This window comes from Astatotilapia calliptera, chromosome 7, assembly GCF_964374335.1.
Source record: "Astatotilapia calliptera chromosome 7, fAstCal68.1, whole genome shotgun sequence".
NCBI lineage: Eukaryota > Metazoa > Chordata > Actinopteri > Cichliformes > Cichlidae > Astatotilapia > Astatotilapia calliptera.
This window is the reverse complement of record NC_137428.1, coordinates 37,977,800-38,121,978: the sequence shown is the minus strand read 5'-3', so window position 1 is coordinate 38,121,978 and position 144,179 is coordinate 37,977,800. Positions and strand designations below refer to the sequence as shown.

Sequence of the window (144,179 nt, the reverse complement as noted above, 5' to 3'; positions counted from 1 at the left end):
TATGGTCATGCACTCATTTACACAAGCACTTTAAGTGCTCTCTTTAAAAAATTACCAGTCCATTTCACATTTATCATGAGGTCTTGTGACAGGTTGATGCTATTTCCAGCACTTTTTGTGATATAGACAAAGCGTAAACTTGTAATCTAATTATGACAGTTCCTGTCTAACCTTTTATTATGTTCTTACAACAGGCTAACACATCCTTCTGTGTTAGTTGAATTCCTTATGTAACAGGTTGTCAAATCACCCAACAACTTCAGCCTGTCAAACATAGCAATGGAGCAGTATGTTAAAAAAAAAAACCCAATTAATTAAGCATGCACTCAGTACCCTAAGAATTATTATGGTAGTTAAACACAGTGACAGTCACATATCATATCACTTCAAACAGAGGTGATCCAGTAATGCTGCACTAATGAATTACACTAACTATTCACTTTAGCTAAAGTTATTAAGTTAGCTAAAGAGTTGGGATGCTGTGTAAGACATAAATAAAGCAAAAACACAAAGGTTGTCATGCGCCGCGGCGCGCGTGCACAAAAGGATCCAGACGCAGACTCAGCACTAACAGAAAAGACACTTTATTATAATAACGAAAGGCGACCCGGGAAAACTAGGGAGCAAAACAAGGAACTAAAAACCCGGGGAAACAATGACACGAGGAAGCCGGGATCGGGACCGTGGGAGGCTGCAATAGAAAGGGGAGAGGATTACTAGGGAGCCGGGAAGCGGGGAAAACACATCAGGACTGAGTTAGAGTAGGGGGCTTACGATAGAACGGGACCGTGGAAGCTCGGGAGGGAAGTGTGGCAGTCCGTGAGCAGGATGTCCGTGGGGATAGCGAATGGGCCAGATGATGCACCGAGTGATCCAGTTGAGCCGGAGGACAGGCAGGTGGCAGACGCCGAGTCGAAACCTGGACACAAGTAGGCGGATTAAACACAGTTCCAACCAGAAGTGAATGCACGCTTTCGTAGAAGTCTAGTTACCACTGTGAGGTGACTAACGGACTGGCGTGGAGCATCCGTCAGCGCCGGGTTAAGTAGCTCTTCATGTAATCACCGTGATGGAGAGCAGGTGTGCCGGTGATGGCCCAGCCCGGGGGTGTGGCTACCCCATTATCACGCATTCCACAGACACAGGACCACGGACCATGACAAAGGTTTGGACACTGTTTTACATGTTTCCCTTCTGTAGGGGTCTCTGCAAGCATACAAGATGACAACTTTGGAATTCTACTAGAAACAGTTGATCATATTTTTTTATCAAAACTGAATTCAGGGCAAACTACGCTAAATTAGTCAAAGGAGCTTGCAAAGAAAAGCGTCTGGACTTCTTTAAGTTGCTTGAAGACGTTTCACCTCTCATCCGAGAAGCTTCTTCAGTTCTAAGGTCAAATGGTGGGAAGTCCCAGATTTAAACCTAGTGGGAGTATCCCCCCCACAGAGGGACAAAAGGACCCCCTAATTTATGCTAAATTAGCGTTTTTAGCTAACAGCTACAATAAGCATAAAAGTTACTGTACGGCTATCATTTGTTAACATGACACTTGTTCTTATACATGTAATACATTTAATAGCAACCTGAGAGTTTATCCGCTGGTCATTCGACATGACGAATACTTCTGAAGTCTTAATTCAGTTCAAGACGCTGTAGATTCCCGTCAGTGACACTTTCGGTCCGCTAGTAAAACGTAGTTTCTGCGCTCGCTTACTCTTGAACCGGAACCGGATGTAAGTCCCAAAAAACTGAATTTTGGAACTGAAATTGAATTGTAGAAGTGAATCTGCAATTATTCAAGAGCTAAATTTTTAAAGGATAAAATACAGTGGGGCAAAAAAATATTTAGTCAGCCACCGATTGTGCAAGTTCCCCCACCTAAAATGATGACAGAGGTCAGTAATTTGCACCAGAGGTACACTTCAACTGTGAGAGACAGAATGTGAAAAAAAAATCCATGAACCCACATGGTAGGATTTGTAAAGAATTTATTCGTAAATCAGGGTGGAAAATAAGTATTTGGTCAATAACAAAAATACAACTCAATACTTTGTAACATAACCTTTGTTGGCAATAACACAGGTCAAACGTTTACTATAGGTCTTTACCAGGTTTGCACACACAGTAGCTGGTATTTTGGCCCATTCCTCCATGCAGATCTTCTCGAGAGCAGTGATGTTTTGGGGCTGTCGCCGAGCAACACGGACTTTCAACTCCCGCCACAGATTTTCTATGGGGTTGAGGTCTGGAGACTGGCTAGGCCACTCCAGGACTTTCAAATGCTTCTTACGGAGCCACTCCTTTGTTGCCCGGGCGGTGTGTTTTGGATCATTGTCATGTTGGAAGACCCAGCCTCGTTTCATCTTCAAAGTTCTCACTGATGGAAGGAGGTTTTGGCTCAAAATCTCACGATACATGGCCCCATTCATTCTGTCCTTAACACGGATCAGTCGTCCTGTCCCCTTGGCAGAAAAACAGCCCCATAGCATGATGTTTCCACCCCCATGCTTCACAGTAGGTATGGTGTTCTTGGGATGCAACTCAGTATTCTTCTTCCTCCAAACACGACGAGTTGAGTTTATACCAAAAAGTTCTACTTTGGTTTCATCTGACCACATGACATTCTCCCAATCCTCTGCTGTATCATCCATGTGCTCTCTGGCAAACTTCAGACGGGCCTGGACATGCACTGGCTTCAGCAGCGGAACACGTCTGGCACTGTGGGATTTGATTCCCTGCCGTTGTAGTGTGTTACTGATGGTGACCTTTGTTACTTTGGTCCCAGCTCTCTGCAGGTCATTCACCAGGTCCCCCCGTGTGGTTCTGGGATCTTTGCTCACCGTTCTCATGATCATTTTGACCCCACGGGATGAGATCTTGCGTGGAGCCCCAGATCGAGGGAGATTATCAGTGGTCTTGTATGTCTTCCATTTTCTGATGATTGCTCCCACAGTTGATTTTTTCACACCAAGCTGCTTGCCTATTGTAGATTCACTCTTCCCAGTCTGGTGCAGGTCTACAATACTTTTCCTGGTGTCCTTCGAAAGCTCTTTGGTCTTGGCCATGGCGGAGTTTGGAGTCTGACTGTTTGAGGCTGTGGACAGGTGTCTTTTATACAGATGATGAGTTCAAACAGGTGCCATTCATACAGGTAACGAGTGGGGGACAGAAAAGCTTCTTACAGAAGACGTTACAGGTCTGTGAGAGCCAGAGATTTTCCTTGTTTGAGGTGACCAAATACTTATTTTCCACCCCAATTTACAAATAAATTCTTTACAAATCCTACCATGTGGATTCATGGATTTTTTTTCACGTTCTGTCTCTCACAGTTGAAGTGTACCTCTGGTGCAAATTACTGACCTCTGTCATCATTTTAAGTGGGGGAACTTGCACAATCGGTGGCTGACTAAATACTTTTTTGCCCCACTGTATGGTTTCAAAGCAAATGGATTCATTTTCAAAATATAAAATTCAATTTCAATTTAGTGATGATCATTTTCAAATCAATAAATTGAATTTCAAATTAGGCTAATTCATATTCAGTTTTTAAAAGCATTTATTCAAGTTACAATTCAGATTCAATCTGAGCAATTCAAATTCAAATTTAACTTATTCAAATTCAGTTTCTGATGGCACGGATTTCTGCCCATACACCTGGAGCTAAGGGGGCAAAACAATGGCACGAGTGCTGCTGTTTGACTGAGGAAGAATAAAGTAGTCGTGGTAAGTCAATCACATGACCACTTAAAGACAAAGCAACAAGGTGATATAGTTTTTAAATTGTGCTGATAGGCCACGTAAAACCAGAGTCATGATAAACAATATATACTCGGTGTTTTGTTTTGTTTTGGGTTTTTTTTTTTTTCTCAATAGACATTAAACATGGCGAAACTAAGGACAGCGCTAGCAAGCACTCTCTGCTTATGACCAAAAATAAAAAACTAAACAAAAACAGCTCTTTCCTGTTGGTGGGTAAATGCACCATGTCGACCAATCAAAAAAATGATATGGCAACATGACATTTGGTTGTTTAGGAAGAGGGGGAAGTTTTAGGAGTGACGACGAGAGAGAGAGAGAGAGAGAGAGAGAGAGACAGCTGAAAAAGAGAGAGAGCAAGTTTTGAGATGTGAGAGATTTGTATGGGCTCAAAATGTGGTCATAAATATTTTGTACCGGTACTTATAAATCGGTTTTGTACTTGTAAATCAGGATTTGTATGTGTAAAAAAAAGTTTGTGTGTGTGTAAAAAAGATTTGTATGTGTAAAATAAATTTGTGCGTGCGTAAAAAAGATTTGTATGTGTAAAAAAGATCTGTGCGTGCGTAAAAAAGATTTGTGTGTGGACTTAGCCAAAAAAAACCCTGCAAGTTACAAGTATGAATTTTGACCCTATTTTTCTTCCTTTCATCTGATTGGTCAATGTCATGTCAATCACAAATGTAACAATCCAATCAGAGAACAGATGGGTTTGGCTGTCGGAGGGGCGCTTTTTTGAACTGCAGGTCCTTGAAGGGTAGCAGCTAGGTCCCCTAACTTTCAGTAGCTGTTGAAAGGATAAAGTTGTGGTCAGTGGTTAGAAATACCATTATTACTTTAGGATTAGTTTAACACAAAGTCAGGGCTGACCCGGGACCATGGCTGTGAGTCACAGTGCGCAGCATAAAAGTCCTTTCACATCAGACGCGGGATGTGCTGCTAATGCTAACTGCTAACTAAAAGCAAAGGATCCAGAATTTGTTGCGCTGGCTGCTGGGCTCTGTGGGTTTTTGCAGCAGCTCTACCTGTACTAGATGCACCTGCTCCTTGTCTTTTCTATCTCTGATTTTATGTCCTCTACAAGAGTTTCTGGGGTTTTTTTTGCTACTTCTTCAAATGTTCAATAAAAACATGTATGCTAATTGATAACGGAGAAAGCTTTGTAATGAAGACTGTCATTTCCAAAACACTGACCCCCCCCCCACGGTCCGCAGCGCTGTTGAAAAGGCTGTGGAAGTCCCTATATTAAACATGTAGACCTGTGACACAAAAATCACCAAACTCGGACGACCACAGACTGTTTTCCTTCATGGTGATGAAGGAAAACGCTGGGTTGGCATGTAAACGGGCATTTATTCCCTTCAAAGACCTGCAGTTCAAAAAAAGCGCCCCTCCGACTGCCAAACCCATCTGTTCTCTGATTGGATTGTTACATTTGTGATTGACATGACATTGACCAATCAGATGAAAGGAAGAAAAATAGGGTCAAAATTCATACTTGTTGGTCGTGTCCAAATTCATGGGCTGCATCCTCCTGAGGACCCGGCCTTCGCGGTCTACGTGGGCCGGGTCCTCAGAAGGTCGGGTAGGCCAGAAGTAAACGGCCATGAAATTGGACAGTCTAGCCTTCTGATTAGCGTCACCGCTGTCTCGGTGGAGTTTAATAAACTCAGCCGTCTGCTCCTTGCTATCTAAAATATAACGGGACACTGGCGTAAATTCTCGACTGTCTCATACTTCTGTTTAATCAGTTTTCTGTTTGACGTTTAGTCAGCTGTGTAAAAACCAAGGAGAAACCCACCCGGGGGATTAATAAAGTTTTATTTTATCTAATCTTATCTAATAACTTTAATCTCAGCCAAACCGATTTACTCACGAACAAACAAAACACTGAAAAAAGCCCAACAATAACATTTTTAGGTTGTCTAATTGTTGTCTAATTGTCTAATATATTACGTTTAACCCGAGCAGCGAAAGTCCGCGGTGATCTGAAAATGATGTGCCGGGAGTTGTGCCGTTCTCGGCCGCATCAGTAACCCTCAAGCTCCCGGCTAGCTATCGAGCTGGTGGGTAGCAGACGCCTCCGAAAACGTCGAAGCACTTTTGCAAATACGCGATATCTTGATAAACAGAGCAGATATTTGATGTTTACACAACTACTTCCTCGCCTGAAAATATGTTAAAAGTTTATTTTGTGACCCAGAAAGATTAGTATGAGTAATTTTAAAACTTAGTAGCGGCCGCCATTGTTGGAAACTGGAGTTTGGCTGGGCCGCGCTATGAATTCTGGGATATGGTAGGCCACGAAGGACACACCCGACCCATCCTTAAAATTCGGGGAAAAGGAGGACGCATTTGTCAGCTACATTTGGAGGAGTCTACGAATTTGGACAGCCTTCGGCGCGTCGCTGTGACGTAATCGGTCTACTAATGCGGCCTCAGGAGTATGCAGCCCATGAATTTGGACACGACCCATGTCACTACCCGATCCGTACCGGAAACCCGATTGGTACCCTGCATGCGCGAAAGGTGTCTACTTCCGGTCGAAGCATTTTACGATAGTTACAGGTCAGAGTACCTGTTAAGATGTTAAGAATAACAAGTATCTCTTAAAATGTTTCCGATAATGAAACATTTAATATAATGTAGACAAAAACAAAAAAATAAAAAGATAGTGACAGATCGGAACTCCCGATCCTTACTGCGCATGTGCAAAGTCGGACCGTACAAATTGGGTCTACCCGATCCGTACCGCGCATGTGCAGGGGCTTTCTTCTTCTTCTTCTGTTCGTTTAATGGCAGTTTACTCCCCAGTGTACGAGGATACCGCCACCTGCTGACTGAGCGAATGAACCCTATTGTAAACTGAATTAGCGTCATTACAAACGTGTGTTAAATTTGATTTAGTGATAATCGAGTGTGTTTATGCTTGTCTGTGTGGAGAGGATTGTTGGAAAAGTGATGATAATGTCCGCTATCACTGTCAATTGCCAGTAAACGCTTCATCTGGCTGCTGAATCTTCGCGTGACATATTATAAAGTCTGTATTATTAACTCGCCCCCTGGTGTCTGGCTGCAGTATAGGTCATAAACCCCACCTCCTCCATGTTAGCGGATGGGACTGGGGTCAGACTAAAATAAATTTATTCTCCTCAGATAATTTTTTTTCCAAAGATTCTTTCTTTTGTTATCAATAGTTCTCATCACGCTGATTAATGTCCAAGGGGACTCCTCTCCCATAAGTTTGATTCTAATTCCTACCACGGTGACGTTAAATTGGGGTGAAACGTCAAATCAAATCAAATCAAATCAAATCACTTTTATTGTCACATCACATGTGCAGGCACACTGGCACAGCACATGCGAGTGAAATTCTTGTGTGCGAGCCCCACAAGCAACAGAGATGTGCAAACACAACAACACAAACGAGCAAAATACAAGAATGGCCAACCTGAAACTAATAAATATATGTACAATATATAATAGTGTATGCATTTCTGGATGTGTATACTAAATATTTTCCTACGTGTGTGTGTGTGTGTGTGTGTGTGTGTGTGTGTGTGTGTGTGTGTATACACATTTTTACAAATTAAATAGTAAAAAAAAAAAAAATAATAATAATAATAATAATAATAATAATAAAATATATAAAATATACAGAGTTGAATATGTGCAAAACAAGTGGCATTTATATACAGTGTGGAGTGCATAATGTTGAAGTTCCAGTAGTGAAGCTGAGGTGTCTATGACGTGTTCAGCAGTCTGATGGCCTGATGGAAAAAGCTGTCTCTCAGTCTGCTGGTACGGGACCGGATGCTGCAGAACCTCCTTCCTGATGGAAGCAGTCTGAACAGTTTATGGCTGGGGTGACTGGAGTCCTTGATGATCCTCCCCGCTTTCCTCAGGCAGCGCTTCCTGTAGATGTCTTGGAGGGAGGGAAGCTCACCTCCAATTATCCGTTCAGAGCACCGCACTACTCGCTGGAGAGCTTTGCAGTTGTAGGCGGTGCTGTTGCCATACCAGGTGGTGATGCATCCAGTGAGGATGCTCTCAATGGCACAGTGATAGAAGGTCCTGAGGATGCGGGGGCTCATGCCGAATCTTTTCAGTCTCCTGAGAAAGAAGAGGCGCTGCTGCGCCTTCTTCACTGTTTTGTTTGTGTGTACTGACCACGTAAGATCCTCAGCCAGATGTACACCAAGGAACCGGAAGCTGCTCACTCTCTCCACAGCAGCGCCGTTGATGGTGATGGGGGTGTGTACTTCTCTGCACCTCCGGAAGTCCACTATCAACTCCTTTGTCTTTGCGACGTTGAGGGTGAGATGGTTGTCTTGACACCAGTGGGTCAGGGCGCTGACCTCCTCCCTGTAAGCCGTCTCATCACCATTGGTGATAAGACCCACCACTGTAGTGTCGTCCGCAAACTTCACAATGATGTTGGAGCTGTTAGTGGCTGTGCAGTCGTAGGTGTAGAGTGAGTACAGGAGAGGGCTCAGTACACACCCCTGTGGAGCACCAGTGTTCAGTGTGATGGGGGATGAGGTGATGCTGCCCAGTCTGACCACCTGGCGTCTGTCAGACAGGAAGCTAAGGATCCAGCTGCAGAGGGAGCTGCTCAGTCCTAGATCCTGCAGTTTCCTGTCCAGCTTCGAGGGAACGATGGTATTGAATGCTGAGCTGTAATCTACAAACAGCATCCTCACATACGTGTCTCTCTTCTCCAGGTGTGACAGGGCAGTGTGTAGTGTCAGGGCTATGGCATCATCAGTGGACCTGTTGTGGCGGTATGCAAACTGTAGAGGGTCCAGTGAGTCGGGTAGTGCAGAGCAGATGAAGTCCCTGACCAGCTTCTCGAAGCATTTGCTTACGATGGGGGTCAGGGCTACAGGTCGCCAGTCGTTCAATGAGGAGATGGTGGAGGATTTGGGTACAGGGACGATGGTGGCCATTTTGAAGCAGGCTGGGACTACAGACAGAGAGAGGGAAAGGTTGAAGATGTGCGTGAACACTCCAGCCAGCTGAGCCGCGCATGACCTGAGGACGCGGCCGGGAATCCCGTCCGGACCAGTAGCTTTGCGTGCGTTCACCTTCCTGAAGCACTTCCGCACATCCTCCTCAGACACAGTGTGCACACTGACGTCATCCGCGGTGCGCACACTGTCCGGTCTCATGGTGTTCGCTGTGTCGAATCTAGCGTAGAATACGTTTAGATCCTCACACAGAGAGGCCGTGGTCTGCGGTGTGCTGGTTTTCCCTCTAAAGTCTGTGATCGTCATCATAACAGCTTTGACTGGCAGCTGCAGTCACAGAGAAACTTGCATATCTCTGTTCGGGAATAGCAGGTAGAGCGTAGGCTCTGAGAGGAGGGCCAGCATTTACGCTTCGCAAACACGACGAGTGTTTTAACCTGACAGCCTGAGGTGTTCTTCAGTAAACTGGACTACCCGACAGAAGGACCCGAGGCCCCGCTGCACTTTTTCGGTAAGTTAGACGTGTTTGTAAGCTACTCCGTAACTACCGTCCTTAGCTCGGTCCTGAGATCTAGCTAGCTAAGACGAGGACTCTGCTGTCAGGGTTAGTTTAACTAACCCGTGCAGGTGAATGAATTTACCCTGACTAAAGAAATCAAGAGAAACGCTCCGGGCTACTCACTAATTACTGTTACTGTACTTTTATTACAAGTGGCTGTGGTCGACTCCTTTGTCACGTGGTGTGAGCAGAATCATCTGCAGCTCAACGTGGCAAAGACCAAGGAACTGATCGTGGACTTCAGGAAGACCAGGAAACACTTGACCCCTGTTTCAATCCAGGGGGTCAGTGTTGACATTGTGGAGGACTATAAATACCTTGGAGTACACATTGACAATAAACTGGACTGGGCTAAAAACACCACAGCACTTTACAGGAAGGGCCAGAGTCGTCTCTATTTTTTGAGGCGACTGAGGTCCTTCAACATCTGCCAGAAAATGCTGAGGATTTTCTATGAGTCTGTGGTGGCCAGTGCGATCCTCTATGCTGTTGCATGCTGGGGGAGCAGGCTGAGGGTCGCAGATGCCAACAGACTTAATAAACTGATCCGTAAGGCCAGCAATGTTGTGGGGATGGAGCTGGACTCCCTCAAGGTGGTGTCGGAGAGGCGGATGCTGTCCAAGATAAAGACAATGTTGGATAACACCTCCCACCCACTCCATGACATGTTGGTCAGTCACAGGAGCTCGTTCAGTGAGAGACTGAGATTACCGAAAAGCACCACTGAACGACACAGGAAATCATTCCTGCCTGTGGCCATCTCCCTGTACAACGCATCCACTTAACACACTGTTTGCTGCTACAGCTACACATGTTTCTTTTCCAAATATTTATTTATAAGTGACTTATGTATGTATGTATGTATATATATGTATATATTGTACTATTCTTAGTTAGCGTATTGTCTGTCTTGTCTTAATGTTGGTTTAAAGTGGAGCACTGTAACAAAAAATAATTTCCCCCAGGGATCAATAAAGTATTCTGATTCTGATTCTGATTCTGATTATACTGTAAAAGCAACAGGCTGCACTCTGCTTTAGCTCCTGTGCAGAGCTGATTATTAAATATGTGCAAACAACAGCATGTTTTCAGTCTCTTGCCACATCTATAAAGACAGTAACTTTTTTTTTTAAAAAAAAGCTTGTACCTTGTAGCTCCTCATTAATCAGGAACTATGGATTAAAGTACTGTAGTCTACTGTAATACTGAAAAAAAAATGTAAGAGAACAACTTCAGATCCTGAGTGTGTGAGGACAGAAGAATCAGCTTTATTTCAATTTTGAGGGATAAAATTTATGAGTTTGATGGTTCTGTTCTGTGATTACAGGAGCTGCCCTCAGATTCAGACCTCAGCACCACCCAGTGACAGCAGCCAGATCAACATGTTCACATGTTAACTGCAAAATGAACTGATGAAAACAGTACAAAGGTTAACGTACCACATGTGCTGCAGTGAAAGCTGCAGCTGTTTTATTGATAAAGTTAAACACAAAAAAACAAAAGGATTAATCATCCCTGTAACAGTGTCACTATATATCAGCATTAACTGGACCTCAGTTTGTATCTCAGACCTGCACAGCTTCCGTTTTAAACACTTGATGTACTCAGCTGCATGAAGAGCACGTTTGAGTTTCTCTAACACAATTAAATAAAACCTGATGAAAGTCAAAGGTCGTTACTTGTATGTTGAACTACAAACTTGTCATCTGGAATTCTTTCACAGTTTTTTTGCACATAGTGGGTTATTTACCATAAAGTGATGCAGAGTTATTCATACCAGAGTAACCAAAGAGGATCACATATTTTTAAATATATAACTTTCTACAGGACTGAATATAATATCTTTATGTGAAAGTCCGGAGCCTCTGGGGAGTATCCAAGTATCGTAATTGTCGGGCTACAAGCCGCTACTTTTTGCACAAGCTTTGAACCATGCGGCTTTTAGTCAGGTGCGGCTTTTCTATGGATTGTCCATGATTTTTGTCATATCGTAAGACGATTTGTTTTGTTTGTTCCGCTGTTGTACGGCACTACGTTGCCTGGCGGAAGGGCATGTGATCAGACACACAGTATCGGGGTTCAAGAGTGGTATGTTGGTCACGTGTCCATCCGCCAGGCAACATAGTGCCGTACAAGTAGTGCGAAAAACAAACTTCAAATTAACGCTACGCGTTCAGCGGGAGTCGTGGATGACGAGCGGCAATAAACTTGCGAAAAGCAACTTATGCCCAACTCCACCATTGGATTCTGACAGCGTGGAAAAGTGTGAAAACATCCACGATCACCAACGGATTTTGAAGGGCTGGACTGCTGCATTATGGAGAGGAGGACACCGCCACGGCCCTTCAGAGGGTGTTCGACTCTGACACTGACAACGAGGATTTCTTTGGTTTTGTAAGCGACAACGAATGAAAGAAGCTGAGAGTGGATAACGTAGCCATCCTGAGCCTGTTCGAATCAGACACTGGAGGAGAGGACTTTGGTGGTTTTAGTGCGCAGGAAGATGGTGGTGAATGACTGACTTTTCTTCTTGTTAAAGCCGTGTCACTGCACCTGAGCCTAAAAGGTAGTCTGAATCTATTTTTCTGGTGTGCTGTAGGTTATTTTTGTTACTCATTTATGAAGCACAGTACATGTTTCGTACTTGTAATTACCGCTACTTGTACATACACCTAAAAAGTTATGCAAATATGTACCCATAACTTGTTTTTCAAAATATTAATAAAAGTGATGTCTCCTGTTGCATCTTCAAAAAATAAAAATACAATAACTGAGCCTTACACCGGGGTATCGTTGCACTGGTTTACTGAACCTTACTTTCAGGGCATGTGCAGAACATGAGCATCCATTTTCTACTGCCTCCTACAGGACACACTCTTCTTCCACTTCCTTACACATTAATGTAACACAGAACTAATACTGCCTCTCCTGGCATTACCATTGTAACAACACATTCATTCTGTTTCTTTCAGAAGATTAACAGGAACTTAGGATGTAGGTATCTATGAATAATAACTATTATGTATACTCATATTTATATAACCACTTATTTCTTGCGATACCACATCTCCTCCCCCCTTAAGTCAACAACTCCCTTGACTTACAAAATAACTGTTTATCTAAAGAATGCTTAACAAACAATCAACATGTAATTAAGGTAACCATACAACCATACAACTGTACATAGGTTTCCATGTTTCTTTTTTTTTTTTCTAACTAGGAAGGTACGTCCTTCCTGTGAGATCAGAGCGCATTGTTGCTCTATTTCTGGAAGATCTCACACTACCTAACAAAGTCCTTTAAAGTCTCTGGTGGACGTCTCTCTCTCTGGGAACGTCGCAACACGGGTGTCCCTGAGGAGTCTCCGGGAGCTGGAGTCTCCGGAGCATAAGGCAACTCCATTGCCGGAGGTTGTGGCGATGTGTCCAACTCTGATGGCCAGCAGCACTCAGGCACTGATTCTTTGTCAAGCAATGGCTCCACCTCCCTGTCTGGTGTACTGGGAACAGTGTCAGCCACTCTTGCTCTCACCTGATCCACATGCCGCTTCACAGTTTGACCTGATCCAATGGTAACAATGTAAGACACTGGACCCGATGCTCTCACAATGACTGCGGGAATCCACTTCGGGCCATAGGAGTAGTTTCTGATGAAGACCTTGTCTCCTGGTGTGAAACTTCTCAGTCTTTTCTTGGTGTCATGATTTTCTTTCTGTTTCGATTGTTTGTGCTGCACTTTTGTTTTCACATCAGGCATGAGCAAGTCCAAAACTGATCTGAGTCTCCGTGACATCATCAACTCTGCAGGTGATAAACCAGTAGTGGCATGCGGTGTGATGCGATAACTGAACAGAAATCGGGACAGTCTGGTTTGCAAGGTATCACCTTTGACTTTCTTCATCCCCTCCTTAAAGGTCTGGACCGCCCTCTCAGCCAGCCCATTTGAAGAAGGGTGGAAAGGTGCTGATCTTACATGGTCAATTCCATTCTGCTTCATGAATGACTCAAATTCAGCACTTGTGAAGCATGTTCCGTTGTCTGAAACTAACATTTTAGGTAGTCCAAACACACTGAAACTCTGGCGCAGTTTCTCTATAGTTACCTGTGATGTAGAGGATTTCACAGGGTAAATGTCCATCCACTTGGAATGAGCATCCACAATGATTAGAAACATCTCCCCGAGGAAAGGCCCTGCATAGTCCACATGGATTCTGGACCATGGTGACTCCGGCCACTCCCAAGGGTGTAATGGTGCAGTAGGTGGTGACTTGGAGTGTTTCTGACACTCCTCACATGCCTGCACTTCTCTTTCAATGTTCTCATCCATCCCTGGCCACCATACATACGACCTTGCCAAGCCTTTCATCTTCGACATGCCTGTATGAGTCTGGTGCAGGAGTTTCAATATTTTGTCTCGGCCTTTGGTGGGAATAATTACTCGGGCTCCCCAGAGCACGCAACCATCCCTCACACTCAGTTCCAGCTTTCTCTGTCGATACGGCTTTAAACAGGTGTCGGTCTCAGTTGGCCAGGCTTTTAAGGTGTACTCGTGGACTTGCGACAACAAGACATCCTTAGCTGTCCATCGTTTGATCTGTGCAGTGTCCACTAATGTGTCATCCAGTACATCCATCATCAAAACCTGCTCAGCCATCTCTCGCTCAGGTGCTGAGTCTGGTACCGGCAACCGGCTGAGCGCATCCGCGTTTTCATGATGTTTTCCTGGCTTGTACCTGATGTTGTACTCGTAAGCACTCAATGTCACGGCCCATCTTTGTACTCTTGGTGAGCCCATCTGAGGTATAGGCTTCTTTTCATTGAACAGTGAGATTAGGGGTTTATGATCTGTGTAAATCGTGAAAACTCGGCCATACAAGTATTTGTGAAATTTCTTGATGCCAAATATCACAGCTAGACCTTCTTTGTCAAGCTGAGAATACTTTTTCTCAGCAGGAGAGAGTGTGCGTGACATGAACCCCAAAGGTCTCTCGCTTCCATCCTCCATCTTATGTGACAATACGGCGCCTACGCCATATGGGGATGCATCACATGAGAGAACCAACTCACGGTCAGCAGAATAATGAACTAACACCTCTGCTGAGTTCAACAGGTTCTTAGATTTCTGGAATGCTTCCTCTTGTCTCTTTTGCCATGTCCACCGTACCTCGTGTCTCAAAAGTTCATGTAAGGGTGCCAACCGGGTTGCCAGGTTTGGAAGGAATTTGTTGTAGTAATTTAGCAAACCTAAGTATGCTTTCAGTTCAGTGACATTTGTGGGGGTAGGTGCGTCCATGATTGCTTTAACTTTCTTTTCCACTGGGTGGAGCCCCTGGCTGTCCACTATGTGCCCCAAGTACTCCACTTTCTCTTGCATGAAGGCACACTTGCACCTCTTTAACCTCAACCCAGCTTCCTCCAACCGGGTCAACACCTCATCCAGGTTCTGTAGATGGCTTACTTCATCCACTCCAGTCACTAAGATGTCATCTAAATACACTGCTACATGAGGTATCCCCTTCAAAAGACTTTCCATGGTCCTCTGGAATATTGCTGGAGCAGAGGCCACTCCAAAAGGCAATCTGTTATACGTGAACAGCCCCCGCGATGTGTTTACTGTCACGTACTTTTTCGATTCGTCATCCAAGAGGATTTGCTGGTAAGCGTGGCTCATGTCTAATTTTGAGAACTGCTTACCCCCGGACAGTGTGGCAAACAAGTCCTCCATTCTGGGTATGGGGTACTGCTCCAGTGAAGCCACGGTATTTACAGTAAGCTTGTAATCCCCACACAGTCTTATTGTCCCTGTGGGCTTCAGGAGTGGCACTACTGGTGCCGCCCATTCAGCATATTTCACTGGCGAGATGATGCCTTCTTTCAACAGTCGGTCTATTTCCTCGTCGACTTTTGCTCGCATAGCAAAGGGGACAGAACGCGGACGGAAGAAGCGTGGGGTGGCATCACTTTTCACATGAATAGCAGCTTTCATTCCTTTCAGGGTGCCCAACTCCTCTTTGAACACATTTTCATGTTTACTTAACACTTGCTGAAGTGTTTTCTCTGTTGTTTTGACTTGGTGCAGCTTTCTGTTGTTAGGACTGTTTTTCACTTCACCCCAGTCCAATTTAATTTCCTCGAGCCAAGCTCGACCTAGCAAGCTGGGGCCGTCGCCTTCGACCACCACCAGGGGCAGATGTTTTTTCTGCTGCTTGTATTTGACGCTGACTCGTGTTGCACCAATCACCTTAACAGGATCCCCTGTATAAGTTTCGAGCTTGATTTTGATGGGCTGCAGGCTGGGGGGCTTGCTGTCTTTCCCTGTTTCTCTGAATGTTGCTTCGTTCATGACTGTTAGGCAACATCCAGTGTCTATTTCAAAGTTCACCTTTTTTCCATCAATTTGCATATCCACAGTGTAGGGGTCTACTCTTCTTAAGTGTACCGCACTGCCACACCCTAACTTGAACAGTTTTCTTTTGTGCCCTTGACTGCACTTGACACAGTTCAACATAAAAGAGTCATCTTCAGAGCTATCAGTTTTCTTGTTATCTGCTTTCTCGCCCACATTGTGAGTACTGTAGTGTGAACTCTGCTTTTTTTCTTTCTTTACATATGTCGATCCATACTTTTTCTGGTTCAGTTTAGTCTTGCTTTTACAAGCTCTAGCTATGTGTCCCATTTTACCACAAGCATGACATTTTTCTTGTTTGTACTTACAGTCTGCTGCTGTGTGCTTGGTTCCTTTGCAACGATAACACTCTTTATTTTCTGCTTTAAAGGTACGACTCTCCTGTTGTCCTCTAGCGAGACTGAAACATTTTGCTGACGCCCCTGAGGTCTGCAGATCCTGTGCATTTTTATTTGCAGTCTCCATGGCTACTGCAATTGACAGAGCCTTGTCAAAAGTGAGATCTATTTCTGACAAGAGACGTCTCTGAATTCGGTCATCCTTAATTCCGCAGACGATCCTATCTCTCAACATCTGTTGTAACGTGTTGCCATAGTTACAATCCTGTGCCAGGCGACGCAGCTCCGCTACATATTCCATGACGGTTTCATTCGGCTTGCGGGAGCGAGAGTCGAACTTATACCTTTGCACAATTTCACTGGGCTTCGGATCGAAGTGATTTTTCATCAGAAGCACCAGCTCTTGGAAGGTTTTGTCTTTGGGCTTGGCCGGGCTGAGAAGGTTTCCCCTCAAGCTGTACGTCGCTGCTCCGATGACACTTATTAATATCGCTCTTTGTTTCTCTGCATCGTCGATCCCGTTAGCTGCGAAAAACTGCTCGAGTATTTCCGTGTACTCATCCCAAGTCTGATTCTTTGGATCGAACGCTACTAGCGTACCAATTGTAGCCATTTCCGCTTCGAGGTCACTGCCTTCTATTTCCAGCCGAAAACTTTTGCATTCTTTGAAAAGCTAGCCAAACCTGTAGCCGACTCCATCACTTTATTTTCTTCTCTTTTCTTTCAGTCCGATCGCCCAAACTCCTTCCCCCTAAACGTCCTCGTCGCCAAAAAGATGTTGCATCTTCAAAAAATAAAAATACAATAACTGAGCCTTACACCGGGGTATCGTTGCACTGGTTTACTGAACCTTACTTTCAGGGCATGTACAGAACATGAGCATCCATTTTCTACTGCCTCCTACAGGACACACTCTTCTTCCACTTCCTTACACATTAATGTAACACAGAACTAATACTGCCTCTCCTGGCATTACCATTGTAACAACACATTCATTCTGTTTCTTTCAGAAGATTAACAGGAACTTAGGATGTAGGTATCTATGAATAATAACTATTATGTATACTCATATTTATATAACCACTTATTTCTTGCGATACCACATCTCCAAACAGCCATCTCTTTCCTGACAATTCCCTTTGTGCATATTCTCTTACATATGATAAGTCAACATTGAAACACCTGCGGCTTTTGGTCAGGTGCGGCTAATGTATGTATGTATGTGTATATATATATATATATATATAAAAAAACACCCAGCACGCCCCTGCGGGCGGTTTATCCTTCAAGCTCGGGTCCTCTACCAGAGGCCTGGGAGCTTGAGGGTCCTGCGCAGTATCTTAGCTGTTCCCAGGACTGCGCTCTTCTGGACAGAGATCTCCGATGTTATTCCCGGGATCTGCTGGAGCCACTCGCCTAGCTTGGGAGTCACCGCACCTAGTGCTCCGATTACCACGGGGACCACCATTACCTTCACCCTCCACATCCTCTCGAGCTCTTCTCTGAGCCCTTGGTATTTCTCCAGCTTCTCGTGTTCCTTCTTCCTGATATTGCTGTCATTCGGAACCGCTACATCGATCACTACGGCCGTCTTCTTCTGTTTGTCTACCACCACTATGTCCGGTTGGTTAGCCACCACCATTTTGTCCGTCTGTATCTGGAAGTCCCACAGGATCTTAGCTCGGTCATTCTCCACCACCCTTGGGGGCATCTCCCATTTTGACCTCGGGACTTCCAGGTTATACTCGGCACAGATGTTCCTGTACACTATGCCGGCCACTTGGTTATGGCGTTCCATGTATGCCTTGCCTGCTAGCATCTTGCACCCTGCTGTTATGTGCTGGATTGTCTCTGGGGCATCTTTACACAGCCTGCACCTGGGGTCTTGCCTGGTGTGATAGACCCCAGCCTCTATGGATCTTGTACTCAGAGCTTGTTCTTGTGCTGCCATGATTAGTGCCTCTGTGCTGTCTTTCAGTCCAGCTTTGTCCAGCCACTGGTAGGATTTCTGGATATCAGCCACCTCCTCTATCTGCCGGTGGTACATACCGTGCAGGGCCCTGTCCTTCCATGATGGTTCCTCGTCTCCCTCCTCTTTCTTGGGTTTCTGCTGCCTGAGGTATTCACTGAGCACTCGGTCAGTTGGGGCCATCTTCCCAATGTATTCTTGGATGTTCGTTGTCTCATCCTGGACTGTGGTGCTGACACTCACCAGTCCCCGGCCCCCTTCCTTCCGCTTAGCGTATAGCCTCAGGGTGCTGGACTTGGGGTGAAACCCTCCATGCATGGTAAGGAGCTTTCTTGTCTTTATGTCAGTGGCTTCTATCTCCTCCTTTGGCCAGCCTATTACCCCAGCAGGGTACCTGATCACGGGCAGGGCGTACGTGTTGATGGCCCGGATCTTGTTCTTACCATTCAGCTGACTCCTCAGGACTTGCCTGACCCTCTGCAGGTACTTGGTGGTTGCAGCTTTTCTAGCGGCCTCTTCATGGTTCCCATTCGCCTGCGGGATCCCCAGGTACTTGTAACTGTCCTCTATGTCTGCAATGTTGCCTTCTGGTAGTTCAATCCCCTCAGTTCTGACTACCTTCCCTCTCTCTCTCTCTCTCTCTCTCTGTGTGTGTGTGTGTGTGTGTGTGTGTATATGTATATATATATATATATATATATATATATATATATATATATATATATATATATATATATATGTGTGTTGTGTGTTGAATCCTTAAATAACACAGACTATTAAGAGTAGCAGGTGTGTAGCATCGCTAACTAGCTAGCAACAAGCCTCCAACACAGTGCATATGCTAGCGGCTAATGTAGCAAACGAATTAACAACAGAGCAATTTTAGAACTATAAGATAAGCTGTGTGTCTTTTTTTTTCTTTTTTTTTATAACAGTGACATGGTTGTATTTACCTTAATTAAACGAGTCGTCAGTCGCAGTAAACCAGCAAAAAACTCGAACCACAGGTGCTACGTAAAAAGTGTAGGGGGGTGTGTGGGCGGGAGTGTTACACAGTCGCTCCACCTCAAGTCACTACTGCTCAGACTCTGGCTCCAAATTTGCAAGATGGCAGCCTCCACAAGCAGGATATTTTGGCTTCATTTTTGCACAATGGTAGGAGGCGGTGTCGCGTCGTCCATCTTTTATACAGTCATTGCTTGTAACTTGCAGGGTTTTTTTTGGCTAAATCCACACACAAATCTTTTTTACACATACAAATCCTCATTTACAAGTGCAAAACCGATTTACAAGTACAAAATATTTATGACCACATTTTGAGCCCATAGATTTGTGGCGTTTACCGTGTTTGGAGTGTGTAGTTAATGTGTTGTCTTGTGTAGTTGGTGTGTAGTGTTGTGCATCCAATCGTTCAGTCTGACGTCACTAGCCGTGTCTGGGCTTAAACTCCGCTGCAGGTCCATATATCAAATGATCACTGTGGCATTACTGAGAGTTAAAACACTATCTTAAGTCTTTCATCTTTAATAAAATTATCAGCGTTCTGCTCTACCAGGTGTAACAATTGAGTTTAACATCCAGGCATCCATGAAAATGGAATTTATGACATTTAACGGAGTTAGAAGAGCCGTACGTTTTAATTTGTTTCCAAAACCCCGCAGTCAGGACATGCTATATTGTATTTAGATAGAAGTTAGCGAGCTAACTCCCTGCTATCACTTCCAGCATAAATGAAGACAGAAAACTAAACAGCAGTGACATTTGTAGGGTTACGGAAGTTTGGCTAGCTGGTATATAATCAGAATCAGAATACTTTATTGATCCCTGGGGGAAATTATTTTTTGTTACAGTGCTCCATTTTAAACCAACATTAAGACAAGACAGACAATACACTAACTAAGAATAGTACAATATATACATATATATACATACATACATACATACATACATACATACATACATAAATAAATAGTTGGAAAAGAAACGTAGCAGCAAACAGTGTGTTAAGTGGATGCGTTGTACAGGGAGATGGCCACAGGCAGGAATGATTTCCTGTGTCGTTCAGTGGTGCTTTTCGGTAATCTCAGTCTCTCACTGAACGTGCTCCTGTGACTGACCAGCATGTCATGGAGTGGGTGGGAGGTGTTATGATAATGATGTGCTACGTGACCGCTAGCGACACAACTATGTTAGCATAATATAAACAAGCTAACCTTTTTCCACTCGATAAAAGTTAACGTGAGTGTTCTGGGTGGTCAGGAACAAATGTAATCGCATGGCAGGATGCTGTAAAAGGACCAAACTTCAGCCAGGAGAACAACTGAGATAATCCATCCACAATACGAGGTTAGTCATTCATATACTGCTGCATGGGCTGTGCTGTAGTTACATCGTAAGGTTTTAAAAACTGAGCTTAAATAAATGATTAGCGGTAATAAAAGCCGAGGGAGGTCAACGGTGATCACCGACTTTTTTAGGAGCTTTTTGAGATTAAATAGAAGAAAATACAAAGCTTTAAACATGTTAACAACACAAAAGCCATATTAAATGCAGACTACTTTAGGCCCGCAAGTAGGATTCGTCACGTCATCACTTAACAATCGGATAGTTTTGTGTTGTGTGTCAGAACAATGAAGCGACTGCTGTCTCCAGGTAGAGAACAGGAGTGATACACCTGCTGCTGTCAGACATGCAGGTATCAGGCTGTGATGTTCTCCTTTATAGTGGACAGAAATAATTTTTTTTTTGGAGTGGCACAAATAATTTGTGTGGCATCTTATTGAATGCAGCTGATTGTTATGTAAACAGTTTGAAATGCTTATTAAAAAGGGTAAAAGGTAAATGGATGCAAATAACATTGTTGTTTACAAAACTTGTGCATAGGATTTTAAAACTGACAATTTATATTTGCATTTAAAGGTATGAAATATGATTCCATAAACATGTTTGTGGTTGTTACAATAAAAAAAATGTAACTTTTTCTACTCTGATTTTGTTTTTTGACTGATTTTAGATCAATTGTGTTAATACAGTATGTCAAAATGAAAACATAACTGTAAATTCAGACACCTGAGGTTGTGCTGAAAAGAATGATGCCAAACAAGGCAAAGAAAACATCTAAAGTAGTCAAAAATGGCCAATTATAACCTGGAGCCCACAGGGATAAAAAAAAATTATATATTTTTTTTAAAGTAATGCAATAGCTACTTCAAGTAATTAACTACTTTTAGAATCTTGTAACTCAGTTACTTCTTCAAAAAAAGTAACTAGTAACTATAATTACTTTTTCAAAGTAACTTGCCCAACACTGCACACAACATCTCTCTCGTTCACTTAAATAACTTTAAATGTGTGTTCCCCAATCGACTGGCACAGACAAATCAGTTGTGTTAAGTACCAGTATAAAACTGAGCATGAAAATGTAAATGTACCACCATGCAAACAAGACACTGCTATTGTGAGAAAGCATGCTGCAAGTCCCGTCAATGCAAAATGAAAGTAACATCACTGAAAGAGGGTTTTGTGACAAGAACATGTAAAAGTCAAACAGTTGTCTCATCTTAAGGACTATCAAGCATATACCAAAAGCAAAAGTAACAGGTCAGTGTGTGGAGTTCAGGCAACACAAACTAAGTCTTCTGTTTCACCTACTAGTACTGTAGCCCACTTTACAGACAAACATACCAAAACTTTATGTAACACTTGTTAGGTATTTTAGTACCATGGTAGCATTTACTGGATATTGTTTTATAGTGACATTATGCAGGAAAACTCTGTCATTCAATAAGGCCCCTTTGTTTTAGTTATTTTTCTCTTTGACCCAAGAATTGATGTGTGAGAATCACAGGCTGGTACAAGGTTGAAATACCACAGAGATCACTCCCTCAGCTACATTAGTTTCTTAATCTTTTAGACGCCTGTTGAAGGCCAAATGGTTTGTTTCAGATTTCACTAATGTAAGAACTCTTCGTTTTGTGCCTTGAAAATATGTCGCTGAGATAATCACAATTGTAGCTGAACTAATAAACTACACAAAGGATGCTTCTTCACCCAAGGGCAGGAAGACGCTGCCTTATCTTGGTCTGTACTGGTTTAAACTGATAATCTGCTGTCTCATGAATTTGTCCCTCTATATAAACTGTTGTACTTGTGAATAAAGTTGAGTCACTTTGGGAAGACAATCTAAAGCAGTCTCTGTTTTCTTGTTCTCCCAAGCTGCTCCCGAGCTCGTACTAACACGCTGAATGGCATGCTTGAATATTACTTGAGAATATATTTGACTGTGTTACAGACTAAGGGACATTCTCTGCTGATAGGTGAAGGTACATTCTCTGCTGATAGACGTCCACGCCTCGGAGGAAGCCGATCCACGGAGTAGGCCCTGGAAACAGTTTCCTTCAACACTGATCAAGCGCTAATGAATTAATACAGGCTAGGTATTGAGTGAAATATTATGGTTATTATTAATCAGAACATTTAGGAATGCTACTGGAGCTGATGGGCAGTAATTAATAAATACACACAACACAAAAATGCTTTTGCAGGTACCATGTATTTAACCAAACCCCAAAGAAAAATAAGAAAAGAAAAGGAAAACTTAAATAATCACTCCTGCTGCAGCTATTCAATTAATCAAAAACCCAGTGGGGGTGCACAAAGACAACTAAGCAAATTCTTCTGGCTTATACCAAGCAATACAGATTCTCAAAAAAAAAAACAAAAAAAACAAAACAACAGTTCCCCATAAATAACACATATTAACATCAAATCCACTGATCCAAACTGAAGTCCATGAGTTCTATCTGAATGTCCATGAGAGATGTCCAAGCGCTATTGTCCATAAATGAGGGGAATGGTGTGTATGATTGCGGAAATCAGTGTATTTGGAAAATGGGGACAGAGCGTCGTCTTTGATAGCTTCCTACCCAACCAGTGGAAGCTTCAATTGCAGAATGAGTCCTGCTCCTAGCCGTTCATTGGCTCGCCACCCTTTTTCATACCCCAAAAAAGGTTCACCTGGCCTGCATTAAATAAACAAGGCCAATAAGAAATCACAAGAATAATACAAAAATGTCAGCCAATTAAGCTAAATACATTAAGTTATTCTTGTTCCTGTTTACACAATTTATAAATAAATAAACAATATATTGGTTAAATATAATATATTTAACCAATAATTTAACTGAAACATTTCAACTGCTATATACATACATACATGATATGTAGCGTCACAACATTTTTTATTCAACAAATATTGGTCAAATCAAAATCAAAACCAAATTGTTTGGACAGGTGTTGTGCCAAAAACTGATTTCCGGTATTTGCCAAAAGGCGATTGCTCATATTTAAAGTGCTATAAGTAACTTGTTGGGCTATAATATGTTAAACATATGTCAAATGCATCCCTTATGGATGACATAAAGTCATCTTGAGCCACAAACAACATTCGTGTAACAAGATACAAGCCGCAATCAGTTTTTGGCAGCGACTTTTATATAACCTTTATTTATGCAGTAAAAAAAATCTCATTAACATTAAAAATGTATTTTGTAAGAGTAAGTTGCCCAACAGGACAGCAGAAATGGCAGCAAATATTACAATAGTTCTGTAAAAATATTTTAAGTGGGGATAAAGGACCGGATTGGTTATAATGTAAGTACAAGTTGTAAAGATACTTAAAAAACATAATTTTTTTAATTCTTTATGTAACCCCTTTGTATCCCCTGTTCACCGAAGTCTATTTACGAACATACGTAAAAATATTACACATAAAAAATACACAGAAACACTGGAAATCGGTTTTTGGCAGACAATCACTTTTTGGCACAACACCGGCAGCAGCCAATTAGCGTCAGCTGGTAGCAATACAAACAGTAAATTAAAAGTTCAAACTCACCAATTCCGTTCTGTTCAGTGCACAACAACACTATGGCTCTGGCTCACAGTAATCAGCATCTAAGTTGCATAAGTTAGTTGGTGTTAAAAAATGCATTAAAACGGGAAAAGCAAATGTTTGCCAATACACACCTGCAACAGCTCTGTCACCTGGCTTGCCTCCACGCATCTGACGGGAAGAAGCTGGTAGTTACCCCCGTCAAAAATTGTTTCCCCATTCACGGGAGCGCGCAAAGTAGGAGGAGCCACTTGCCCAGCTCCGTTCTGTACGCTACTTGTCACTGATCTGCAGTCGACGCGATAAAGAGTAAAAGCTGGAAAACAGCAGACTCGATGAATTTAATATTAGTTTCGTGTAGCACGGTGGCACGGTGGTTAGCACTGTTGCCGCACAGCAAGAAGGTCCTGAGTTCAATTCCACCATCAGGCCGGGGTCTTTCTGTGTGGAGTTTGCATGTTCTCCCCGTGTTTGCGTGGGTTCCCTCCGGGTACTCCGGCTTCCTCCCACAGTCCAAAGACATGCACCTTGTGGGGATAGGTTAATTGGATAATACAAATTGTCACTAGGTGTGAATGCGAGTGTGAATGGTTGTCTGTCCCTGTGTGTTGGCCCTGCGACAGACTGGCGACCTGTCCAGGGTGTACCCCGCCTTTCGCCCTATGACAGCTGGGATAGGCTCCAGCGCCCCCCCGCGACCCTGAAAAGGATAAGCGGAAGCGAATGGATGGATATTGTAATGTGCCGTGTGGAAGACAGTTTACCTTATAATGTACACTGAAATAACCTGCTGGGAATACTTTGTCTAGAAAAAGACTTTGATACTATAATACTGTAAAACCAGATGCGATCATGGAAACACGTCGCTCTCCAGTGAATTTACACTCAGTTTACACTTTGTAGCGACGCTATCACGAATGAGTTTATTTGCAAAATCAATCTCAGTATAACCAATAAGTACAGTAACTTTGGAGAAGATGTCTCATTCACAGCAAAAGTTATGGAGGGATACAGATTTTATCAGGCTGTGTGGCATCGGCTGCCAAAATGTGTGCCCCCCCCATCTGTAATCCATATTGCCTTTGCCATCACAAAGGGTATATTTGCCAAATAAGTCACAGTATAACCAATAAGTACAGTAACTTTGGAGACCATGTCTCATTCACAGCAAAAGTTATGGAGGGATACAGATTTTATCAGGCTGTGTGGCATCGGCTGCCAAAATGTGTGCCCCCCCATCTGTAATCCATATTGCCTTTGCCATCACAAAGGGTATATTTGCCAAATAAGTCACAGTATAACCAATAAGTACAGTAACTTTGGAGACCATGTCTTATTCACAGCAAAAGTTATGGAGGGATACAGATTTTATCAGGCTGTATGGCATCGGCTGCCAAAATGTGTGCCCCCCCCCCCCCATCAATAATGCACCTTGGCGTTGCTATCACGAAAGAGTTTATTTGCAAAATAAATAACAGTATAACTAATAACTACAGTAACTTTGGAGACCATTTGGTTTTTTAGACTTTTTAATTTAACATCTACATCTATATATGTAGATATGTGTTCTCGACAATGTGTGCCATAAGAACACTAGCTGTGGACCTTTAGTGTCAACTATGTACAAGCAAGACAAATAAACACATCTTCTGGTGGTGGGCTTTTCACGCAGAGCTGGTGGAACCACCGCAAACACATCTCACACTGAATCTGTAAAAAAATAAATAATTACAAATCCCAATGTTAAAATTTCATTTATGGGAATTGATCATAACATTTAGCAGTCTTTCTTGATGTCATTACCCATTTGTTGTCAGTTTCATGCTCTTCTTCCCCGCAGAAATGACAGATGTTTGTCAAGTCATCTGTTTTAAAAAGTGAAAAAATAGCACATAGAGTATACTACCTACTGCACTTATTACTTCATTCAAACAACTATATGGTTTGTTTCTACAGCCATCATGATGAAAATATTCATGATGTGAGAACATTGAATGGTGGAAAATGAGTTACCTGTCTCTAGGAGAAGAGTGGTGGCAATTTGCAGCCTGTGTGTGTTTATGGCCTTTTTTGTAGACAGAAAGTCTATTGACTCTTTTCGCAAGATCTTTTCAGCAAACTGAAAAAGAGATTCGAAGATGACTAAATAGGCTAATATTGTAAATGTTATTTTATAGTAATTTGTTTCCTGTGAATCAAGTTCTTTCTTTTATTGTGTAATTATCTTATATTCCTTTTCCTGTCATTAACATTTATTACAACACAACATTTCCAATATTCTCGTATATATGTATGTATTACGGTTAAGACTCGTACTTTCAATGCAAAGACTCCACATGAGGTAGCGTCCACTTGTTTTGGGTGTTTGACTGTGTCACAAGTCCATCTTGAGACGTTGCATCCTTTTTTTCGCATGAATGAAAGACAAGTACAATAAAAACAAATAACATGTTTTAAAATTTTGGTGACACAAGAAGGTGAACAGTATGGAGAGCTTAAGTGTCTGTTGAACATCAAGTTAAGAACTGACCACACTGTTTTGTTAAAATCATTACTTTTTAAAAGTCTACAACGCATTTCCGTGGACAATTACTTCTGCTTTTTTTCCCGTTTCCGCCCATGATATAGAAATCAATCACTTACACAGTACACTTTGAAGAGATGTGGAGGAGGAGCAAAGATGAAATTCACACATGTATAACCTATGTGAAATTATTTAAGACATTTGTCTGATGTTTTAGTGCTAAACCTCCGCAACACTTTATGCAACTACTAAACATTATTCTCCCCATGCTATATTTTCTAATGTAAAAACATCATCTCATACAGACATCATGTCCTCAAATAAACATTGAAACATGGGGAGACTTCTCTTTAAAGGCAAAATTAACCCATAACACCACAATATCAGAAGGCCAACACAAAAATTCAAACCTGTTGCTGCTATTTTTTTAATTTTGAGTGCCAATTTTTTTTGATTGACATCATACTTATAATTGTCATAATAAACACATAAATAACAACAGCAACAAAGCGTTTAATAAAGGGTCAAAATAAATTTCAACATTTATCCTTACCTTGTTGATTCCAAACAATTTTGGATACCTTGTTTAGTTTCTCCGAGTGGATCAAGATACAGTGACTTCTTTTCTTGTTAGTAAATGACCTACAGTAAAATTATGTGGAGAATTACATGTAATAATTCAAGAGTTAAGATTATCTGCATGCCATGCATTTGTCTTATAAAACTGATTTGATGAATATTGTAAATGCAATTATTTTTTTACCACTAATGTCCAGTGATGATGTTCATTTACAATTCCCAGAATGACTTCATGCTCCATGGGTTTGATCTTAAATTGAAACAAAACAATAAAAATATTCACTTCAGAAAGAAATGCAATAACATGTTGTTTAGAGTCCTTTTTTATTAAAGCAATTTATGATATATTATATATCATCCACTTATAAAGTACTGTGCGACAGCCATGATTCACCCCTCATTTCTTTAACCTGTGCAAGAAGCTGGACTATCTTATATTTTTTATAAGTGGTTTTGCACATTACTTCCTCCAAGACTAATAAAGGTCTTTCTAAGGATTTTTTTTGGACATGGAGTTCATTTTCAATCATTTTCAATGCGATCCTTTTACCATCTGCAGAATAATGTTTAATGCTTTCTTAAGCCTCTTTAACAGTGACGTAAGAATCACTTGATAATAAAAAGGTACCTATTAAAGAGATGAAGCAGTGTTGATGATTTCAAAAGAGATATTAGCCCAAATGTTTGAAAATCTCAAATCAAGCATTGATTGGAGTGTGTACAAAAAGAGGAGGAAACCAGACAAGCAGAGAACAAAAGAGAACTGTCAAGTCTAATAAACTATCCACATCTACTAACCCCAGTCTCAATTTATTCTTTCTGCATAAGCTGTTATCCAATCTAAATCTGGATGTGGATATGATCAGAGGTACTTAAACAATACACACAAGATTCTTTCTAGAGATACCTACCTTGAGTCTTGGAGCTTTTCTCTTCCAAATGGCAGTCATTGAAAATGAATCAATGAATGCTGCTTTTGCTGAATTATGACGATTGCATTGTCTCACCATGATCTCAAGATATGCATTAATAGACTGCGAATACAAAATGTAAACATTTGTTAACTGTTGTCAATGAATAAAACACTGATAGTTGCATTGTTGTCAGTAAAGATCACTGCACCTCACTTTCCAACTCCATGTCTGGACCAATTTGTTGGATATCCCAGTAGAATAATTTGTAAGCACCAATTCTGGAGAGTAGAATGTGAGGACTCTTTCCAGCCCAGGCATCCATTATATCTACAAAAAGTAATGAGAAAAAGAAATAAGTCAGCAGGACTAAATGTAAATCAAAATTTCAAATGCATAATTTCTTATGTAGTTGTCTGACAAAAGACGTGTTTCAGGGTAAATACTTTTAAGACGCTGATAAAATGGGCACATGGTTTAACATTGTATTTTGTAAAAAAAAAGGAGAACTTAAATTTGGTTTTATTTGGGGGTAAAGTTACACTTACAATGTTCTACAAAGAAATTTAAATAAATTCATATTAATAAAAGAAAATAAATTTAAATACATAACAATAGAAATGCTCTTGCCCCCTATCATATCTTTTTTCCAGCAGAAACACCTATTACAACAATTTTTTAAAATTATGTTTAGTTGCAGCTACATGACTATATTTTAAAATACTCAGGCTCAAGGCTTGCACCTGTAGCCTTTACTATTACATAATCTTTTCTGGAAAAATGTTATTTTTCTCCTCCAAAACTAGTTTTATTATCTGTAAAATAGAGTGTCAATTTTTGGGCTGTTAAAAGCAGCGTCTTAAAGAGTATTTGATCTTTCGAACTGTTGCTGGCAGGCAGTCATCATCACAACATTAATATACTTCTTGTAGTGGGCATTCTATGTCACTAGCAGCATATATGACAGCAATTTTGGAAAAGAAGAAAATGAAGAACATACACTACTAGTCAAAATTTGGGACACACCTTCCCATTCAGTGTTTTTCTCTGTGTTCATGCTTTTCATGCAGTGACAATCATCTTAGGTGACTACCCCATGAAGCTCACTGACAGAAGGCCTAGAGTGTGCAAAGCAGTGATCAAAGCAAAGGGTGGCTAATTTGAAGAATCTAATATATAAAATATATTTTTGGTTCTTTCATACTTTTTGGTTTACTACATCATTTGTGTTAGGGTTAGTGCTCCATATGTGTCCATTCATAGTTTTGATGCCTCGAGTTCTAATCAACAATGAATCTACAAAATAGACAAGGAAATTAAGAAGCAACATTAAAATGAAGGTGTGTCCAAACTTTTCACTCTTAGTGTACATCAGATGTACAATATCAATCATGAACATTCTGGGTTACACAACAACAAAAGAAAGATTCACAGTTTTGAAGGACTCACTTTTTCATTTGTGTAATTTTACACATGTGGCTTACATCCTTTTACAAGTTTTCTATAATGTTTTGCCCCATGAATGTTTTTTTAAAGCATTACCATATTGTTAAATTTAAATATTCTGTTAGGAAATATACCTAACAAAATCTTTTTAAAGGTGTAAAATTTCCTATGCCATGATCTACAGAGTACTGAAACAAACACTGTCATAGGAACAAAAGTCCTTTTTAAAAAAATAAAAAAATATTATATTTATTTACATTTCTCTGCAACTGTTGGTTCTATGGTTTGTGCTGTAGATTGCTGGGCTGTAATCTGTGGAGCTGAGGCTTGTGTGGTTGTAGCATTTGGAGCTGTGGTCTGTGAGGCTGGGTCTGCTGTTGTGGTTTGTGAGGCTGGGTCTGCTGTTGTGGTTTGTGAGGCTGGGTCTGCTGCTGTTGTGGTCTGTGAGGCTGGGTCTGCTGTTGTGGTCGGGTCTGCCGTTGTGGTCTGTGAGGCCTGGTCTGCTGTTGTGGTTTGTGAGGCTGGGTCTGCTGTTGTGGTTTGTGAGGCTGGGTCTGCTGCCGTTGTGGTCTGTGAGGCCTGGTCTGCTGTTATGGTCTTTGAGGCTGGGTCGGCTGCTGTTTTGGATTCGGTTTGTAGAGCTGTAGCGTGTTCTGGTGCTGTAGCACTTGTGGCTGGTTCTGGTGGTTCGTTGTCTTTCTGTGCTGTTGCTCCTGACTCTGGTTCTGATACCGTTATTGGTATACCTTGTGGAACTGGAAATGGATGTTTAGTTTGAACTGGTAGTGATGTAAGTGATGCCATTGGTGCTGTAGCCTGTGTAGCTCTAGGAGGAGGTGCTGGTGCTACCGCCACTGGTGCTGCTGTAGCCTGTGAAGCTAGAGCAGATGCTGGTGCTGCTGGACCTGGTTGTGCTGTTAGTAATGTGGCTGCTGTTTTCTTTAAACCCCGGTGTGGCACTCTTGGCATGCTGTCTTTGCTTAACTTTAGTTGGTCAATATTTACTTTTGGAATGATTGTCCCATTGGAATCCTGAAGATCTGCACTTTTACCTTGGATTGCTGTAATAATGTAAGGGCCTAAAAAGTTTGCTTCAAGTTTCCCCCATTTCCTCTGCTGGCTTCTTATGTTAGCTCTTAAAACTTTGTCACCAACTTTGAAGACGACATCTCTCTTCATCATTTTTATTTTGCCCTTTGTTTTTTCCTGAGCTTTGACCACGTTGTCCTTCACCAGTTCCAACAGTTTTTGATGCTTTTGAATGTCTTCCGACACCTCCTCCTGCCCCACAATGTCTTCTACAGTCTCATCAACCTTTGAATCAAAAGACATGTCTATTATTACTATAATTTGTGTAAGATACACAGATAATACATAAAAGAACTGAGAAATACAGTGAAAATTTACATTAAGTGTCTTTGGTAAGGTTTTAAGACACAATGTATTTCTGGCAAAGCTTCAGTGTATCCTGGGATTGATTGGACGTGAAGAAAACTGTTATTGAGGGGTGGAACAATCCATAGAAATATTCAGTGTTGTTGTCCTTTTATGGCGGTGACATAGCATCCATTGAAACTGATCTGCCTGCGCCTCAAAAACTAAAAAAGTTTCGTTGTGTGGGATTTCCGTGTAGTTTGTCACAGACAAAAAGACATACCATGAACTCTTCTGGGATTTCGGAAGGATAGCGAGCCTCTCTGCCGAACATTAGGTAGTAAGGCGAGTATTTGGTGGTCACTTGTTTTTTAGTTCTGAGTCCAAACATTACAGCATCCAGGTACTCATCCCACATTTGTGGTTGGTTGCCAACAACTTTACACAGGGCTCTGACAATGAAAGCACATAGAAGACATTCATATGAAAGATCATTTACATTTTTTAATAGTTTAATGTCATGCATTAATGTTTTGTTTGAAGGGAACCCCCATAAATGTATAACATGTACTCCAAGAATTTACCTCTGGATGGTGCCATTCATTTTCTCCACCAGCCCATTCGTTTGAGGGTGATAGGGGGAGCAGAGGCTTCTTTTAATTTTTAACAGTCCACAAACCCTTTTGTTGAGCTGCAAAAGAAAGTTATATACACTGGCTATAAGCACATTACAATAAGAATTTAAATAAACAGCTGTCATACTAATATCTCAACAACAGATTTATAAAGACCAGAAAATTAACCATTTTCAAAAAATTATTCAAATATGAGTTCACATATTTTTGCCAAAGACTAAAGTACTTACAGAATTGACAAATTCTTTGCCTTGGTCAGTAAGAATCCTTTTCGGGGCTTCGAACTGGTGGACGAATTTTATGAGACAGTTTGTCACTTCCCCGGCTGATTTTGACTTTAAAGGGTATGCTTGTGGCCATTTTGTAAAATAATCAATAAAAACACATATGTATTGATGTCCATTGTTGGTTTCAGTAAGTATTCCAATGAGGTCCATCCCAACCAGTTCAAATGGCTGAGAGACCTTAAAAAGAAAATCATAGTTAAGTTAATAATACTGAAATTACACAGAATGCTAGTCTACTGTTATAATTTTTTTAAGTATATAATCAGTAGGTTTCTAAGCAATGAAAACATTGTGTGATTAAATGTGATTATTTGCTATGGTCGATGACTAACCTTTATCGGAATGTATTCTGCTGGTTTTTTAATTGTTGCAGCACTTGCCTGGCAAAGTGCGCACTGTGAAACCTAATCAAAAATAAAAGCAATTCAATAACAAACCCAATAGTTGATGATCAAGGTTTACATAACTTATTTTGAGAGATACAGAAACATTGCTGTGTTCCTCTTAAAATAATTTAGCTGTAGTCGAATTACATAGAGTTTGTTTTGGAGTACCCACCCAATTATTGATGTCGACTGACATCCCTGGCCAGTAGAACCGCTTTGAAATGGCTTCTCTTGTTTTTGTTTACCCGCAATGGGCCCCAGTAGGACTGGCATGAAAATCTGAAAAAATTGTGTTTGCCTCATCAGCCCCACAGACTACCGTTGTCTTTATGGTTTTGTCTGTGCCTTTGTAGCGCCAGTAAAACAGCTGCTCCCCTAAACATAAACAAGAAAATAGAAAAGTTTATTATAGCTGTTTAAACCACGACAGGTCTATATGTGGTAAAAGTCATGACAATACATGTAATGGGCTAAGTTTCCATTCAGCTTAAACACTCCCAAGAAAATCTCCAGGACTCAGACAATTGGATTCCAGAAGTTTTTACTGGGCACTTTTGTGAAACTGTAAACACAATACAATGAAATATACTGTAAACACAATACAATGAAATATATGAAATGTATTATAGATGCAATAAGCTCAAAGCATCTGGCTAATTATCACAGCTTGACAGCCTAGCCGCATAGCTTATATGAGACACAATAAAGCTAACCGAATAACAGACAACGGTTCAAAACGCTTCACCGCTTAATTGTACAAAATGAATTATACTCACAGACTATGCCTTAGCGAAGAGAAAAGGATTAATCCTGTAACGGCGGAGCTGGCGGTTGAATGAGCCCACACGCTAATATCCCGAGTCACACAGTAGATTCACTTCCTGACTCTCAGCGTAAACTGCTCTCGTGTTGTCATGGTTACGAAAATACACACACCGCTCTAAGCTACGATAGCGAGATAAAGAGAACACAAAGAACACATTTCTGGGGGCATAACACTCCCTGCTTGGGGTCTTTAAGAGCCAACATCAATTGGCAGAGTCAGACTTTGGAGAAAGAAGCAGAACTACTTCTGTAATGGGACGAGAGAATCCTCTTCTATTTCCATCTTTAACGACCTCCACTTCGACTCTCCGGACCAGACCGTCCTTCCCTGGAAAGGCTTTCGTGATGATGCCCATGGGCCACTCATTTCTCTCTGCCCGATCATCCTTTAAAGTGTATATATGGGTCCACACCAGAGAGTGTTTAACTCTTTTTGGAGAGTTGGTACGTTAACTCTGATTTAGTGTTAAACACCAAATCTGTCTGGAGTTGATAATTTAACACTTGGTGTTAAGAGTTTATATATTAACTCTCAAAGAGTATTTTAGTTTAACTACGTAAGAGTTATCTTCTAATTCATTCTAAAAAGCAGGAATTTTACTGTTCTGAACTTCTAGAAATTTATGTTGGAAATAAACATTTACTAAAAAGATGCAATGGTTTTTGAAAAACATTTATTCTGAACTGTGCACCACAATTTCAAAACATTTTCTGAAAGATGTAACAGTATACATGTTCTCACTTTCATTAGAATTTTGTTTATCAAAAGGTCTGACATGGAATATAAGATGGCGCCGGTGAGGTCGGCTGCCGTCACGACTGCTCCGACCACTTTTTCTTTGTCTTTGCTTTTTAAGTTAGTTTTCAGCGTTTCTAAATCGGCAAAATCATCACCATTGGGTACATTGGGTATGACAGTGACACTCTTGTTTCTATTGGTATACAATGTACTCACAATTCGAAGTTTTTAACTCCGGATCCGAGCTGGCTGAGTGAGATCTCGAGGGAGAACAAAGGGAAGCGGCGGCGGCCTAGAGGGAAGCGAGCCGGCGTCAGGAACAGGCTGAGAGCTCGTGCACACCGCACACCTCTGCCTAGCATCCTGCTCGCCAACGTCCAGTCACTGGAGAACAAGCTTGACGACCTCAGGGCCAGGATAAAGTTCCAGAGAGACATTCGGGACTGCAATCTCCTCTGCTTCACCGAGACATGGCTGAACCCAGCGGTGCCGGACCACGCCATCCAGCCGGCCGAGTTCTTCTCGGTTCACCGCATGGACAGGACACGGGACTCGGGGAAGTCAAGGGGAGGCGGCGTGTGTTTAATGGTGAACAACAACTGGTGCAACAGTGCGAACGTTGTTCCTCTCACACGCTCCTGCACACCAAATCTGGAACTACTGTCCATCATGTGTCGTCCTTTTTATCTACCTCGGGAATTTACATCGGTCATTGTAAGTGCCGTTTATATTCCACCACAAGCGGACACGGTCACCGCCTTATGCGAGCTGCATGAGGCACTCACACAGCACCAGACACAACACCGGGACGCTGCGCTTATTGTGACAGGGGACTTTAATAGCGCCAACCTCAAACGCGCAGCGCCGAACTTTTATCAACACATCACCTGCCCCACCAGGGGTGAAAGGACACTGGACCACTGCTACACTACGGTCAAGGACGGCTACAAGGCACAATCCCGCCCCCCGTTTGGCAAATCTGATCACGCCGCCATCTTCCTCATGCCAAAATACAAACAAAGGCTGAAACAGGAAGTTCCGGTTCAGAGGAAGGTCGCGCGCTGGACGGATCAATCGGTGGCCGCGTTACAGGACGCACTCGATGACGCAGACTGGGGCATGTTCAGAAACAGCTCCGACGATGACGTCAACGTGTTTACGGAAGCGGTTGTGGGATTCATCGGGAAACTAGCGGATGATACCGTGGAGACAAAGACTATCACAACGTTTCCCAACCAGAAGCCGTGGGTGGATAAAACCATCCACGACGCTCTGAGATCCCGCACCGCTGCCTACAACACGGGACTCATGACGGGGGACATGGACCCGTACAAAGCCGCGTCATATAACGTGCGGAGGGCGGTGAAAGAGGCGAAGCAGCGCTACGGGAGGAAACTAGAGTCACAACTCCAACAGAGTGACTCTAGGAGCCTGTGGCGGGGACTAAGGACAATAACGGACTATAAAGCACCAACAACCGGTATGACGAACGCGGCCGTGACTCTGGCAGACGAGCTGAACACTTTCTATGCTCGCTTCGAGGCTGCAGCTAAGGTCTCCAACAATGCTAGTGTTAGCGGCGCTAACGGCTGCAGACAGGAAGATACTGCCAGCACCGGAAACGTGCTCGTCATCTCCGAGCATGAAGTAAGGAGAGCCTTCAAGAGAGTGAACACCAGGAAAGCAGCAGGACCAGACGGCATCCCAGGTCGTATCCTCAGAGACTGCGCATACCAGCTAGCTCCTGTGTTCACTGAGATATTCAACATCTCTTTATCTCAGTCGGTGATCCCCACATGCTTCAAAGAGTCCATCATTGTTCCTGTCCCGAAGAAACCCCACCCTGCTTCTCTCAATGACTATCGCCCTGTAGCCCTCACCTCAGTAGTGATGAAGTGCTTTGAACGCCTGGTCAGAGACTTCATCATTTCTTCACTACCAGACACACTGGACCCACTACAGTTCGCTTACCGTCCAAATCGTTCCACAGACGATGCCATCTCTCATCTCCTCCACACATCACTCACTCACTTGGACACTAGAAGGGGGAATTATGTTAAAATGCTCTTCATAGACTACAGCTCTGCATTTAACACCATAATTCCCTCCACACTCACCACCAAGCTGGAGCATCTGGGACTCAGCTCATCTATGTGTCAGTGGATCTCCAACTTCCTAACTGGCAGACCACAGGCAGTAAGGATGGGCGGACATGTCTCAGCCTCCACCACTCTCAGCACTGGAGCCCCCCAGGGGTGTGTTCTGAGCCCCCTGCTGTACTCTTTGTACACATATGACTGTGTGGCCACTACCAGCTCCACCACCATCATCAAGTTTGCTGACGACACCGTCGTGGTGGGCCTGATCTCTGATAACAACGAGACGGCCTACCTGAAGGAGATTAGGAATCTGGAGAACTGGTGCCAGAGGAACAACCTCCTTCTAAACGTCAGTAAGACAAAGGAGCTGATAGTGGACTTCAGCACTAAGCAGGAGAGGAACTACCAGACCCCCGTCATCAACGAGTGCCCAGTGGAGAGAGTGGACAGCTTCAAATACCTCGGAGTTCACATCACGCAGGACCTGTCATGGTCCTGTCACATCAACACTGTGGTGAAAAAGGCCCGACAGCGTCTCTACCACCTCAGACGCTTGAGAGACTTCCAACTGCCCTCCAAGGTGCTCAGGAACTTTTACTCGTGCACCATAGAGAGCATCCTGGCGGGAAACATCTTAACCTGGTTCGGGAACAGCACCATGCAGGACAGACGAGCTCTAGAGAGGGTTGTGCGGTCAGCTGAGCGCACCATCCGCTCCGAGCTCCCTGACCTGCACTCAATCTACAGCAGGCGGTGCTGGACCAAGGCCAGGAAGATCGTGAAGGACCTCAGCCATCCCAACAACAGACTGTTCTCTCTGTTGAGGTCAGGAAAGCGATTCCGCTCCCTGAAGACCAACACAGAGAGACTGAGGAGGAGCTTCTTCCCGCAGGCGATACGGTCTCTCAATCACACCACCACACAGTACTGACCCACACATACAGTTCTTACACACACACTGGACTTTCTGGACTTTGGTTTTGCACAACACTGGTCACTATATTCTTCATTTCCGGTTAATACTTGTACAGTTGCTGTTATTGTGTATATATTTATTTATATTTAGATTTCTTCATACATTCTTATATAGTTCTATATTGTGTATTTTGTTGTACAGTTATTTTATTTTCAACTTTAATTTATATATTTTATCTTATTCTTCCCAGTTAAATTTACCCTTCATTCTAATTTGTGTTGTACAGTTATTTCATTTTTAACCTTAATTTATATTTTATTCCTTCCTAGTTAAATTTACCCTTTTTAATTTTTGATATTTATTTCCTATCTTATTCATAGCCTTTTCCTTTTTTGTTTTCTTTAGGTCACGAGCAGTTGTCCAAGCATTTCACTACATATCGTACTGTGTATGACTGTGTACGTGACAAATAAAAATTTGAATTTGAATTTGAATTACATAGGTGAGCTGGTAAATGCAAATAACATCACTTATTTCTTCAATACAATATGCATGTCCTTCATTCATCACTTTGTGGAACTTCAACGCACTTCTGCTCTCCCCCATATTCCATCTTCACAAGCATATCCTATGTGGAGATTGAATAAAAATTAGTTGACACTAATTAATGGCACAAATAATCCAGTAAACAATTGCTGCACAGTAAAAAAAAAAAAAAAAAAAAAAAAAGGAATCCTCTTTGAGCCATTATTTGTGTAAAGTATTTTCCCAAAAGACAAAGACACAGGCAACAGGTAATACTGAACTAAATGTTTTAGGTGTATTTGACCAAAGGTTTGACTGAAAATTCACATGCAAGCTTTTTTTCAAGGCTGTCGTATTTGCCCGCAAACAATACCTTTCAGCTAGCTAAAACATAATATTATGCTATCACCGAGCAACATGGCTAATGCCTTTCACACAGCTTTGTCTCGACTCCAAAGAGCCACAGAAGTAAAAGATAATAATAATAATTGAAACAATCTTTGAAAAAATGACTTACCAAGCATGGCAAACAACTCAAATCAGTGTTGCCAGCTCCTCAGTAAGGAAAATCGCTATTGGCTGTCCTAAAAGTCGCTAGAAGTCGCTAAATGACGTCATCACCTAATTTGCATAATTGGTCATGCTAATCTAATTGTAACCTACGCTGTTGGAGAGAGAAATAGCATCGTGGAAGAGAAGAGAGTGATATTATACCCCTTTCGTCAAAAAAAGTGACAGGTTACTTCCGGAGCTCATTAATTATTCATGAGCTCCGGAAGTCCGGAAGTAATTAAATTATTCATGAGCTCCGGAAGTAGGAAGTAATTAAGTAATAAAAATATGATATTCATAAAAATATGATATTCATAAAAATATGATATTCATAAAAATATAATTGATTATTTAGAAAGTTTCTTATATATCAAAAAATAGCATTCTTTTATTTCTTTAAGCAATTAAATTTTTATTTTAATTTTTTTATGCTCAAAAAACGCCATCTGGTGGCGGGTCAGTGTGTGTGCGCGCGCCCGCGCGCGCCTGTGTCTCCGGACCGTGCTCTCTCGGGCTCCGTGCTCATGTGTTTAAAAATGTATTAAACCATATTAAAATTGTTTAGTTAAACTTGTGCTTTTGTAACGTTCAGTATGGCCACAAACACATGCTGCATGCCTTGGGGGAAAACTTTATTTCGATTTATATGCATTTGTAGATTTAGAATAAAACTCATACTCGCGATCCCCTAACCCTCCTTAGATACATAAGCAGGGAAAACTCCTTAAAAAACCCTCCGCGATTTCTCCAAAACCCTACAATAACTTGTTAGGGTACCCCCTCTATTCCCAAAACCTTATATTCGATAACAGGGGAAACCCTGAAAAAATCCTTAGTCTTTTTTCTCAAATTCAGCGCCCCGCGGCTCCCTTCATGCTCAGCCAAACAAAGCCAAAACTCCTTTTAAAAATTTCTCCGCGATTTCTCCAAAACCCCTAGAATAACTTGTTAGCTACCCCTCTATTCCCAAAAACCTTATATTCGATAACAGGGAAAATCCTTATTCTTTTTTCCTTCAAAAACTTCCCTCTTACTAGCAAGCTCTAAAATTCAACGCACACTCTAAGTTCTACCTCGCTCTTAATCTCCGATCCACAACTTCTTGCAGAGCACAATTTTTTCCTGCTTGTTCGCTCCCCGCTCTGCTCCCTAATGCGCTGCTTACCTCGTTTGAAAATTCCCCCCTTAGACCAACTCCGCCTCACTGCGCCCCGCTGCCAATCACATAACCCTTGCACCGCTCCCTTCGCACCCCGGTTAGCCAATCCGCTCCAGGTCTGATTTTACGATCTCCCGCTGAGGTTAAGACTATCTTCGAACCCCCAGAAGACATCTGACTTCAGACGTATCAACAACTGGCGCCGCTCAGACTGCTTGCGAGTTCGCATAGGGAGCGGCCGATTTCAACAGCAACTTGCGTCTCTTTCCTTATCCGCATATCATTCGGTAAGTGTTAATCTTCCTCTCTAACTACATATTTGCATTTTCCTTTTTACCATTCTGTCAATCCTTTCATTTAAAAAAATAAATAAATATCACAATGGTTTGTAACAGGTACAATACACCATCCATCCATCCATTCGCCTCCACTTATCCTTTTCTTAGGCTCGCGCGGTGCGCTGGAGCCTATCCCACGTACAATACACTTTAAAATATATATAAGCTCCACTTTTAACTCCCGTAAAAGTTTATACATTACATGTCTACATCACCTATCATGGCCTCATCAGGTATCTCATATCATCTTGTTATTGTTATGTTATTTGATATTTTGCTAGTTTGCGTGTTTTAAAACTCTTTTTGTTTTTCTTTATATTTTTAGACCCAGATGTGTTAACCTGATCCCTGCGAAACACCAGCTCTGCGTGGATTTTGACCGCGAGTGACCGGATGTTGTTTCCGGCCTGAGGTTGCCTGAAATGCCGTGAGGCTCGTTTGAAAGATTGCGCCCGAGACCAACTCCGCCTCCAAGGCATGCCTACCTTTAGCTGCCACCAGTGAGATATCAGAGCCGGGCTCCACATATCCAATCAGGAGCACGAGCAAGACAGCTTTTGCAGACTCTCCAGAAATATACAAGTCCTTACCAACTGCTCTGCAACCCAGTGTTTCTGGTCCCCTCACTAACATCGCTTTTTGAGATATTTTTTATGAACCACCAAAAAAGCAATTTTACCCCACAGTACAGAAGACTGGGTCTGAGGGCAGCAGCGGGGACAAATGATTGTAATGAAGCGACGGACATTTCATGGCTGGTCTTGCATAATCGTGAGTTATTATGTCATATGGTGATAAGTACATAGTTTTGCAAGAGGCATACAAGCACTGTGGAAAAAGTAATCATAAAACTGTTTTTGTGAACACCCTACGTTATGCTTTAAAAAATGTGATACATGTAATGTGATCATCAAAGAACATGATTTAAAAAAAAAACAACTTTTATTCTTATGCTTTTAAAGTATGTCAGATTATCTTAAAACACTTATTTGTATGTTATAATGTTTTTCTTACACCATGTGTAATTTTTATAGACACCTTATTCATTGTATCAATGTGTAATTATGTATCTTTTGATAAATAAATAAAATATTTAATCTTGTATTTGTGTACTTTCTGGTGATTCAATAAAAAATTAGTCACATATCGCTCTGATAAACACAGATGGCTGAAAGAAATGTTTGATGGAACAAAGGAAACAAGTGTCTTGCTGCTAAACTTTTAAGTCACCATGGTTTAAATGAGAAAGTCTGTATGTAAAACATGAAAAACTCCATATCAGTGATATCTACAAAGGTGTACTCATTTCTTTGTTATGGTACTTTACTGTTCCAATGAAACAAAAAGAAAATCTCATTTTTAAAGTACATTTTTCGGCCATCCTGACCTATTTTCAGGGGCAAGAATGTTGATGTTAGACTGTGTTTTAAATCAGGTTGTGATCTTAAACTAACTATCACAGCACTGATTTCAGTTGTAATGTCAATTAGAATCCCAATTTGGCTTTTCTCCAGTCAGTGTTATGGTGAAATTTAACTTGTTCTTTTGTGTAATTGCACATGGCCCAGCAAAGGACCCCTTAGTAAGCTGTACAGCATAAGTTTTCAATTCACTTTTGTCAGAAAACTTCACAGTATGAGAAGTTACAGCACAGTTTCTCCAAACGTGTGGTTCTTTTTCAGCCAGCGTGCTTTTAGAGCATCTACATTAGCTCATGTAGTAAAAGTACAATCAGTAAGTGTACTTTAACATTTGAGATTCCGAGTCACTCTTGCTTAGATCATGTGAACTATATCATGAACCTTTTTTTGTATAATGCATCAAACGTGTTCAAATCAGTTTATTTTCAATTTATTTTAACTAATCTAGAGACAAGCAAGTCCTTTTTAGCTTCTGTTATGTATTTACCTCTCACACCTTAATCTAGATGTTAGTGTTCTCAGAGTTAACATGTCTCATGTTGCCATGTTGTATTTCTAATACCCAGCCTCAGTGTTCGCCCTGTTGACCCTCAAATCCAAACACCAATGATCTAGATATTCACAACATTCATAAGGAGATTCTTAAGGTCTTAAGTTTTGTTGTTTTTATGTTTTACAAAAAAAAAAAACTTCACATTTTTTATATTTTTAAACGAAAGTGACATGCAAGGATATTTTTCTTTAGTGATGTTGCTTCAGCAATCTCAAATACTAATTATTCTGGGAATATTTATGGTCAAACTATGTGATTTTCCAAATGTGTGTGTGTGGAGTAAAATGACCTTGTTCTTATGATGTTGTCACCGTGAATCATTTAGGATTAACAACACAAATTGTATCGATAGCAGAAACAGTCTTATAACTTATAATTCTCACACGTTACCGCTAGTTTTACAAACGCAGTCTTCTTCAGCTCTGTTTATGTAGCTTTTATGAAACTGATTTTCCATAGTACAAGTAGAATTTAATTTTTCTTTGCTCTCCAGTATAAATGCAATAATTTGCAGGCTTTTTACTGAAACTCTCACAATGCAACACTCAATGCTCAGAGCTTCATATATCAACAGCTCTGAAAATATCTTCTTTTTTAAAGTAATGTAGGACAGGATCTCTCACTCTCTGTGTCTCAAAAAAACCCAACTAAACTGGCAATCACCACTAAACAAATGAAAGTAGTTTATGGCTTTTTTATCAGCTGCATTTCTTTCATTTATGTATTGATCCCATTGTTTATTGGTAATGCTTTTAGGTCACTGTTTTAGCATGTCTGCCTCACACTCCATTTTCGGAAAACATTATGTGATGCTGGAAGTTTTCATCCTATCCACCTGCAAAACAAGTTTACCTGTAAGCCAACACATTAGACGTAAGCAAATTTGTGAAATTCCTGAACAATGTGCTTTGTGGAGTAGCAGTAGTACTAGAACTAGTACTAGTAGTCCTAGTATTCTGCAGCAACCAGGCTTCAAGAGTGATCACTCTTCTGGCTTTCAAATGGTGAAAACATGTCACAGTCTTAACCGCAAATCAGAAATGTTGGTAAATTTAAAAAGGAATTTAAACGTCAGCTTTGACATAGACACAGACTTTATTAATGCCACACTCAGGAAATTCACATGTTACACATGATTTAGCTCACCTGCTAAATCCCCAGAGCAATAACCCCATCAGCATCATTAGCCTGAGTGTTGATCCTCCAGGTGAGTGAGTGGAGTTGAGTGTGTGTGTGTGTGTGTGTGTGCTGCTAAATCCAACAGAACACCACTGGGACATTATGTTTCACTCCATCTGACTGTGCAGGAGCTCAGTGTTGGGTATGGTAAATGGTCTGTTTCATATTTAGTGCTTTTAGACTCTTCCTGGTTGTTGATGAGACTTTGCAGAAAGCAGCTTCACCTCTGATCACACACACACACACACACACACACACACACACACACACACACACACACACACACACACACACACACACACACACACACTCAACTCCACTCACTCACCTGGAGGATCAACACTCAGGCTAATGATGCTGATGGGGTTATTGCTCTGGGGATTTAGCAGGTGAGCTAAATCATGTGTAACATGTGAATTTCCTGAGTGTGGCATTAATAAAGTCTGTGTCTATGTCAAAGCTGACGTTTAAATTCCTTTTTAAATTTACCAACATTTCTGATTTGCGGTTAAGACTGTGACATGTTTTCACCATTTGAAAGCCAGAAGAGTGATCACTCTTGAAGCCTGGTTGCTGCAGAATACTAGGACTACTAGTACTAGTTCTAGTACTACTGCTACTCCACAAAGCACATTGTTCAGGAATTTCACAAATTTGCTTACGTCTAATGTGTTGGCTTACAGGTAAACTTGTTTTGCAGGTGGATAGGATGAAAACTTCCAGCATCACATAATGTTTTCCGAAAATGGAGTGTGAGGCAGACATGCTAAAACAGTGACCTAAAAGCATTACCAATAAACAATGGGATCAATACATAAATGAAAGAAATGCAGCTGATAAAAAAGCCATAAACTACTTTCATTTGTTTAGTGGTGATTGCCAGTTTAGTTGGGTTTTTTTGAGACACAGAGAGTGAGAGATCCTGTCCTACATTACTTTAAAAAAGAAGATATTTTCAGAGCTGTTGATATATGAAGCTCTGAGCATTGAGTGTTGCATTGTGAGAGTTTCAGTAAAAAGCCTGCAAATTATTGCATTTATACTGGAGAGCAAAGAAAAATTAAATTCTACTTGTACTATGGAAAATCAGTTTCATAAAAGCTACATAAACAGAGCTGAAGAAGACTGCGTTTGTAAAACTAGCGGTAACGTGTGAGAATTATAAGTTATAAGACTGTTTCTGCTATCGATACAATTTGTGTTGTTAATCCTAAATGATTCACGGTGACAACATCATAAGAACAAGGTCATTTTACTCCACACACACACATTTGGAAAATCACATAGTTTGACCATAAATATTCCCAGAATAATTAGTATTTGAGATTGCTGAAGCAACATCACTAAAGAAAAATATCCTTGCATGTCACTTTCGTTTAAAAATATAAAAAATGTGAAGTTTTTTTTTTTTGTAAAACATAAAAACAACAAAACTTAAGACCTTAAGAATCTCCTTATGAATGTTGTGAATATCTAGATCATTGGTGTTTGGATTTGAGGGTCAACAGGGCGAACACTGAGGCTGGGTATTAGAAATACAACATGGCAACATGAGACATGTTAACTCTGAGAACACTAACATCTAGATTAAGGTGTGAGAGGTAAATACATAACAGAAGCTAAAAAGGACTTGCTTGTCTCTAGATTAGTTAAAATAAATTGAAAATAAACTGATTTGAACACGTTTGATGCATTATACAAAAAAAGGTTCATGATATAGTTCACATGATCTAAGCAAGAGTGACTCGGAATCTCAAATGTTAAAGTACACTTACTGATTGTACTTTTACTACATGAGCTAATGTAGATGCTCTAAAAGCACGCTGGCTGAAAAAGAACCACACGTTTGGAGAAACTGTGCTGTAACTTCTCATACTGTGAAGTTTTCTGACAAAAGTGAATTGAAAACTTATGCTGTACAGCTTACTAAGGGGTCCTTTGCTGGGCCATGTGCAATTACACAAAAGAACAAGTTAAATTTCACCATAACACTGACTGGAGAAAAGCCAAATTGGGATTCTAATTGACATTACAACTGAAATCAGTGCTGTGATAGTTAGTTTAAGATCACAACCTGATTTAAAACACAGTCTAACATCAACATTCTTGCCCCTGAAAATAGGTCAGGATGGCCGAAAAATGTACTTTAAAAATGAGATTTTCTTTTTGTTTCATTGGAACAGTAAAGTACCATAACAAAGAAATGAGTACACCTTTGTAGATATCACTGATATGGAGTTTTTCATGTTTTACATACAGACTTTCTCATTTAAACCATGGTGACTTAAAAGTTTAGCAGCAAGACACTTGTTTCCTTTGTTCCATCAAACATTTCTTTCAGCCATCTGTGTTTATCAGAGCGATATGTGACTAATTTTTTATTGAATCACCAGAAAGTACACAAATACAAGATTAAATATTTTATTTATTTATCAAAAGATACATAATTACACATTGATACAATGAATAAGGTGTCTATAAAAATTACACATGGTGTAAGAAAAACATTATAACATACAAATAAGTGTTTTAAGATAATCTGACATACTTTAAAAGCATAAGAATAAAAGTTGTTTTTTTTTTAAATCATGTTCTTTGATGATCACATTACATGTATCACATTTTTTAAAGCATAACGTAGGGTGTTCACAAAAACAGTTTTATGATTACTTTTTCCACAGTGCTTGTATGCCTCTTGCAAAACTATGTACTTATCACCATATGACATAATAACTCACGATTATGCAAGACCAGCCATGAAATGTCCGTCGCTTCATTACAATCATTTGTCCCCGCTGCTGCCCTCAGACCCAGTCTTCTGTACTGTGGGGTAAAATTGCTTTTTTGGTGGTTCATAAAAAATATCTCAAAAAGCGATGTTAGTGAGGGGACCAGAAACACTGGGTTGCAGAGCAGTTGGTAAGGACTTGTATATTTCTGGAGAGTCTGCAAAAGCTGTCTTGCTCGTGCTCCTGATTGGATATGTGGAGCCCGGCTCTGATATCTCACTGGTGGCAGCTAAAGGTAGGCATGCCTTGGAGGCGGAGTTGGTCTCGGGCGCAATCTTTCAAACGAGCCTCACGGCATTTCAGGCAACCTCAGGCCGGAAACAACATCCGGTCACTCGCGGTCAAAATCCACGCAGAGCTGGTGTTTCGCAGGGATCAGGTTAACACATCTGGGTCTAAAAATATAAAGAAAAACAAAAAGAGTTTTAAAACACGCAAACTAGCAAAATATCAAATAACATAACAATAACAAGATGATATGAGATACCTGATGAGGCCATGATAGGTGATGTAGACATGTAATGTATAAACTTTTACGGGAGTTAAAAGTGGAGCTTATATATATTTTAAAGTGTATTGTACGTGGGATAGGCTCCAGCGCACCGCGCGAGCCTAAGAAAAGGATAAGTGGAGGCGAATGGATGGATGGATGGTGTATTGTACCTGTTACAAACCATTGTGATATTTATTTATTTTTTTAAATGAAAGGATTGACAGAATGGTAAAAAGGAAAATGCAAATATGTAGTTAGAGAGGAAGATTAACACTTACCGAATGATATGCGGATAAGGAAAGAGACGCAAGTTGCTGTTGAAATCGGCCGCTCCCTATGCGAACTCGCAAGCAGTCTGAGCGGCGCCAGTTGTTGATACGTCTGAAGTCAGATGTCTTCTGGGGGTTCGAAGATAGTCTTAACCTCAGCGGGAGATCGTAAAATCAGACCTGGAGCGGATTGGCTAACCGGGGTGCGAAGGGAGCGGTGCAAGGGTTATGTGATTGGCAGCGGGGCGCAGTGAGGCGGAGTTGGTCTAAGGGGGGAATTTTCAAACGAGGTAAGCAGCGCATTAGGGAGCAGAGCGGGGAGCGAACAAGCAGGAAAAAATTGTGCTCTGCAAGAAGTTGTGGATCGGAGATTAAGAGCGAGGTAGAACTTAGAGTGTGCGTTGAATTTTAGAGCTTGCTAGTAAGAGGGAAGTTTTTGAAGGAAAAAAGAATAAGGATTTTCCCTGTTATCGAATATAAGGTTTTTGGGAATAGAGGGGTAGCTAACAAGTTATTCTAGGGGTTTTGGAGAAATCGCGGAGAAATTTTTAAAAGGAGTTTTGGCTTTGTTTGGCTGAGCATGAAGGGAGCCGCGGGGCGCTGAATTTGAGAAAAAAGACTAAGGATTTTTTCAGGGTTTCCCCTGTTATCGAATATAAGGTTTTGGGAATAGAGGGGGTACCCTAACAAGTTATTGTAGGGTTTTGGAGAAATCGCGGAGGGTTTTTTAAGGAGTTTTCCCTGCTTATGTATCTAAGGAGGGTTAGGGGATCGCGAGTATGAGTTTTATTCTAAATCTACAAATGCATATAAATCGAAATAAAGTTTTCCCCCAAGGCATGCAGCATGTGTTTGTGGCCATACTGAACGTTACAAAAGCACAAGTTTAACTAAACAATTTTAATATGGTTTAATACATTTTTAAACACATGAGCACGGAGCCCGAGAGAGCACGGTCCGGAGACACAGGCGCGCGCGGGCGCGCGCACACACACTGACCCGCCACCAGATGGCGTTTTTTGAGCATAAAAAAATTAAAATAAAAATTTAATTGCTTAAAGAAATAAAAGAATGCTATTTTTTGATATATAAGAAACTTTCTAAATAATCAATTATATTTTTATGAATATCATATTTTTATGAATATCATATTTTTATTACTTAATTACTTCCTACTTCCGGAGCTCATGAATAATTTAATTACTTCCGGACTTCCGGAGCTCATGAATAATTAATGAGCTCCGGAAGTAACCTGTCACTTTTTTTGACGAAAGGGGTATAATATCACTCTCTCTAAGAGACATAGACTGAGTAAAAAACGTCTTAAATGAATTTAGAATTTATTTAGAACTACAAATCAGAATCAGAATACTTTATTCATCCCGAGGGAAATTCAATTTCTTTTAGCAATTATTGTTTTTTAATGTCACAATTCCAACCTTGCTCCTTTATCCGGGCCTGGACTGGCAAAAGTGACCCAAGATTGGCACTCTGGTGGAGTTACTGTGTGTGTGTTTATAAGTAGTTTTAAACCTTGTGATCCACAAAACAGCATAAAGGTAAAAGAAGAACTGACTGCGTTACAGTCAGTGCGGGAGCAGCGGCTTCGCTCATGCGAGATTCATTTGCAGTTTGGACGCATAGGTGTGAACATTTTCTGCCCTGATAGCAGCTGATAGCGCCTGTGAGTGCTTTGGCACGGGTGAGGTGGCCACGGCAGCACCGCTGCTTGTTGAGAGTAAAAGCGATACGTGCTTTCAAGTCAAAAAGTCGCCATAAATAAGTCTCCAATAACACCAGAAAAAGTCGCCAGGTTTGTCGCTAGTCGCTTTTCAGAAAAAAAGTCGCTAAGGGGGTCTGAAAACTCACTGAATATAGCGACAAAGTCGTTAAGTTGGCAACACTGACTCAAATATGTAGAGCAAAATGTTCTGAAACGGCTTCACGTCGGCTTCGATTGGAGCCTATGGTGCTGGGGGCGGAGTCTGTGAATTTACTCTGTTGGTGTCATAGCCCCTCTAGGAGTTCAGAGTTAAGAGGTCAAGAGTTAATGTTTCCATTGTAACACCTCCAGATTTGAAATAGAAACACTCATTTTTAACACTTGATTTTAACTACTATCATTTTACACCTCAGAGTTACATTAAAAGAATGTGACTCTGCTTAGAGTAAAATTAATTCTACTTTTGCAAGAAGACTATTAACACCAAAACAGTTAACACTTTTGAATTTGCTGTGTACTTTTGAAACGGTGCCGGTGCTTAAACGGTGCTTAAACGGTGCTTAAAGAACGGAGAACACAAAATTGGTCCAAAAACCTCTCATGTTCAGCTGTTTTTTTTGTAAAAAGATAACAATGTTAGACTATAGGGGATTTTTGGTATCACTCTTAGCTGGAAGCAGTGCTTAATCAATGGAAAAAATACAAGATTTGTCCAAAAGCCTTTCATGTTTAGCTGTTTTCCACTTTTTCTTTGGTCATTTTAGCCTTTTTGGCCAGGGTGAAGGGAGTATCTGCCATCAAACAAGAAGACAGCCGCATGTAGCTATGATGATGTTTGCTAGTTCACCTCACATGCATTAATTTAATAACGTGGTTAGCCTACTCAACGTAAATTATACACGAACAACATTAAGCTACTCACGCAGAGAAGAACGGCTGCTGCTGCCATCATCATCTGTCATCATTTCTGCTACACTGGCAGGGCTAGGGGCCAGGACTCTACTCTTTGGGTTTTTGGGGAATGTTGCTAACTCCGGGTCCAATAACAGGCAACCCACCCGCAGTAGATGTGCACGGTGTGAGGTCTCACAACAAGTTATCAAATACGGCGCATTTCTCAGCTTTTAACAAAATGCTATGTGTCGCCAGGTGTTTCATCAGATTCGAGGAGTTACCTCCTTTGCACAGTATCACCTTAAAGCACTTGTTGCAGGCTGCTGAGTTTGCATCTTGTGCTGTGAAGTACAGCCAGACTTTTGACCGCTTCCCCTTGGGCATTTTTAATCTGTAGCTCTGCTCTAAAAGAACGTACGTACCTGGACCCACCTACTATCCTCGGAAAGGTAAAATGATTGGCTAGAATCCAAAGTGTATGACATGTCAGGGGGGGAAAAAAAGCACCGAAATGTGTGCTGCTTTTCGGTCTGGTTACTACCGTTTATGTCAGAATACCAGATACCGGTACCCATCCCTAGAAGATAGTCAGATTAACAGTATTTTGTGTCTATCTGCCATTCTGCAATTCATCTCATGTAAACAATAACGTGGCGCACGTGACGTGAAAAAAGGCACATACCTTTGACGTTGTGTGATGAACTCTGTATTCCTCGTCCACACATAAATGCAAAAAAGGAGTTTTAAAAAATCTCCGTTTTCGGTGATTCGAAATGCTGTTTACGTGTGGACGAAACAGCTGCGTTTTCAAAATTACCCATGTAGGTGTGGACGTAGCGTAAAAGAGTTAGTAGTTTATTTTCTTATTACCTGTAATTTATTGCAGATTACTTGTATTTGCTTAATTGCTTACTAAATGTTTGAGGTGTGAAATAAACCGCAGTGGAGCAAAATATGATTGTGTTTGGTTGGAGGATAATAATAATGTGTATGTGTTAGTCCCCATAGGGAAATAGTTCTTCTGCATTTAACCCATTCACCCAGTGAAGCAGTGGGCAGCCACCAATGCAGCGCCCGGGGAGCAGTATGTAGGGACGGTACCTTGCTCAGGGGTACCTCAGGGTAGCCATTCAGTGGAGTTGAACCCCCGACCTTCCGATCATGGGGCCACCACTCCACCTACTGAGCTATCCCTGCCCCATGTGTTTGTGCGTGTGCGTGTGCGTGCACGCGCGGTCAGTAGGGGGGTGCGAACATTTTTTTTGTAAAACAAAGGAGGGCCTAGCAAAAACAGTTTGGGAACCACTGAGATAGAGAGACATGCTGCAAAGCAGCCAGCCTGTTGGAGAATAATAGTGCAATCAAAAACAGAGTCTTAGCACAGCAGTTGCCCAACCCTTTTGTTCTGTGAAACTGCTTTTTTGTTTTTAGTTATGTTTAATGCCACAGATATATGTGAATGATTTTATATTATAAATTATTATAAAATAAAGCAGATTGTTTCTGAAAGTTATTATTGCTTTTGCTTCCACAGAAAATTCTGGCAAGTTTACTATCGCTTTGTTTGGAGAAAAGCCTGATTTCATGAGCAAGATCGAAAGTACATTCCTCCAAGGTCACTGTACTTTTGGGAAGCCTTCACCTTACTGTGAATTGAAAGAAGATAATTCATTCAGGATCATCAGTGCTCCTAAATTCTTTGATGATGAATGTATGAATCCAGACCAGAAGATTATTGACTTCATGGCACTTTCATATCCTGGCCCTCATTTATTCATACTGGCAATAGAGTCAGAAAGCACATCTAAAGAAAAAGTGGGGAATCAAATCATTGCATTTAAAGATATCTTTGAAGAAAATGTCACAGAAAATTTAGTTGTCATCTTAGAAAAACAAGAAAACCATGATTTACTCAGTTATGTAGACGAAGTGTTCAACGTCAAGTCGGTTATTCTGAAAAAAATGGTTTCAGTATTTATGAACTGGTCTTCAAACCATCAGTCATTTCAGTTTGACTACAAAAACTACAGCCACAAAATTGTGCAAAGAAGGAAACATGAGTTGGAACGCAAAAGGTAAAAAAAATTTCCATACTCTAATTTTGAGATAAGCTGGTATTTATATTTTTGTGTACAGTCATAGTGATTACTGTTATCTTTTCAGAAATGACTTCCATTCTTACAATGACCTTCAGAGAACAGGTAAGAATATATTAGAATGCAGATTCTTCTGTTATTTATTTATTTATTTATTTATTAAATATTAGAATAATCTTAGAAAATGCTAAATGATTACCGCTATAATTACGCCATTATAGTTGATTTTTTTTATTATTATTATTAATTTCAGGTAAAATTTCTGGTTTTTGGCTGGCCAAACCTTTTCAGGCAAAGCTACACTGTAGACATCAAGTGTTTAGTCTCCTCCATCAGCTATTTTCATTTTCTCTATTTGATCTACAATGATATCCTGTGTATCAGGGAGAGAATTGACGATCAGGGCTCTTTGTGTGTTAAAAGCCTTGCAGGTATACTAATTCTATGTTGTATCCACAGTGTCAGTAGCTAGCTATCCAAATCATACTCCTTAAATATTATCATATCATATCAGTTTTTTCTCTCTTCACTCTTCTGCCTGGCTCAGTCTGCCCTCTTCAGCTTCATCCCTATCTGGTCAACTGAGTTTTACATTTGATCAGTTATCATCCACTGCTTCGTTTTCCCTTTTTTCCTACTAATCTTGACAGAAGGTCATCACAACATCAAGAACAGTTTCTTGTTCATTCAGACGCAGGTTCATCCAAACGTGCTCCCCTCCTGTCATCACAATGGACCGGCTCTACGTTGATGAACAGCTCTACCATGACCCCAGCACCACTCCCTGGTTGTATTAATGCCACTCCATATAAGAATCCCTCTCCTTCTGTTAACTTTCTCCCCAACTTTGCTGTCTTTCTTATGTTCCTTTTCCATTCCCTGGTCTTGTCTACTGTTACTGTAATAACTCCAAATAAAAAATCCTAATAAAATATGACTATCTAGTGGACCATTATAGCAAAAGCCATGGTTCACTTCTCAAAGTAAATCCATTCTGATTGCTGCACTGCCAGACAGGTCAGGTAAAAATTTTAATTTATTCATTTATATATTTATTTATATATTTATTTTTTGTATGTTTTTCGTAGAACCAGGTGTTTTCATAGTAATCTTAACAGGTTTCAGAAGAGAAGTAATTATGAAAATAGATTATCTATTACATACCCCATATCCCAGACTCTCCAAACATCTCAGTGTAAATATTATGAAAGGTTATAAAAATACATACAGACTATCCATGCGGTTGAAAAATCCCTGAACATGTCTAAATGAACAGCATTCATTGCACATGTTTCCTCAGGTGTCTATTCGCTATGCTCCTTCAACTCACAAAGAATCTTTTTTGCACCTGAGCATAATATTAGTATACCTTAGAAGTTATGACACAATAAATGCATCCAGTTAAAAAAACAAAGGTAAAACAATGATTAGATGTCTTACCTTCAAAGTGTACATAATGCCTGATGCAACAGTTGGGAACTGAGAAATTAACTCAATTCCTGTTTTACATCTTCCAGGTGGCAGTGCCCACAGTTCGTTAGATGCTGTGTTTAACATAGTTCTGCTGGGAAAAGGTGGGACTGGAAAGAGCGCTTCAGCAAACACAATCCTGGCTGCAGAGAACTCCCTGCAGCCAATGCTTCCATCCCTGACAATTGGGAATAGCCAGCAGGATTCAACCCCATTTAAATCCTATCCAAGCTCAACACCAGTAACCACCAAGTGTGAGACCAGAATGATGAAGGTTAGGAGTGGAAAACAGATTAGACTGGTTGACACCCCGGACTTCTGTCATGAAAACAAATCCATGCAAGAGGCACAGCTGAATGAGTGTAAGTTGTACTGTCAGCCAGGGCAGTGTGTGGTGTTACTTGTGATACAGCTCGGCAGGTTCACAGAGGGCGAAAGAGGAATATTAGAGAACCTGGAGAAACTTCTTGGCTGGAGAATCAGAGAAAAAACAATCGTCCTGTTTACACATGGGGAAAATATTAAATGTAACCTCAACGAGTCCATTGTTCCACAAAGTCACCTCAAGGAAATATTGGAAGCTTGTGGCAATCGTTACCATGTATTCAAGAACACCTCCAAAGACTCTAAACAGGTCAAGGAACTCATCAAGAAAGTTGAACAGTTGTTTCCAAATTTGACAGAAAAAGACCCATCTCCACAGTGTTGTTTGTGTTAGCTTTAACTTTGGTTGATGTGCACTGAATGTCCCAAAAAAAGTGATCAACTCCAAGCCCGTTCTCACTCATGACGCGTAATATACCAAAGATTTGTCACATCCCGAGGTGTTCCATGGAAAGGTGGCCTTCCGCGTTCCTATGCTACGCACCAAATTGTGGATGAAATTGAATAGAATAACGCTCCCACGGTAACACGCATTCCAGCCGTGTACTACAGCCCTGACCATAACCTTATCCCTAACGTTAACTACCACCTTAAGCGTGTTAGTGTTTTCCAAAGCGATTTACGTAAAATAAATGTACATGCGTAGATTCATTCAAAACAGTTCTCACGTTTCCTCATTTTTCCAAACTCATAATATAGGGACGTGTTGGGTGGCCGAAAGTGCAATATACTGATGATTTGCCACCTAGTGTAAAATGTTATGCTTTGGAAGTGAGAACGTGTTGATAACTCCATGTATCAGTTTGTGGAGAAGGTACAAGTGTAATACTTTGATGCAGTATGAATTTATTATTGTGTGTATTTATCTTGATAGCTGTTCTGTCATTGTAACTCCAATCTTCAAGTTTAGAAGATTACTTATTACTTATACTTAATTTGCCTTTAAATATATTTACATTTTTTTTTGCAACTTAGGGAAATAAGTATGAATAATCAAATATGATGAAAAGATAATTAAAGACTTCAGTATCGTTTATAGATAGTCATTGTTCAGTATGTTCAGTATTGAAAGATCAAAACAGGTTGGAAGTAGGTGGGCAATATCTCCAGTTTTTCTTTTTTTTTTGTATATCAGAAAATTGGGGTATGTTTGGGAAAGCTAGTTTATAAGTTTTGGTATAGCATAACGTGCATAAGACAAAATGTTGATGAGTAAAATAGAACAATTTCTATACATCCAGTTTATTTGATATCTATTCAAAACAAAATGGAAAATAATGATAATAATAAACTCAACTTAATCCAGCAATTATGTTGTGTCAGTTATTTAAAGTCTTGTTCTAACTAGTATTAACTATAAATGTTTATTACAACATCTTTATTACTGGTAGTTCACATATCAGCTCATGCCCTTTGTTCTGTCCATCTCAGGTGTTGCTCTTCCTTCTATTGGAGCAGGTATGCAGACATGTGGTCTCTGGCTCTCGGGGGTGGGTAATATTGCAGCCTCTCACTGATGGCACTTTATTTATGCTTTGATGGTTACCCCTGTGCTGTCAGCGTTAATCTTGCTAAAATGTCATTAACGCCATAACCGCATTAACGCGGCAAATCTCCGTTAGCGAGTTAGGCTCACCCTGTGCGAGCAGCTGCGCGGCGCTAACCGCGCTGACGAATTGACAAGCTCAGCAATCTGTTCTCTGTTCATGGAGTTAGTGTTGTCAGACACATGAAACCTGTTACCACATTTGTTAACTAATTTTCCAATCATGGTGATTGGTGCAAACAGTTTTTCCAGGGTGTTGTAACAGCTGTCTGGCGAGTAAGGAGCGGCTAGCAGGTCCAGCGGGCATGTGGTGTGGATGTTAGCCGGATAACTCGAAGCCAGTCAGTTAAATCCAATAACAGACCTTTATTCGCTGTCAGCAACATTACACTTTATAAGCCAGGTCTCCTCGGCTGTACTCGTCCGAGCCTACATGCGCAGGGATTGGTATCGCCAGCGCCAGCTTGTCACAACAGTAAGGTGTTTTCTTGGAGAATGGAATATGAGCAGCATGGAATGGCTGCCGCTAACAACACACACCCACTAGGAGACCCCCATAGCTACTACAATAGTTGGGCAACCCCCCCCCCCCTAGTGGTGCTATAACCCAAAAGGGTTGTTACAGTGTCCACACAATTTTGTTCTTCTTTGGTAAACCTACCAATCTGCAGGACCAGCAAGAAGACATGAGGGCCAGGAGTGGTAATCTGCATGGATTTTGCGATGTCTTTCTTTATACTGTCTGCAGTTTTAGATCTGTTTTAGATCTGTTTTAGATTCTTGTATTTTGCTCGTTTGTGTTGTTGTGTTTGCACATCTCTGTTGCTTGTGGGGCTCGCACACAAGAATTTCACTCGCATGTGCTGTGCCAGTGTGCCTGCACATGTGATGTGACAATAAAAGTGATTTGATTTGATTTGATTTGATTTGAAAGCCAGGTGTATAGACCACAGTGATCCTTCTTTCACAGTCTGGAACATTTCCAAACTCACAGGTCTTTGTTGCTGACTCCAAGCTAACACTAGACTTAAAATATGTTTTACCCAGGATGGTGTTGCCAGTGGCACTCTTCCCAACACCAGGTTTCCCAATCATCAGAATCCTCATTGGAGGACCTGCAGAAAGAAAGAAAGACCCAGTGTTATAATTACTGTTTGAATGAACATATTTTCAACTGCAATAGAAATTTAAAAAAAGAGGCAGCTAATAAACACTGACTGTAGTATAAAGAAGAAGTCTATATAAATGAGCCAACTTTGCCATCAGGGATTGCAGCACTGTTAACCATTTTTGTTCTTTACTATTTGGAAAATGAACATAAACTCAGCTCTTCACTGTTTTAATGTGGTGCAGCTCCCAGCTCCGCCTATTGGGTGGACCTCAGCCTATATCACCAGGAGTGCATCTGTTACATTTCACAGCTTAAGAATAATTTTTCAAAAGCGCCATGTAAGTAACTCTTACTTGCATTGTTCCACTGCATTTACAAATCTCTAGCCTTTACTATAGATATAAAGACTGGAGAATGTTGCACATTCTGCCTATGTGGTTTAATATCACACTCAAATGACACAGTTCCACAATGAATCTAATTTTCATTTTTAACTTTTGTTGATTTTTGACCACTAAGGTATTGTGTTGACAAGAGAAATACAGAATTATATATTCTTTTTGCAAAAAAGATGGAAATGGCTGTGGTGAACCCATACTAAAGAAGAGGGAGGAACACAGGGTAACTTAAAAGAATGGATGAATGTGCACAAAGGTAGACTATCTTATGCAGAAGGTGCAATCTGAAAGAGACTGTAAGACGACCTAGACAGAATGTCGCAGGGCAGCATCGTAGGATGACTTTGACAATCAAGAAAAGGAAGTGAGTCAAGACAGAGGTGAGGATTAAATGGTGGAAATTAAAGAAGGAAGAATGTTGAAAAAGTCTTTAAGTGATAGGGGAGAGTCACCATTAAGCATACCATTTTTTGAGATTTCAGAACTTGAGCAGACCAATTCTTCCAAACTGTTGCACTCAGACTGTGGAATGCACTGCCTCTATTTCTACAGAGTTTGGACTCTGTGGAAACTTTTAAAAAGCAGCTAAAGAGTTTTATTTATATAGTGCCAAATCACAACAACAGTTGCCTCAAAGCCCTTTATAGAGGACGTTGAGCCCTCAGACCACCCTGGTGATCAAATGCTAAACTTGAGTTTGAACCGAGTGTGGGAAATTGTTTGGAGCTGTCTTTATAATACTGGACATTTTTCATTATATCATTGTAAATATATACATCATCTTGAGTTTGACATTCTTAAAAAAAATATAAGTAGCTGCTGCAGTGAGTTTCCTGGCTGAAAGGCTCTTACCTGAGAGTCCTGTAACCAAACCAAAATATATTTTGCTGTCATTTACTTTAGTGCCGGTTGCCAAACAATGGACTGCTACCAAAATTATACTTCTCATTTTGAAAGAGCCACAGCTTCACCAGGTTTAGTGATTGTGTATCTAAGAAAGAAAGCAATACAAAAACCTTAAAGTAGGAAAAAGCAGATATCACTTTTGAAAGGTACTTTTTAAACTTTTTTCGTTGTTGTTGTTGTTCTTGTTTTTTAATTATACACTTCATATCACAGCTTCACAAATAAAAAACTGAAAGCATCTTTTGACACTGTGAAAAAAAAAGATCTGGGTCAAGAGGTGCATGGTATGGAGTGAATTTCCAGGTTCTATTGTTGAGTCTGTGGCAGTTTTTGCAATCATTTTCCCTTTGACTGCTGTAGAAACATGTCCTTTTGTTCTTCATGTGGTGCCACCTAATAAAAGTCGTGCAATGTTTGGGTTTTTTTCCAAATCTCATTGACAGGCAGAACATGGAAAGTACAGCTTGTCAAGATCTGGTGTTGAATGAAAGGGTAGTTGTAATTGTTGGACTGAAAAGCTACATACTTCTTGCTAGTACTCATACTGGAATGCTTGAACAAAGAACTTGAAGTTAGCAGCCAACACATTATTTACCCTAGTTTTTAAATAGAAGATATGCTCTGTGATATTATTCTGTTATTATATGTTACCTTATATATGTAATCAAAGTAGTTGAATTAGAATACTGCTGTAGATCACATTATACCCTTTAATATAGAGTGTGTGAGCTGTATGTAGTTTAGTTCTCATTATACTTTTGAGTTAACAGAACATATTCACATATTAGTTCATTAGATAAATGTGCATCACTCTGTATCCTTGATCTGCTGGGAATGTGTTACACTGTTTTCTTGACATGCTTAATTGTTGAATCATGAAGAGAAGGTTGTAAGCAGGAGACTCTGTGTCTAAAGACAGGGGAGATAGATAGATCACATTCCACACCCCCACCTTACAGAAAGCAGAGAAACAACTGCCGAGGTCATAACTTAGGCGCTGTAACAGAGAAAAAATGTGATGTTTTGGCTTTTACGACTAGCTGGGGGCCACTAGAGACTATAAAAAGCTGAGCAACCCGTCACCATTTTGAGACATGTGCCTGACCCTCTGGTAGCATCTCTCCCGTCCGGACGTTGTAATGCTCTTATTGTTGAATTGTATGGAAATAAATGATTGTTGATTGAGCATTGATACACCGAGTATTGTCCCTCCTTCAGCCCAAAGATTCAAAGAACTGCGTGTTTTCAACAACTTGGTGCCGTGTGACCCGGATCTTTGGTGTGCTGAGGAGGTGCAGATTTGACCTTTGGTGAGATCGTGAGGCGAGGTGAACAGAGGACCGGTCCAAAAATAAAAAGGTAAGCACAGCCTGTTGTATTATAAATACCAAATGTGCATATTGGGCTTTCCAAATTAATCTGTTCGCTGAGTCACATGTATTTTCACAGTAAATTTGTCGGTGTCTGGTTTTTGGCGCAAGATACTAACAACATAAGTTGAGGCTGAATTCCAGGGTGTTAAATAAACTGCTTCTACCGAGATACTAATAACATACTACGTTGGTCTAGATTGCAGTAATCTGCTTCTACCGAGATACTAATAACATACTACGTTGGTCTAGATTGCAGTAATCTGCCTCTACCGAGATACTAATAACATACTACGTTGGACTAGAGTGCAGCCACTTTACCTTCCACATTTAATTTTGTCTAATACTGGCTTCTGTAGCAATAATACATTAGAATTTATTCTGAAGACGCGGCCATTAGTCCAGTACATTGAAGTCGAGGTTTGTTTATTTTGTTTATGGTGTCAGTGACGTCCTGGCTTTTGCCGGCTATGAAATAGAAGTTGATTTAAGGACAAGCAGATACTGGCTTCACGGTGCAGTTGGACGCTGGCAACGCGAGAGCGAAACACGTCCGTAGGTTTGGTTTATGATACGGCGTGTTCCGGTGGTGCGGCCGTGAAGTGCAGTAGTGGTTGGTGCTAATTTTAGTACATTTGAGAGAGGTTTTGACGGTGGTTTGTGGCGTCAGTCGAGTATAAAGGGCTGCGGCCATAATACAAAGTAAAAATTTAAGTACAGAGCAACACCTGGTTTATGATGTCAGGTATAACTTCGGGGATGCAAGCATCACTTTTATGATGCGACTTTGCCCCGTGGTGGCGGTCATAAGCGCAGAGAAAGGGGTATTTTGGTCTATGGTGCAGTGTGCTTTAAGAAGATCTAATAGTTGAGCTCAGAGGTTTCTGTGTAAAATTCCCGCTGAGGAAAAGTGTTGTGTGTGAGTGTGAAAGCGCGCTCTGGGTGAGAGAGTGTGTGTGAAGCTGCGAGGCGCGCTCTGGGTGCTGTCTTGTGGGTAAAGCGCGCACTGAGTGAGAGTGTGAGTGAGGCGCGCTCTGAGTGTGTTTTTGTGTGGAGTGTGAAGCGTGAGCACAGTGACAGTGACGGTTAATGTGTTTGATTAGGAGGACATTAGAGCAAATACACATTTTAGGATCAAAGGTTGATGCCTAGTGTACCTGTGGAACTTTGCCCTAGGAGTGGCGACCCTCCTGTCCGTGGACGCGTGGCCAGGACCGGCGTTGTCCGGGTGCCGAGGTGGTGACTTGGGGAGGTGAGGGCCCCCGCATAGCTACGGAAATAACACTGGAACGGCCGTGTAATCACGGGTTCACATTTATTTCCGGACTAGAACAAGACACATTTTGCGAACAAACGTTGAGTCTAGATTTAGTAAAGAAATATAAAAAAGGTTGAATTCCTCGTTTCAGTGGTTGAAATTGTTGTGTGCCTGTCCCCTGACGAGTGTGAAATTAAAATAAAGAGGGAATTTGGAGCCACATAGAGATAGACGGGCATAATTGGGTGTATTACTCTGTGGTGTAATAAAAATAAAAAGGAGAGATAGTAAGAGGTGTGCAGTGGAGAATTATGGAGGAGTAGAGAGAGGAATGTGTTGGGAGACTGGCGTACAGTTTACGCTGTCAAGGTAGGCGGGTTGCCTGCTTATCGGTTTAAAAGTGATGAAAATGAAATTAAAATAAATCTCTTAGTGTGTTAATACAGGAAGCTGCGGACCTGGACCAACTGCCCCCACAAGCACAGCGGCCGAAGCAAAATTATAGGTAATGGGAACCACACCCAGCACGAATCAGCAGCTGTGAAAAAGACAGCAGCGAGGAGAGAATTAGAGGAGAATTTAAGAGAAGTTTTAACACATAAAATTGGGGCCAACGGACTTGTGGAGGTTGGGAAGGCGTCCGGAGCATCACAACAAAAAGGTGAAACAAAAACACACAAGCAGAGAAATCTGAGAGAAAGGCTCCTTTTAAGGTAACGCCTAGTTTGAGAAAAGATCAAATTAACCTGCTTTTATACAAATGCACATACACGCAATGAAGAAACAGCTTACACTCATGAACACGTGAAGATTTTCCAGCAAGGTTAAAGAAAAATTAACATACTTAAATGATGAAGTCTATACATTACTGACAAAGAAACCCTCTGGGTTGCAGGACAACAATTTAACTAAAAAAAAAAAAAAAAAAAAGGAACACTGGTCTAACCAACCAGGCAAGACACAACAAATTTAGTGGTTAAAAGATTCAAATTGTGACATGTTTTCTGTTGATTGATTAATAAAAGTGATTACTGAATGAAAGAAAGTTCCTTTTTTGGGCTTTTAAACATGATCTTAAGAATTTTAACATATACCTGTGTTGTCCTGTCAACTTGGTGGGTTAGGAGTTGATTATATCGGGAGACAAAAAACAAAAAAAGGGGGAGAGAAGGCTGACACAGGGCCTGGTCCCGGTGTGTCTCCCCTCTGAATAACACAGCCAACACAACATCATTTTCCTGTTCATTTGTTTTTGTTTTTTGTTTGTTTTTGTTTTGTTTTGTTTTTTGTTTTTTCTATACATATTTAATTACAGGCTGTTTTGCCGGCCCTGAAAGCCGAGGCTGACTGGACTCCTGCTCTCCCCCATACGTGACACTGACCAAATGCTGCAACAGCTGGACCCACAACAACGACCTGAGAATGTCAACAGACCTGCAGGAATGTGATCTCATGCAGCCGAGACGGAGAGCACTAAACCTAAGGCCCGTTTCACTACACGGGGGAAAAATTCCCAGACTGCGTCAGCTGACAGAGCTGTGACGAGACGCCCGCCAAGCCCGAATGAAAAGTAAGGCCGAGCGAAAGAATGCTGACCTTGATAACTTTGCATTCACACTGTGCAGGACAGTGATGGACCAACACGGATGATCGGGTGGCGAAAAAGGGCGTGACCGAGACAGGAGGAGTAACTGAGGTCAGAAGGCACCTCAGAATGGACAAAAACACAGAAGAAGATGCAGGTTTCACCTGCGGTGAACATCGACACTGGAGAAAGGACTGCCCCAATTGGGGTCAGAACCAGGACGGACTGAATTTTGAGCAGCAGCAGCAGCAGCAATGGTCGCAAACAAACTGAAAAGGAGGGGGGGGCAGGACCCCAGGGCATGCTTCAGGCTGTGGTTTACCCAGAACACCAGAACAGGAAAGTGATGAACACAAACACACACACACACACACGTCTCCAAACACACAGATTCAGAATGAAGTGAAATACACACATGAACACGTGCACTCGTTGAGTGAGTGAGAAATGACACACACACACACACACACACACACACACACACACACGGGAATGTTGATTCACTGAGAAGTGATGCACACACATACACATGCACACGCTTGTGCAATGAAGAGTGATCCACACGCACACACACATACACGCTGATGCAATGAAGAATGCTTTGCTTATGCTGATATGCAAAATGCTGCACACAAACATCCCAATGCATAATTTTTATGAGGAGCCATTGATTACCATTAAAAACTTAGAATGTGTTATATGTCACCCAGAGGGCATTTATGTAGATTTTAGGAATAAGCTCTAAAACGGTTTGGTTATGAAAACAATGTCTGTGCGTGATGTCTGTTTATGGCTCAAGGCCTTGACTGAATTCTTTGCTGTGCTTCACACAGCCCTGATGAGGAACAGTGGCACAGAGTGAAAATGATGAATTAATAGTGTAAGTTTAGGTTGGAGTACGGCATTTTCTGTGATTGAGTTTTAATTCAAGGAGGAACAAAAGGTGTTACGGCACCTGAGGTTCTCATTCCCACACAATATTGTCCCGGCAGGAAGCAAAATGTTCCTGTGAATTTCTGGTTGATTGTTTGGTTTTGTTTAGCGCTAGCTTGATTTTATCAGTGAGCTTTGTCTTGTGTTCTTTCTCGTAAGCGAGAGAGGGATAGTTTTATGCTTGGACATGTCTGCAACGGGCCCTAATTTGTGTTATTTTAGTAGTATTTTGTTGGTTATGTCTGTTTTCGTTTTTGTTACAGTGCACTGGAGAAAAAACATCTGAGAGGTGTGATCCACCGGTGGTGATATGTTGATAGTTTGTGAGTTCATGATTTAACAATCAGCTCTTTAAACAAGGCCTGAAAGATTGACATTTAAAGCGCTATAAAATATTATTACTGTAAACAGTTGCAAAGTGTGCTTCTCCATGATTGTAATTGGCTTGGGAGAAATTCACTTATAGGGAACACTGATCTAAAAGGATTGCACCGAGTTAATCCGGCCCAAAAAACAACAAGGAATTGTTTTCCTTTAAAATGATGACGTCATCTTGCTGGTGATGGAGGCTCGAATAGGTTGCGCGGGAGACTCCATTATCAGCAACATCTGGTATGAATGTGTATGGAGGTATGCATGTGAATGGACTGTGATGGACTGACGACTAAAAGTTTTGACTGACTTGATACTGAGACAATGACTGCACCCACTTTAGGATTAGTAAATGCCAATAAACAATTCATAAACAATTCACCCGGGCGACAAGAGAAGGGTGGATGCTTCGCTTTGTTTTGTTTTGTTTTTTCAGGAGCAGGAGGATAAGAGAGACTGGAGGAGGAGACTCTAGCTTCACATAAGTATGAACTGCAGACTTAACACTGTGGTTGCTGATTTTGAGTTACTGATGTTTGCATTAAGAAAACTGTGCTATATTAGCTGTGTTTTGCTTAAGGTATCATGTTATATTATTGGGAATGCCAAATGCTACAGTGGAGAAGACTTTTGATACCACTCATGACTGGAATATGTTATTATTAACCATAGCAGGCCACTGTAAAAAGTCAATTAAATTTTATAGAGGAAAATCGCCAAAATTGAACAATACCTATGAATGACTGGCCACATTCAGAATAGAGATATGCAATAATAAACATTGGTCCACATGATTTAGGTTCTCACTTGAAATAGTAAGTTATTAAATGTAGAATATAATCGACAGGGACATTTGATAGGATGTGGTACTGAAAAAGAACAAGAGCAAAGTAAATAAAGAAAATATTGTGTTTAGTTTGGATAAATTCAAATTAAAATGTACCATTACACTCAGAGGATCAATATGAAATAAAACATATGCAAAATTTGTAGGAAGTACATGACTGATAACTGTTCTGTCCTGAGCGTTTGTTTCCGGAGCACCCACTTGACCACACCAGCAGTTTCTCGCCACCGAGGAGGGGTGCTTGCAAAAAAGAATAAAATAAAAATTTGAGTTTAACAAAACATTTTAAATGTAAATATCAAGCTTACCTTTCTTTTTCCATGAAATGTGCTTGTGGGCACGCCAGCCATTTTGAAAAGGTGGGCAAAACAATTGGCAAGGCCACACCCCCACACGTGTGATATAATTTTAAAGGTACTGTTGCCCTCTCTAAGAAACATCAGGACTTAGAGGAGTGGCAAGTAGAGTATGCGAGCTACAAGCAAAAACTAAAATGTGTACTACAGTGTGCAAAAATGAAATACTGGGTCATCAGGGGGACATGAGGGACATTTATAAAACTAAAAGTCCCACTAACCTTAAAGTGCACTTGAAAAGCCCACACAAGAAGGTTAACCTAGCTTACCTAGAAGACCTCATCAGGGGGAGCACACTCCCCCTCCTTGAAGAGCTCACCCACTCAACCCGCATCCCTAGAAAACAGCTAACCCCAGATAAGGCAGCGTGATGTATCCCGAGACAACAGGACTGGGACATCTAAATAAAGGTGTGAAACAATCGCCTTCAAAAGGTTATCAATTCACTTCAACCAAAATTAGGACCACACGGTGCGGCAAGTTAATAGTGATTAGTCTCAACACCCAAGGATAACCAGAAGAGCATGACTGATATGATGGAACTGGGATTTTGTTACACTTAATTTTTGCAAAACACAAATAAAACTAAATTGAAACTAAGGATTTTCAGAAAATAAAAACTAAACTAAACTAGTAAAGAATTGGTAAAAACTAATTACAACTGGTAAAAATTTAAAATCTGGAGTCGAAACTAAATAAAAATAACAACTAATGGAAATGGCGAAAAGTTTAAAACCCTGGTGCAGAGATTGGCAAATCTGACCAGGAAACGTTATAAAATGGATTGTCAGGATAGTCAGCGTTAAAGCCACTTTTGACAGTCCATACTAGGATGGCATTGGACATCTTCGGGGCAGAAAAGGGTTGGTGTGACCAAGGTGTGGTTTGGCTTGTTGTATGTACATTTCAAAATGTTACAGCTCTGGATGGACCAGTTACCAGGGCATGGAAGGATGACAGACTTTATTACATGAGGAGAAGGGACATTTTCGGGATCGAAGATCCTCAGGGATGACAAGGCTGGAGCAACGGTACTCGAGAGAAGAATTTCTGATACTTTCTGAGATATGATGTCACTAACCTTCTCTTTTAATTGTCTAGCTCCAATGAATTGACACATGGGAGTGTGTCAAAAAGGGGGAGTTGAGTCCGAACATCAAACAATGGTTTTATAAACATCTTATGACGTTATTTCTGTGTTTAATAATTTAGCCATGGTAAAACTTAAGCTTATAATGTGTTAGACTTAGAAAGGGTTCACTAATTTTTATTTCTTTTACACACACATAGATTATGATTAGAATAAGTCCTGAACATAATATTTTAAACCAAATTTGAATCATTAGAAGAACAATGGATAACAATATTAGATTATCAAGGCTAGGGAGAGAGGTGTTTTGGTTTTCTGTCTCTTGCAGAGAAAGGAACAGACACCAGACGGGGACCCGGAGATGTGAGGACCCTTCACAGCAGGGACAGATGTAGGGACTGCCGAGACAGCAACTGGGGTCAAGTGTCATGACGTTTGGGCTCCTGGAGAAGATGGATCCCACAAACAGAGCAATAACCATGAAGGGGTTGGCGAAAACCAGGAACACCAGACCAACGAGGTTCGAGAGGCTCTTGGCAAAAAGGGGGACACGCCGGTGACCCCAAAACACACAGATCCTTGTTTGAAATCGGGGCGGAATAATCCCCAGAACTGTGCAATGACTAAAGGGTGGTCTAACCCCGGAGGTCGAAGAAAGAAGCTGAGAATCACCCAACTGGAAGACACTGGTAGCTGCAGCAATAAAAATAAAGGTTAAAAGCTCCTTAGACAGAGGTTCTAGTCTAAGTACATTTGAAAGGTATAAGGGGGCATTAAAATGGGAGTGGAAAACTGGAGCACCAAAATAAAGCTGTGGGAGAAATGGGGAGTGATGGGAGTGTCATCTGTAACTGCTGTTATGGTTGTAAATCTAACTTTGCTTGCATCTGAACTGCGTGAACACAGAGGTCATCCCACATATGGTCCACCCGTTAAAAGGGGACAGAGGGCCTCAGGATCAAGAAAACCTGGACCTTGCAACGCTGAAGTGCTTGTTATTAGTGATCTCTTTAATGAGAGATCAAAAGAGGGTATTGTGATATTATTCTGTTATTATATGTTACCTTATATATGTAATCAAAGTAGTTGAATTAGAATACTGCTGTAGATCACATTATACCCTTTAAAATAGAGTGTGTGATCTGTATGTAGTTTAGTTCTCATTATACTTTTGAGTTAACAGAACATATTCACATATTAGTTCATTAGATAAATGTGCATCACTCTGTATCCTTGATCTGCTGGGAATGTGTTACACTGTTTTCTTGACATGCTTAATTGTTGAATCATGAAGAGAAGGTTGTAAGCAGGAGACTCTGTGTCTAAAGACAGGGGAGATAGATAGACCACATTCCACACCCCCACCTTACAGAAAGCAGAGAAACAACTGCCGAGGTCATAACTTAGGCGCTGTAACAGAGAAAAAATGTGATGTTTTGGCTTTTACGACTAGCTGGGGGCCACTAGAGACTATAAAAAGCTGAGCAACCCGTCACCATTTTGAGACATGTGCCTGACCCTCTGGTAGCATCTCTCCCGTCCGGACGTTGTAATGCTCTTATTGTTGAATTGTATGGAAATAAATGATTGTTGATTGAGCATTGATACACCGAGTATTGTCCCTCCTTCAGCCCAAAGATTCAAAGAACTGCGTGTTTTCAACAGCTCTGAACACCATGACTCACAGATTATTGCCCATAAAACAACAGATGTGTCCTTAACCCTGAGCACAAGAAAACTGCAGGAGGAATAGTGACTCTTGTGAATTTTGACAGAGGGATGCCTCACTATGGCATATACTTATTAGACCTTTTGTTGGATGACCTAATGAGTCCTATTGAGTCCTAAAGCAGGACTCATGTCCCTCATGGTGTCTTTTTCAGACATTGAGGGAACTGTATTAGAGCCTATTTGATATCCTACTCTTTAAAAACCTAAAGTTAAAAGGATTCTGGGGTTCTGTAAAAATGTAACAACCAGGGGTCCTGACAAAGCATGCATGCACTAGCATGTTGAGCCTCAAACATAGGGGAAGGTCTTCACCATCGTTCAGGGTTCCTGTTGTGATCAAAGAGAGCCCAGACATAACATCCCAGTCCACTGACAGTGAGTCCTGTAGTGCTCTCTAAATGTAGCTGTTATAAATGTGTTATGTGTTATTCTCCTACCAATACAAAGCCAACAACTCCCATAATCCCACCTCACAGCATCCACAGCAGTTCAGCAGGGGCATCTGCTATCTAAGTTTGGCAATGAAAAATGTGTACTGGCACATTGTTCATTGCTTAACTGATGAGAAAAAAAACAGTGAGTCAAATCAAAATCAAAGTGTCAGAGTAAGGGAAACGTAAAACCCCTATTCTGTCTCTTTTAACTTTATGTCATTTCAAAAGATATGCCTGTGTGTGTTCTACATCTGAGCTAAAAATAATAATTTTTTTTTTTTTTTTTAAACTAACCGCAGAGTGAAGTCCAACACCCAGAATCCTCTGCCAAGCACATTTCAACAGGAGTACATACTGAGGATCTCATTGACAGAAATTCCTGGTTGTCAGGAACATTTGGTTGTCTAGGTAACACAATAGTGACACCTGGTGGTCATTGATCATACAATAAATGACCGGTCACTTTGGAAGTACAGTGGTCCCTCGCTATAACACGGTTCATCTTTCGCAGCCTCGCTGTTTCGTGGATTTTTTTTGTGCAATTTTGCATGCTTTTCTTTCTTTCTTTCTTTTTTTCACAGCACATTGTATCAGCTGTAGACCATTGTCAATAAATCTCCTCCATACCCTGGCTCCTGTACAGTACAGAATGCGTTCAGCTTGTTAAATTTACATAAATCTTCGATCGTTGGCAGTGTGACTCTGAAGTGCTGCACTGTATGCCTGTAAGTTTTCTCCCCAACAAGCACAACAATGTCGACGAAACGTTTTGCATCATCAAAGGCACCTGCAGTAACACCCAAAAGGCAGAGGAACATGTTAACCACAGCACAAAAAGTTAAAGCTAAAGGAAGGTAGAAGTTACTGTATTTTTCGGACCATAAGGCACACCGGATTATGAGGCGCATTAAACAAAACAAAACAGTCAAATAAGTCAAACTTTCCTCAACTCATTCTCCTTGCTTCCTCTACTTCCGTACCATTGATTCATTAATGTTGAATTCTCTCGCAGCTGCTCTATTCCCATGTTCTGGACCTGAAAACAGGGTTTGATCTTTGGTTTCATTCTATAATACCGAACTTATTTTTCTACGAATCTTGGAACTTTGAGAGTGTTTAAACATGAGAGAAAAATGTGAAAATGTTCGTGCCTGTCAGAGAAAAGTGTATAAAGTGTGTAGTGAGGGGTTTTACGCCCTTAAAACATCTATAATAATTGTAAACACTGGTTACTTCGCCGATTTCACCTATCACAGGTTATTTTTAGAACGTAACTCCTGCGATAAACGAGGGACCGCTGTACATCTGAATGGCTGCCAAAGGACCTATTCCCCTGTGCACTGATCATCAGTCTCATAAGGATTCCCGCTTTTTTTTACTTCTGTAAAATTTCTTCAGGGTATACAGCTAAATGTACATCTACTCTAAACACGGTGATAGATTCAAATCTCTGAGCACAATACAAGGTCCTTTAGAGAATAGGAGCAAGTCAGTGTACTCCTAGTACCATTCAATAGTGGTAAAGGACTGCACACAGCCTTGTTGTGCTCCAGTGAGGGAGAAGGAGAGGTGGGTCCTATTTGGACTTTCTGTGGGCAGTTCGTGAGGAAGTCTTTGATGCAGGTGAAGGTGGGGAGATTTGGAGATTTATAAGTCTTGTAATTTGCTGATTAGGATGCCCTGGATGATAACACTGAATGCACAGTTACAGTCACTTAAGAGTGTTATCAGATAGCACCCTCTGTGCTTTAGGTGGTTTAGTACTGTGTGGGTTGTCACATGCTGATCCTAAAGTATGAGTGAATAGGTATTGGAGACAGTTGATACTTAGACCTGCGACAGGCTCCTCCTGTGCCTCCACTTAGTTCTGTAGTCTAACCAAGTGAAAAATCAATTTTAAGACTTTCACATTATAAAGCAAACTTTTCCAGTGAAACACATCTGCTTGGGGCCTCATGGTGTTAACCCAGCCTGTCACATATGTGTTGAAAGATTACACCAAATGGCTTTTTGGTTTGTTACAGTTTAACACTAAGGGGTCCTGACAATACACCACTGTGATGATTGGTGAGTAGAAACAGGTCTTTCTGCAGCCTTCATGTCGCTTCTAACAATGAATGCCTGTTTGTACTTTAAGCTAAACATAGTCTGTGTTATCATTGGCTTGTGAGTCATCTGAAAAAATTGTTCTAACCTACATGAAATGTGCTACACAAACAGAGTTTGACTGATTGATTTTTTTGATTGACAAGTTCAGCAGGATATTTTTTGGCCTACTGTCATTTACACTAACAAAAACATGTGCAGTGTTAAATCATGCAACCAGTCAACTTAATCTCTTGCAGTACATATCTGTGCAGTTCCTGAGTCATACTGAAAAGCATGCCTTTTATCAAGGATTTCACCATCATCAACGCTGCAGGAGAAAAAAGTGATGGTCCCTTGGAGAGTTTTTAGATCAGATAGGTGACGTTTAAAGAATTAAGGCAATGTGCAAGTTGCTGGTTTATTTATTTATTTTTAGTCCTTCCAAGATGTCAATTTGATCCCCATCAGTCACCAACAGCATCCTGGTAAAACAGGTGCTGTAAGGGGTGAAACAAATGGAGCAAACCTGTGCGCTGAAACTTGCAGCTGTACGTGACTGTACATCTAGTACTATTCAGTACTGTGAGAATGATGTGATCAAGTTTTTTTATATAAACATTTTTTTAAACAAGTTTGTGAAATAAATACATAAAAATAGAAAAAATAGTAATTATATATTTGTTTTTAAAAAGTTATAAAAAGAACCCTTTGTTGAGATAAGCAGGACAGAGCAGATCTATTTTGTTGTTGTTGTTGTTGTTGTTGTTTTGTTTTTTTACCAGAAAAGATGGATATGTCTTTCAGCCATTGCTACTATCTGTTTTTTTTTTTTATCAAGTCCTATCATAAAAGGCCTTTTTGTTTTGGACATGACAAGGACATATTTCATGATTTTCATTTTTAAACCTAATGTCTTTCTTGTCTTTCTTAATTTAAAGTGATAAGTATTTGTAAAGATATGTACAAACTGTACAAACCAGTATCATGGCAAATTGTGTAATAGACACACTGTTGCACCATGTCTATTTTTTGCTTTGCCTCTCCAAAATGAGAAAATGGACACGGATGTAGAAGTTGCATTACCAGCAGGGGGAGAGATTTAAAGCCAAGCCTCTGTAGTGAGAAAAAAAACATATGAAGTACATTCCAGAGTCGTTAATTGCCAAACACAATTAGGCTAGGCGGCTAACATGTACATACATGCAAATGTGTTATTAATGTCAAGCCAAAGCATGAAATGGACACGGTGGACCTGGCGTGGCTATAACACGCTTTACTGTGATATCAGGTTAAACTGACATTGCAAAAGACTGCTTAAAAAATGCTGTAAAATTCCTGAAACCATGAAGCATGGGGATGGGGCTGGATGAAACCAATGACTTGCCAGGTGAAGAGATTCACAGTTATTTAAGATGTGCACAAAGATCATGGGAATACTCAGTGGAAGAGGCAGGATGATTAACCCACAGGGATCTCCATGTGATCTTTGTTTGCACTGATTTATCATCACTATTTGATATAAACTATTATATAGAGTATATGATTTAAATAATTTCGGCATTGTGCAGGGAAGTTCCACCACCTCCTTTGTGTTTTGAGGCAACAAAAGTACCTGGTTTACCTGGTTTACCTGCACTCTCATGGGGTCTACCTCAGACTTTGAAGGAATTCTGCTTTGGACACACTTTTCACGCTGTTCTTTGTTTTTGTAGAAATGAAACATCTACCAGTCTTATCAAAGCATCCTTTTGTGAAAAGTTAGGAGGGAATACTGGTTGGTCTGCTTCCTTCACCTATGTACAAACAATGAATACACGAAACCACAGCAACAGTACAGCTAGTTGTTTCACATTGCTGTTGTTTCACAGAATGTAATGATGCAAATATCCTAATCCCTATATTTCACTGAAAATGGCACAGAAAGACACACAAAATATTAAATCTGACTTTTCCCTCTTCAGAGAGCCTGTCTATCTGAAGGACCAACAGGAAGACGTGAGCCACAGGAGAGGACAAATAGATGCAGTTTGCAATTTCTGTACTTTTAGAGTCAACCAGAATGCCAACAGCATTGACCAGAGAGATTTAACTGGCCAATCATGAATTCATTTTATCTAACTAATTACCCTGCCTGTATTATTGACCAACACCTCTTTGGCCAGTAATACTGTAACAATCCTTCTTTGGAGGACCTGCAGAAAAATATACGTTTTTTATTGCATTAAATTTGACAAGTTTTATCTAACTTTTTACAGCAATATAAATCTGATTTTCTTTTGCTGATGTTTAGTCTGTGACTTTTTTGTTGGAATGAAATGAAGCAGCATTCCACTCTTTGAGTGTGAAGTAGATGATAGCGCTCCGCCCATCTAGTGGGTGGATCTATTTTCTCAGTATACACAGCAGGAGCCTCAAAGGTGTTTCAAATACTCCACTGAAACCTGCACACTGTCAGCACATCATTAAGAAAGCTGCCAAGATGAGCTCAGCTACGTGTTCAGGTAAGTGACATCTTGTTAATTTAATTACTTCATGGCATCAATGGTTCTATCACATTAAAAGTATTGTGTTTAATATCATAGCATCAGGAGTTTAAAAACTTCAAATATACATTCAGGACTGAATTACAGTATTTCTGTAGCTATTTAAATAGAAATAAAAAGTATTTAAGATTTGGCACTCAATTTAATACATGTTTATCAATTATTAATCTCAGCAGCAATTTGTTTTCTTACACATCCAAACTGTGTTTCATATGAGCTAAGTTAATGAGAATACTTTTATATAATAATAATTCTAAGGATAGTTTAGACCTGGTGGTTAAATAATGACCCAGTAGAATCAGAATACTACATTTGTCAAATTTTCCCAACAACATAGTGCCCTTAATTTAATATGTGTTAATAAGATATAACTGTTTGGGTGATGTAATATGACAAAAACTGGTTTATTTCTTTTGCAATATGTGGTTTCAGTTTGTAATGGTGGATTGTTCTTAATAATAAGAAAAAGTAGGATGGAGACTTTTTAAGCAGGGCTTCACTCTTCTCCACACGTGATCAGCTTCACTGCAACAACCTTCCTTTTCTGAGTAATCAGTGAGACTTTATGTGAGACTTATACTGTGAGCTAATGTGATCTGTCATGACAGTGCCCACTTTGCTTCATCAGCTTTATAAAGTCACTGCATTGTCCTTAATACATGAAGACAATACCTCAGTCGGGTTAATTTAACTGACATTGCCTGCTTAAAAATACAATGTGCCAAGACAGTCCAGCTGATGGTGGTTTGCTTCATCTGCAGAAAGAGGTTAGATAAATAAGGTTTTGATCCTTTCTGTTACATCTCAGGTTATATCTGTTGCCAAATAACTGACTGTTTGCTATTACTATTTCTTCCAGGTGGCAGGGGTAACGTATTTAATATCATTCTGTTGGGAAACTCTGGGACTGGAAAGAGTGCCTCAGGAAACACCCTCCTGAATGCTGGAAAGCATCAGAGTAGACCAGCTCAGCATTTTTTTTCTTACCCAAGCTCTACACCGGTGACCACAAAGTGTCAGGAGATAACGGTAAAGATGTTTGGGAGATGGGTTAGTGTGGTCGACACCCCAGACTTCTTTTACGAAGACCAACCCGTAGATGAGGAAGAAATCAAGGTGTGTAAGCAGTACTGCAAGTCAAGGCAGCATGTGATATTACTTGTGATACAGCTGGGCCGGTTCACAGATGGTGAGGCAGTAATATTAGAGAAGCTGGAGAACAAGTTTGGCAGGATCAGCGACCGTACAATCATCCTGTTTACACACGGAGAAAATCTGCATTGTGATGTGAAGCAGTTTATTGGTGAACGGATTCATCTCAAGCGCATTGTGGAAGCTTGTGGCGATCGTTACCATGTATTCAAGAACACCTCCAAGAACTCCAGACAGGTCAAGGAACTCATCGAGACATCTGAACACATGTTTCCAGGTTTCAGAACAAAAAAATCATTCCCACTGTTCTGTTGCGGTTAACTTGGCTAACACACACTGAATGCCCAAATGTTAGTTGTTTATAGTCAGAAAATGTTTCCAGCTTTCACACTATAACCATCAATAAACATCATGTTGTCTGTGAACTTTGTGTTAGCTTTGGCTGATTCAGTCTGAATAATCTTATTTAAAAACTATCTACAAGTTTGTAAAGGGTGGCAAGTACAAATATAATTTTTTGAAGCGGTGTGTAATTTACTGTGACTGTATAATAATTATAATTAAATTCTACTACTGCTAACCTTCCACTGAAATCATACTTTTGCCTTATGTGTAATCTAAAATCCTGGACAAATTTAAGAAACACTTGAAAATTGCATGTCAGATGAAAAGATGGCTTGTATTTCACTTGACTTATAGAAGGGTAAGTAAATTAATCTATTTTGATTGGACCAAATATTAGTCTGGGCTATTCTTCTATTTTTTTTAACCTTGTGCTTGTTTTCAGGGTTTAATCATTTTATTTTACCTGCTCTCTCTGCCCTCTTATCTTCATGTTCGTTCTTCCTTATTCTGATTTCATCACAGCATAAATAGAATAAATATCAGTAAATCAGTCATTTTCCTGCTGTTTCTCATATGAACTGCAATGGTTAAAGCTACAAACTTGTGTCCCCATACTTTAAAACTGCAACACAACACTGTCATTTTACTCAGACTTCACCTCAATTCTCTGACATTAAATGCGTGGCTAATTAGCTTCCCAGGTAACACAGCCAGTTGATGTTAATGCTATTAACATGCTATGCTAATTTATTAGCACCTGCAAATTGGTAAGTCTGCACAAATTACATTTGTTTTTGCTCCAAATTTGCCAACAAAAAGTTGGTTGTGTAGTTTACAACAATTTGATTTTACAGATGAAAAAGCAAACCGATATGAAGTGTTGTTCATGGTGCCCTGATGGTGGTGCCTGCTAACAGTGAATTGACAACATTAGGCAGGGGTCCCCAGTTAATGATGAGGAAACAAGCATGAAAACTCCAAATGGAAATAAATACATGAAACTGTACTGACAATGAAGATAAAGGATGAAACAGAGAAACAACAAGCTAGGCCAGATCAGGGAAGACCTCAATGAGAATTAGGGCCTGCCACCAATGAGTTAATATATTCTGATCCAACATAAGCTTGTTGTGTTCTTCACAATGCCACAGAGGAGGATACATGTTGGCAGATTTTATAGGCGACCAAACATTTCAAAAGTCTGACCAAAACAGACATCACCCATTCTTAACCAAGCAGATCATGCCCCACTGGGTATTATATGCTGTCCTATCCAGCCTAAAAATTCTTTTACTTAAAGATATTACACTTATTAAGGAACTCATTATGTAATTAATTAGGGACATAATAAGGAACTCGATACATTTCTTAGTGAGCAGCTTTTCAATCTAATAACATCAATCACTTGGAACATCCAACAGCCACCATCTCTGAGAGGAACATGGATTTTTCTGGATCCATGCGCTGGATGTAAATTTGTTGTGGATAAAATGACATACCAAGGCCTCTACTGCCATCTAATGGCAAAAACGAATACTGCTGTACAATTAGGAAATGCTGTGACACAGCTAAATACATATACATACTTCACTGTACATACTTAATGGTCAGCGCGTACTATGGGACTGGACAATTGGACACAAGAAGCTGCATTCATAAGACCAGTAACTGTGGACAGGATGGGATATCTTCTGAAGTGTGTATAATTATTGTTGGGCCATGACAGATTGCCAGGAGATATCACAGGTACAACTGATCTGATGTGTAAATCGCTATACTATAGAGCCACCTTGTACTGCCCCAACCTATTCCTTGGAAAATACTTAATCACATGAATTCATGAAGTGAATGCATTATTTTAAGCAGAAATTATTCACCTGAACTTTAAAATTTGCATGTCACATCTATCAACCATATATAATATTCATAAATTAAATGGTTATATATTTTCATATACTTTAAAAGCAAGGAGATATGCATACATGCCTCCAGTAAATAAGTGGGTATTAAAATTGTGTTATTATAAATGGATAAGAAAATTGTTGGTAATGATGGTGAAACCATGGCTCTTGGCACTACCTAATAATGCACAAAAAATTAACTTTTTCATTTTTCTTTATCACAAAGAAGTAACACAAAAACACATTGACTTTAGCAGTGCTATTTATCAAGTAGTGTTTATAAATCTGCGTACATACACCAAAGTTCCTGTCAGAGCATTATGTGTCTTCACTGTAACTCGCAGTGTTGGATATTTTCCACTAAGTGTCACCGTTGTTTCAGCTGTTAACAGGTATCAGCTGCAGCGTAAATTGATTTGATTTATTTGACAGTGGGTTGTTTGGATGTTTAGTCAACATGCAATGGGAAAAAAAAACTTACACCATTTGAAAATATCTCATTATTTGGCTTACAAAAAGGATCCATTTGAATTTATTCTGAGTTTGAAATTTGAGTACAATTACTCCTACAAGTTAAACTACACTTCAAAGTATGAAAGTATGAATCAAAGTTTATGAAATCAGTAACAAATTAATCCAAACTTATTTATTTATTATTATTACTTGACTTCAGATTTGTAGTTGGACTTCCCCATGTTTCTTTTTAAGCATTTAAAAAGAGGTTAAGCTGTTAGATCAAATGTTTTTAGTGCTGTCAGCGTTAATCTCGTTAAAATGACAGTAACGCCACAACCGCATTAATGCAGCAAAACTCCGTTAGCGAGTTGACGCGGATCACCCTGTGTGTTGGGCTAATGAAATACTGCTCTTTTATTTATTAGCATCAAATCACACTAACAGCAAGTCTATATGATGGAATTTCAAAGTCTCTACAGTTTCTGTCCAGCTGCAAATAAAGTAACATCTTAATTAAATGTAAAGAGTTTTCCTAACAAAGCAAAATTATAACAAGTAATGGTAACAGTTTGGGCTGATAGCACATAATTGGGCCTTTACATGCAGTAACGAGGTGTAAAAGTATAAAAATATTTTTTCAGTTTTAAAACCAAAGTACAAACCTAAGTATAAAAATCACAATGAAACACGTGGATAAAAGCAACAGATCAGTATTTTATTAGTGTGCTTTGGTTTGCTTCCAGGTGGAGATAAACCTGCCGGGAAACGCAAACCGAACTTACCGTACAGAGTTTTTAAAGACTACTTCTGCCGTACTTCTGTACAGTAAGTTCGGTTTGTGTTACTATATTTCCTGTGAACCTTTATGTCCATTTGAATGGACACCAAAGAGACTTTGACTTTTGAATATAAAAAGTTATGACAATCTGTTGTTATCCTCGTCAGTGTTTTCCTTTCTTTTTCGTTGTAATAAAGATAAGCGGGAAAAAGGCTTCTTTTCCCATAAGCTTTCATAAAAAGAAATACAGTTAGCAATTTGCAGTCTCATGAGGTAAAACTGCAGTCAGATAATATGTTATCTAATATAATAGTGCCGTATTAGATAACATGACATTATCTGAGGTTATCATTATCAAGTCATAGCATCATGTTAATTGATTTTTTTATAGTGGGAAAGAAAAATGCTAACGTGCTCTGTACATAACAGGTTTTTATACCCAAAAAGTCTAAATCTCCTACCAAAGTCTGGCTTCCATCCAGCTATCAATAAAAGCTCAAATGTAAAAGCAGACAGAAGCAGAGACACAAAACTCATTTAACAGTAATATTTCATTATTATTTCTCTTGAATGAGGCCTGTGTGTCGCCTGCAGTTTTGTAACTTTCTTCCTCATATTTTCCTGTTTCAGTGTTTCTGGCAGTTTACATTATATTAAGAAGAAAAAGTAAACAGATTTAAAAAAAAAAACAAAGAGTGAATATTTTGAATTCTGTTAATTTCCAAAGCAGGGAAATGACATCAGCCACAAGTTTTTCATTAAAAGAGCTGCACTACGACTCCTGGGGAAAAGAACCACACTTTAGTTTAATTCAGTTCAATTCAGTTTTATTTATGTGGTGCCAAATCACAACAGTTGCCTCAAGATGACATTTTTGGAAGTTTTCAGAGGGTTTTTTTTTTTAATCAATCAATCAATTTGTTAATAAGCACATTTAAAAGCAACTCAGGTTGACCAAAGTGCTGCACATAGTAAAAAAGTAAAAAGTGGAACAAACACATACAAAGAACAAAACAATAACTCAGTCACAATTAAAAGCTAGTGAGTTAAATTCACATTTTTTTAGCTCTCATCACAATTACAAAAATAACACAAACACTGGTTTTGGTATGGCTGAGTTATTTACAGTTATATAAACTTATATGTCTATGGCCTTAGCAATCCATAGGAAATCCTGCTGCTTACTTTTCAGTTGCCTTTAGCTACACAATTGAATTTGCATCACGATGTCTCATCACTTTAACATCTTTGTTTCTGTCCTACTTTCCTTACTCATATCTGCTGTATTTTAATGCATGTAACTGAGCCAGAGCAGCAATGATCTGATGTGTCAGCTGTTCTCTGAACCAGTTAAAAATCTGGCAGCTCCATTTGGAGTTTGACAAACACATGACTTTAATGATTGAGTTGGGTTAATCATTTTCTATTTTTTGTTGCTTAATTCTGAGACAACAGTTGTGAAACACTGTCCTGTCATAGGCCTTACAGATTTATTTACTTAAGCAAAGCAATTGATGATGACACTATGTATCATTTCCAAGTCCAATTGAACCACACCCAGACCCACATCTTTAAACAGGTCAGGGCACTAATCACTTAACTGTGTCCAAACACAGCAGTTAGCACACTAGACTACTGAACCGGGCTTTCAGGTCAAGCACACTGGGCATGGTGTGTATTAGCGGTGCGACCCATGACAGGGTGTCCATTAGTATCCACAGCAGTCAAGATCATGATAGAAAAACAGGTAAAAAAAAATCAGTTAAAGCACAGAAAAATATTAAAATAATCAAATGTTTTTATGTGTAATAACGGTATCCTTAAATAATTCACAATATATATTTTTTAAAAGTCATTGAATCGTAAATTGTAACCATTGCATCCCAAATTAAAGCGTGTGTTGAAATTCACTGCATTATTTTGAGGTCCAGCACAACCTCCAGGAGTTCTAATCATCTACTAAGATTTCAGTTTTCAAAGGTTTGCTCCATGCATCCACCCTAAAATGTAAACTCCAGATTATCACATTCTGATGTGGTGAGGAAAAGACAAAAAGTTTTAGAAAACGTTCTATATTAAATTAAATTGTGTCAGGATTTTATGTATATCTCCAGAATAATAACAAGTGGTGTTTTCTATATTTATAATCATCATAAACAATAAAGGCCTTTACACACCAGATGCCTAAAATCTGTGGGAATATTTTGAGTGTTAAAAATATTTTTTGGACCTATTCTTTATGTAGCACCAACTTTGTGAATTTCCTCATGAGAACTGGATGAACTTCTCCTTCTATTACTGCTTAGAAACATCAGCAACAGCTCAGCATCCTTTCATGTTGATGCCATTTTTTTCACTGTGCATTTGGTGTCTAACAGCCTTACATCAGTTGTCACCCTTTGCTTGATAATGTTTACCCTTATACACATGTAGTTGGAGTTTGCATATTTTAATTGATTTTAAACTTACAGTTGGAACCCAGACTTGACTAATATGTGAACAAATGGATGAATTTACAGTGATACAGCTGACATGGAAACCAATTTCATACCATATTTTAAATGATCAGCACCAGAATCATTTCACTAAATCTAGAAACTATAACAATGGATTCTAAACTGTCATTAACTAAAAATTATTACCATTAATTAGTTCATCATATGGCAGATAATCAACTTTAAATGATGGTCAAAATGGTCCTGAATCACCGAGCTAGTCCTCTAAAAAAGCCAACTTTTGCTGAAACTGGAGAGTTTTTTGCCGCAGCTCTTCCATGAACTCACGGTGGCTGAACAGCTTTTCTGGTGTCTTTTCACGCTCGTGTTGCAGAATCTCCCGTGCCTTCTCAAACATTTCATCGGTGTAGTGTGATCCTTCATTTGCTGCTACCATCTCATCGATCTTCTTGATCAGCTGAACCACTTGAACTCTGTTCTTATCTTTGTTGTTGAAGACATAATACCTGTTACCACACCTGCTCACTACCTCTTTGAGTTTAGGGTGGCCTTCTGTCAAATACTCTTGTATGGACTTCTGCTCAGCCAGCTTGTCACCATGAGTGAAGACTACAATCATGTAGTTCGATGCCTCAGGTCCAAAGAGTTTCTCCAGGGCTTCCACACAGTTTTCTTCTTCTGGGGTAAACCTGCCAATCTGAAGGACCAGCAGAAAGACGTGAGGTCCAGGACTGGCCATGTGAATGCATTTCGCAATCTCCTTCTTTATGTCATCTGCCTTTTTAAATGTATCCAGAATGCCGGGGGTATCGACCACATGGATATCTCTTTTGCAGTATTTAACTCGTTCTCTTGCACAGGTCTCTGTCACTGACTCTGAACTCACTTCAGATTTAAACAACTCTTTTCCAATAATGGTGTTCCCAACAGCACTCTTCCCAACACCAGTTTTCCCAATCATCACAATCCTCAGTGGGTCACCTGGAGAAAGAACGTTTTTGTTATACTTATTGCATGGATGAATAGATTTTAAATGGAGCCTATTCATAAGTTAACTGATGAAGCATTGGTATCTAATCTGACTGTGTTCATAGAGACTTGAAATCTAGTCTATTCTTTACATCACCTCCACTTTCCCGCACTGATTCTTGCTCACCTGTGTGAGAAAATCAGTCTTCGTTCCCCGTGCTACAAACCTCAGTGCACTTCTGTCATTCTGCCTTTCAGACTGTCATATGACCCACCTCCTTTCCATCTCCAAGTCATCCTGGTTGCTCGGAGCCTACTAAGCCTCCACCTGCTTCATCTCCACAACCACCAGTGAGTAAATTTGGGGGGCTTCTGTCCTACTTCTATAATGTTGCTATGTACTGTAGCTACATCAGTTTAGTCCCCAAGGAGTTAATCACACAATAAATGAAGTTAAATTATGCAAAAATGATCTCTCCCTATCAATTCTTTGTGTTATTCGGTTCTGCTGAAAGCCTAAATTTAGTCTGAAGCAAATTAAAGCTCCAACTTCACCTTCTGGTATCGACCCACTGTTGCCCATCTCCTGTCTGTTCGCGACTTCATAGAGAATGAACTGAAATGCAACTCCACTGTTTTAGTGTGAGATCAAAGACCGCACTCCACCCACAGGGCGGATCTAATCTCTCAGCCTATATCAGCAAGAGTCTGATCTGTTTCAAAGGTAGTTCAGAGACTCCAGCGAAACCTGCAGTCTTCATGATTAAGCCCTTAACAAGATGAGCTCTGCACAGCCTCCATGTAAGTTACTGCTGTACAGCTTTATTACAATATTATATACTGACAACAGATAGATAGATAGATAGATAGATAGATAGATAGATAGATAGATAGATAGATAGATAGATAGATAGATAGATAGATAGATAGATAGATAGATAGATAGATAGATAGATAGATAGATAGTTTGAGCTGTGCGTGCGTGCGTGCGTGCGTGCGTGCGTGCGTGCGTGTGTGTGTGTGTGTGTGTGTGTGTGTGTGTCAGCACAGCGTTAGAGCTTTTAGTGAGTGACTGAGACACAAATTTCCCCTTTTTTAAAATTTGAAGTATATTTGTCATTCATAGATGCAGATAAGTGATTATATTGTCTGTTTACTGACATTTTGTTAGTTTTTTTAAGTAAGAGGTTAAAAATAAATGTTTAAATAAATATAAATAATCAAAATAAGTGTAAATAAATCTACTATAGAAGAATCACACCCCATAGGTAGAATAAAGGAGGAACATTGACAGATTTAAGTTTTGTACAACATTTTTATGGAAAATTAAGTTTGTTTGTCTTTCCTAAAGATTATCCTGGGAAGTTTACCATCGCTCTGCTCGGAAAGAGTGCTGACTCAGTGAACAGGACTGGAAGTACAATCATTAGAGATCCCAATGCTTCTGTCACAAAACTGGGCAATTTTGTTGAGCATAACAACAACCTCTACAGAATCATCAGTACTTGTGATTTCTTTGATGAGCAATATGATTTCCCAGATCAGCTAATCATTGATTTCATGGCTCTTTCTGATCCTGGACCTCGTCTGTTCATATTGGTAATAGATTCAAAAAACACACAAGTTGAAAAAGTTGTGACTCAAATCTCTCACCTTCAACGTGTGTTTGGAGAAAATGTCACAGAAAACATAGTCATCGTGTTGGAAGAGAGTCGAGAGAATTTACAAGGTCGCATTAAGGAAATGTACAATATCCAGATGGCAACTATGAATGAAAATCTTGCTTTCCAATGTAAGGAGTGGTGTTCACACCAACGGCCATTTCAGTTTGACTACAAAAACTACCCCCAACACACTGTGAAACGAAGGAAAGATCACCTGATACGCACGAGGTAAGAATTGTCTCCCTCTGAGACATATTTTATTAACAACTAGTTTGTATTTCTCTATTGTCTCTATCAATGGTGAAATTCCACATTGTTCAAATACTACAAAAAGTTCTATATTCTGAATAATACATAGATCACAATAATTAACTAAATGTGTTCAATCCTCACAAGTTACAGTACTATTTCTGACATTTAGCACATGTTTAATCTCTCCTTCATAATTTAACAAGTCCAAACTTCATCCTGTAAAATAAAATGAACATGAAGCCTAATTAATTAATTACTTAATTAACTCATTGAAGAATGCAGTTCATTTTTTTCCAAATATTTTTTATCAGGACAAAGTGTGATTATACAGGTGAGACTTATCAGAGAAACACTGGCAGGTCTGCTTCTACAGAGACAGGAATGCAAACCAAAGTGAAACACAGGTAATGACAGAATTCAGTCCTTTGTGATATATTCAAATGGATTTTTCAAAACAAAACTAAAGTGAATTATGTTTTGTCTTTCAAAAAAAGATAAATCTCAATTACAAGCATAAGCATCCATTTCAGAAGATTTATTAAAGAAAAAAAAACAAGCTGGGACCAAGAGAGTGCAGAAAACTCCTGCCACAGCTATTGTTGTGATATTTTATCATTTCCTTCTCTGTTGATATTTAATGACCACATTAATGTTTCAGACACTCATGGCATGCTCAGCAATATCCTCGGAGTACAGGTGAGTTTCTTAAATCCACCTATGTTAGGAAACTGATCTTTTGGCTTTATGTCATGTATTAAATTATGTAATAAATTATGGCAATAAATGAAATATTTTCATCAGCATCTTAAATTAAATTTCAGACCAGAGTTTAAAATGAAAAATAATTTTCTGATAAACACACGCATATCAGTTCAAACACTAAGTTAAAATGAAAGTATTTGTTTAAATTTGAGAATATTAACCAAATGCATAATGATCTGATTATGAATAGTGGGAACTCTGACTGAAAATCATGATGTGACCAACATTATTGCAGCCATACAGACTACAATGAACTTGCATTCTCGCTGCCTTTTGAACAGTTGCTTGATAGATGGGAAGCAGAACTGCAACCACTCGCATTATGAGAACATCTTTAAAGTGACTTTGGGGTGTCATGATGTTGATAAAATAAGACAGAGATTCTGGTATCAGTTTCTGATGGTATGGAAATTAACTATAAGTGAAAATCACAGAAAAATACAGATTTCATGCCGAAGTGTAACTTGTTGTAGGACAAAAAACTGCAAAGTAACACTGATGCTTGACAACCATGCTGTTAGAAAGTAATATAACGACAGTCAAGTTACCTACTGAAAAGAGATTCATCACACACACTGCACTCATAGCAGACTCAGCATTTATAAATTAAACAGATGCTCTCAAAAGCTATCACTAACATAGTTGCTCAGTACAGCATTTGCTTTTTTCTGACTGTGTTGTTACAAAATTACAAAATCACAGTATATGAGTATATGATATGCCCTTTTTAGGTGCCAGCTCACAGCAGATTTCCCTGCCTGCAAAAAGAGCACCCGGACAACATGATGGTATGCTTCAAAAAAACACAACACATGTAACTTTGACAGGAAAGTAAATTAAAGTATTTAAATAATATTTGAAGTACTCCTTTATAAATTTCGAGGTTAAAAAACCCCCAAAACAGGCAGTCTTAATGTCGGACTCTAGCAACTGCAAGGACCTGCTGCTAAAATAACTAAATGTTTTGTCTGACCACATCTTCCAGGTGTCTATGGTTCAAGGGAAGGTCTCTATAACATGGTTCTTCTCGGGAAAAGCGGAACTGGAAAGAGTGCATCTGCAAACACCATCCTGACTGCTGGGAAGCTCATTGGTGGTTCAAACCAACATTTTCAGTCTTATCCCAGCTCCACACCAGTCACCACCAGGTGTGAGGTGAAAATAGTGGAGATATTTGGGATACCAGTTAGAGTAGTTGACACCCCAGACTTTTTTTATGAAGAGGAACATGTAAACCAGGCACAGGTAGAAGAGTGTAAGAGGTACTGTCAGGAAGGGCATTGTGTGACGTTACTTGTGATGCAGCTGGGCAGGTTCACAGATGGTGAGAGAAACATATTAGAGAAGCTAGAGAAAAGCCTTGGCTGGAGAATCAGGGACAGCACAATCATCCTGTTTACACACGGAGAAGATTTGAAGGGCAGTGTAGATAAATTTATCGGTGAAAGAAGTCACCTGAACCACCTTGTGAAGGCTTGCAGTAATCGTTACCATGTATTCAGGAACAGCTCCAAAGACTCAAAACAATTCAAAGCACTTGTCAAGAAATTTCCAGATATGTTTCCAAATTTCCCAACAATAAGAACATCTACGATGTCTTGTTTACGTTAGCTGTAGCTGCTTTACACTGCAAGTCCAAAAAACAAGTCTTTTATACAGAGAAAACGTTTCAAGTCTTTATAGAAAAAAATATCATATGTACAGTGAAAATTGTGTTTTCTTTGGCTGATTCATATTGAATGTCCGAATAAAGTAATTTGAAACTATCTACCACTTTGTGCAAGATGGCAAGTATGAATATCATTTTTTGAAGCTGTGTGAACTTACTGCTCTTGCATACTGATCATTATTTTGTGATATTAACTCTAACCTCTAGTTTTCTTATACTTCTTAGCATCATGGTCAAAATATACAAGACTTGTCTCCACTAATAAAAAAATCTTTGATCCAACTTTCTGTCCTGCTGGATATCACGTTGTCTATGTTGTTGTGAAATTTAGATTGCATACAGCAATAATGTTAATGGGCAAGCTAAAGGTGGCTATTTGACAGATACCTTTTTCTGAATTTCACGTCTATGAGGCAAGATTGATAGAGAAATGTACAAGGATGTAAAAATTAATAATAATCAATAAATAATAATAAATCCAGCATTTATGTTGATTCCATTTATTTAATTATGCTTCAGTTTATTCTATTACTGGTCTGTTATACTGACTGGTCTGTATGGAATATGTGGTAATTTAACACTGAACAGCCAGAGTTTCATTGTTAACTTAAGGGTTTTATATAAAATACTGCATTAAATGTTTAAGAATCTTGGCTTAGTGGTATGGGGTAGGGTCCAGCTCAACCTTTTACGAACCAAGAGGAGCATCAGTATTCATCATTTGAGGGGGACAAGCTGAGGACTAGCCCTTTAACCCTGGATCTGGGCCTGTGCCAGGGATTGGCAGATGCAAGTAGACTTGGATCAGAGACTAATTTTTCCCACAGAGATCATAACAACTACTCTGCGATCAGACCTTGTCCTCTGGTCTAAATCCCAAAAACCTGCGTACGTCATTAAGCTGACAGTACCATGGGAGGAAGCAACTGAGGAAGCATTTGAGCTTAAGAGGCTGCAGTATGCCAACTTGGCAGCTGGGGCAGAGGACAGAGGCTGGAAGATCAAGGTGTGGAAGTGGGGTGCAGGGGCTTTGTAGCCAGTACGACAGCAAAACTGCTTAGAGAGATTGGGATCGGAGGACAGGCACAACGGTAGTCTATAAGAGAATTGGCTAACACTGCTGAGAGGAGCAGTCACTGTGGCTAAAGAGGGCTGACACTTGGGCAGCTAAGGCAGTTAGCTAAGCACGAGACACACCCCCAGGATTGATCAACCCGTGGTGGGCCTGCCTCAGCAGGGGGCATCAAAAGGGTAGAAAACTTAACACTAGAAATTCTGCTGGTTGACTGATACAGCTGTCTCAGGGCCTCCTGGGGGCCGTGCAGTTAACATCATGGTAATGAAACCTAAAGGAGGTTTCCACTGCCTCTCTTTTAAGTATGCTTTTAGATACGGTGAGGGGGGGGGGGGGGGTGTAGGATGTAGTCCGATCCAGTGGGGGAGTTTAGGATGCCAGATCAGGCGCCCCCCTTCCAGCTCTCCTCTCTGATCTTTTCTCTGTTGTCTTACTTCTCTCTATCACCTTTTCTATTCCTTTGAAAAAGTGAGGCTCCATAAATATTAAAGAGGTACAAGAAAGTAAATTGTAGAAAACTAAACAGAAGAAAGTAGAAGAGAAGTAGAAGAGAAATAACAATTTTAACATAAACCAGTGACACACTCCGGGGCCTGATCAACCCTGGCAGGGCCTCCTTGGATAAGGGTGTCTAGTGATAGACGTGGCCAAAACACCCAATGAATCCAAGGTCCACTGCTGGAGTGAAGATGGTAGATCGTAAATAATTGTTTTTTTGTAGTTTTTTTTCTTTTCTTCTTTTCTTTATCTCCTCTTTTCCCTATATATGTATTTGTAAATGCATGTAATGATTTTAAATATATGTGATTCTGTTTGTTTTTTGTTTTTGTGTTGTTTTCATTGTTGTGCTGATAATGAATAAAACATGTAAAATAGAAACTTGCCTCTTGGCTTGTTCGTTTTTTACTTCTTTTTACAAGGACGACATGCTGCTTTGCTTGTGTTGCGGTTATTGGTTTGATCTAGTTTGGTTTGGTTTCCATCTCCAGGGCAAAAACACTTTTTAATTTGTGAATACAAAAAAGTGACGATAGCCTGTTGTTCATGTCCTGGTCAATGCTGGCCTTTCTTTTTCACAGTAATAAAGATATGTGAAAAAACAGGGCAACTCCTCGTCTTCATTTCCAGTCATTTCCAATCTCATAAAGTAATAAAATGGCATTCAGGTATTTCGTGACATGATTATGCCTTGATAATTTTTTAACAGCAGTAATCATGATCACTAATGTGCTCTATGGGAGTATAAAACATTTGATAACAGGTTTTTATTATGTTCAGAAATCTTAGTAGTTTCCAAACAGCTTTAGGTAAAGGTTAAAATGTAACAACAGGTGAAACACTAATTTGAATATTTCAATCTGACACATAAAACTAGTGCAAATATAAAGTTACTGTCATTGTATTTTGAAAATGAGTCCTGTGGTCTGTCTGTAGTTTTGCTGTTATCAAGTTACTGTAAAAATATAAATCTAAAACTTTTATATAAAACTTCTATACACTGAGCATTGATTCCCTATTACCTCTTTTCATTCCCCGGGGGTTTATAACTACTGCCTCATGTAATTTTGTCTCCTCTCTCCCATCATCTATACTTTGTCCTTGTTTTCCTTCTCCCTAAATTTTCTCTTTCTCTGGAGATTCCAGAGATTTTGTTAAAAAGAAGCTTTCCCTGCCCACATTCACTTAGTTCTTACTCCTACGGGACTATTTGTTGATGTCTCTAACAATGTAAACTCTTTACCTAACAGTATGAAGTATTCTGAGGCAAGTAGTGCCGCAATTTGGTACAATATAAGTAAAACTCAGATCGATGCTCTGACCTCTTCCTCAAATTATGATATGATACCAAAATAGTAAATAGATCGTTTTCAATTAGTCACTGAATTTTGACCAAATCGCGATTGATGTATCAACTTTTATGGTTGATAGTGAAACAAAAAAGGTGAAAAAAAACTTTTTTTTCAATTCATGTTTTATTTAATTACAGCAGATCTTGAATTTGTATATACTGCTCAAAATATTTACTAGTGAACATAAAAATAAATGTAATGTAGGTTACATACCAGACATACAGACTTAAATTATTTATACATTTGTTCTCAGACAACACTATTATACACATAATAATAGACATAAGACAGCATATCAACTAAAAACATTAAGCAGTTTTTTAAGCTACTGTGATTACAAAATTGGAAACTAATGGCCGTTTACATCAGATTAAGGATCCATTATTGACTCAGAAGACTGGCAAGTGTAGTCCTAGCTAGTCCAGCCCTCTGGATTAGCCAATATTTGCTGAAACAGGATGACTTTTTGCCGCAGCTCTGCCATGAAGGCCTCATTTAAAAGCTGTCCTGATGTTTTTAATTGCTCCTGCGCTTTCTCAAACATTTTATCTGTGTAGTGACATCCTCCATTTGTTCCCACCATGTGATCGATCTTCTTGATCAGATGAGCCACCTGAATTCTGTTTTTATCTTTGTTATCGAAGACATGATATCTTTCACCACACCTAGCCAACAACTGTCTGAGTTTAGGTTGGCCAGTTCTCAAATACTCTTGTATGGTTGTCTTCTCTTTAGTTAGCTTGTCACCGTGAGTGAACAGGATGATCGTGTAGTTTGTTGCCTCAGGTCCAAAGAGTTTCTCCAGAGCTCGCACAGAGTTGTTTTCTTCTTGGGTAAACCTGCCAATCTGAAGAACCAGCAGGAAGACGTGAGGCCCAGGAGTGGTCATGTGAATGCATTTTGCAATCTCTTTATTTATGATGTCTGTATTTTTAGACGTATCCAGAATGCCGGGGGTATCGACCACTTGGATCTTTCTTTTGCAATCTCTAACTCGTTCTATTTCACAAGTCTCGGTCACTGACTCTGAACTCACTAAAGACTGAAAAACCTCTTTGCCAATAATGGTGTTACCAACAGCACTCTTCCCAACACCAGTTTTCCCAATCATCACAATCCTCAGAGGATCACCTGTAGAAATAAAAACTCTGTTATACTCATGATAGGTTGAAAATATTTTAACAGCAAATTACAATAGTTGTATCATTTCATACATTCTGCGTCATTTCATTTGGTTAGCAATCTAAATTTTAGCTGGAGGTCTAAATTAAAGTTTCAGCTTCACCTTCAGAGAATGACTCGCTGTTGCCCATCTCTTCTCTGTTTGGAGAATGAAAGGAAGCAGGATTCCTCTTAGTGTGAAGAAGATTATAGCAGTCTGCCCACAGGGTGGATCTAATCTCTCGGCCTTTATCAGCATGAGCTATTTGAAAGCTAGTTCAGAGGGGGAAGCCTGTAGGGTTCATCATTAAACAGTTCTGCTGAGCCTTCGCGTGACTGTTATATAATTTTATTACTACTTGGCAAAGTTCATCATATTTAATCCATGAAAGTTTTACATATACGCACATTTACATATCTATAAATCTACAGGGTGGGCCATTTATATGGATACACCATAATAACATGGGAATGGTTGGTGATATTAAAGTCCTGTTTGTGGCACATTAGTATATGTGAGGGGGCAAACTCCTCAAGATGGGTGGTGACCATGGTGGCCATTTAGAAGTCGGCCATCTTGGATACAACTTTTGTTTTTTCAAAACAAGATTCGCCGTGTATGCGCTGACTCCACAGACAAGGTACGCGAAGATATCGGGATAGGACAATGGCGGTAGGTCGTCTGGGTTTCCACTCCACTGCCTTTTTTCATACGAGTCCACATTACCGATGCACGCTATTTTTTCCAAGTACCATCTCTTGGCATCTGGGCGCAATCGGTCGCGATACAGCCCTTTGTCTTTTGTGCTGATTTTAAGCATGGTTCTGGCAGTCCAGCTTCCAAGTGTGTTTGTTTTGATTCGTGGCCTTCTAACATGGCGGCGCGATCCCACAATGCACTGCGGTGTGACATCAACTCCAAAGCCAAGACCCTCTTATGGACACTCCTAATAGGCCTTAAAGATAAGATAAGATACCTTTATTAATACCACAAGAGGAAATGTCATTAAAATCTGGGACAACGACAATTATAATAACTGTCTTGAGACCTGGGGTAGAAAGAGATTGAAGTCCCCCCTCGCTATCTCTGCACAGCTAAGAGAGGTTAAAAGGTCTTGATATCCAGCCTTATGTGACTAAATATGATCAAAGTGCTAAAACAGAGCTTTTCTCTAGTTCCTAATAATAAAGCATTTTAATTCTTAATCAAAGACTAATCAAAATATAAGTTTGATCAATATATGAATGAGAAATGTATTTTGAGCAGTAGAAATGATTGTTCTAATGTCTGAGTTTTGTGGTGGTGTGTTTGTGCACATGAGCTAGCTTCAACCTTCAACCCAGTTTTGTGTGTGTCTGAAGGAATGCAGAAAGATAAAAACTGTGTTGTCAATTCATCATACACATAATGTTAAATATGTGTATGATGATTACAACAACAATATTGTTGTACTTGTTAAACACAGAACCATGATTTATATGGGGTTACTGATGGTAATACAGTTGGACAATCACCTAAATCTGATCAAAATATAAGCCAGCATACAGTCCCAATCAAAAGTTTAAGATCACTTGAAAAATGGCAACAACAAAAAATCAACAAAAAATCAAAATCAAAATCAATCAAAAAAATCAAAACAAGGTTGGGAAGAAATGGGAGTGAGACAAAACATATTCTTTTTGAGCATGCAATCTGTTGAAAACAACTCTTAAACTGAAACAGGCTGTTTTACAGCAGTTCACCACACATTTAAAAATACGTAACATATCTAGTCCAGCTCATTTAAAACTTTATATTTAAAGACTAAAGATTCAGACTTATTTGTTTGTAGGAATATTTGAAGGAAAACATCACAGCATCGTGGAAGAAGCACACTTTGTCTAATATGGCTGCTGGGGGCAATAGTAAAAATAGGGGCATTTCCAAATCCCTCCTTTAGATTTGCTTTAAGCAAACAACTGGAAAATGCAGGAAAAGTGTATGTACAGTGGCAATTTTTGTGAGGGAAATGTTTGTATAGCTCATATTGAGTTTAAATTTGCCACTGGTATTTAGATTATAGCATTGTAACAATCACAAAAAATAAGACTGTCACACTGTACAAGCAACTGAACACAAGATTCAGATCATCAGTAGCATGTCAAAAACAAAAAATGTTTTCAAATGAACATCAGTGCAACTTCAATAGTAATACCAATTATCAAGGATATTTTTCATCAGCTAATTGTTTGCCGTATCTTACTCATATCTGCCTTTTATGCTGGTACAGATGTAACAGGTTCCGTTCCAATCTCATTCCACAGTTAAGTGACAATCACACATATAATATAAAATAAGCTCTTTTTGATCTAAACTTAGTTGCTTCTGAGTTTCTCTTCCAATGAAATGTTTTTTCAGAAGGAAGTTGACTTTATCAAAATGCTTTACTGTAAGTTCTGTTTCCTGGTTTTTATCTGTAGCTGGATGGAAACCAAAGAGACTTTTGATTTTACAGGAATAAAAGTGATAAACCTTTATTACATACTCCATATAGAGACGTCCAGCTACATGCAAGCTCATCAGTTTTAGGCTTTTTATTAATATTATGGTTAAAGCATCCATTTTTTTAAATCAAAATTATCCACTTACTTGTTTTTCAGTTTATTTTCCTTTGGAATTTTCAGTCTTCTTCTGATTTTTACCTGTTAATTGTTATTCAATAAATTGGAAGCATTTTATAGCTGATAGCAACTTAAATTCTGACCAATCTTCTCATACCACCATCTTATGGCTGCTTTTTTGCATTCATGAGACTAAGGAATAAAACCATAAAACCATAACAGACATCATGATGGAACGACATCAGCTGTTGGTCCACAGAGCTCAGACTAGAGTACTTGCTGCAACACCAACTGTCTGCCATCAACTGTCTGCCATCAACTGTCTGCCATGAGGCCTGAGTTTTAGTCCATTCCAGACATCGTTCATTGTTCAAAACTCTTAACAATCCTGAAAGAGTCAGAAAGGAGTTAGAGAAGAGCATAAGAGCAGGATTTAAAGGAAAAAAGATGGGTTTTGATATTTATGAATCAGTAAAAAACTAAGTCATATGCTTATGGTTTGCACCATAGTGCCTTATGAATAGTATGCTTATGTATGTTACAAGAGTTTCCTCCTTCTTTCAGACTTTCGTCATTATTACACATGCCATCATCTGGCAACAGATCAGATTTTTAAACAACTGGATCAGATTTTTAAGCCAAAGTGAAACGTTGGCCATTGTCTCTATACGATAAGTACTGAGACAACAGGCAGTGGGTTCCAAAAAGCAAAATGGTGATAAGGAAACATTAAACATTAAAAGTCATTAGATGTTAAAGGACTAGAAATGGAAATGAAGTAGATATTAATTTGTCTTACAATTTTTTTTTCTTTAAAAAGCCCATTGGTACATATTTTACATTTGGTTTTGAGTTTGTTTTCATAAGGCATGTTTCTTCTAAAAAGTACTAGTAAAAAACATTTTTGCAATGAGTTCTGGTAATATTTCCCGTTAACTTTTACCTCCATGTGGATAGATGCCAAAGAGACTCTGACTTGAATATAAAAACATGACACGCTCTGTTGTTGTCATACTCTTGTACTGATTACCTTTACTTCTCTCTTTGACAGTAATAAAGATAAGCAAGAAGTCTCATAAAGTCTCATAAAAAAGTGGTAGTCAGGTAATTTTATCATAGTGCCATATTTAATTTATTGCAGTAAGACTAAGCACCCTGGTGAACAATCAATCAACTGAGAACAGTTTTGTTTTTTTATTCAGAGATCAAAGTCTTAGTGGTTTCCATCTAACTGTAAAAAAAGTTAAACTGTAACAACAGACTTCTGCAGCTGAAACACTATTTTGGATCTACTTTTATCTAATTGGACTGGTTCTTATATAACGTTTTTCTGCTCTACCTGAGCACTCAAGGCACTTTATACAACTTGCCTCATTCACATCATTTCATACAAGCCCATTTTTATGCTTTTTCTACGTGCTTTTTCTAAGTGTTTTCTATCTAACATTCACACACCCATGGAAGCATCAGAGAGCCACTTGGGGTTCAATATCTTGCCCAAGGATATTGAGCATGCAGACTGTAGCAGCCAGGGATTGGAGCTCCAACCTTCCAATGAGACAACTTAATCTACCACAGGGAACAGGCCTGTGAGTTGCCTGGACTTGCTGTCCTCGTGTAAATTAACTGATTTTAAACGGTCACTTCATGTCTCGTCCTGTTTTAGCTTCTTCTTGCAGTTTTCAGAAGTTTGAAAAGAAAGATGAAAGACTGAACATTCTGAATAATGAGTTTGTTACTTCAGAAGTTGTTAGAAAAAAAACACAGCCACACTTAGCCTCATCAAGTCTGCATGATGAAGCAATATTGGGGATTAGTGAGGTAATCCTGAGTTTTTCTGAGGGTTAGAAGTGAGATTCAGTTCTTACTAGGTTACTACAAACATGTAGCAAACTAAGTTCCAGATAACAGATCGGTACATATAAAACCACCGTATACTAACCATCATGTTTTTCTCTTGGACCTTACTTTGTTGTAATAGTGAGAGGGTGTGTTGAGAGAGTGAATTGTTTTGGGGGTTTTTTGAGATTCCCAGATAGAGGTAAATTGAAAATTCATGTACAACTACTACTACTGGAAACCTCCATTACGAGGACTAAAATGGACATAGATTTATGCTACTTCAGTTTTGTTGCATTGAATTTGGTAAAGTCACAAATAAAAACTTTATAACTTTTGTTGTTGTTGTTGTTGTTGTTATTATTATTATTATTATTATTATTATTATTATTATTATTATTTACTCTGTTATTTACATAAACAATTAAACAGAATCACAATTTTCAAATCCTTTAAAATCTGTTTTTAAAATCACACTCAGAAATCACACACTAGAAAGCAAAGGGAGATGTAAGGTTTGCTCGTTTACCGGATTGAATAATAGTTGTTACTGATCGGATTTGGGGAAATTCCTCCTGAAAGAAAAATGAAATAACCCAGGACGTAAAGGGTTTATTTCATAAAACATAGTCAGCACTTCCTGTGCTATTGACCCTATGACGGCTGAGATTCCTCTCCGTTTTACTGGAATCCAAGCTAATGCCATCCAGACTAAAATATTGCTTTAATCTGGATGGCTAAATGGCTAAAAATATAGTTTTGGGGTCCAAATGCAAAACTCTGCTCATTTGTGATTTTTCTATGTAGATAAATATAATTTGCTTTCATCTGAATAGCTACTGAAGTGTATACAGAGTTTCCTAAAATAGTCCCATGGAAATTATGTTTACCGAGGAACATATCCAGTCCCACAAAACTCTGTGGAACTCCAAAGGTAGCACAGTTCTCTTAATAGCAATAGTTTATTCTAGTTAGTAATCATGTTGTGATCAATCCAATTACATTTCTGGAGAATAGGAAACTGTGTATTGCTTGATACTAAAAAGTTACATTTAAAGACCTTGGCTAAAAAAAAAAAAGTTTTTGATACTGATTATTTAATATCCATCGCATTAGGTAAGTTCTGGTTATTGGTTATGATTTCTAGTGTTTAGGTGTTTCTGTGGCTCTTGTCATCCTTGTCTCTATGTTCATGTATTTGATGTTTGACTTTGATAGTCTCGTGTCCTGTGTTCAGTGTTTTGAGTATTGCTCCTGTTTGCTCCGTCCTCGCGTCCCTCTGTGTGTATTTATAATGTGTGCTTCTCCCTGTTCCTCATCGGACCGTTTGTGTGCCTTCCTCCGTGTTGCCCCTGTGTTTCCTCCATCAGCTTTCCCTGCGTTTCCTGGTACCTTGTCCCTTGCTTCGGGTCTCTATCCTCAGGTTATGTGTTTATGCTTATTTTCCCTGCCCAGGTTTTAGTTAGTTTCCTCAGTTCCTCCTGTTTGTAGGTTTTGTACAGCTGGCAATAAAAGCTTGTTTTTTGTTATCATCCACCCTCATCTCCGTGTGCCTGCATTTGGGCCCTCAATCTCCTCCTGCCATGCCATGTGCCTCACCAGACCTGGCATAAATGGCAGGTATCTGAGATATTTCAGAGCATCCTGTTAGTTTCTTTAAAATAACTGGAGGCTTTTGTTTTGGAAATAAAATTAAATTGAGATTTTCCTATACCGGCTTGTACAATTTCAGAAACAAAACTCCCCATTCTTAAAGCATACTGATAGTTTCATCTCTTTTTTATTGGCCACATTTGTTTGTGTGTGTAGGTAAAAAAGTAAGACAGGAGTCCTTTTGCAATTTAACTGACATTTTACTTTCAACCCTAATTCAAAATAAATTTTGGGACAGTGTGTAAAATTTAAGAAAAAAACAAAATGCAATGATGTGGAACAACAATGACATCAAGAGGAAAGAAAATATGCCAGATGTGCAAACACTATTATACAGAGAATAAAAGGCATAAGACAGCATGTCACCTTAAATCTCACAGCTTATTCAATTTTGCTGTGCAAAAAAAGCCACTGTGATTACTAAAGATGGGAATTAAGAGCTGTTTGTTCACCTTACAGACATATTATCAACTCACAAGAATAGCTAGCATGGTCCTAGTCATCAGCCCAGCCCTTTGCATTAGCCAACACTTTCTGAAACAGGAGGACTTTTCGCTGCAGTTCCAACATGAAGGGAGCGTTCTTTAAAAGCTTTTCAGGTGTGTCTTTATCTTCTTGCTGCAGAATCGTCTGTGCCTTCTCAAACATTTCATCAGTGTAGTGTGATCCTCCATTTGCTGCCACCATGTCATCAATCTTCTTGATCAGCTCAACCACCTGAGTTCTCTTCTTATTCATGTTGTTGAAAACATGGTATCTATTACCACATCGATTCAGCAACTCTTTGAGTTTAGGATGGCTGTTTCTTGTCAAATACTGATGTATGGTTGTTTTCTCGTGAGTCAGGTCATCACCATGAGTAAACAGAATCATCATGTAGTTTGATGCCTCAGGTCCAAAGAGTTCCTCCAGGGCTTGCACACAGTTGTTTTCTTCTTTGGTAAACCGGCCAATCTGAAGGACCAGCAGGAAAACATGAGGGCCTGGAGAGCTCATCTGAATGGATTTTGCAATTTCTTTCTTTATGTCATCTGCACGTTTAGATGTATCCAGAAAGCCAGGGGTATCGACCACATGGATCACTCTCTTGCAGTGTTTAACTCGTTCTCTTGCACAGGTCGCCGTCACCGACTCTGAACTCACTTCAGACTCAAAAAGCTCTTTTCCCACAATCGTGTTGGCAGCAGCACTTTTCCCAACACCCGTTTTCCCAATGATCACTATCCTCAGAGGATCACCTGCAGAAAGAAAAAAATGTTTAGTTAGAAACCCAAATTTAGTTGAAAATCTCATTTAAAGCATCTTTTACACCTTTAGGGATTGAGTCGCTGTTGCCCATCTCTAGTGTGTTTGGAGAATGAAATTGAAGCAGCACTCCACAGTTTTAGTGTGCACTCCGCCCAGAGGGTGGAGCTAATTCTCAGCCTATATCAGCATGAGTCTGACCTATTTCAAAGCAAGTTGAGAGACGCTGCTGAAACCCACAGCACTCTTCATTAAATATTTGCCAAGATGAATTCTCCTGAGCCTTCTCGTAAGTGACAGTTATTTAGTTTATTACTTCTTGTCAAAGTTCATCACATTTATGAATCATTTGCTGGTGTAATAATGTGATAATGAATTTCTGACCTTGAGATACCCGTATTGGGACCAAGTATCACGTGTTTATTTGAAAATAACATAAAACACAAACAGATTTAACCGTTCCTGCATTTTTGCAGTGTTTTAAGAGTAACTTATTTGTTCTGTTTTCCTACAGAATGTCCTGACAAATTTACCATCGCTCTGTTTGGAGAGAAAGCTGATTTTGTGAGAAAGATTGATAATATAATTCTCAAAGGAACCAACCCTGCAATGACAAATGTGAACAACTTTGTTGAGAGAGAGAATGACTTGTACAGAATCATCAGCACTCCTGATTTTTTTGAAAAATGTCATCAACACGACAAGCTGATTATTGATTTCATGGCACTTTCTGATCCTGGGCCTGATCTGTTCATACTGGCAATCGATGCAGAAAACGACCAAGAAGATAATGTTCGGGCTCAAATACTTAAACTTCAAGATATCTTTGGAGCCAATGTCACACAAAGTTTAGTTATAATCTTAGAAAACCAAAAGAGCCGTGGTTTACTGGAGAATGTGAAACAAATGTTCTATATCCAGATGGAAATTGTAGATGAAAAATGGTGTTTATGCCGCAAGTCATTCCGGTTTGACTACAAAAGCTGCAGTAAGGATGTTGTGGAACAGCGGAAAAATGATCTGAAACACACAAGGTAAAAACTTCATTTTCTTCCTATCTGTAATATACTGCATTTGAATAACAAGTCTAATTGTATTAACAGTTAGCTTCTGTTTCCTCTAATGAGGGTATCCATCAAAGGTGGAAGAAGTCACGAAATCATTTTTATTTAGTTGAAATGCCATAATGTTAAAATAATAAAATATAAAACATACTTTAGGTTATGTTAAACAAGTCTCATCCATTTCTTGCACTGCTGAGGTTTGGTGGTGTTTCCACAATACTGACACAATACTATGACACTTCAGGCAGATTTTCTGCATTGCATTTAAATTTTGTTCTTTTCATTTAACATTAAAATGGTTCTGGTCAAGGATTAGGGGTTTTATTAGTCCACACTACATGCTCTGAAATGACATGGTGAAGTGTGATTATACGCAAATATATTTTTTATGTTTTGTCATTTGCTTTGTAAATACAATGGTCACAATTACTCTTCCAGAAACACAAAGGTTCTACCTTATAATCCTGGGAGCAAAGGTGAGTTTGTAAATTCAATATATGTTATAAAACTGACTTGTTTTTATTAAATTATAAAGTGAAAGTACACTCACAAAGTAATCAATCCATTCTATTACTGACTATTGAAAACAGTCATAGTACTAATTTTCTTATTTTTGCAACAGGTATACCGGTATAATGAAAGTTAAATAAAATAGATTTTTTTCAGAGTGAATTAGAAAAAAAAGTATTTGGTTAGATTTCAAAACATTATTTAAATATGTTTCATAATGTGATGCTTTAAAAATTATGCATTATGAATTTTTCCTCAGAAGCCAGGAATCAAAGCACATCCATCTCAGAGCAGACTGCCCCACCAGCAGAGGCACCTGGACAGGACAAAGGTATGAAAGGCAAGATGTGAGATCGGGAACTGAGTTAAAGACAGTTTAGTGCTATTTTTGTGGATTTTTAAGAACCAGTGCTCACTCTGCATAAGACATTTTCAGAGCCGTTTTAATTATATGCGTTCTTGTACGACACTTCTATTGTATTGTAGACCACAATATCAAAGTTTCATTTTTTTCATATTTATTTTTATTACAAACATTATGTGTATGTTTAGCTAACATTGCCAAATATGTCTGCTTATTAATACCAAGTCAGCTGAGGCCCTCAACATATTGTTGTACTGTGATATAATTTTATCCACTTTTCCACATATTACCCACTTTTCCTCTGGAGCAACTCATCAAAATACACCAGCTCAGAGCAGACTGCCTCACCTGCCGCATTTTTTCAGCATAAGCTATATCTGTTGCGTCATCTACAACTCCCAATGACAAAACCTTTTCATATTTATATTTTTAGTGAATGTGAGTGCAAATGGTTGTCTCTCTATGTTAGCCCAGAGTCAGGCTGGCGACCTGTCCAGGGTGTCCCCGCCTCTCACCCTATGGTATCCAGGATAGGCCCCAGCTCCTCCACAACCCTGACAAGGATAAGCGGAAGAGAATGGGTGCATGGATGATGGATGGCTGTGTAGTTTAGATTTTTAAAGTATTGAAGATCCTACAAATTGTCCTATGTGAACCATTTAAGTCCAGCTAGTGATCTCTAGTTTATTATCTACTGTTCATGACGACAAAACCTTCTCATATTTATAATTAACTATCAAACATTCTGCAAAAGAATACACTGAGCGTACACTGAGGTTTCTGAACATATTGTTGTACTATGACAAAAGTAAGCATTATTCATTTTTCCTCAGGAGCAACTAATCAGAATACACCCAGCTCAGAGCAGCCTACCACACCGGCAGAAAAAGCACATGTACAAGACAAAGGTATGCTTCAGAAAACCACAATATATTTAACCTCAAAGTAATAGGAAGTGAGACTGACAGTTTGTTCTTTACTTTGGGTAACAGTTTTAGTTTTTCACCATAAACTATAACCTAAATTCCAGAAAAGCTGGGAAGTTGTGTAACAGAACATAAGTAACATAATAAATGTTCAAACTGTTTAGTTTTACAATTTTATGCACAAAATTTGCTAATTTCAAATTTGATACTTGCCACAGTTGGGACAGGGGCATTATTACCATGGTGTAGCATCTTCTCTTCTTTTCAAAAGTTTGAAGACGTCTGGGCATCGAGGTTATGAGTTTTGGTGTTGGGTCCCATTTTTGTCTGATATACACTACTGGTCAAACGTTTTAGAACACCCCAATTTTTCCAGTTATTGCAGTTATTAATTTATTGCAATTCAAGTCGTTCAAGGTTACCCAAAACTGAAAAATAATGTACATTTCAGAATTATACAAAAAGGCCTTTTTCAGTGAGCACAAAATGGCAATAACAGTGGAAGAGAGACAGACCATCATAACATTTGAAAATGTAGGTCTTTCCTACAGAAAAATTGCAAATACAGTCAAGGTGTCAGTGAGTACAGTTTCCTCTTCACCATCAAAAGGCTCACAGAAAGTAGGGCAAACTCTGACAGGAAGAGGTCTGGCAGACCCAAAGCCACAACTCAATTAGAAGACAAGTTTCTGAGAGTTAACAGCTTGTGAGATAGGCAGCTCACAGGACAACAACTTAAAGCACAGTTGAAGTTGTGTGGTCATAGTAACCAAGTCTCAGTTTGAACTATGAAGAGAAGAGCTGCAGGTTTGACAGGACGAGCTGCAGCAAGAAAGCCATTGCTAAGACATCAGAATAAGACAAAGAGGCTTGCCTGGGCAATGAAACACCACCATTGGACCACTGAGGACTGCAACAAGGTAATATGGACTGATGAATAAAAATTTGAAATCTTCGGTTCATCACACAGGATCTTTGTAAGCATTTGAGTAGGAGAAAGGATGGTTCCACATTGTATGGCATCAACTGTCAAACATGGAAGAGGAAGTGTGATGGTCTGGATCCAGGGTGCCACAGGTGGCGACTTTGATAAGTGAAAGGTTTAGAATACATTTTGTTTATAAATTGATTCCATGATTTCTTTTTTCACAACTCCAATTGTTTATTTGTACTATTATTTCATTTCAGAGTGCAATGAGACATTAAACTGCATAATTTTCAATAAAAAAAAAAAGAAATTGGGTTGTTCTAACACCTTTGACTCGTAGTGTAGGTTTCAGCTGCTAAAGAGTTTCTGGTCATCTTTATTTTTCATTTAGTGATGCGGCAAATGTTGTCTAGAGTTGAAAGGTCTGAACTGTTGGCAGGCCAATTCCACACTCGGACTCTTCTCCAACGAAGCCATGGTGTTGTAATAGCTGCAGTATGCACTTTTGCATTGCATTGCATTTGTCCTGCTAAAATACACAAGGCTTTCTCTGAAATAGATGTCATCTCGAGGGGAGCATATGTTGCTCTAAAACCTATGTATCTTTTTGCATTCCTAGTTCCTTCCAATACATCCAACCTGCTCATATCATATGAACTTATGCACCCCCACAACATCAGAGTTGCTGACTTTTGAACTCAGTGCTAATAACATACTGGAAGGTCTCCCTCCTCTTTAGCCCAGAGGACATGCTGGTGATTACCAACAAGCATGTCAAATGGACTCGTCTAACCAAAGCAAACTTTGAAACAGTCCATTTCAAATGACTCTGGACCCACAGGACATGCAATGCTTCCGGACTATGTTTGAATATGGCTTCCTTTTTGCGTGATAGAGCTTAAGTTGGCATGTGTAGATGGCACGGCGGATTTTGTTAACTGACAGTGGTTTCTGGAAGCATTCCTGGGCCCATTTGGTAATGTCAGTGACACACATGCCGATGAGTGATGTAGTCAAAGGAGCTTGCAAAGAAATGATGTGATGTAGTGTTGTTTTAGGGCCCGAAGACCACAGGCATTCAATAGTCTCTGGCCTTGTCCCTTAGAGAAATCCAGTTTCTCTAAATCTTTTGATTATATTATGTACTGCATGAGAGTGAGACTTGCAAAGCCTTTCCAATTTGATGTTGAGGAGCATTGTTTTTGAAGTATCCACAATCTTTACAAGCACTATTTGACAGACTGGAGCCTCTGCCCTAAGACATCCCTTATAACTAATCATATTACATGTTACCTGATATCAGTTAAGTTAATTACTTGCTAGGTATTCTCCCAGTTTAATCTATTTGAACTTCAGAACTGAAGAAGGATGAGAGGTGAAACGTCCTCAAGAAACTTGAAATCCAGACGCTTTTCTGTCCAAGCTCCTTAGACCTTTTTGAACTTCCTTGACTTGTCAGCCATTTTTTGCCCCATGCCAACATTTTTGGGAGATGTAGCAGGCTTCTGAAATGACCTCATTTGTTGGATAAAGTTGTACAATTTCTCAGTTTAAACCTTTATGTTATTTATGTTCTGTTGTGAACAGAGATGGGCCGTAATGCATTAAAAGTAACACATTACTGTAATACGATTACTTTTTTAATGAGTAAACTAAAGGATTACTATTTCAAAAAAGAAATTAAGACCTGAACTCTTCCACAGCATGCATTTTTAATTTCTTTTTGATATTTGGCCATATTGGGGCCCGATGAATGTAAAAACAAAGAATTACCAGAATTTTTTTTTACCTGATTTTTGTTTCTAAGAAAAATGAGATCCACATATCAGGATATTCATTTAAAATGTCGATATAACAGTAGCTGTATAATGTCCTCGTAAGTGGATATCAGGTCCTTGTAGAGCAAAATTGAGTATTTTGGTCTAAATAACCCAAAATGTGATGTCCACATACAGTACGTGAACGTCAGGTCCTAGGAGGTTAAAATACTCTTACTTTTCCGTAAGCATGCTGCGTTACTAAACCGTGATTTTGTTTGTGAGAGTGTTTCATGACAATGATGTACGAACGTGCAACGTCCGTGGCAGCAATAGACATGTGTAGATCAACAATGGATGATACGGAGTGCGGGAGAGAGTACGACCATGCAGCGTTTAAGCTTGGAAGTACTGACATTACTTTGAGTTTAATTTCGTAAAAAGGGACATTAACATCCGCTGTACACTCTGCGTGGGAAGAAAACTTCTTTCTGCAGCAAAAAATGAAACTTCAAATCTGAGCAAGTACCGGGCACGCTGCCACGGGAATGTGAAATTCACAGAGAAACTCCGGATCCCCCACTGACATAACCACTGCAACCCCAGGCAAACCTCCACCCGCCCCACTCCTGCTAAACAGGTGAAAATAGATTTAATGAATCTTTGATTTTATTTATTTACTGCTGTGTTTTACTTGCATCTATTTGAAAGAGTGAGTATAAACACAAAACACTGTTTTTATTTTATATGCTGGAATATGCAGCAAATATAGGTTTAAATGTTAAACAAATTCTTCAAGTCAAAGACTGTTGCCTATAATTTCAATTTTTCTTGATGCATAAAGTTAAAAGATTAAAACTAATAAAACAAGTTTGAAAAAGAGACTTTTTTCATCATACTGGTTCGTGTAATTTGAAAGAATCTTAGTTTTCATTTTGTTCAAATTTAAAGAGGTTCAGGAATTTGGGTTGCATATCTGTTGTGTTATATACAATTCCCAATGACAAAACCTTTTCATACTTGTGTTTTTTAGTAAATGTGTAGTCCAGATTTGTAAGTATTGAGGAACGTACAATTATCCTATATAAGCCACTTAAGGACAGCTACTCATCTCTATTTTTTATGATGTAGAAACCTTCTGATATTTATAATTAACTTACATGACCAAACATATCTGTTTATGAATAACAGGTACGTGGAGGTTTCTGAACATATTGTTGTAATAAGACAAAAGTATGCATTATCCACTGTTCTTCAGGAGTCAGTACTCAAAGTACATCCAGTTCAGAACAGACTGTCCCAACTGCAGAAGAAGCAACTGTACAAGAGAAGGGTATGCTTCAGAAATCCACAAAACATTTTATCTCAAAATGACAGAAAATGAGTCAATTTAAATATCTGTACATGACTAACACGTTTATGACCAATGTAAACAAATTCCAGACAATTTAATGCTTTTGTTACATTTTTAACACTTACTGTGTAAGCCATTTAAATGTTTTTAATTATATGTATAAAATATCTCTTTATTTTATTTATAAAATGACTGTGTGAAAACCTTATGTGCATGTGTAGCTAATGTTACCAAACCTGCTTAGAAATAACAAATGTGCTGAGATTCTGAACATATTGTACTGTGATAGAAGTATGTATTATCCACTTTTTCCTCAGGAGCAAATAATGAAAATACACCCAGCTCAGAGCAGACTACCAAACCAGCAGAAAAGGCACTTGTGCAAGAAAAGGGTATGCTTAAAACAAAAACAATATATTTAATCTCAAAATAATAGGAAGTGAGTAGTTTGCTCTTTATTTTGTATAACACTACTATTTTTTCACCATAAACTGTATCTGTTGTGTTATCTATAATTCTCAGTGACAAAAAAATCTCATATTGATGTTTGTTAGTAAATGTGTAGTTGAGATGTTTTAAGTTTTGAAGATCCTACAGCCAACCTATGTTAAGCCATTTAAGTCCAGCTAGTCGTCTTTATTTTATTATCTATAGTTCATGATGTTCTCATACTTTTTAAATAACTTACATTACCAAACATGTCTGTTTGTGAATAACGAGTATGTTGAGGTTTCTGAACATAATGTTGCAATAAGATAAAAGTATCTTCTTTTCTTCAGGAGTCAGTAATCAAAGTACATCCAGCTCAGAACAGACTGTCCTACCTGCAGAAGAAGCAGCTGTACAAGAAAAGGGTATGCCTCAGAAATCCACGAAACATATCATCTCAAAATGAAAGAAACAAGAGACCATTTAAATAATATTTGCACAACATGACTAAAAACATTTTAATTACATTTAAATTGAATAATAATAAAGTGAGTAATTTAATACTTTTATAAGACATTTTATGTCTTTTTGAGAACTTGTGATCACCCTGTGTAAATAAGTGCAATTTTTTCATCATATGTGATATGTTTAGACAAGATAAACTTGCTTTCATGATAAAATACCAATCAATCAGGAGCCAGGAATCACAGTACATCCATCTCAGAGCAGACTGACCGGCCAAGAGGAAAAGGACCTGGAAGAAACAAGGGTGTGCTTCAGAAAACTACATCTAATTCTGAAAGTGAGATCATATAAACTGATATTTGATGTATATTGTTTTAGAAAATACAGTTAAAAAAATCTAATTTTAAAGTGGTCATAAGTAAGACAACTTAAACATAACAAAGCTTGGAGATCTAAATTTTCTGCATTTTATTTAAAGCTGACATATTGGCACCCAGAGGTTGAAAACCAACACTATTGGAAACTATTGATGAAATAATCTAGCATTTACTTTCAGTTGAGAGGGGCAGTGATGCAAAGGAAGACATCATATTTAACATCATTCTGCTGGGACAAACTGGGACTGGGAAGAGTGCGACTGCAAACACCATCCTGGCTGCTGGGAAGCACCACAAGGACAAAGGCCAGGGTTTTGAAGCCAAGCCAAGCTCCATACCAATCACCACCAAGTGTAAGGACAAAATAATCGAGATATGTGGAACAAAAGTTAGACTGGTCGACACCCCAGACTTCTTTTATGAAGATAAACCTATAGAGGAGGCACAAGTAGAAGAGTGTAAGAGGTACTGTCAGGAAGGGCAGTGTGTAGTGTTACTTGTGATACAGTTGGGCAGGTTCACAGATGGTGAAATAGGAATATTAGAGAAACTGGAAGACAAGCTTGGCTGGAAAATCAGGAAAAACACAATTGTCCTATTTACACATGGAGATGATTTGAAAGGCACAGTGGATCAGTTTATCGGCAACAGGAGTTGTCTCAAGCACATTGTGAAATCTTGTAACAATCGTTACCATGTATTCAATAACAACTCCAAGGATACTAAACAAGTCAGGGAGCTCTTTGATAAATTTCGTGAAGAAAGCTTTTTAAACTCAAAACCACATTCACAGTGCCCTTTATTCTAGCTACTGCTGATTCAGGGGTGTGAAGTGCAATTTTCTGCTGGCATGTGAACTAATTTTACATTAAACCTAGATATCATGATTTGCCATTTTGTTTCATCTTGAATATTTAGCCAAACTGAAAGGACATTAGTAAACAATTTATAATTTTTCATCAGACTGCCAAAGTTGGTGATACAACCTCTAGCTCTTATGTATGTATATGAAATAGTGCAGTCAGTTATAAAGACTAACTTTAAAAGACTTAGAAACATGCTGAGGAGAGCTTGCTGTGAAATTAAAGTGGTTCCTAAGCAACATACAGATTAAATGTTTATGAATAAATTGAATACATTTTTGATTTTATTTACCTATTTTTTTCTGTGACTGATGTTTGGACAACACAAAAGACTTCAAACAGGAAATGCAGTGAAAAATAAATTATACAACACACTCACATAGCCTTAACACATGTTAAAGCTATAATATATTCTACTTATTCCATTACTGGCTCATTAGTGTGTTCTCGAGTTTTTGCTGAAATGCGCATTGGGGAAGTGAAAACAAACTGAAAAAATAGAAGCTTCAAACTTCTACTTTCCACTGTATCATCATATGAAAAGTTGCAGCTTTTTATGTTTGGAGCCTGATAATTCAAATTTCATTAGATCTGACTGTTATCCCTTCCATATGGCGTGTATTTATATAGCGCTTTTCTAGTCCCTAAGGACCCCAAAGCACTTTACATATCCAGTCATCCACCCATTCACACACACATTCACACACTGGTGATGGCAAGCTACATTGTAGCCACAGCCACCCTGGGGCGCACTGACAGAGGCGAGGCTGCCGGACACTGGCGCCACCGAGCCCACTGACAACCAACCAGTAGGCAACGGGTGAAGTGTCTTGCCCAAGGACACAACGACCGAGACTGTCCAAGCTGGGGCTCGAACCGGCAACCTTCCAATTACAAGGCGAACTCCCAACTCTTGAGCCACGATCACCCCAATATCACATCTACCTCAGTGCTTTTTCTCTAGCTCAGTGAATTCCTCTCTAGTCCCTAAATGGATCTTTCAGGCCAAAGCCGCCTTCTAAAAATGCATGGGCATCTGGTATTCTAATGATAGCTTGTTTTACAAAACAATAAATGTACCAATAGCATACAGAATAAATAGGCTAAACACAAATAAAAGTTATTATTCAGAGGACAAAGGTGACACGTGGCCGTTTGTAATTTGCAGGTGTTTGTCAATTTAAACATACATTCAGTTTCTCCTCTGAATGTGCAATGAATGTAATATTGTAGAAAAAAAGTCATCAATATATACATTATCATTTGGCATTAATTTTCTCACTGTTCTTTTTTTTTCTTGTTTCTGTGCAATAAACTGCCACTGCTACCTGTACTCTTGCTCATGAACACATTCATTTATGATTACTACTACCATCAGTGAAAAGGTACTGTTAACCGTACTGCTTTATTTTGCAATGGACATGTAACTGTGTATGAATATTTTGCTAAAACTGTCAGAAGGAGTGCCTGAACTAGAAAAAAGAATGTTTGCAAAAGTTAATCAAACATCACATCATCAGCTAGCTATAAAATAATAGACCATTATTAGCCAACACTTTAAAGTCTTTGTTATATTTGTCAGAAAGCAATGGTTGAAATTATGTTTTTTTACCTAATAAAAAATGTTGCATAAACAGCTGATGAAACCAAATCGATCCTGATATTATGCATAGCAAGAAAATAGAATATGCTTCTAAGTTAGTAAACCATCTGTCTGGATTAGTCTCAGCCCACTGGAATGTTCACTGTACAATTTCTTAGGTGTTTGCTATTTCTTTCAACATTTCTTTCAACACAGTAGGTTAGTTTGACAATTTCAGAAACATATGTGGTAAAGATAGTGTTGCTCAATGGCCGCGCCAAGTCATAGAGAGCAGATACTGCTTCCTGCTAATACTGAAATAACAACAATAGGCAGTGGCTCTGAGTTACTGATGAAAGTGCATCTCAGAAACAGTTTACTGATAATGAGGAAGCTTCAATAGGCCACAGACTTAATTTTGTGGGAACACCTGGATATTAGGTATAAATATAATTTGTCTAAAAGTAATTTTAGGTAATGAATTATTTCTTAAACAAACATAATCATAACTTTACTATTACTTAATAATGAATGCATAACTTACCCTTTTATATAAACTACAAGGCTAAGTACAAACAATAGTCAGCTTTAAAAAAACAAACACCATTTGTTAACCCTAGAACACTATCGCTGGGTGATTTACACCCGAGAAAATAGATTTACATGATTTCTCTCTCCTGCAGCTGTTTGCGTGTCGAGGAGCCTGTGCCTTCACCAGGGAAGTCTCAAATGTCCCAGGAATGGGTGGACCAAAGACCAGCTTTCCAGAGTCATTATTTTGTTTTAGGAGTTTTATTTTTCATTTTGTTAGACATGGCACAGTTGAAAGTAAAAGAAGACCACTCTAATTTGTCATGTGTTGTCATATTTTCATATATTTGATTACTTTTCATTGGTTATATTATATCGGGTAAAAATCACCCGGCATTAGTGATCGTGTTACTATTTATAGCGATAGTGTTCTAGGGTTAAGAGAACAAGGGCGACACCTGGTGGTGATGGGTCTGAGTGAAGTACATACAGTATCTCACAAAAGTGAGTACAAGTATACCCCTCACATTTTTGTTATATCTTTTCATAACAAAACATTGAAAATATGACACTTTGATACAATGTAAAGTAGTCAGTGTACAGCTTGTATAACACTGTACAAAACTGAGTACACCCCTAAGTGAAAATGGCTAATTGTGCCCAATTAGCCATTTTCACTTCTGGTGTCATGTGAAGTCTAACACGGCACATAGTGGCAAATAATTCTCTGAGGATCTGAAAAAAGGATTGTTACTCTACATAAAGATGACCTAGGCTATGAGAATATTGCCAAACCTCTGAAACTGAGCTGCAGCACAGTGGCCAAAACCATGCAGTTTAACAGGACAGGTTCCACTCAGAACAAACCTCATCATGGTCGACCAAAGAAGTTGAGTGCACATGCTCAGTGTCATACCCAGAGGTTGTCTTTTGTAAGATAGGTGTATGAGTGCTGCCAGCATTACTGCCGAGGTTGAAGGTGTGGAGGGTCAGCCTGTCAGCGCTCAGACCATATGCCGCACACTGCATCACATGGCTGTCGTCCATGAAGGAAGTGTCTTCTAAAGATAATGCACAAGAAAGCCTGCAAACAGTTTGCTGAAGACAAGCAGACTAAGAACATGGATTAGCTGTGGCCTGATGAGACCAAGATAAACTGATTTGGTTCAGATGGTGTCAGGGTGTGTGGTGGCAAACAGGTGAGGAGTACAAAGACAAGTGTGTCTTGCCTACAGTCAAGCATGGTGGTGGGATGTCATTGTTTGGGGCTGCATGAGTAATGTTGGCACTGAGGATCTACAGTTAGTTGAGGGAACCATGAATGCCAACATGTAATGTGACATGTACTGAAGCAGAGTATTCTTCCTTCCCTTATTCCCTTCATTCAGAAACTGGGCCACAGGACAGTATTTCACTTCTCTGTACAAGTAACTTACCAGATGCAGCTGATTTGTTTTTCATATATGGTTTAATTTGTTAAGGTTTGTTTGTTTTTAAGTGGGCATGTGCCCCTGCCTTGCTCCCACCAATATCAACTGTGTCTGAAATCACTCACTCCTCACTTAACAGAACATGAGTGGTGGGCAATTAATTTTCCCATGAGAAACTGGGATTGTTGGGACCAATATGCTGCACTCAGTTCCGCTCGGTATTAATTTTAAATCTTTATAAACTGCTACTGGTAATAGTAGATGTTACAATTAGAAATTGTAAAATTAAATTAATGCGATTTACATGTAATTACATAACAGATGTCTTTGAGATCATTCAGTTATTCACTGCTCCCCAGAAAGTGGAATTTCTGATAAAACCAAAAATGAAATTTTACAATACAAATAACATTTACTCATATATCCATGAGTAAATGGTTAGGTTATTTCTCATTAACGCAAATATCTAGTCAGCCACTCGGGATCGGGGGAGATTGGTGATTTAAGACACTTTAAATGTGGCATGGTTTTTCATAACAGAGGTCAGGGTACAATGCCCAAACTTTTGGAGCTGACCGTAACGAAACAACAACTTGTTACAACTGAAGTATCCTCAAGAGCATCTCTGAATGCACAATATGTCAAACGTTGAAGCAGATGGGTTACAGCAGGAGAAGACCAGATTGGGTGCCACTCCTGACAGCTAAGAACAGGAAACTGCTACAATTCACACAGGCTCACAAAAATTTGACAATAGAGGTTTGGAAAAATGTTGCCTGGCCTGATGAATCGCAATTTTTGCTGGAACGTTTGGATGGCAGGGTCATAGTTTGGTGTAAATGCATGAAATCATGGATCTATTCATTTTACATATCAGTATTTGAAATAATCACAGAACTGTTACAGTACTTACCACGGAGCGTGTGCTCAGGAAATCCGGAATCTGTTGTTACCACAAACTGCCACACGAGGGCGCTCAAGTAGAAAACAGATGATTTACAAAGCATTTTTACAAAGTGATTTACACAAGACAAACAAATATGGAAGCCCGTTTCCACCACACAAAAAAATGTAAAGTTTTGAGTTAATAAGTCGAAATTTCGAGAAAAGTAACTCAAAATTTCAAGTTACTTCTGCCAATCAGTAATCTACATGGAAAGCACACTCAAAACTGGATCGCAACAAATTGGCGCTTTCGAGAGTACGTTTGGTGATATTAACGCCATGTGATTCAGCTAATAACACAAGGATTTCATCAGTTGTGAAGCCACACTGAAAATAATCAGCAATTTCTGCATTCATGACTGGCTGTAATACTGGTAGCTTAGCTGTAGCATTTGTAGCTGAGGGCTTCAGCTTCCGGGTAACAAGGAAATGACGAACTCGAAATTTCGAATTAATAACTCAAAATTTTGAGAAAAGTCAGTCAAAGTTTTGAGTTATTAACGTGAAATTTCAAGAAAAGTAAGTCGAAATTTTGAGAAAATAACTAGAAATTTTAAGTTATTTAAAAAAAATTATTTTTTTTAAAAAAAAGCATCCATGACTCGAAATTTCGAGTTTTGGATCCTTTTTTTTTTTTGTGGCAGAAACGGGCTTCCATACCTCCATACTAGCAGATCATGAAAATCATATGAAAGATTAAAACAGCAGGAGTAACATTTATCATCATTTTAAAAGGAGATTTAAAAAATGACTAAAATAAGAGGGGGAAACTGGGAAAGCTTTAAAAGAGTTGATATCTGTGTGAAGCTTTATCTGAACTGCTTCACTGCAACTGTTAAATCAACCACCAGAAGGCGACGGGAAGCCTGTCGCTTGATGCCGCGTCATCGTTCAGTCTCAATTCAAAGATTATTCATGATAGAAGACGGATCACTCCGATAATTTATTTAATTATTTTTCAACTTTCTCTTTATAGATTTTGTCGTTTTAAAACTGTAATTGCAGTAAGTTATTTCCTATAAATATTTAGAAGTTAATGTTTGACCCAAATGTTGAACACATCTGCATTTTTCTGTGGGAAACAGTCTTGGAATATCTGAGTAACTAGAATAAAGAAAGTGATCTTTATCACAAGTAAGTGGGGAATTTTCAGTCATCATGGCCGGCGTCAACAGAGGCAGCCAAACACTAAATCTATGTGAGTGGAACATAATTAACTACAGAAACAAGAGCAATGCACCAGTAATATCACACTGATTAAGAGCCTGTAGTGTGCACTACTCTAGAAAAGAAATTCACAGCATGTGACAATAAACTTCTTCTTCTTTTTTTTTCCTGATCCATCAAACCTTTCACCAGAATGTTCCCTGAATAGTCTTGTCAATGCCACCATGCTTTTGATGAGATGTTAGGGCAAAATTACATGTATTGTTTATTTATTTGTGCTAAATCTGACTGCAAAGTAGGCTATAATTTGGTTAGGCCAGCCACTGTAGATCTGAAACATTTTATGATATGCTGCACCTCAGGGGCTGAAAAAAATATCTTGTATCCTGCAGTTTTATCAGTTATAAAAACAATAAAAAGGGATTCCATGTGAAATAAAGATACACATCATCCACACAAGAGCGTCAACAAATTCATTTTTGGATATTTGTTTCAACAAATAATAATTTCACTGTAATTTCACTCAATATTTTCACCTGGAAATCCATGACGTACCAGCAGCAGTTGACAGTCCCAGAACCATTAAACTATGAGGTTTATGAAGATGACAGTGTTGTAGCTACTTAACAAAAAAAGGGAAGAAAAAAACAGTATTTCATATATTTGTGCATTTTAATTTAGAGAACTGGAACATTATAGGCTGGAACCGAAAAATAAAACCAATAAAAAACAAAAAATAAAAACTTAAATGAACTAATCAAAGAAATGAAGGAGGCTTCATCTTTCTACCAAACGATCTTCGATTGTCATCCTTCCGCTCCGGCTCGTTTTGATGTCGTCAGCAGTGAGCGACGGGACAGCAGGCAGGCAGACGGCAGAGATGGCTGCTCCCGGGGAGCGGAGCGGTGGCGGACAGAGCACCGGCTGTCCGCGGGCGGTGAAGTCGTGGTGGCGCCTCGCGGTGCTTCTCCTCTCCGTGTCCTCCCTGCCGGCGGTCTCGGCGTTGGTGGAGGGTCTGTACTGTGGGAAGGAGGTGTGCTACGACGTGCTCGGTGTCACTCGGGAGACCTCCAAGTCGGATATCGCCCGGGCTTACCGTCAACTGGCCCGGCGGTACCACCCGGACCGGTTCAGGCCGGGGGAGCCGGGCTTGGAGGGGGAGACCCAGGAATCTGCACACACCAAGTTCCTGCTCATCGCGACCGCGTACGAGACGTTAAAGGTTCGTCCGAGAGTGTGGGAAGTTTGAAAGCTTTACAGTGTTTTTTTGTTTTGTTTTTTAATTTCCTCATAAAAGTTTCATTTGTTGTAATATCCACCCGGAAACTATTTGTGCCATCATGTCTACTTGATCCAATCTTGGATTACCTCAAACTGTGCTGCAGGTTTAAGTCTTCACTGCTCTAATAGTCCTAAAATAGACATGAAGTCAGCTTGTGCTTCCGATCCTGTAATATATCCTCTGATATTTGACCATCTTAATAGCGCTCCACTATTTTTAAGTTATTTTTATTTCCATATTTGTAACCTTGAACTTTTCTAGAGTAACCTTGCATGATTCATACTCCAAAAACTGGGCCTTTGTGCTGGTCAGTTCATTCTGTAAGCAAAGAGCTGTCTCTTTAAGGCCATTTGTTCAAAAATCTAACTTTCCTCTGATTGGCCAGCTTCCAGAAGTCTGCAGAGGGGTAGAGACTTGCGCTTTAGAGTTGGGATATATTCAAACCTATAAGCAGAAGTTTCCCTTTTAAACCCATTACAAAAACATGTTTAAACAAAATAAATCTTTAAAACATGACAGGTTTTAAAGTAATAACGTGGTAAAAAGCTTCAGACAGCTGGGCGAGGAGCACAAACAAATTAAATGCATGCAATACAAGCACTGATATTTTCTGATAACAGATTTTATCAAAACTGGGGCTTACAGAGGTCGTCTTTGAGTATTCTGAGTGTCAGACTCTGTATTTCTTGTATTCTGGTGAATTTTTGTGCAGCAGTTTGTACAGATTTATGCATCCATGTACAAATTTATGAAAAATATATTTCTTTGGGTAAAGGAAAACACAAAAATTAGACACCACTTGTCAAATTAAAAAAAAAATAAGTATAATGCAGGCATTCTGTCATTTTCACATCAATGAGTCACATGAACATGAATATTGTTTACTTTTCTCATTAAATATTATCAGAGCTGACACATGCATAAACATGATGTATTTCATAGCTGATTTACACCCATGTTCAAAACTTTAAAAGTTTCCGCACATACGTGTATTTTTAGGACTCGTGTTCATCTTGACTTTGTTATTAATAAGTTGTGAGCTGAAAGGCCTGACATTTCATCATCCGGCTGTTCATTTTATTGGTAGTTACTATAGAGATAAAGTACTTAATCTTAAATTCAACACCTTTGTCATTTACATTCAACCAGAGTCTAGAGTTGCAGGTAAAGTTTAATAATCACAATCAATTGCATAAAGTTCAGTAAAAAAAAAAAGAAGAAGAAAAAAATAGAATAAAATAAAATGTGTTGAACAGTTTAAAATTATTTCTGTAATTGACCTCAGTGTTGCTTTTAACGAAAAATGTAATTCTTTAAGAACTAATCATTTGTTCCATGTTATACTCTATCCACTGACGTATGCTCTATTGCCAAAAGTCCCGCATCCAAATCATTGAATTCAAGTGTTCCAGTTGTTGCCATGTCAATGGATGTTGAGGCGGACAGTTCAGAGAGATCAACAACTTACTGTAGCATCAAACGCTGCAGACCTTCAAACTTCATGTGGTCTTCAGATTAACTCATGAACAGTGTGTAGAGAACTTCATGGAATAGGTTTCCATGGCTGAGCAGCCTCATCCAAGCCTAACATCACCCAGCATGATGCAAACCGTGGGATGCAAGTGAAAGGGGCCCTCAATGCTTCAGCGCTGACTTCGCACCAGTGCATAAAGCAAGGTTGATGTGGAAGAACTTGACTGCCCCTCGCAGAGTCCAGACCTCCACCTGACAAAACACTTTTATGATGAATTAGAGTTGATTGTTACAGTAAATTTTTCAGTGCAGGGGAACTGGCTGATAAAGAGTTAGAAGGACGGATACTGTAGCTTTATTTTATTTGAAAGAAACACATTTAGTGTCCAGTGATCTGTCAGATTATAAAATTATAAAAGCAATTTCTGCCAGTTAATGTGCTCTAATATATGCTTTATATTGACTGGCAGAGAAAATGAAATGCAGCATGAGAGAAGTAGGATGAGTGGAAACCAGTATTTGACTCAGAGCTTGTTAACTCTCCTAAGACAGAAAACCAGTGTTTTCCTCACTCCGGATTAACAAACTCAGTTCTCATAGGTGTTTTAATTCTTGGAGGAATTAAAACCTGCTGATCTTTGTGTGTGCAGGATGAGGACACACGGCGGGACTACGACTACATGCTGGACCACCCTGAGGAGTACTACCAGCACTACTATGCCTACTACCGCAGACGGCTCGCTCCCAAAGTGGACGTCCGGGTCGTCGTCCTGGTCACCATTTGTGCCATCTCAATCTTCCAGGTAAGACCGCACACTGAGTAAGCCATGGTTTGCTGAACATCATCTGACTTATTTACAAACCTGTTCCCATCTCTCTGCAGTACTACAGCTGGCACAGCAGCTACAACGAGGCCATCAACTACCTGATGACCGTTCCCAAGTACCGCATCCAGGCCACGGAGATCGCCAAGCAGCAAGGCCTCCTCAACCGCACCAAGGAAAAAGGCAAGAACCGACGCTCCAAGGAGGAGATCCGGGAGCAGGAGGAAGAGGTGATCCGCGACATCATCAAAAACAAGATAGACATCAAAGGGGGTTACCAGAAGCCCAACCTGTCGGACATCCTGCTGTGTCAGATCGTGCTCTTCCCGTACTACCTGACCTACTACGTGGCGTGGTACGCGTCCTGGGTGTACCGCTTCACCATCTGCAGAGAGGAGTATGGAGATGAGGAGAAGCTCTACATCATCAGGTCAGCTCAAGCTTAAGCAACAATATGAATGCCGGGATGAATGACATGAAACATGTTTAGAAGTTTCTCACCTTGCTTTATCCTCAGGAGGTACATGAAGCTGTCCCAGACTCAGTTTGACCGCCTGGAGGAAAGCACCAAGCGGACCTTCCTGGACAAACAGCTCTGGATCAAAGAAAACTTCGAGGTTGGTCGCAGTCAATTCTTTCTTTTGCTTCTTCCCTCCTACAGCCTCCTCCTTGGATATTCCTGGTACGTTTTTAGTGTCTTTGGCCTTACTTACTTCATGGATAAAGCTCCAGCTCCATCCTTTAAAGGCAGCTGGTGTTAGTTTGACCACAGGTCTTTCAGGTGTTGCACAGACTTGCAGCTGGTGATGATGGACCTTGTCCTTTTCTGCAGCCTCAGTAAACTCTGCATAGCAGGGCCAGGTTCAGACTACAGTCAGCAGCTGCAGTCTAAGACAGTGGTGCTCTACATCCAAACTGTGAGATGAAAGATTTGAAACAGTTTAATGATATCAGGGAATCACCTGACAGAAAGGAATGGAACTAGCCAGACTGGACTTTCAAAGTAAAGGCCATTGCATACCGGTGATTGGTCAGAGTAGTTTATTCAGATCGCTGCAAATTCATCCAATAAAATTATGATGTCTGTGTGAGCGTCTTTTACGTGTCTGATGTGTAAATACCTTAAGAGTGTGGCAGCTTTCCAGAAGTCAGTCATGTTGTTGTCGTGTAGTCAGCATCTTTCAGCAGTTACTCCTGACCAGTCAGAAACAAACCTACCTGTAGCTCCTGCTTCCAGCTTCACCTCGTTTGCCCGTGCAGAATCAGAATTCTTAGACCCAATAGCTGTGATGGGAAGAGCTTTGGTACAGCCTTATGGTTTCAGATACTGCGTCCTCTGTCAATATATTAGCCCTTCGAGGATCCTAGTGGGACATTTTGTGCCATTCCATTTTTTTATTTTTATCCTATTTTCGCTGTGCTGAATTAATTTAGTGAATATTTGTTCAGTTCCATACATTATCTTAAAATGTCTTTGTCTTTCAGGTGTACAGAAAAGAGCAGGAGGAGGAGATGAAGGTGAAGATGGCAACCGACACGAGGATGAAGCGGTACCGCCGCTGGATGAAGAACGAGGGGCCGGGCCGGCTGACCTTCATCGACGACTGAGCGGCACAGAAAGCATCCTCGATGACAGACACGCCTGCCTCGGTGTCAACACACACACAGAGGGACGCCACGCTGTGTGAGAAACGTACCTGTACAGAAAGATTATATAGCAGAGATATTTTCATAGCATTCGGGCCTCTGACAGGACGACGGAGGGAATAAACTGTGAGCTGAAGCTTGAGATTTTCAGTAATTTTTTTATATCATGGCTATTTTTTATTATGTTTTTGTTTTCCAAACTAAGTAGAGGGAAGTTTAATAATGATTCAGTAATTTTTTTATTAGTATTTTTGGTTTTCTCCTGCTGGTAAAAACACTGAGTGACTTTTGGAGCCCGAAGTGTTATTAAGTGATTTTCTGTTGGATGAATAACCAGGCCGCTGCTGGTTATTATACCAAAGTGTCCTTTGGTAAGACAGCGACGGTTAGAAACATCAATCAGAAGCTGTTTGAGCGCATAAGAAACAGCTTCAGTACGTTATTTCTTCCAGGGCTTTTCTGTCTCTGATGTGCTGCTGAAGCTTTTTTTATCTGAAGAAAATGAGACGTGGTGTTTTGGTATACATTTGTGTAAATGGAAACCAAAGTCACAGCTGCGGTTTCACAACAGCTGATCTTTGTCACTCGCTGACTCTTTTTCATCATCGCTCTCCTCAGAAGTTCAGGTGGCTGCTTACTGTTTACTGCATTTCAGAGGTTGATTTTACTCTGTGTTATTTATTGTTTCCACGTTTCGTTTTAGCGAAATTAAAGTCACTCTGAAATTAACCTGCCCTGTGGTTTTTGGTGTATGAACACAAGTTTTCTGAGAGCTAATCAAACACTGCAAGGAGAATGCATAAAATTGTCATGCTATATTCAGATACATCTCTACTCTATTTGACTCATCATGAGTTAAAGAGTGTCTGGTTATTTTAAGTAATTTGTGGTTAATGAAGTTGCTTCATTAACCACAAATTCAGTTCAAGTCATGCTGGCTTGCTCTCTTTTTCAAACTTTAACGGAAACACTTGTTTCCTCTTTCACATGTCAGAGGGGTGGAGCTTTAAACCCTCAAGCCTGAAGTAAAGCAGCTGCTGTTTAATAGAAGTACCAGAACTGCAGTTCCTCTAATGTCCACTGGAGGCTGGCTCCAAAAGTGAATGAGTCCACAGTTAAAACAAACATGTTTATAACTTGATACTAAAAAAAAAAAAAAACTGTTCTGAAATTAATTTCTGCCTTGAAAACAACAGCATGATTGGTTGGATATGTAGTACCAATTAGCACTGCCACCGCATACCAAGGACGAGTCCTGATTCAAACCTCAGCTACTTGTTAACCCAGATATAATTATCAGTCAATGTCAGGCATTTGGTCATGGTGAAGACAAGGTACTGAAGTTCAAATCGAGCATCAGAGTGAAGAGAGGTGATTTACCTGACTTGCATCTTTGTTGGTGTCACACAGGCTGTCTGAATATATCAGAAGCTGCTGACCTGCTGGGATTTTCCCCCAAAAACATCTCCAAGGTTTACAGAGAACGGTCAGAAAAACAGAAAATATCGAGCGGTTAAAAATGTCTTCTTGATACCAGAGACCAGAAGACAATGGCAACTCAAACAACCACTCATTACAACCATGGTATGCAGAAGAGCATCTCTGGACTACAGCAGCTGAAGACCACACTGGGTGCCACTCCTGTCACCAAAGAACAGGAAACTTTGGCATAAAAAACTTAAACATGGATCCATCCTGCCTTGTATCAACAGTTAAGGCTGGTGTTAGTGCTGTGATGGTGATGTTTTCTTGGTACACTTTGGGCCCATTAGTACAGACTGAGCATTATCTAAACACCACAGCCTGCTTGAGTGTTATTACTGACCAGATCCATCCCTTAATGATCCCAGTTACTGGATTCTGGAATATGACATATAGCTCTGTGTACTCAAGTAGAGCACCTTTGGGTGGAAAAGGAGATTCACACCATGGCTGTTTAGCAGTCATGTGACACCATCATGTCAATATGGACAAATTTCTGAGGAAGGTTTCCAGCACTTTGCTGAATCTGCCATGAAGAATTAAGACAATTCTGGAGGCAAGTGGGCTTCGATCCAGTACTTGCAAGGTGTACTATAAGTTTATGGTGAGCATATAAATTAATATATTTTAATATCCTTCACAGACCTCCATATAATGCGAAAACTAAAACAACCACTTAAAGCTTTAAAACAAAAAACTAAACTGATCTAAAATCAGAAACTGAGAAGAAAACTATAACATCTCTTGTGACTTACCAAGCTTCACGAACCATTCTGTGTTCAATCTGAAGAGCTAGACTATTTGATGTTTCAGAGTGAAAAATATAAAATAAAATCATTTAAAAATATATGAAATGGCGATGTGGCTCTCTGGGTAAACATTGCTCTGCTTTTGTTTGAACTATAATTAAATCACACGGGAGCATGTGAGCACTACACCTTCATTGCTCAGTCTGAGCTCTAAATCACCGGAAAATGAACGATGGTAGAAAGAAGACGACGCACACCGTGTCAGGGTTTCCATTAACAATAAAAATTATTAACATACATTTTTTTAAACATACAAAAACAAACAATACAAGGCAAAAGGATGATAGAAGGCCCATGTCATTCCAACATTAACCACAATAATCTGGTATCATAATAAGAGCAAAAAGGAACCAACATAACCTGGCTGGGAGTCGAGTCTTAGCAACGACGCGTTATTTAGTTAACTGATTAAAATAGTGCCAGCTGAGATGATCACAATCATACTTCTTCTTCAATGAAAAACAAAACAGATACACAAGTGCAGAGACTTACAGACCTCACAGAGGGTCTGTCTTCTTTTTTCTTTTTTTAAAGAACGGTTATAATAATAATAAGAGCTTTAATCTGCCTTTGCAACTAACTACATTACAGGAAGTACACACACTGAAGGCTTCACAAAGAAAAACTGTTCTGTACATCGATTCAGCCAAAGCATCCAAGCACATTTCCACCGTCACAAACAGCCTGAACAGTGCAATCAAGTCAGCTGGCTGCCCTCGTGTTTGGAGTTCACCGGCTTTGACAGCAGCCTGTAGGAGATCCCAGTTTATCCCACAAATGTAGACGAATGACAAAACACTGACTCAGAACAGACTCAAGTATTTTAAAAAGAACCTATTATGATTTTCCTTTTTTTTTTTTTTTCCCCCCATCACAGGTGTACACCTACAATTCAGCACCAAACTGCACAGACTCGATCAGACACACAGACGCTCACGGAGCAGCTGGCAGAAGGTCAAATCCTGAGAAACCACCTCAGGATTTGACTCTGGAGTGACTCAGTCTGATTTTGAGAGGTTTTCGTGTGTGTGTGTGTGTGTGTGTGTGTGTGTGTGTGTGTGTGTGTGTGTGTGTGTGTGTGGGGGGGGGAAGTGACTCTCTCCCAATTAGTGGGCAGTTGCCATGGCAACAGAAACATGAACGCCAACAGCAGTAGTAAATAAACTGCAAACCGTTACAGTCAGCCTGGATTGTTTAAGATAATATCATATGTGCATTTGTGATGCAATAAAAATGCTATTTTTAAATACTGATTATGATCATTATCAGTTCAGTAGTGTTATATTGTGGCACTTCTTATCAAAACCATTATTGTTTATAAATCTGAGGCAAAAGTTTAAACTTCAGACTGCTTTAAACTCAGTTTTTTTTCTACTCTTGGCTCTGCATGAAGTCAGAGAGAGTGGATATCCCTAATATGGTCATCTGACAACAGAAGCTCCAACCACCTGTATAGGGAGAGTGGCAATTCAGAACAAAAGGGGAGGAGCTAAAACTGTTTGTTTCAGATAAGCAGAGTTGATTATTATTATGCTTTATTTTAAGCTTTCAATTATTTTATTGAATCTGTATGTTATGGAATTAGCTTATGAGTTTCATAATTTTTTACTATGCTATTGTTGCTCAGTTTTTCTTTTCCCATGCTAAAATTCACAGCCTGTACAGAGGTTTGGCAAGAACCAGTACATCCTCGTGGAGGGAAATCTGCAGTATAAATGATGTTTGCTTGCTTTTTAGGGATTATTTTATAATTCTGAATCACACAAAGTGACTCCAGTAGCAATAAACAGAATAGGTTCCCTTTAACTTAAGTTCAAATAAGTACAATAAACAGTAGTTTTTAGAAAACCTTCAGTCTGGAGTAAATCCAAATAAAATAAAAAGTACATCTGTGACAAAACAAATTCAAACCTTCACTGGCTGTTAATCTCTTTATATACTAAACACGACCAACTGTGTCCTCTCTTACTGCATACATGCTGTGAAGCAGACCGGATCACCTCGTGAGCACCCACAGAAGCTCTTTCCAAGACGTCCAGGAGAAGATCCGATCTGCCCACGAAGAGTCTGTGATCTTTTGGTTTGTGTGTAAATACAAACTGGGATATTTTCAGTTATAATGTTATCAAGCCAAACATGGAAGTGAACCGGATTTAGGCTCCCAGCGCTCTTGACAGAAGTTTCAGGTCTCACCAATGGTTTCAAGGTTGGAAACATGACTGTAGCGCTACAGCAAATCTGTCTGTCCTTGTGCGTTCTAGTGACTTCAAAAGTCCAACACACAATACAAAGTGTCCAGGAAGCATTCTTCATGCCTCCATCCTTTCAGGTTTAAGGAGCATTAAGTCAGGCTTTCTGCTCTCAAAGTCTGTTTTTCCATGAATAGTGACACAGCCAGGTGTTTGCCTGCTATCCATGACAAGTTTTTTTTTGTTGTTGTTTTTTGTTGTTTTTTTTAAACAAACTCCAAAAGGACAGAAAGGGCTTTGGCCATGGTTCAGTTTCGTTTTCTCGGCCCCATTTTTCCTTCTTTTTTTTTTGACGACTTAGAAAAGACAACACGAGAGTAAATCCAAAGGCTTTAGTGAAATCACGAGAAAAAACAGAAAACAAAAAGCAATCATCTTTAACATCAAACAACTTCACGACAAGAAGTGGGGATTTTGGCAAAGACGAAAGCAAAAAAAGAACAAAAACAAAAAACTTTTTTTCTTTTCTTTTTTTTTTAAATCACAGTTTGGAACTGCTGGAGTTTTTTTTTTTTTTTTTTTTTTAAACATGGGGTCTGTGTGAGTAGCACACAATGTGATGAAAATAAGCTTGGTTTTCTCTGTACAAGAGCCAAACAAAAAATGTAGTTTTTCCTTCATCCAATCAGATGGGCCACAAATTGGCGTTTAGGATATTTCCAAAGGTCATTTTGATGTTTTCAACAGTTCCTTTTTCAGAGAGATGTCACCAAACCACCCGGCTTGGATGAAGTTTGGGCCAACAGTTTCCAGGGCTTTACAAAGTCCAGCTTTGACATTAAACTGTCAAAATGGAACCAGTTTGTTTCACTTCCTGTCTTATGGAGTTCTGTTGTATGGAAGCCCATTTGTACCAAGAAAAAAATGACCATTTAAATACAACAAAAACTAACCAACAATAAAAGCCTTGCTTAGTCAGACTTATGAAACATGACCCTGTTTTAAAGTCAAAGATTTTATCTCACTGAGCAAGGATTGTATATCATTAGTTTAAATATTAGCTAGCAAGTCAAAGTATTATTTAATCTGATCTTAAAATGAAATACTGTTTACTTAGTTCAACATCAACATAATAAGTGAATACTTTTGGCTTTGTTTGTAAAAGTTTGTAATATTAAATAAAACTGATGTCGGAAATGAATCTAAAAAAATAGTCAAGATTCTGATTATTTTTTTTCCCTATCATTTTCTTTGAACAACTAAACTAACTAAACTTGTAAATTGTGAAAATGATTGGATGTTTGTGGACGTATTTGCTGAATTAACCCCTGGGAACAACCAGCATTTCTGGCTGTCATGTTCTAAATCACTGTCAGACAATCCTCACTTGCTTTGCTCTGTTTACCTTCGTTACTGGCCAACAGAGCCTGAACTACAAATTCTGCATATTCACACAGAAATGCGAATGTATGAATTCATGATTCAGTGACGCGTATACCAAACGGCGCATCTAGCTACCCTTCAAAACTATCTGATTATTCGGATTTAGGGCGTCATAATTTTTACTTAGAAATATTGTAATACTGCCTTTAGCATGAGTATTTTTTAATCATGGCAGAAATGAGCTTCCATACATGGTAATGCTAGGCAGATGGAGAAGTTATCGTCAACACTGAGATGTGGCGTCTGAGTCCAAACACCAACTCCTCCTTCATCGTGACTAGAAATGTTCCAGTCCAAGAATCCTTCTTCTGCTTTATCATCTTCATCATAATCATCATCTTCATCTTCTAGTCTGTTTGATTTGTTGATTTCTAGTCAAGTCCCTTCCAACAACCGGCTTCAGGCTACATTTCTTCACTGGGAGTCTGCTTGTTTTTCTGTGGCCAGGTGAGCTTCAGTAGAAAACATGACACAGAAATCTTTCCAGAAGAATCTCTAAATGCTCAAGCAAAAAAGAGATGACTACTATTGATCTATTCACAAGATCGCTGTTTAGTACAAAAAAAAAAAAAAAAAGGAAGCCTCTTCTTGAATCTAATCCATGTTGTATTATTTTCTAATCTAAAATTGATCTTTTACATAACTTTCTTTTTTTCCAGAAATGTAATACAGGGCTTCAAAAGCTTTTAGACCTATTAAAAGGTAACTTTTTCCTATTATTTTAAGGGTTTAAAGAAGGTCTTTTTTCCATTTTAAACCTTCCTGCAGAGAAACAAGTTGACTCGCAAAAACAGCCTTTGTTCTAATTTCCCACTGTGAAAAATCTTCTTTTCAGTCTTTATTTTCATCTTTGATGGTCCGAAGAACAAGTCCGGGTTAAATGCTTCAGATGTCTTGACGTGTGCTGCATTTTCTTTCCATCTCACTGGGTTTGGGTGGGCTTCAGGAAATCCACAGAGTCTTACGAAGTTTTGACCAGGTCATACACATAAATGAGGAAGTCATCATCAAACTTGATGAAGTAGACGGACGGCTTGGCCTCTACCTGGTGGATGACCATGCCTGTTCGTTTGCCGCCGTCCTCTTTGGCGTACTCGACCTGTTTACCCACCAGACTGTCCACCACCTCGCCTGGCTCCCTCTCTGTTGGGACGCTGTCATCTGCAGGAGAAAGTGAGACAGGTGCTAAAACAGATGTGTGTGTTTGTTTGTTTTCTTAAATAGGTAAAAATGTTACAGATTCACCAACATGTTTGCATTTTAAGGTTTTAGCCCATTTTGCAATGTTGAGGTTGCACCCATAACTCACAGTTTATCGTTTTAAATCGGTCCTAACACTGAGACAGAAAGTACTGTTCCACTTTAAAGACCTACAAACTCCCGCTAATAGGGGTGGACATGAAGTCTATTTGGACATTTATTTTTGCACTTAGTTTTATTTTTTCTCCATCTGCTGTATAGTTTCATTTCTATGGGCTTTTTATTCTCACTTACTCTTTGGGTCAGGTTTAGGCCGGGCTCTATGGAAGGCCTGATAGTGACTCATTATGTTCCTTTGTGTGTTTCTCTATCCATGTGCCAATCCTTTTACTGCATTGGCAGTGTATTTGGGATCATTGCTTTTCAGATGGTATTGCATGGTGATTCAAAATCTAATGGTATTTGTCTGGATTCATGATTCCATAATGTCCAGTTACAAACTATGACAGAGGCTCCACCATGCTTTACATGGCTCACTGTTGTACCTCTCCCAACCTCCTCTGTACACACTGACAATAAGTTGAACCAAAATATTTCAAATTTAGATTCATCACTCTGTCAGAGCTGTTGCAACTGATTTTCAGTTCAGTTGTTGTGTAATGTGTCTCCCCGTTTCCCTTCAGTAAGAATGGCTTCTTAACAGCCATCCTTCCACTTAAATCAATTCTGATGAGGCTTCAGTAAACAATAGATGAAACACCTGAAGCTCCAGATACATCTCTAACATCATGTGTCAGGTCTTTGCTGGATTTTATTCCTCAAGGACATGATGTTCAGTTACTGTTTATCTCGTGTCTATAGTCTTTTTCAGATATTTGAAGAAGTTTCCAATGTCAAAAGAAAACCTGAAAGATTTCCAAAAAGCCTCATGATGAAGAACTACTGCTGAAAACCGCTTTTTCAAAAATCAAAAGAAAGTCTGCCTCCTTAAAAGCCATGTAGTTAAAAATAATAAATAAATAAATTAGGGTTGAAGCAAGACTTCTGCACAGTACTGTGCTTGGTTAGGTTACTGTTAGGGGTAAATCTGACCCTTTACACAAGTAATCCTTCAAGATTACTTTACAAAAACTAGTTGTACGCAAGCAGCTTTGATAAAAGTGCATTTTTTCTACAGTCCATGAATAAGAACAGCGTGAATGGGGATGGACGATTTCTCCCAAAAGCCAATTGCTGCCCAACAACTGCAGCTAACCAATGTATATATAATGCATGGAGGTGAGACTGTGCAGCACAACTTTTAGACGAAATTAAAAGCAGAAATATTAGAAAATATAGAATAGTTCATTTAGAATACGATCCTTACCACATAGAAAGCACATCAACTTTCATTTTGTTTAAACAGAAAATGGCCTTTAATGTGGACAACATATGTAAATATGATCCAAATGCTCGGCAAAGTCTCTTTAAAAATTAATTTCACTCACTAGAGTCGGGCATGATGCGCAGGTCTCCTTCTTTGTAGTCGTCCAGCAGCTGGTACATGTACAGGACAGGGTCTTTCTCGTAGGTGATGTAGAACCAGCTGGTCATGATGGGAGCCCGGGCCAGCACCATACCCCTCCACTCCTCCTTCGGACCCTCCTCCGTCTCAAACATGTGCTCCACCGCTTTACCTATCATGGCGTCGGCCAGGTTGACGTCTGTCAGACGGGACTTAGCTGATGGGGTCAAAATGAAATCACGACTCATGTTACTTGTTTACATGTCTGCTGTGTCCTTTAGACGAAGAAGAAAAATAAAAGGGTTTAAATTATGTTCAGCCTTACCAAGTCTGTCGGGGAGCACTTCCAGTCCCTGAACCCTCTCATCTTTATGAAGCTCCAAACCATAAACACAGTCAAATCCATCATACTTTATCAGATAGAGAGACGGGTTCACAGGCACCTGTGGGACACAAATACCCAATTTTTGTGCTTGTGTCCACACAACCTCATAAATTAATGCAACAGTAACATAATAATAATATTTAATAATATGACAGCAACAGAAAAATTAAGGCCAAGTGCCTAAAACTGCAGTTTTTTAAATAGTTTACTAATTAATTATGTAAGTTAGGAAATGCTTTACCACTCTGTTGAGCTTTACCTTAAGTCAGGTATAGGCAACTCCAGGCCTCAAGGGTCCATGTCCTGCAGGTTTTAGATGTGCCCTTAATCCAACACAGCTGATTCAAAGGGCTAAATTAGCTCCTCAGCATGTCTTGAAGTTCTCCAGAGGCCTGGTAATGAACTAATCATTTGATTCAGGTGTGTTGACCCAGGGTGAGATCTAAAACATGCAGGACACTGGCCCTTGAGGCCTGGAGTTGCCCACCCCTGTCTTAAGTAATTCAAGTCACTGAAATACACCTCTCTATAGGGTGTGTAGTTTCTGTCTCGCAGTTACCTCAGAAGTAAGTAGCAACAATAAATAACAAACAGACCACCCATTAGTGTGCTCTAGTTCTGGTGAGTGAAATCCAAGTATTTCATTTGCAGGCATCTCTCTGTGCAATGCTAACCAAGCAAGCCAGCATTAGCTCCAGTTAAAGTCAATTCTGGCTATCAAAAAAAATAACATGGCAGCTGCCAAAACGTTAACACTGAAGCTTCAAAAGTGGTGGTATCAGTGGTCACATTGTTCTTTTATATCTTTAACACAGAAGAAAGTGAGCTCAGGTGTATACAGACAGAATGGAGTGACATATGATTGGACAGTTTATAGAAACCTTTGGTTACCTGGTCGAGTACAGTTCCTTTCCAGATCACATGTCCTCCTCCTTCCTTCCAGACGTGTTGGATCCGGCAGCCAACGATGTTGCGTCGAGGCTGCGACAGGACTTTGGTGGGCGGGCCGAGGCTGCTCTTATGCTTCCTTTATGCAAAACAATACAATCAATGCTCCCTGCCCTTAAAAAGTTGCACACGAGAGCAAATATTCAGGCCGGATAAAAATAAATGAGCCGCAGCACGTCTTTACTCACTTGTGCGGGTTCTTTTTCTTCATCATATTGGCAGAAACACCTGCATGCCCTGAGGAGAAACACACGATACAGATCATTTACCAAACGGCAGCTTCCTGCTCATATAAAATGGTGATGGTTTTATGTGTTCCAGCCTATTTACTCCAAGTCCTGGATATTTCCTGTTACTGCTCGCCTTTATTAGAGACATTTGAATTAAGGTGGAAAAACGCCCAGGCACTGACTCACATACTGCTGCATCACTTTGTAACAAACAGCACGTCTTCTGATGTAATTCGGGAAGCCACAGTTATTACCAGCTCTGAGCATTCATCAACCTCCTCTGAAAGAAAACTGGTGTTTCTGCTCTAATGCTTTTAAAACTGGACAAAAAAAACAACAACAACAAAATCACATTCGATTAGAACTGAACCATCCAAAGGCTGCATTTATAGCCAGAAGAGGGCAAACCAACAATACAAAAGGCATATCTATCTGTAGGGCTGTTCGATATAACGATATATATCAGATGACGATATAAAAACGTCTGTCGTTTCATTTTACGCTATCGTTTGTTTCGTGGTGTCGCAAAATAAACTGTTTACGGCAATATTTTTTTCACCGTTTTGATGGTCACTGTAGCGGCTATATTCATTTCTTAAAGTTCTCTCTTTCTCTTATATTTTATATAACCACACTACGGACGGACAAGCACCTGTTTTTATGCGTTGTCGTTAGCAACAACAACGGTAGCACCATCACGTGTCCGCTTGTTTATGTTCCACATAAACCTTTCACAATAAAGCTCAAGATCCTGTTGAGACTTTTCAAAAGAAACTGAATGACGTGAAAGAGCAGATTATTTACAGATGAGAAGTAAAAAAGAGCCGCCAGGTGCTAAAAACTAAACCTTAGACTCAAACGTTAGAACAGGCTTTTCCCCGCAGCACGCCGTGTAATAAATACTCACAAAGAAAACGGCGGCCTTTACAACTTATGTCTAAAAATGTATCGTTTCATGCGTCGGTTAAAACACTCGACTCCAGCTACATGACGCGCAGCTGGAAACACTTCCCGCAAGTCGAGCTGCCCGAGATTCACAGAATTTACAGAAAATGTTACATTTTTGTGATTTAAATCGTTATCGGGACGATAGATGTCTTAATATCGGGATATGAGATTTTGGTCATATCGCACAGCCCTATCTATCTGTAAAGGTGTATTTTTTTATTTCTTTTTGAAAACTGAGATTTTCTGTTTTCGTTTTTTTTTTTTCCTCCATATCTCCATTCACATGTAAACACTAAAAACAAAATGTTGGCCAATCAGAAGTCTAGAAGCCTGGCAGGGAAAGAGTAAACAGGGTTTTGTACCCTCACAAAACCTTAAGTACTAACGAAAAGTTTTTGTTTTTCTGGAAAGGCAGCTAATTAGGTGTTACTTTTCAAGTGCCTTCATCATTTCAAATATTAATAACTAAAGACAGTATTTTGAGTGTTGTGTGGACTCACAACTTAGGAAAGAGCAAAATGCATACAGCATACATAGATTGTATTATTTTTTTTAAATTTAATTTATTCAAAACCAGCACCAGGATTTGGGTTGTGAGAGCGTTTGTGTTGAATGTAGAAGCCACGTCCGAAGTTCACTCTGTTAGAAAGACAGTTCACCTCTGTCTTTCTAACTGGAGGGGCAGTAACTGCGTTTTTGTATGTGAAACTGCAGATAGTAAGATTAACAGCAACAGTATTTTGTTTATGTCCGCCATTGAAGAAATTCATCTCATGTAAACAATTACGCGCACGCTGTGACGTGAAAAACGGCGCACACCTTTGACATTGTGTGACTGAATCTCCGTATTCCTCGTCCACACGTAAACGCAAAAACAGTTTTTGAAAATCTCCAGCCTGGCAGGAGTTTTTAAAAAATTCTGTTTTCAGTGACCCAAAATGGCATTTACGTATAGAAAAATCTGCGCTTTCAAAAATACCCGTGTACGTGTGGACGTAGCCTAAAGAAGAAGATGTGATGATCACTCATGTTCAGCTGATAGCGCTCCACCTTTGTTCCCTAATTTAAGTAGGCTAGATTCCTAAACTGCTTTTACATGGTAAAGTCTTTGCTAACCCTTCAACACTGCTGTTTCAAACTGTGATATGATGTCACCTCAAAGCTTGCCACCGGGTCGTTTCTTCAGATTCTTTCTAGATACTTCGCCTTCCTCCCACAATCCAAAATTATGCATCTTATATCACTGAGCGAATCTAGACTGGCCATTGCAGTGGATTTGACAGTGTGTGGTTGTCAACATGTGGTTGTCTCTGTTAGCACTGTGACTGTCAGCTTACTACTCTGCCGTCTGCCCTGTGTAAGTTTTGACCCCTCCCCCCTCAACCTCAAGACAGGTAAATAGTTAAGAAACTGGAAAGACGGATGAAGTTTATAATTCATTTAAAATATTCACCTGCTTTAATTTGAGTCTCATATACAGTCCAAACTGAATATTTAGGCTCAGCCTGTGTTCTTCAGTGGCTACATTAGCCTTTAATTTGTGAACGCTGAGACATTTAAACACAGTGACCAAAGCTTAGGGCTTCAAAAGTAAACACTTGGTTATGTTGGACTCTCTCTTTGCAGCAAGTTTCAAGGAGATTTTAAATGAATGAACCCTCTGAGATCCAAACACGCCTAACCCAAAGAGGCGTGTTATAGTTTCTGTGAGTCTCTAAGTTTCATGAACTTCATCATTTCACAGTGAGTTCACCGTCATGCACTTCTGCATGACTGTCAATTTCTTTGTGGCTGCGTGGCCCACAGAGACTTTGTACCACAGTGCAGCAGCAATGCATGCACCACTCAGGCTGACTTCATTAAAAGTACAACAGGAATTTCTACTCATCACTGCTGCTTGCAGTTGTCAGTATCTCTAAGTCACCACTACAACCATCTTTGGATTTGAATGACAGGTCTTACGAGGTATGATTAAGACTGGTCAACTATCTGTATTCATTTCTAACACACTGGACTTGACTGGAAATGCAACAGAAAACAAACACTATTTCTGTGCAGCAGTGTGTGTCGGGGCAGTGAGGGCGTCCTGACCTGTATCAGCTGTGTCTCTGTGTCCCGGAGTGTTCTTCATTCATCTGGAGGCAGGGGGGCAGCCAGGCTGCCCGGCCACACAGCTACAGCTCAAACCTGCCAAGGACAAAAAACAAAACAAAACACAGAGGAGTTATTATCTGTGACTTTACTGACATCTAGTGGTGGAAAATGTTTGTACATGATCAACAAAACATGATGTCAGAGCCTTTCTGTTTTGGGAATTTTCCATTCAAACAGGTCCAACACAAGTAGAGCTTGGTGGGGCACAAAGACCAGATGCAGGGGGGGGAACTCAACAACTCTGACCCCATTTAACTGCTTAAGTATTTTAATACTAAATATAATACTCCTTGATCAAGCTGCGCTAACTACTATTGCCTGTATAATACATGCACATATCTTTACATACATAGAACATGTTGGTATCAAATATTATGTGCACTGGGAGGAAGAGGTGAAGTGACATTTTTATACTGAACTTTTTCCTTCAGCTCAAATCACTATACACTTCATCCAATCACACACCCACTTGCACACAGCCTCAGTCTTTTCTTCCTTCCTTAAGCTCTTTATCTATGGTGCACACACTTACACCTAGAGGCTCGGCACCTTGATACCGTGACTGTTTTCATTTGTATTGTTCACGGAAGACAAAATGTTTAATAAGCACACAATTATGCAACCAGATCCCAGACGTAAGAATCAGAAAGATGATGGGACACAACTAAAGTATTCTTACATGTGAAGCTGAGGATGAGTGTGGTCCAAATCTATGAAATAACATCCCACTTTCTACTAAATAGAAACTTCAAATCACCAATATGATTGGTGACAAGCTTTATTAAATTGGGGTTTCATTTCCTTAGGATTAAGAGAGATTTTTCTGACAAATGTCAGAAATGACAAAAAAACACTCATTTCTGTTAAATACCGTAAGATTAACTTGTTGTCTTTGCTGGATGTCAGCCAGTTTTACAGTCCTGTGAAAAACTAAATTCACCCTAAGTGCTTGCATAGGAATTAGGAGGGTAAGTAGCATCAAGGTGTTGTTAATCAAAAACAGAATGGTCCAAAACTGGATATTTTGTAAGTTTTGTGGTCTGGAGCACTCAAGTGTGCACAGGAACAAATCAACAATAAAATGGCCGAAAAAGAATCGAGGTGATGCAATGGCCCAGTTAAAGTCCAGACCTCAACCTGACTGAAATGCTGTGGTGGGACCTTCAGAGAGCTGTGAAACAACAAATGCCTGCAAACATCAATAAACTGAAGCAACGTCACAAGAAGTGTGGGTCAAAATTCCTCCACAAGAACATGAGGGACTGATAGTCAAACATTACTTCAGGTTACTCCTGCTAAAGGTGAGTCTACAAGCCTCTGAATCACAGGACACACTTCGTTTTTCACAGAGCTGCAGAGAGTCCTGTGGAAACTTTCTTTCACACACGACTGAATGTGCATCATCAATCCACAAAGACCCAACAAAAAATTAGTGTTATAATTATCATCACATAATGGCTTTAAAATTACACCAATTTTATCTAAAAGTAGAGACAAACTGAGGCGGTTAATGAGGCTGTGCAGTGGTTACCCAGTCTGCAGTATTCAGCACAGTTGATGAGCGGTTCAGCAGGTCGCTTTCTAGGACCTGGAGCTCGTTTTGCTCAACCCTCTTCAGCAAAACCAGATTCAAACCTGTGACAGAAATCATTTCATTAAACAATTATTCAGCACCGATGGCTTTCTCGTATTACTCAGAAAATAACCCTAAATGTTTTTGATGTTACAGTAAATGACATGTGTCATAATGAAGTTCCATGCTGTGATCACATCACAATAACATCTTCATATTTAAATTCTCTCTCTGTTAAGGTCTGACAGATCGACCAGTAAATTGACGGCGTTGCCTTCGGGCTCGGCTCTTAGTTTACCACAACAGACCCAACAACATCTGCATGACTGCAGAATATCGCGAATAAAAACAAATAACAAAGTAGAAAAACCTTAAAAAGTGAAATCTAGACAAAATATGGAAGATTACATTCAGGCAAAAGCATCGGGACACACCCAAGAGCCAGAGCTGACCCACGAACAATCTCAATACCGCCTTCAAAGAAAAATAAACAGCCACAAAACCCTAAAATATTAAATAAAAAGAAGCATGTCAATGGATCTTGACTTACATGATTATAGTAAGTCGGCACTTCAAACTAATTTTCTGTGATAAACTGTGACAATTTTACTTAAACACGTAATTAAAATCCACCAGTGAAAGTTTTGTAAATTTGGTAGTTACTAGAAGTCTTCCATTTGACAGCCATCTTCAAAGCACACCTGTTCCCTCAGATTTTATTGATTTATAGCAAATTCCAGGTGAGGGACAGGATATTCAGAACAGGTTTAAGGGACAGAGAGATGAATCTGCCATCCAAACTGAGCATCGGCCCTGAACTCTGATCGCAGGCTGCAATATTTATCAGACCCTCTTAACTTTGTTTTATTCATCAGACGGGAGCTTGAACCAACACACAAACGCTGTTTCTGCCAGAACAACCAGTGGGTGGATAACCGCCTTGCTCACAGACATGCCTAAATTAGACACGGCACGCCGCCTGACTGTCAAACACTTGAAGATGACGAAAGATCGTGAAATCTGTAGTCAATATCCTGATCTGAAAACTGACAACACAAGTGCTCATTTATCCACCATCAGGCGGGAACTGGTCAAATCAGTAATTAGAATTAAAGACCTACCTCTATACATGCACTACAAAAGCTTTTCCTTGAATATTACATATTTTTTCCTAACTGGCAACAGGCCACGCTGCACCTTGTATCTCACGTTGGAAAAGAGAGAGCAGGTTTCATGTCCTGAACATGAGACTTCAATTATTAATCAGTGGAGCCTGGGAGGAAGGCCTGCAGTGTATTATTTAACTGTATGCGGGTTGTTACGTATCACATCTGACCCCCTAACTGCTCACTGTCTGCTGTGCTCAAGACTTCAAACCTACACCTTCAAGACTTGCCCCGACTGAACTCCACTGCCATCTTCCCAACAACGTGGGAAATCTCTGTACGTCTGTCCATCCCTCGCTTCTTCATCGATCTTGACAACGATTTTTCGAATCTACTTCAGGCCTGGTGGTTGAGCTGCAAAATAACTGGTTGTGACATGAACTTTTCCCTGCTTTGAGGCGAGCAATTGAAGTGACTGCTAATTGAGATTTGATTTTCAAAATAAGTTGTGTTTCTCTTTTAATACAAAGAAGCGGCTTGTTGCTGCAACATTCTTGCCTGTGCTGGATTATGGTGATTCCATTTGCCCGAACTGAACTTGGTAAAAGAGCTTTTGTCCATTTAGCCCCCTCGGCTTGGAACAAACTGCAGAAGGAATGGAAAATGACTGAATTCATTTCATTAAGTGCTTTTAAATCCAAACTACGAATCCTTGAGGCCAAGTCCATAACTTGCAAGTGTTTCAATTAGATTGATTGTCATTTTAACTGACTTTTTTATTTTTATTTGAATTTTATTAAATTTTATTTTATTTTATTTGTATTCTTTTACTTATTGTTGCATGTGTGTTGTTGCTGCCTGTGTTTGAGTAATTTCTGTAACTGTGAGACATCTGCTGCTGCCTATCTTGGCCAGGCCTCCCTTGAAAAAGAGGTTTTTAATCTCAATGGGATCTTCCTGGTTAAATAAAGGTTAATAAATAAATGAATAAAAATTAGGGCTGTGACACATGATGCAGTCTACAATAATACTGCTATAAATTTTAAAGTGATTACAAAAAGGTCATATAATATAAAGGTGGTATGAGTTTATGTTCCCTTAAACATAAAACGAAACTTCAGACATCCGTGAGAGCGAGAGCAGCGTCTCAGCCTCCATAAATAAATGCTAATAACATTTGTTTATGTTATTAGCATAAACAAATGACTAATAATAAACAACGGAGCACTCGCTTGCTGGACCAAATTACTGATGCAGTTGCATGGTAGAAAAGGAGGGCTTTAAGTAACTGGTTAACAGGAAACATCCCAGGTACAAAATATTTTTCAGTTTCATTATGTGAAGGTTACACTACCTGAATTATTATTATTAAGCAGTTTTACTATACTTTTACTTAAAGTTTCCATTGAAAACGCAACATAGGCAACTTCTGTTCTTGACTGTTATTTGACTTATGCTTCATCACTGCTATAACACAGTAACGCTGCTGCCTGCAAGCTGCAATCACACAAAAATATTGTTCAGTATTTGTTTTTACCTATTTACATCATTATCGCAAATTTCCTTGAAATTTCAAATAATTTTGAGGCCATCAGTGAAATAACAGACGCGTGAAAGCTAACGAGCTAACAAGCCAGATGTTGACTTTGTTTAAAAACAGCAGTCTGATTTTATACTACATTTTATTTAACATTGCCCAACGTTTCCACACTGTATACTTCTGCAGAAGAATGAGCCATTGTGAATCTCTATAAACGCCCACTTTAGCAAAAATGCCATGATTTACTACTAAACTGCCCGAATCTGACTGCTGACATCCTGTTCACGATCTATCCACAGAAACAAAAAAATAAAAAACCCCACCACATAACCTCAGCACCATTTTTAAGCGTTTTAAGCGTTCCCTGTGAGCTTCCTCTTCTTCTAACCAACATTTTCTACTGGGGTAAGCAGCTGGATGTGTTCTTTCAGTATGAAGGTATTCTATTCGTTTTAAATCAACCATAATCAAGCTCCATCTTTGTGAAACCGGCCTCAGAGGCTGTATGTTTCCTTCACTACTGATTGCTCACTCGTTGGGTTGATCCATCAGCACACGTTTCACAATAAGAGAGCAAATGGTTTGGTGCTGGGCAGCAGAACTAGCGAGGAAAGAAAAACGGGTTTTCTGATGGTTTTATCAGCAGAGCAGATGTTCAAACACGCTCCCGCTCACCTGCAGAGGAGACTAACCCACCAGAAACACCAGAGACGCTCTGCAGTGCTTGGCTGCAGCTGGTGATGATTTTCCTCTCGTTGCCTGGAGCAACACAGGATTAGTCATCTGCCGTCCTGAGGGGAAGAGGAAATCTGGACAGCAACGAATCAGCGTCATTCGGTCCAACTAATAGCTCACTTGCATTCATTTCCTGGAGAATTACCCCATCAGGGCTGACAACATTCCCGAGCTTAACCTGTAACGAAGTGTGAACCTTAAAGATTTAACACCTGAGCTCACGGGGACTGGAAAGAGCTGCACATCCCCGCAATGTGACTGCGTGAACAGATCCGTCTCCACAACAACAGTAATACGAGTACTCACACACTCTGTAGGGGTACCGTAAGGAAACCCAGACTAGAAAAATCTATGGAGGAATTCTGGGGTTCTTTCACCTCCCAAAACATCTGGATTACATCAAGTCCCAGCACTGCCCAAACTGTTCTTCAGGGTCGTGATTCAGAAAGTAAAATAAATCTAGAGTTTCCCTAACATGTGCTTTTAAACAGTGTAACACTGAGCTCAAAAAGGTTTCTGGCAGGTTTGGTGTTCTGGTGTCTTTGACGGCATAGCCACTCATTTAGATTCTTATTATGCTGACTTTATATAATTTATTCATTTTCTTCATGTTTTTTTAAATGGTTTTCTTTCATTAATAAACACCAGAAGGGCGACTGTATGATCATCACTGACCTCTGTCAGCTTGTGTTACAGACTACAGGCATCACTGACAATGATGTCCCATGGACAATGGGACATCATTGTCCATGATAACAATGATGTAACGTGGAAGTGTCAAAAACTGCAATTCCTCTAATGCCCACTAGAGGCTGGTTACAACAGAGTCAGTCCTCATAGACCATCATGTTAAAATGTTTGCAACCTGATAAAACAGTTTTGGTCTTTATGGATATTTTCCACCTGCATGGCAACTATACAGTCTACATAACGTTTATATAAGTCACCTGTTGTGATTTTGCTGAGGTTTAAAGTTAGGGGCATGGCCTCTTTGACGGACAGGTGAATGCTGAAACAGGTGACTGTAGCAACATTAAAGCATATTAGCTTTGAGCTTAGCAACCTTTCACTTGCTAAGTGCACAAAGTAACCACGACACTACTGGCTTCAAGAAAATTTGTAAACTGTAAAGTTGGCCATTTTAACAGCTTTAACAACTGTTGGAGCCTCTAGTGGCCATTAGAGGAACTGCAGGGTTGTTGTTTTGTTTGTTTTTTTGCTTCATTTTTCAGCACTGGAGGTCTGGACCCTGACATAAAATAGAAAAGGAAGAGGGAGGAGGAGGTGCAGTGACTGGCTTACTAGTGCAAAAATACATCAGAGCAGATAAACAACAGGAGAGACACACAGGTAGGCTAAAATTAAAATAGAAATAGAGAAACTAAAAGGTAGAGTCGGTGTCACCTTCAGGTTACACAAAAAAGCAGGACTGGAAAATCAAATATTTAACATTCACTGGGGTGCTAAGAAAACAAAAAGACAAAGACAAAAATACACATTCACTCCCAAACCTTACTGATTTTCTGTTCAGTGAGGGAAGCAACAGCAGGTAAGCTACAGCTTTACCTGGGGGACCAGCCTCCAGGTGACCTTTGCTTTGATTTGGTTACAAGTTGGCACAGGGGGCGTAGCTACCATCAGGCTGGAGGATTTAAATCCGCTTCCAGTAACATGCAAAACCAATTACTTTATTGGCTGCATTTGACTGAGACAATGCAGCAAACCCAGAGGCTGACTTACACACACTGTTTTTAATCTGCAGCATGGCAGCAGCAGCACGAGCCCCCACACCTCTTCCTTTATTCTCTGCAAGGGAGTCTGATGAGCATCGAGCAAATCTGCTCAGTTAGAAAAAATATGTACACAATAATCATCATACAGTCATCATCTGCACTGACAAAACGACCAAGCAGGTTCTGCAGGGCCAGCGTCAGCCATGTTGCTCGGTTTCTTTTATACTCACTATTATTTACAGCTCCAGATGAGAGGGGAAAGGGGCGGATAGGGGCCTCAGAGTTGCGGAAGACAAGGGGGCGTCCGGGAAAGGCATTTCTACGGAAAAGGCAGCAGTGTCCCAGACAGAAAGGCAGCAGCAGCAGCGGCAGACGGACCTAACCCAGTCTGCCGCTGCTGCTGCTCCCCCCGCCCCTCCCCCTCGGCGGGAGAACGTAACCAACAAAACGAGCGCTCACGGTGTTTTTGTTTCTGCTTGTTTACCTGCGCGCTAACTAGCTAGCTAGCTAGCAGACACGTGCATGTTTGTTTCCGTCTTACCGTTGATATCATTTAAAACACGGAGGCCGAAGAGGACCGTGAACGAGGGACTTTCTCTCGCCTCCTGCTGTCTGTCCACAGAGCCCGTTTCGACTTCACAGGAACCTCTGAGACTCCACGGCCATCTCACCACGAAGAGATAAGCTAAAGGCGGCCAGGCGCCATGTTTCCGGTCAAGCCTTCCATAATAAAAGCGCCCAAAAGAAAGACGTGCAAAACTTTAACCACACGAACGAACAAGCAGCTGTTTTGTGACGAAGTTATTGGTGCCACTGGAGGAATTAAAAATAAATAAATAGCTAAAAATTAGGGGCTGGACAAGTAGAGACCAAGCTGGAAAAGTTAGTTGAAAAAAACAAATTTTCATGAATTGTGTTTGGGTCATGTATAAGAAAAATAAGCACATTTGCAGGAAAAAACAGCCACATTTATGAGAAAAGGCCAATTTATAAGAGAAGTAAAAGAAATTGACACACTAGGGAGAAAATGTAGGAATATGAATGTGGAAACGTGTCAAAAAAGGGGGACATTTACAAGTAATCTGTAAACTTATTAGAAGAATGATACATTAATGAGAAAACCGTTGACAACAAAACACAGACAAATGTATGAGGAAAAGCAAGAAAATTTGCAAGAAAACAACTGCCACATTTACAAGAACTAAACAGGAAAATTCATAAGAAAAGAAATCTGCCAAATTGATGAAAGAAAATTGGTAACTTGAGAAAAAAAACTAAGTAAATTCATGACAAAGTTTAAGGGGAAAAAACAGGAAAATGTGCAAGGAAGAAATTGCAACTTTATGGTGAAAAAACGTAAATTTTCTAAGAAAAAAATAGTCAGAAAAAAAGAAAAGTTAAATTTATAGATAAAAGTTATAGTTAACTTTGCAAGACATAGACATGATATTCTTTATTTTCTGAGGTTGCATAGGAAAGAACTCACATATTGAACTTGAATCATACAAAATATTATTACAACACCAGCAAATTCAAATCATATCAAAAGCATTTAAAGAAAGGAGAAGCTGTTACTCATAGTCCTTCTATATTTATTTCACAAAGGTATTTTTTTCTTAATTTTCATATGTAAAAAAAAATCTAATTTCCTATCAATTTATTTAATTTAACTTAATAGTCATACAGGCGAGAATAAAGCCTTTATTGTACTCCAGAGCCACACTTCCGGCAGTATTGCTGCTGCCTTCACTCTTCTCACTCTCTCTCCCCGCCCCTCACTCCTTTTGCCAAATAGTGCAACCGAGAGGAAATTCAAGTACACCGACTGGCGCATTACGCTGTTTTTCCCTGCTTAATAGTGATCCGTCCTTCTGTTGAATGCGACAGTGGAGGAGACAGACAGAGACAGCCAGAAACAGGGACAAGCAGGAAGGACAAACGGACAGACAGACCAATAAACTGGCTTGTTCTGCCCTTCCTGTCTGGACTATGTTGCTCTGTCTGTCAGTGGAGTTTGTTGTGCTCATTTTGATGGGTTAATTTAAAAAGTCCATTTTAATGTCTGCTGACAGTCCTGCAGCTGTAATAAACTCACTGACCACTGAAGTCTGAAAGGTAACAATGTGAGTTTTTTTTTAATGATATGGAACGACAGGGTGTCAAATTCACCAGTGTGCAATCCAAAAACTATGTCTTGTACACCGTCATGGACAATTTGGTCCACATTAAGGCAGCTAATATTGAATCCAGCATGCGCTCAGATAAGAGATCTCCCACACCACTAAGTCACAGCAACCCGTTTCACAAACCTGAATTTGACAGCTGCTGGCACCCACTGACTCCACCATGTTTGCTGTTTGGAGCCAGAAGTGACTGTAATTGGATGAGAGTTTTGTGTAGCAGTGCAAAGCCTAAACACAGATCTGTTAATGAGTGCTAATGAGTAACAGACTAATAAAATACTGAAGTTTCCCTTTCTAAAACTGGAGCCCTAGACAGTCTGTACCACACAGAATTTGATCATGCCATTAAAATGCTCCAAAAAGCTCCAACAGCACACAGTGGAGAGGTCCAGCTCAGTGGCACACGCTTCCAATCCAATCTAGGCAATTTAGGATGGCCTGCTGATCACCTGAGGACACTTTAACATGTGCACTGGATTAGCAAGAGATCAAACCATCAGAAAAGCATTTTAAAAAGGCAGTGTGCAGTCAAAGCTGTGGACAGGATGCTTCTTGGAGCCAAAGGAGAGATTTGGTAAGAAGTGCTATAGGAGATTAAACAAAAGTACTACCTCTACTACTACACTCCTAAGCAACAGAAAATGATATACAGTATGTCATCATTTATATACAGTATAAAGCAGGGATGTGAAACTCATTTTACATTGTGGGCCACATGCAACCTGCTTTGAGTGGGCTGAGCCAGTGAATCTCCTGTTTCTGTCAGGGTAGCAAAGTTTAACTTCACATTTAATCTGTGTGATGAGCACAAGTTCAACAATGTGCTTCTTCTTCTACACGATAAAGAAATGCTGGTGACACTAATCACACTCTTTCTAATTTAATAATACATTTAAAAGAGTTAATTCAAAGAAAACGAAAATTCCTTTTAAATATGGACCCACTGTTAAAAAAAAAGTCACATTTCTGTAATGAGAAATAAAAAAAAAGGAACATCTGGCATTTAATTGTTATCTGTTACATGATTACCTTGGTGTTGTATGAATGGCCATGAAAGTGTTTTGTTAGTAGTGTAAAACTTATGAAAATACAGTTGAGAGTACAAAATTGATGCCTTCTTTCCGTCACATTTTTTAAAACTGTCCAGAGGGCCAGATTTAAGTCTTTCCCAAGCTGATTATGGCCCCTGGACCTTATGTTTGACACCACTGGTATAAAGAGTCATTTCAGACATCGAACAGTCGAACAAGTAAGAATTCTAGTTGACTTTGTCTTCAAAAAATAATATTTTCTAGCTGGTGTCACCATCTATACTGATTACCATCAAAAAATTACAAATGGGCTTTATGAAAAAATATCACATGTACTCATGATATGTGGCAGCTACCAAATAAAATCATATAGAAAACAGAGATAACCACTTATAATTAGAGCTCGCTATCACACAGTTAAAATGATTACAAGATCCTGCTGTAGAACTTGTCACAAGTTCAAGCCCATCTACTCATTCATCACTTTATTTTGACTCTTTTTCCACAGTGCAGTACAGAACTGAAGTCAGTGGGATAACAAATGTTTGTACCGAACAACAGAAAATGGAAAACAAACTGGGTTTCATATTTAAGATTCTCCTGATTCTTCACAGTCGCCCCCTCTTTGCTTTGATAGCGGCTTTGCACCACTGGAGCTCCTCCAGCAGCTTGGAAGGAGTTCCCACGTCTGCATGCCAAACCATCTCAGCTTGGTTTAGTTCGGCTGTGTTAAAAGGATTGTAGTGGTTTCTTTGCAGCGGTTCCACCAGGAAGGTTTCATCCAAGGTCTGTGGTCTCTTTATGCTGCTGGCTTCTTTCTTCTCTTCCCCTCATTCATCAATCAGTCAAGGTTACCTTCATCTTTTGTCTCATCTGTGTTCCTGTGTGAACAGCCTGTAAGTGCATATTTGTCCAGCACAAATATATACTTACTGGGAATTACTAACTTTCATCTTAAATTATAATGTGGATTTTCTTTAACCATTACAAGTGACTACTTCATGCACTCAAGAGAAATACTGACTGCTTTAAACAATCCAAATTATGAAACAGTTTTTGCCCTGTGACATTTTTGCTGCGATAAGCTCCAGCCCATGGGTGGATGGATTGATGGGTGTTTATGTGGAACAGCTTGAACTTCCCCCTTTAAAGTAGAATAAAAGACTTCATATCCACGGTTTCATCAGATAAACAAAATGTTCTACAGGTGCCTTTTTACTGTGCTTCCAGTAATTCTGCTGTGAATCACGCAGCTGTTCTGGAGCTCGTCATGGTTCAGCAATTTGTGTACAGACAGACGACAAAAAAGAAAAAAATCACCCTGAAACTGGTTATTGTCTTCTTGTGAACACTCAGATGGTGTCTACTTTTCCCAGCAAACTACGGTGGCCCCTAGAGACAAAGCACGTACAAACTTCAAAACACATGCAAATTCCAAAACACATGCAAACTCCAAAACACTTGCAAACTAAAGAACACGTACAAACTCCAAAACACGTACAAACTCCAAAACACGTACAAACTCCAAAACACTTGCAAACTCCAAAACACTTGCAAAACCCAAAACACGTACAAACTCCAAAACACTTGCAAAACCCAAAACACTTGCAAACTAAAAAACACATGCAAATTCCAAAACACTTGCAAAATCCAAAACACTTGCAAACTAAAAAACACATGCAAATTCCAAAACACGTACAAAATCCAAAACACTTGCAAACTAAAAAACACATGCAAATTCCAAAACACGTACAAAATCCAAAACACTTGCAAACTAAAAAACACATGCAAACTCCAAAACACGTACAAACTCCAAAACACGTACAAACTCCAAAACACGTACAAACTCCAAAACACTTGTAAAATCCAAAACACGTACAAATTCCAAAACACGTACAAATTCCAAAACACTTGCAAACTCAAAAACACATGCAAATTCCAAAACACGTACAAATTCCAAAACACTTGCAAAATCCAAAACACTTGCAAACTAAAAAACACATGCAAATTCCAAAACACTTGCAAAATCCAAAACACTTGCAAACTAAAAAACACATGCAAATTCCAAAACACGTACAAAATCCAAAACACTTGCAAACTAAAAAACACATGCAAATTCCAAAACACGTACAAACTCCAAAACACGTACAAACTCCAAAACACTTGCAAACTCCAAAACACGTACAAATTCCAAAACACGTACAAATTCCAAAACACGTACAAATTCCAAAACACTTGCAAACTCAAAAACACATGCAAATTCCAAAACACAACGGAAGTGCTCCAGGACGCTAGGGGTAGTGTTGAGCTCGATTTGCAAAATAAACGGCAAGTTTGTCTGTATGGGACAGTCTAGTCTCCGTTGCGCTTCCCAGGTTGCCTAGCAACCGTGATACTAACCGCTGGAAACGTGTCATACAACTTGGTTTGACAGAAATGAGGGAGAACATATTTTGTTTATTTGTTTGTTTGTTTCTACATGAGCTTTGTGTGATTTGATAAGTATCTGAGGCTGAGACCACAGGACAGTAAAACATGATTTTTGGGCTTCATTTCTGTACTGAACAGTCATTTCAAGATTAATTAGTAAATAAGAATTAGCTGATGTTGTTCATGAGACTAAAGTCATATCACTTTGGTAATGTAAATATAATATGGCCAATATTCTAGTTATTATATTAATCATTATTAGCTATTACAGCAGTGAACATGAACTCTGTGTCAAATACTGAGCTTCAGTACAGATTCAAGTTGCAGTTATTTATATGTCTTATCACCTTAAATCTTCACTCAAAGACAAGTATCTTTGACAGTGCATATATAGGTGTATCATTGTTACGGCCCGGCTCTGCTAGGCGGCAGCGGACGTAACATAAACGAGCCCAGAGACCAAGGAGTTAGATAGGACGACAAACATAAGGTTTATTAACACAACTGAAATCCGTTAGTGAAACAACTCACTAGGCAGCAGAGAAACTTTAAACAAACACCACAATTAATAACACCAGTAGAGCACTGCTCTACTAAACGTCTCGCAGGAGGCAACACAAAACACAGGCAGAAGGCAAAAGGGAGGGACTCTCTGTACAGTCTGTTCAAATCAACAAGTCCCTCGACGAATGAAGACTCCTCAGCCTTTTATACTATCAGGTGACTGCAGTCAGCTGTGTCACTTGTCATAACTGCAGACAGCTGTGTCACTTGTCCGTCGTACTCCAGGCTCCTGCGGGAGCCAATGGTGTGTGTAGTCTGACAGGCTCGGATCCGCATGAAGTTGGGGCGGGCATATGTCCGGGCCAGCCAATCCCCCGTGAGTCCTGGAGCACTGTAGATTCCAGGGAGGAAGGCGGGGCCACCTGAGGCCAGCGGCCGTAACAATCATATATAAGAGACAAATGTTGTTCCTTCAGTATGTTGGCATTACTAAATTTGGCTCATTGCTTACATATATTTATTAAAAGAAAATGTACAAGCTGTGATAACTGTTTCTGATAAAATGAAGAGTAGACTGATATATGAAATATTCCTTTATTGGGTGAGAAAATCAGACCATGTCATAACTGCTTTAAGTCATACAGAATAGATATCAGAGCCTTAAACAGGCTGGCTTCTGCTAAATGGGTCAAACTGGGCAGAAAGTCTACAAACACATAACATCCTTACAGAATATGATGTAACACTATAGATCAACTTACCTCAGAATATATAAAGCATATAAACAATTACAGCAATATGATGCAACAAACACAGCAGTGCTACTGATCCAAAATACTCAAAGCTTCATAGAACTGGAACAAACATTTATTTTTAGTTCCATTCTGCTGCTGATACATACTTTAGGTTTCTGAATATTACACTTGTTGCTGCCTTTCATAGTGTGTAACTTGAAGGCCCTGAGTACTTTCTCCCACACTGAAAACACTGGAATGATAAAATTATTTGAACATTACCTAATAAGACTGATTCAGGACAGACAATTAGTTATTTTAAACTTTTCTAGCAGTCCTTCACAAACAGGGAACAGTCTGTCTATTCTCTCCATCTGTCAGCTGCTGCTGGCTCTTCCTGCTCCTCTTCCTCACACACTGTTGAGTTTGTCCTGGTGGATCATCAGGGGTGCAAAGCCTCACAGATGATGTGCAGCAGTGGGTCCCTCAGTCTGTCCTCACTCTGGACACTTGCAGTTGTCACACATGGAAATCAAATGTGTGATAAGCTGCAGGATTCAAACACAAGTGTGACTTATAAACACATGTTCATATTTTTATTACACAATCAGAGAGAAAGAAACAGAGAGAGCGTGCAGGACAGACAGACAGGTTAAAGTCTCAGGTGTATACACTGCTACAAAACAGCACAAAAGAAGGAGGATTTAGTGTTTGTGTTATTACGAAACAAGAGGAGTTCCCAGATGGTACAGTGGACACACATGTGTGACTCCTGTGATTAAAGCATCTTTCTTTCAGCTTAACGAGTGAACCGTCAGCTCGTTCAAACACACGTTAAAGTCCGTTTGGCTCAACACCACCGAACAGAGGCAGCAATATAACATAGCTAACATTAACAGTGCAGTGAATCTTCCTTGTGCTGTGATATTCAGGACTGCAAACCGAGCAGCATCACTGACTTTCAGCTTGTTGTGTTTGTGGATATATGACTGACTTTAATTATCCACAAAATCATCACAATCTCTGTAAGATTAAGGTCGACTATATATATATTTTTAAAGTAAAGGCTTTAAAACCAAGTTAATTCTGAAAGTACAGACATGACTAATGTCACATAACTTTCCCGACATGTGGCCAACAATAATGGTTTAATGTTCTTCATTAAAAAAATATTTGCGCATAAATAAGTGACATAATATTCAGTACTTACTTCTGAAAGTTTACACTTCCTCCGCTCCGCTTCCACCGTTTTTTTTCGGCAAAATTATCCACACCACCACCGCACTATGAAGTCTGGGATATGTTGGGCCATGAAGGCTACACCGACCCATCCTTAAAATTCAGGGAAATTATGGACGCATTTGAGGGCCGCATTTCGAGCAGCCTTTGAATTGGGAAAGCCTTCTCTTGTCGCTGTGACGTAATCGGCCTTAAAATGCGGCCTTTAAGGCTGCAAACCCCAAATCCTGTCATTGGTACTTCCTGGCTTGTGTAGTTACTAGGTAACAAAAGCTCAACACTGCCCCTAGCGTCCTGGAGCACTTCCGTTGTGTTTTGGAATTTGCATGTGTTTTTGAGTTTGCAAGTGTTTTGGAATTTGTACATGTTTTGGATTTTGCAAGTGTTTTGGAATTTGTACGTGTTTTGGATTTTGCAAGTGTTTTGGAATTTGTACGTGTTTTGGAATTTGCATGTGTTTTTTAGTTTGCAAGTGTTTTGGATTTTGCATGTGTTTTGGAGTTTGCATGTGTTTTTTAGTTTGCAAGTGTTTTGGAGTTTGCATGTGTTTTGGAATTTGCAAGTGTTTTGGAGTTTGCAAGTGTTTTGGAGTTTGTACGTGCTTTGTCTCTAGGGGCCACCGTAGCAAACAAATAAAACAAGAAAACAAGTGTGAGCTGCAGTTCCTCCAGTGTCCACCAGAGGAACCAAAAGTGAGTCAATCTCCATAGAGTTAAAATATTCAGCTTTACAGCAGAAATAAACATGTTTACAAAACAGTTCTGGCCTCTTAAGTTCTCCCTTTGTCTAAATAGAGTCACTGGAACTCAATAGCTCAAGTATTTCATGGCATTTGTGAATTTTGGATATCTAAGGAGCTTGGAAAGAAAAGCGTCTGGACTTCAACATTGTTAAGTTTGTGTGTACACAAACTTAACAATGTGGTGTATGCTGTACAGTGTAGCGAGGAATGTCCATACCTCTACATTGGAGAGACCAAACAGCCACTTCACAAGCGCATGGCACAACATAGAAGAGCCACCTCCACAGGACAAGACTCAGCAGTCCATCTGCATCTTAAGGATAAAGGACACTCTTTCGAAGATGCCAATGTTCACATTTTGGACAGAGAGGACAGATGGTTTGAAAGAGGAGTGAAAGAAGCCATCTATGTCCACTGTGAGCAACCATCTTTGAACAGAGGCAGTGGTTACGACACCAACTGTTTGCCATCTATAATCCAGTTTTGAGATCCCTTCCCAGACGCCTTAACGCCCACTCACATCCTGGGCCATCTGACCTCAGGAATTCGCATGATAAGGTGGGG

The 144,179-nt window shown here is 39.6% G+C and overlaps 5 protein-coding genes and 6 long non-coding RNA genes across 13 annotated transcripts; 5 read left to right on the top strand and 6 right to left on the bottom strand.

The window, feature by feature from the left end:
- Positions 1-22,533: 22,533 nt before the first annotated feature.
- LOC145429694 (uncharacterized) lies at positions 22,534-24,018 on the bottom strand. The gene is made up of 2 exons (XR_013909971.1): positions 23,897-24,018; positions 22,534-23,021 (listed from the first exon to the last, which is right to left on the bottom strand). It is a non-coding gene; the product is annotated as an uncharacterized LOC145429694 (long non-coding RNA).
- A 1,317-nt stretch (positions 24,019-25,335) lies between these two features.
- On the bottom strand, positions 25,336-26,309 carry LOC113027385 (uncharacterized). The gene is made up of 4 exons (XR_013909970.1): positions 26,210-26,309; positions 25,907-26,012; positions 25,697-25,758; positions 25,336-25,603 (listed from the first exon to the last, which is right to left on the bottom strand). It is a non-coding gene; the product is annotated as an uncharacterized LOC113027385 (long non-coding RNA).
- Positions 26,310-27,832: 1,523 nt separating this feature from the next.
- On the bottom strand, positions 27,833-30,633 carry LOC113024919 (uncharacterized). Its single transcript, XM_080304011.1, has 3 exons — positions 29,611-30,633; positions 28,119-28,237; positions 27,833-28,030 (listed from the first exon to the last, which is right to left on the bottom strand). The coding sequence occupies exons 1-3, from the start codon at positions 30,533-30,535 to the stop codon at positions 27,869-27,871; spliced, it is 1,206 nt and encodes a 401-aa protein (XP_080160137.1). The 5' UTR covers positions 30,536-30,633; the 3' UTR covers positions 27,833-27,868.
- Positions 30,634-39,009: 8,376 nt separating this feature from the next.
- On the top strand, positions 39,010-40,290 carry LOC145430104 (uncharacterized). The gene is made up of 2 exons (XR_013910516.1): positions 39,010-39,137; positions 39,514-40,290. It is a non-coding gene; the product is annotated as an uncharacterized LOC145430104 (long non-coding RNA).
- Positions 40,291-44,748: 4,458 nt separating this feature from the next.
- Positions 44,749-46,029, bottom strand: LOC145430103 (uncharacterized). Its single transcript, XR_013910515.1, has 2 exons — positions 45,902-46,029; positions 44,749-45,525 (listed from the first exon to the last, which is right to left on the bottom strand). It is a non-coding gene; the product is annotated as an uncharacterized LOC145430103 (long non-coding RNA).
- A 24,879-nt stretch (positions 46,030-70,908) lies between these two features.
- On the top strand, positions 70,909-72,915 carry LOC113027382 (uncharacterized). The gene is made up of 2 exons (XR_013910514.1): positions 70,909-70,985; positions 71,887-72,915. It is a non-coding gene; the product is annotated as an uncharacterized LOC113027382 (long non-coding RNA).
- A 5,183-nt stretch (positions 72,916-78,098) lies between these two features.
- Positions 78,099-94,941, bottom strand: LOC113027381 (GTPase IMAP family member 8-like). Its single transcript, XM_026176996.2, has 5 exons — positions 94,109-94,941; positions 86,774-87,533; positions 84,343-84,484; positions 79,640-79,716; positions 78,099-79,096 (listed from the first exon to the last, which is right to left on the bottom strand). Exons 1-5 carry the CDS (start codon positions 94,901-94,903, stop codon positions 78,372-78,374), a joined length of 2,499 nt encoding a protein of 832 aa, XP_026032781.2. The 5' UTR covers positions 94,904-94,941; the 3' UTR covers positions 78,099-78,371.
- LOC113027380 (uncharacterized) lies at positions 79,806-83,913 on the top strand. Its single transcript, XM_026176995.2, has 6 exons — positions 79,806-79,885; positions 80,436-80,976; positions 81,312-81,404; positions 81,659-81,696; positions 82,494-82,550; positions 82,748-83,913. The coding sequence occupies exons 1-6, from the start codon at positions 79,864-79,866 to the stop codon at positions 83,371-83,373; spliced, it is 1,377 nt and encodes a 458-aa protein (XP_026032780.2). The 5' UTR covers positions 79,806-79,863; the 3' UTR covers positions 83,374-83,913.
- A 7,131-nt stretch (positions 94,942-102,072) lies between the features above and the next one.
- Positions 102,073-105,225, top strand: LOC145430102 (uncharacterized). The gene is made up of 4 exons (XR_013910513.1): positions 102,073-102,150; positions 102,538-102,612; positions 102,882-102,989; positions 103,209-105,225. It is a non-coding gene; the product is annotated as an uncharacterized LOC145430102 (long non-coding RNA).
- A 4,981-nt stretch (positions 105,226-110,206) lies between these two features.
- dnajc25 (DnaJ (Hsp40) homolog, subfamily C, member 25) lies at positions 110,207-115,502 on the top strand. The gene is made up of 5 exons (XM_026174530.2): positions 110,207-110,769; positions 112,953-113,105; positions 113,186-113,556; positions 113,644-113,743; positions 114,612-115,502. Exons 1-5 carry the CDS (start codon positions 110,380-110,382, stop codon positions 114,732-114,734), a joined length of 1,137 nt encoding a protein of 378 aa, XP_026030315.1. The 5' UTR covers positions 110,207-110,379; the 3' UTR covers positions 114,735-115,502.
- Positions 115,503-120,791: 5,289 nt separating this feature from the next.
- spina (spindlin a) lies at positions 120,792-135,473 on the bottom strand. Of its 3 annotated transcripts, none has more exons than XM_026174528.2 (7): positions 135,294-135,473; positions 128,003-128,098; positions 124,922-124,970; positions 124,677-124,812; positions 123,726-123,843; positions 123,384-123,617; positions 120,792-121,857 (listed from the first exon to the last, which is right to left on the bottom strand). In XM_026174528.2, exons 2-7 carry the CDS (start codon positions 128,040-128,042, stop codon positions 121,658-121,660), a joined length of 777 nt encoding a protein of 258 aa, XP_026030313.1. In that variant the 5' UTR covers positions 128,043-128,098; positions 135,294-135,473; the 3' UTR covers positions 120,792-121,657. The 3 variants fall into 3 exon arrangements, with proteins under 3 accessions (XP_026030313.1, XP_026030314.1, XP_080160635.1); XM_026174529.2 differs by lacking the exon at positions 135,294-135,473 and adding an exon at positions 134,983-135,160; XM_080304509.1 differs by lacking the exons at positions 128,003-128,098; positions 135,294-135,473 and adding an exon at positions 125,150-125,238.
- Between the last annotated feature and the right edge of the window lie 8,706 nt (positions 135,474-144,179).

Bases quoted from the DNA above. Each gene is read 5' to 3' on its own strand.
- LOC113024919 (XM_080304011.1), bottom strand. From the start codon at position 30,535: ATGATGAAGAGAGATGTCGTCTTCAAAGTTGGTGACAAAGTTTTAAGA. The intron at 28,238-29,610 runs GTAAATAAATAT...TACTTTTTGTAG, and splicing joins ACCAACAGTTGCAGAGAAAT to ATATAATGGATGCCTGGGCT. The intron at 28,031-28,118 runs GTGCAGTGATCT...TTGTATTCGCAG, and splicing joins ACATGGAGTTGGAAAGTGAG to TCTATTAATGCATATCTTGA.
- LOC113027380 (XM_026176995.2), top strand. From the start codon at position 79,864: ATGAGCTCTGCACAGCCTCCAT. The intron at 80,977-81,311 runs GTAAGAATTGTC...ATTTTTTATCAG, and splicing joins GATCACCTGATACGCACGAG to GACAAAGTGTGATTATACAG. The intron at 81,405-81,658 runs GTAATGACAGAA...TTAATGTTTCAG, and splicing joins CAAACCAAAGTGAAACACAG to ACACTCATGGCATGCTCAGC.
- LOC113027381 (XM_026176996.2), bottom strand. From the start codon at position 94,903: ATGAGATTTTCAACTAAATTTGGGTTTCTAACTAAACATTTTTTTCTT. The intron at 79,717-84,342 runs GTACTGTCAGCT...ACACTAAAACAG, and splicing joins CTCAGTTGCTTCCTCCCATG to TGGAGTTGCATTTCAGTTCA. The intron at 79,097-79,639 runs GTGAAGTTGGAG...TTCTTTCTCCAG, and splicing joins CAGTGGGTCGATACCAGAAG to GTGACCCACTGAGGATTGTG.
- dnajc25 (XM_026174530.2), top strand. From the start codon at position 110,380: ATGTCGTCAGCAGTGAGCGACGGGACAGCAGGCAGGCAGACGGCAGAG. The intron at 110,770-112,952 runs GTTCGTCCGAGA...TTGTGTGTGCAG, and splicing joins CCGCGTACGAGACGTTAAAG to GATGAGGACACACGGCGGGA. The intron at 113,744-114,611 runs GTTGGTCGCAGT...TTTGTCTTTCAG, and splicing joins GGATCAAAGAAAACTTCGAG to GTGTACAGAAAAGAGCAGGA.
- spina (XM_026174528.2), bottom strand. From the start codon at position 128,042: ATGAAGAACACTCCGGGACACAGAGACACAGCTGATACAG. The intron at 124,971-128,002 runs GTCAGGACGCCC...GTTTCTCCTCAG, and splicing joins CAGAGACACAGCTGATACAG to GGCATGCAGGTGTTTCTGCC. The intron at 124,813-124,921 runs GTGAGTAAAGAC...TTTTGCATAAAG, and splicing joins AAGAAAAAGAACCCGCACAA to GAAGCATAAGAGCAGCCTCG.